Source organism: Stenella coeruleoalba (assembly GCF_951394435.1).
Source record: "Stenella coeruleoalba genome assembly, chromosome: 2".
NCBI classification, from domain to species: Eukaryota; Metazoa; Chordata; class Mammalia; order Artiodactyla; family Delphinidae; genus Stenella; species Stenella coeruleoalba.
In genome coordinates, this window is record NC_137147.1 from 55484033 (window position 1) to 55628211 (window position 144179).

Genomic DNA, 144179 nt, shown 5'->3' on the forward strand with positions numbered 1-144179 from the left:
GATGAGAAATTATCTTTATCAAGCAATACTTATTATCTTACAAACCAATTATTTGACAAAAGTTTCTCTAAATTAATTTCTTATTCATTTTTCTGCACTTTCCCCATAGTTTTCAGCATGAATATGGATTATATTGTCAAATAATTTAAGTGGAAAAAGCACTGTAAAAGGCAGTTTTGTAAAGAGTAATTTCAGGTATGCAAGGTAGATAATTGTTTAAGAGCAATCCTTTTTCCATACAAAGGATGTTATTACTTTATTTGTTAATTAATTGTAGTGCTTTTGAAATAGGGTTGAATTCTCAAGCGTCAGAACTGATATTCCTGAGTATATTCACAATGCAATGGCACAGTTTTCCAGCAATGTAAATGATGTGCACTGCCTACTGCTGAAGAGGTGTGTGTGTGGTTCTCTTCTACCTTTATTCAACGTGAAACCTCTGGGATGCTTCCAAGGGTGTTACTGGCATGGAAAAGTACTGAGCATTGGTCATCTGCTAGATTTAATAAGTTATTTGAACTCATTCTTTGAAATGGGTGCTTTCTGCAGTTTTTAAAATGGCGTCTACAATGGTCACATCAAGAATAAAGTTAACTGGGAAGTGTAACAATGAAAACCTGACATGAATTGAAGAATGATATAAGATAGTGATAAGATTCTAATGAAAATAACATGACCATTAACGTGAAGAATTTGTTCAATGTTCTTTCTTCATAACTTTTCATCAGGGATAAAGTGATCTCTTTATTAGTGAAAGGCATGACTTATTTGTCAGTACAATTTCACTTATGGATGTAAGTTTTTAAAATTAATACTTTACATTTTAATAAATATATCAAGTGCAATATGGTTTCTCAAGGGCTCTAAATGTCATCATTCTTGAAAACCAACCTTTTTAATTATTTTCTCTTCATAATCTATTATACCCATGGTATTTTGTGCTGCTAATTTGCATAGTATTCTATTACTTCCACATCATTGCTAATATATAGGGCCCAAATCAGGGTATCTGAGAGCTGGAAAGTAACCTATTATTTTAATGAGTGCATTTCCTATGAAAATAAGTGTTTCAGCTCAAATTAATTCTAATATTTAACAAATGTTTTAGCAGTTTTCATTGGTTATTTGTAGTAAAATGTTAAATTGATTAGGTTATTGTTAGATTATGTTTATAGAATATTGAGGACTGCAAATTAATGACTGAAAATTTGACTTTTCTGGGAAATCATTTATTTAACCTATTTTTTTAAAAAGTATGCTGATTGCCTTATATGTATTGGGTTTAATATTTTGTTTTATCCTTGTTTTATTGTTTATTGTTTTATTTTTAAAAATAAAAATATTCTATTTTCCCTGGCATTAATGCTATTACTTCTCATAAATAATTATTATAGTTCTGAGTAATATTATCATCTCAAACATGATATGGTATTTGATAGGGATGGGAGGTCACATAGTGAACAGTATATAAATGACTAAATATTCAATTTTTGGTTATCAAAAACTACAAATATGTATAATCCCAAACAAAAGAAGTCAATCAAGTCAACACAGTCTATCACTTATTACAGTTCTAACTATCATTGTTTGAGGAAAGAAAAATAATATAATGAAATGCGCTCAATACGTGGTCTCTATTCCTAACCATTTGAAACATACTCTTTGAATGTTAATTCCCTTATTTCTAAATTAATGATGATGATGTTTGGATGGTTTAGGTTTCATATCCAATTAAGGATATGAAAACTCCTTTATAAATATTAATATCAACTTAAAACTAGTATTTTTGCTCATAGTATTTTTTTAAGCTATCAGCAGCTTGAATTCAAATAAGGAAAAACACATTGATAGTGTTATTAATAACACTTGACATATCTCTAATTTTTTTATTTCCCACATATCTCAAGATATTATGCATATGCTATTTCATTTTTCTGTGGTAATGTTAAAGCTAAATGGAAATTTTCTTTAAAATTGTGGTTTTAAGAAAGTTTATAATTAAGTTATAGTGGCAACTTTCTACCAAATAATTAGAAAAGGAGCACATTTTATGTGCCTATAACATATTATAATAAACACTAGAGACTAAATAATGAATAAACTCTGCTCCTTGCCCGCATTCTTATCTATTGATAGTGGTTTCTGTTACAGGGGCCATATTAGAGATTTTTTTTTTTTTTTTCCCGGTACGCAGGCCTCTCACTGCTGTGGCCTCTCACTGCTGTGGCCTCTCCCGTTGCAGAGCACAGGCTCCGGACGCGCAGGCTCAGCGGCCATGGCTCACGGGCCCAGCCCCTCCGCGGCATGTGGCATCCTCCCGGACCGGGGCACGAACCCGCATCCCCTGCATCGGCAGGTGGACTCAACCACTGCGCCACCAGGGAAGCCCATACTAGAGATTTTTGACTAGCTCAATTTTCAGAGATTACCTCTCTCCAAGGAGAATCCTATATGCTTCCTTCTCATGAAGTTTCTGGCTTAAAAACTGGTATTAACATTCAGTTTCCTTTCATTCTATCTTTATATCTATCTGCCTATCATTAATTTTTAAATATTTTCATTTTCCTCTTATCAATAATTATGTACTGATTTGAGGTATGTGCTCTAGGAATTACAAATAGTAATTGTAACTGATTATTATGTCAAAGAGATTACAGTCTTGGTTGAGTGATAAAAATGTGTAAGTAATAAAGAAATATGCTAAGACCAAGGAGCAGTTTATTTCCATGATTTTGTGAGTATCATCTAATCTGACATAAAAGAAATGAAAATAAATTAATATGAGGTCCTAGAGATGTGAGAACATCTTTTGAGTAGTGCAATAAAAGGTGGCTTTGAGACGCTGAAGTTTAGAGAGACACAGGAGATAGACACATTTTTTACGCTAATACAGACGTTGAATTTTCAGTAAACATTTGTTCATTGCATAGAACTATTGTGTTCTTCAACGATATCTACAAGAAAACCCACTTCTCCTGCGTGTCTCTCCTTTACTCTCACACTACTCACACTCACAACACATCTGACACCAGATGTGTGAGAATTTTTCCCCACACCAACAAGTGGTTATCTGTGACACCAGCTGGGTGTCGTACAATTTAAATAAATTCTGACACTATCTACCTGGAGATAACATCAGATCCCACAGGTTAAGGGCTTGATCCTAAGAGACCACTGACCCCCCCCCACTTCAGATGCCAACCACAAGTAGTAGGTCCCCAGATTATGCACAACTTCTGTCCAGTTGGGCTATAAACCTGAGGTTCCCATGATTTTCTCCCCCTTGAATTTGATTATTTGCTAGAACAGCTCACAGAATTCAGGGAAAGACTTATGGTTACCAATTTATTATGTAATAAATGATATGAAAAAAGATACAGATGAACAGTCAGATGAAGAGATATATAGGGGGAGGCCTGGGAGCTCCTATACTGAGTATAGGAGATTCTGTTCCCATGGATATGGGGTGCATCTCCTGCCTGGTAGGTAAGATGTGTTCACCAAACTGGAAGCTCTCCAAATCCTATAATTTTGGGATTTTTATAGAGGCTTCATCACGAAGGCATGAATTGATCGTTAATACTACTGCCAGCTCCTCTCCCCTCTCTAGAGAATTGGGAGTGGAGCTGAAAATTCTAAGCCTCTAATCATGGCTTGCCCTTTCTGGTGACCAGACCTCATCCAGGAGCCCACCCAGAGTCACCTCATGAAAACAAAAGGCACAGCTATCACCCAGGAAATTCTAAAAGATATAGGAGCTCTGTGTCATTTACTTGGGATGAAAAATCATATATTAGAACAAAGGATGCTCCTAGTGCTTCACTTAGGAAATTACAAGAGTTTTAGGAGCTCTGTGCCAGGAACCAGGGGCAGAGATCAATGTATATATTTTCTATTCTCTTACAATATCTAATGTCAATTTTACATAAAAGTAAAGCTATTTAGAGATGAGATCATGTATAAATACTCCACTTTAATATTAGCTTAACCTCAGGCAGAAGGGGAAATGAAGAAAGAATAATTATGTGGTACAGCAGAAAAAAAGAATAAAATACAGTTCTAAAAATGTATAATGCTACTATGTGAATGTCATTCTCTCTGAAATGTGATGTTCTCATTTATCATTGCCTTTTCTATTTCACATGGTTTTGAGAGAATCAGAAGAGATAATATATTCTGGATTGAGAAACATTTTTTAATTTATTATTTTACTTTCCCCCAGTACTATACTGTACTGGCAAAGATACTGAAAGACTTTCATTCAAAGTAGAAAATTACTTTGAAAATAAGGCATCTTGCTGTCATTCCTCATATCCTATTGTCATCTATAATGACTAAGAGCTGAAGGATATGGAATTATGCTTCTACCAAAAAGAAAAAAAAATCAATAGTAAGAGTCTTCCTTTTGGAACTGAGAGGACTCTAAGGATATGTGGAGCATAAGAGCTTGTCAATTCATTTTATTTTTTTAGAATGATGTATGTTGAATGAAATGTCACTGTGTAGGAAACGACCATTGTATAAGTAGTACAATTTCCTTCACCTTTTATTTTTTAGAAAATAATTGAAGTCACTTTTCTCTGTGACCAATCCTTCTTTTAGAGTGAGGATTAAAATGTAATTCCATTGTTCACCTGCATGAAAGCAGTTGTCATGCACATTTATAGCAAGTGCCAGAAAGGAAATGGAATATTTCAATACCACAGAGTTTCATACTCTGAAGACAGCCATCAGCCATTACATTATGTGAGCAAATCTACTTTCCTTTAAAAATCTATTGGAAATGATGTTATATTACTTTATTTTATCACTATATTGGCAATGTAATTGTATTTGCCTTAACTTAGTTTGTATGATGAATTCTGAATCGACATATTTCTAAATTACAATGCAAAAGGTAATATAATACTTGAAGAAAATTCAAATTAATCAGTCAATCATTATAATACATAAAGCTAAGTACAAGTTAATGTATAAAAATATGTTTTATATTTGCCTTTTGAAAAATGTTTACTAAATCACATCACTCTATGAAATATATATAAAGATACATAGGCGTGAATCAGGATACCTAGAAATTTTTTACATCAAGCACAAGTCAAGGAGTATTATAAAAGACAGTTAAAATGAATGCTTCAGGGTTTGTTTTTTTTTTCAATTTTACCTAAAGGCAGGAAAAGATATTGTTAATTGTGGTCATAAAATGAGAAAAATATCATGCTAGAAATTTTATGTGCATTTAGTCAGAACATCCCTGTGATGCAGACATTATTAATCCATTGTGTGTGTGAAAGTGTGTGTATCTTGCTCAAAATCAATACTTAGCTACTATTCAAAGCCAAATAGTCAAATCTGATATGCCACTGACGTTCACTCAGAAAAACTATTTATGGATTTGATATTATAGAGTTTATATTTCCTTTTAATGATCATTTTCAGTATGTGTGTGATTTTTTTTTATTCTTTGATGTCTTTAGAATGTAATTTATTTATTTATTTATTTTTTAACATATTTATTGGAGTAAATTTGCTTTACAAGTTTGTGTTAGTTTCTGCTGTATAACAAAGTGAATCAGCTATACATATACATATATCCCCATATCCCCTCCCTCTTGTGTCTCCTCCCCACTCTCCCTATCCCACCCCTCTAGGTGGTCACAAAGTATCGAGCTGATCTCCCTGTGCTATGCAGCTGCTTCCCACTAGCTAGCTATTTTACGTTTGGTAGTGTATATATGTCCATGCCACCCTCTCACTTTGTCCCAGCTTACCCATCCCCCTCCCCGTGTCCTCAGGTAGATTATCTACCTCTCTGTCTTTCTTCCTGTCCTGTCCCTAGGTTCTTCTGAAATATTATTTTATTTTTGTTTTTAGATTCCATATATATGTGTTAGCATACGGTATTTGTTTTTCTCTTTCTGACTTACTTCACTCTGTATGACAGCCTCTGGGTCCATCCACCTCACTACAAATAACTCAATTTCATTTCTTTTTATGGTTGACTAGTATTCCATTGAATATATGTGCCACATCTTCTTTATCCATTCATCTGTCGATCGACACTTAGGTTGCTTCCATGCCCTGCCTATTGTAAATAGAGCTGCAATGAACATTGTAGTACATGACTCTTTTTGAATTATGGTTTTCTCAGGGTATATGCGCAGTAGTGAGATTGCTGCATCATATGTTAGCTCTATTTTTAGTTTTTTAAGGAACGTCCATACTGTTTTCCATAGTGGCTGTATCAATTTACATTCACACCAACAGTGCAAGAGGGCTCCCTTTTCTCCACACCCTATCTAGCATTTATTGTTTGTAGATATTTTGATGATGGCCATTCTGACTGGTGTGAGGTGATACCTCATTGTAGTTTTGATTTGCATTTCTCTAATGATTAGAGATGTCAAGCACCCTTTCATGTGTTTGTTGGCAATCTGTGTATCTTCTTTGGAGAAATGTCAACTTAGGTCTTCTGCCCATTTTGGGATTGGGTTGCTTGTTTTTTTGATATTGAGCTGCATGAGCTGCTTATACATTTTGGAGATTAATCCATTGTCAGTTGCTTCATTTGCAAATATTTTCTCCCATTCTGAGGGTTGTCTTTCACCTTCTTTATGGTTTCCTTTGCTGTGCAAAAGCTTTTAAGTTTCATTAAGTCCCATTTGTTTATTTTTGTTTTTATTTCCATTTCTGTAGGCGGTGGGTCAAGAAGGATCTTGCTGTGATTTATGTCATAGAGTGTTCTGCCCATATTTTCCTCTAAGAGATTTATAGTGTCTGGCCTTACATTTAGGTCTTTAATCCATTTTGAGTTTACTTTTGTGTATGGTGTTAGGGAGTGTTCTAATATCATTCTTTTACATGTAGCTGTCCAGTTTTCCTAGAACCACTTATTGAAGAGGCTGTCTTTTCTCCATTGTATATCCTTGCCTCCTTTATCAAAGAGAAGGTGACAATATGTGCCTGGGTTTATCTCTGGGCTTTCTATCCTGTTCCATTGATCTATATTTCTGTTTTTGTGCTAGTACCATATTGTATTGATTACTCTAGTTTTGTAGTATAGTCTGAAGTCTGGAAGCCTGATTCCTCCAGCTCCGTTTTTCTTTCACAAGATTGCTTTGGCTATTCGAGGTCTTTTGTGTTTCCATCCAAATTGTGAAATGTTTTTTTCTACTTCTGTGAAAAATGCCATTGGTAGTTTGATAGGGATTGAATTGTATCTGTGGATTGCTTTGGGTAGAATATGCATTTTCACAATGTTGATTCTTCCAATCCAAGAACCTGGTATATCTCTCCATCTGTTTATATCATCTTTGATTTCTTTCATCAGTGTCTTATAGTTTTCTACATACAGGTCTTTTGTCTCCTTAGGTAGGTTTATTCCTAGGTATTTTATTCTCTTTGTTGAAGTGGTAAATGGGAGTGTTTCCTTAATTTTTCTTTCAGATTTTTCATCATTAGTGTATAGGAATGCAAGAGATTTCTGTGCATTAATTTTGTATCCTGCTACTTTACCAAATTCATTGATACAAACAAAGTAGAGAACATGGTGGGGTGGTGTCTCTGAGGATTCATCAGCATCATTGGGAGCATTGATGAATGAATATTAAGAGACAGTTGCCACCAAAGGACTGAATTATCTACATGTTTGCCCAGCTTTATTATTCTCCTAATTAAGCTTTATGGTGAGGATGACTATCTAATTAATCTAATATAACTGGAGAGATGAGTTCTTACCTTTACATTTAGTAAGATCATTATTATTTTGTTTATTGTTATAAACTTTTGAGAGTAAAATATACAAGTTTAACAAAAGACAAGGAAGACAGTTCCTTTTTTATTGAATTGTAGTTGATTTATAATATATTAGTCTCAGGTGCACAACACAGTGATTCAATATTTTTATATACTCCCTTTAAAGTTATTACAAAACAATGGCTATATTTCCCTGTGCTGTACAATGTATCCTTGTTGCTTATCTATTTTATACAAAGTAGTTTGTATCTCTTAATCCCATACCCCTATCTTGTCCTTCCTCACTTCTATATATGTAAGTCTGTTTTATTATATACATTCACTTGTTTTACTTTTTAGATTGCACATATAGTGATAACATACAGTATTTGTCTTTCTCTGTTTGACTTATTTCATGAAGCTTATTATTATTATGTCCATCCCTGTTGTTGCAAAGTGAAGATTTCATTATTATTATAGCTAGGTAATATTCCATTGTGTGTGTGTCTGTCTGTATATATATATATATATGTATATATATATATATATATATATATATATGACATGTCTCTGTGTATATATATATATATATACCTGTGTGCATATATATACTACTCATATATATATATATATACTACTCATAAAAAAATGAAATTTTGCCATTTGCAACAACATGGATGGACCTAGAGATTATCATACTAAATAAGTTAGAGGAAGACAAATAGCATATGAAAACACATATGTGGAATCTAAAAACAACAAATGAACAAACAAAAATGATACAAATGAACTTATTTACAAAACAGAAAGAGACCCACAGGCATAGAAAACAAATTTATGGTTCCCAAAGTGGAAAGGTGGGGGAGGAATAAATTAGGAGCTTGGGGATTAATCGAAACACACTACTATATATAAAATAAACAACAAAGATCTATTGTATAGCACAGGGAACTATATTCAATATTTTGTAATAAGTGGTAATGGAAAAGAATCTGAAAAATAATATATATATATTTATAAAAGAATATATAGGGCTTCCCTGGTGGCGCAGTGGTTGAGAGTCCGCTTGCCGATGCAGGGGACACGGGTTGGTGCCCCGGTCCAGGGGATCCCACATGCCGTGGGGCGGCTGTGCCCGTGAGCCATGGCCACTGAGCCTGCGCGTCCAGAGCCTGTTGCTCCGCAGCGGGAGAGGCCACAACAGTGAGAGGCCCGCGTACCGCAAAAAACAAACAAACAAAACAAAACAAAACAAAAAAACAGTAAAGAATATATATAAGAAGACATATATATATACATATATGTACATAAGTACATATATATATATATGTACTTTGCTGTGCACCTGAAACTAACAGAACATTGTAAATCAACTACACTTCAATAAAAGAGAACCATAAATTCAGAAAACTGCACTTGCATAGAATGTCTCAAAAGACCAGTGCAAAATTAAGTAGTAAATGCAGCAAATTCCCAATAAGATACATTTGAAAGTTTATTCAAATTTATTTTAAAGTTTCAGCTTTGAGAATTTTTCCACAATTAACTTCTAATTTTACTTTTCTTTCAATTAGAAGCACAAAGTAAACTTTTAATTTTATAATTGTTTCAATAAGAATAATGTTGCTAGATAAAATACAGAACTCTTGTGTAAATTTGAATTTCAGATAAAAAGTGAATTTTTTTAGTATAAGTATATACCATGCAATGTTTGAGGCATGCTCAGCGTGGAAAAGTATTCATTGTTTATCTGAATTTCAAATTTATCTGAACCTCTCATATTTCTATTTGCTAAATTTAGCAACTGTAAATCAGAGGGGCTGAAACAAAGAAACAATTTAATACCTATTCAAAATTTTTAAATAATTGGAAAATACATGCAAATGAACTTTCATTTTTTTCCTAAGTCTTTAGTATCTATACTACCGACGTCTATACGCTACATAAAACTGTTCAAAAACCTTTGGGGTGCTGTATAGACTATTTGGTAAATGGTGCCAAGGCAAATTTTTATATCTATGGAAAAATACATCTACTACTCTTCATCATATGAAAAAAATTAATGTTTTAAAGGCTAAACTGTGGAAAGTCACATTTTACTTATTAGAATAACTTAGAGAAAGCTCTATTCATCTTAGGGTTGGAAAATATTTTTAACCAATTCATAACAAAAGGAAATAAAGAGTTGGTGATTTTGAGAGCATTAATATTAAAAGTATCATATTACTTTTACAACACCATAATAAGAACAATTGGGCAAGCCGTGAGTGGATATTTGCAAGAAAAATAAATTATTATATTTATATGCAAAATATATAAGCATCTCCGCCATTTCAACTGGTAAAAGGACAAACAAGGCAAGCAAATAATTGCCAAATGTCATGAAGAAGAATTTCACAGGAAAGGAATCACATGTGGCTCGTAAACCCATGAAAAAGATGCTCAATCTTGTAAATAATCTAAAAAACTCATTAAATTTCAACATTTTATACCCAATAGCCTGATAAAAAGTAAAAAGTTTGGCAATGCCAAATCTTGGCAAAAATAATGCAGACTCTTCTCATAAGAGCATAAATTGGTACCACCATTTGTAAATCATTTTAATAGTAGCTTTTAAATAAATGATACATTTTATTTGATTCAGCGATTTTATTTCTCCCTATGCATCCTGAAATAATTATTTACATATGTGTAAAAGAGATGTAGAAGAATGTTTACTGCAGCATTGTCTTACGATAACAATAAAAACTATTGACACAACTTTTTAAATTAAGCAGTATAATGGAAAAATGAATTATGGTACTACAGAAACAATATAGCCATGAAAATGAATATATTAGACAAGTCAATGTATAAATCATGAAAACATATTGATGAAAAGAAATTGTAAAATATATCATAGTATTTATATAAGGTATATTTTACAGATACTTACATGATTGGTAATGATATAAAACCATGTAAGGAATGACGGATACCATATTCAAGAGCGTGTTTACTTATCTCTGGGAGATGAGGGAGGAGTAAGGAGGTTATTTAAACTTATCTGTATTTTTTATTGATTGTATTCAAATGCTAAGTTTTAAGAAGCAACTGAAAGTAGCTGTTAATGCTCTGGAATTAGATGATTGCATTCAAATTCTAGCTTGCCATTTGCTAGCTGTATGACCTTAGATGTTATTTAATTTCCCTGTGATATTTCCTCATTTATAAAGGGGATTGGTAATAGTGTATTCCTTATAAGGTTGTTATGAATACTACACGAGTTAATATTTAAAAATTGCATAACAACCATATGTTGGTGTTTGAGAAGGTAAAATTAATGAGATGGCTGTTGTGTATTTGGTTGTTAACTAAATAGTTCTTATAAAAATAATTTAGGTGATTATTATAATGGCAGTTTTAAAGCAGTTATGTGGCCAAGAACAATTTAACGAACAAAAGAAAAAAACAAGTGTCCATTTCTTAAAAGAATCTTGGCTATAAAAAAGAAGAGTGGTAACTCTACGGCCGTGTGGCCATGAGAGGAGTTCTGCTTCTATACAAAACCAGACCAAGGTGAAAGGTTGAGTGGACAATTCTGGAGAGAAGGAGTGAGACTAAGGCCAGCTACTAAAATTTGGGAGCTGGTTTAATCTTGAGCCTAATTAAAATCTTATTTTTGGTGAGGCCTAGGGGTACTTCTTAGGAAAGAGCCAAGGGAAAAAATAAACAGAAAATTTTAAATTTTATTAATTCAGGAAAAGAAAGTGACAGAGTTCCTAACCACACGCCTCTGTTTCTTGGGCAATAGGATGTGTGATTGATTTCTGACAACCGCAAAGGAGATGCTTGAGGACAGTCGTTAAAATCTAAAGGGAGAAGTAATAGTGATGAATTAGGGTCAATAGATAGTGGCATCTCAAAATCACTGTTTTATATTTTCCATCAGAATTATAGAACATAGCATTGAGCAGTAAATAGTAAAGACCAACTGATGAAACTATGTATTTGCTTTATTGAGAAGCATATAGAGTGAAGATTGGAGTGGGGGCTCTGGTATTGAAACTCCAGAGTTCCCATTAAGACTCTATTCTTTGCCAAGGCATTTAAAGTGTCTGGATTTCTGTTACAACATCAGTAGAATGGGCACAATAATAAAGCTTACATCACAGAATTGTGTTAAAGTACCTAGAAGAAGTAACTAAAACATAGCTAACGTATGATAAATGCTATCTATCATAATTACTTCTATTATTATTACTATTGAGTACTATGATCAAATTCTGAATCTATGCCTCAGATTATTCTTTATGAATGAAGATTGTTTTAGTTTAGGTTTAATAAAGTATGCACAGATATAAAGAATAAACTACCTCAATATAGAAGTCTGTATGCATAAATCATACTGATTTCAGGATAGCAGTTTCCTTGGAGAATGGAAGAGATTAAATGGACTAGAGGAAGTTCAAATGTATCTGTATCACTTTATATTTCTAACCTTTTTTTTAAAGTCTGAAAATACATTTTTAGGTATAAAAAATTTCTAATAATAGTCACCTTTTTCAGCATTTTCCATTTGTCAGCACTATGCTAAATTCTTTGCATTATGCATTCATTGTTCTTTATATCTTACGCCTAGTTTATATATATTGTTTCTGCTCAATACTTAATAGGAACATTTAAAAATCAAGTAATGAAAGAAAATAAGAGGAAAGTGAGAATATTCTTTTTCAGAATAGTTTTTGAGCAAAAGCTGCAAGACACTGCCCTTTGGGACACTTTGAATGAACTGCCTGGCAACATTTTTGTATAGTGAAAGCACATTGTGGCAGAATGCCGGGATGTTGCTTGATCCAGAGGTTGTAATCATAGCCAAGGAATAAATTGAGAACTGGTTAAGGCTTGATAAACCTAGAGAGTTGGAGAGTATTTGTTTTACAGTTTCACAGAGAAGATGCTGATTGATCCTTTAGAAAGTACAGTTCTCCAAATCAGACTACCTTAGGGAAATACCAACCTGAACTAGGAAGAAAAAGTAGTTGTTTTTGACAAAAATTATAATAAGTTCTCTTGAATGAGAACTAGTTTTATTACTATTAATTAGTACTGATGCAACATGCAATGGTTATGGCCACTAAAGTCTCTTTTGGAAATAGAGCAAAATATATGTGTAGCAAAACAGATCTTTGTTAAATGAATTTGCATTCATGTTGCACCTAATAATGCTATATATCATTTTTACCGTCTTGTTTTGATTACCAATTTCCTTAGTATGACATTTACAAAATTTTATTAACTAGAAAAATAACAATAACTGAAATCTATTGAGTCCATGAAATGGACTAGAAGCTCTGCTAGTACTTTATACACTTTAACACTATTCAACACAAGTTTTCATGCCTCCCCCTCCACATTTCACAAATTAGAAAATGCAGGCTTAGCTAGCAAGTCACTGTTAAATAAAAGAAAAAGATGTCAGTTCCAGAACTGTCTATATCAAATTCAATGTTTTTTTCACTACTTTTCAGTGGCAGTCACTTTTCATTTCATAGAAAAGCACAAACTAACAGAGCTAAAATATATGACATTTGATTCTAAAGCATACTATTTGTGTACAATTTCCTGTTATTCTCACATATGCTGCACAACATCACTTTCTCTAAGAATCCCACATCAAAAAGTGTTTTGTAGTTTTGCCAAATAATTTTATGTATGATTTTATCATTTGTTTCTCAAACAACCCTGAGACATGGCTTGTACAATTATTGTAATTTTGTGAAGAAATTCAGAAGTGCCCGAAGTCACAGAGCTAGTATATGTTTAGAATTTGAACCCACAACTTTTGATTTCCACAGCAAGTAAATTTCCACAACTGTCAGTTGTTTTTCTAACATCAAAGAAATGTAATGTGCTTGGAATTTGACAAATACATTGATATCTTATCATTAGATTGATCATCTTATACCTGTGCTAATACTATACCTTCTCTTTCTACCTCTCAGATATCAAAAGGCTATTTTATTTATTTATTATTTTGGAAATTTTTAATTTTTAACTTTTCTAAAAAAAAGTTGTGACTCAAGATATACAGTGCACAGCCTTTGTTAAAATCTGATGAAAACTCGACAAAAGATTTAGTCTCAACACCATTTTCCCAAAGAAATACAATAAGAAGACTGTGGAGATTCATAGGAGAAGTCATATTACACGGAACATAATTTTTTAGTAGAAACTGTTAAACTACTGGGAACTACTTCTTCCTTTTTATTTCTACCTACCACCCACCACAGCCTCCTTACCCCTTCTTTAGCAAGCAGAAGAAAAAAAAAAAACATAAAAGAGCTTCACTAAAGGCATGCAGAACTTGGCCCTGGGTATGGATACTGACGTGGCCAATTGGCTGGCTCTATCCCTCTCAGCTGAACTCCAGGAGCCACTGGGTTTGGAAGATTTACCCACCAGATAGAATCTATACCAACCTGAGCCCTGGAAACAAGAAGACCCCACTGCAGACTCAGCGACAGCCTTTTAACTGGCTCCAACTCATCTAGACTGCAGTTCTAGAGGTAATCCCATCACCCTGGGGATCTGAGAGGAGAAGGCCTTTTACCTGCTAAAACCACTGTGTAAAGACTAGAAGAGATGTTTGCTACTTCAAATGCACAGACACCATAAGGCTACATGGATCACAAAGAATAAGGTAAATATGATACCGTGAAACTAATAAAGCTTGAGTAACCTACACTTAAAGAAATTATGATTGGCCTGGCAAAAATTCAAAATAATTATCTTAAAGAAACTGAACAAAATGCAAGAGAACACAGATAGACAACTAAACAGAATCAGGAAACAATGCATGAACAAAATGAGAAATTTAATAAAGAAATAGAAACCATAAAAGGCCAAACAAAAATCCTGGAGCTAAAGAATTAAATGGCAGAACTGAAAAATTCAATAAATTCAACAGACTTGATCATGCAAAAAATATAATCAACCAACTTGAAGACAGATCACTTGAAGTTAGCCATTTAGGGGTACTAAAATCAAAAAGAATAAAAAAGAGTGAAGAAAACCTACATGAATCATGGGACACTATCAAGAGAATGAATAATGCAGTTTGGTAGTTTTGTAACATTCTGCATTCCATCTTAAAATCCTCAAACTTCTAAATGATTTTTTTTAATTACATATTTCAGGGTTGTATCTTTGTGCTGTGAAGTTTTATGGGTTTTTTGACAATGCTTAATGCTTTGTATTTACCACTATAATGTCATACAGAACAGTTTTGCTGTTCTAAAAACCCCTTCTATTCAATTCCCTTTCAATACCACTCTCACTCAAACTCTTGGCAAATGTAAGTCTTTTTACCATTGCTATAGATTTACTTCTTATAGAATGCTGCATAATTGGAAGCATATAGTATGTAGCTTTTTAAGACTGGCTTCATTAACTTACTAATATACATTTTAAGATTCATCAATTTCTTCTGTTGCTTGCTTTTTTAAAAAAATCTTTTGCTAAATATCCCACTGAATAGATACACCACAGTTTGTGTACATATTCACCTATTGAACAGCTGATTCCAGCTTTGGTGATTATGAATAAAGTTGCTATATACCTTTTCATGCATGTTTTCCATGGCTGTAAGTTTTACAATTAATTGTGTAAATATCTAGGAGTGTGATTGTAGATCATATGGTAAGATGATTATATATTCTTAGTACTGCTGTAACGATTAGCACAAACTTGGAATCTTAAAACATCAAAAACTTATTTTCTCACAATACTGGAGACCAGAAGTCTAAAGTCAATATGTCAGCAGGATAGGGTTCCTTCCGAAGTCTCTGAGAATCTGTTCAGTTCCACTCTCCTAACTTTTGGTGGCTGCTGGCACATCTTGATATGCATCGGCATGTGGATACATCACTCCAATCTCTGCCTCTGTCTTCATATAGCTTTTCCCTTTAAGTATCTCTGTGTCTTTTCCTCTTGTGTCTCCCATAAGGGCACTCACAATTGGATGTAGGGTCCATCCTAAATCCAGGATGATCTCATCTTGAGATCCTTAGTTTAATACATCTGCAAAGGACTAATTTCCAAACAAGGTATATTCTCAGGTACAAAAGGTTAGGACTTAGAGATATTTCTTCTCATATTCCTGCACCATATGTTAAAGAAGTTATTATTCTCAAATATCTTTGTGTCCATCCCATGTGCAGAATACACTCACTCCAACCAAACATCCCCCAAATTCTCAAAATATTATTACAGGGCTTCCCTGGTGGCACAGTGGTTGAGAGTCCGCCTGCCAATGCAGGGGGCACGGGTTCGTGCCCTGGTCCGGGAAGATCCCACATGCCGCTGAACAGCTGGGCCCGTGAGCCATGGCCGCTGAGCCTGCGCGTCCGGAGCCTGCGCTCTGCAACGGGAGAGGCCACAATAGTGAGAGGCCCGCGCACCGCAAAAAAAAAAAAAAAAAAAAAAAAAATTACAGCATCAACTCTAAATCTAAAATCTTATATAAATCCTAAATCTCAGCTGTTAAATTATCTTAAATCATATAAATCAGGTATGAGTGAGACTTGGAGTATGATGAATCCTGGGGCAAAAATCCTCTTTGTCTGTGGAGCTGACGAGCTAATAAAATGGTTACCTGCTTCCAGATACAATGGTGAGACAGGCATGACATGGTAATTCTTCATATTCCAAAAGGGAGAAAGTGGGCATGTTATTCCTAGTGTAGGGGGGAGACATAAAACAAAGATAAAAGCAAAATACTTGTGGGAAAGGAAAAAGGAATAAGGAGTGACTTAAGAAAGTAAAATAGTAACAACAAAAACAGAACAGTCAACCAGATGAAATTGGGACAAGATTGAGCTTATTATGGTAAATAATTGTATCATACTATTAAATAAAACATAAAATGATCTAGTCATAGGCCAGAGTCAATAAAATTAAATATACCTGACTGTATTTCTTACAGTAATAAGATATTTAGAATGATTATATAGATGAAAACCTAACTTCAATGTATGTAGGAGCACAAGCGGATCTGGAGGCATGCAACTTAATTGAAGCTTGTATGTCACCTTCAATGTCTACTTACTTAAAGATGTCAGTTTTAACTAACAAATGTCATAGAATATTTTTATGCTAAATCCACCCACAAAGAAATGTTGAACAGGTGTCTGAGTGCTGCACACATTGCTATGTCTTTTTAGGTGAACATCTTTTTCTTCATGATTAGAGAATTAAACAGTCTCATTATTATGGATTAAGAGTAGGATTGACGTAGAGGCTGGCTGGTTAAAATGGAGGAAAATTTCAGAATAAATTAGGGCTGTCATTTGTTTTTTGTACATTGGAAGAGTGGGAAAAAAAGCCCAGGTGTCCATTTAATAAGAATAACATTTTACCCATCAACTAAGAATGGTTGTCTTCTGTAATTAGTAGAATACAAGCATGAACATGTGATATTCAAATTATCCTAAAACTGAGAGCTAAATTGTGTGATTATTCTTAAGAATATCATACAAAAAGAAGCACTTGTTTTCTGTATTCCTTTTTATCCTTGAATCCTTTTTGTACTTATCATTGTTTTTCCCTTTTACAAGCTGTATCAAAATCATTAGAAAACAAACAGCCTTTTCTTTAACAAAAGATGAAGAATCACTGACAATCAATACAATTGGTCAATATTTTGTTTTTTGTATAACTTTACAAATGAAATGTACTTTAATTTTTCATAATATAACATATATATGTGATACCTTGGCATTGCTAATATGTTTTTGTACATAAGTACCTGAAAATGTACATTTTAGAATGTAAAATCAGGAACAAATACATGGAAATATGGGTTTTTTTATATGTTATGTTTAAAACTTTCTCAAAGTACATTAAATTAAAGTTTGAAGTTGATATTAACATTCCTTCCTGTAAACTTCAATAAGGGTAGAGAAACAAAATATCCTGGTTTAAAAAGTCAAAACAAATCAGTAACAAAACAAGGAAATTGCTAATAATATTTCTGCATATGAATGGTTTTTACAAAGAAAACATTGACATAGCCAGATTAAAATTTCCTTGATTTAGACTGAGTAGAAAGGAAAGCAAATTATTTTGATAGATGCTCTGATGATTTCTTCTCCTTAATAAGTTCCTTTGATTCTAATGCTTCTTGTTTGATTTTACTCCTCTCCCTGCTCCTTGTAAATGGAGAAAACAGTGGCTTTCCGTAACTCTGTGATATCAGAGGAGAGAGGCATCCACATATCAATGTCTGGTCCACTGGTTCCTTCTAGTATCCACTGTGGAGGGGCTGGTTTGAGTTGCTCCCTGGATAGGAAGAGCTGAGATAAGACTGCTCCTTTCCTGGATGAGATACTAATTGCTCCTGAAGCCCTTGGCTGCTTTAACTCATGATCTGGTCATTCTTTTGTCTTGCTTAAGGCCCATTAGGCCTCTATAAAAACCTCTGAGACATTTTAGGTCTCCTTCCCCCCAAGCTCGCTAAGCCTCTTTTACATTCTCTCCACGGGCTCTGGCCCAGGATTTCTATGCCACATCCTCTGCTGTGGTATCAACTCACTGACTACTAGGATTGGTGGTGGCGATTTAAGGACATTTAGATCTTACTGACAGGCTTTCAATTAGGCTGACCTCTGTTAATCATCAAGGAAATGTAACAAATCATGCGTGCTGATGTACTTCAAGCAAGGTTAGTGAAGTTTGGGACTATTAAATAATCCCTGTCTCTGCTTATTCACTCTATACTATCGTCTTTACTTGCTGAGACCACCCCCTGTCAGTGCAAGACCTCTCCAGTTGAAAGGTTTCTTCCCAGTATCAAAAGGAAAGCAGGGCAGTAAGAGCCTTTCTTGGTATTTCTCTTCACTCATCAACATACCAAACACCTCCTCAAATTCATCAGCATAGGGAGTGTTCAATCTTAATCTTGATGCTTTCCTCTCCTACCTCAGACTCTTATTTTCTTGTTTTTCTTCCTTCCACAGGTCAGCAAAATTCTTAATATATCTTGAGTCTTTGAATTTCTTCCTACACTATGAAATAGTTTGTAATCCGGTTGGTTGTCCAGGTCTCACTCTTGGTTTGTTACTACATGTTAAAGGATAAATTTACTTTTCTCTTATAAATAATTTACCAGGCTTTCCAGACTATTATACTACTGCAAAATTAAGAATCCAAATTTTATGTCTTTCTTTATCTATTTCTGATATAAGATTTCTAATTTTTAACCATCTCTCCCCCACCCCTTGGAAGAGCACACTCCATTGCTTAGACAGAAACTCTGGCCAAATAGAATTCTATGAACAAAAAAACAGCAAAAAGACAGAAATGTATTCAGATATTTCATGTCTTATAAGAAACAAAAATGAAGTGGAAGGACAGCCCTATCACACATGCAAAGAAAATACAAAAAAAAAATTAAGGATCTAAACCCCACTCTATCACTAATATTCTTGTAAGGCTATTTATTTTTCATATGAGGAGAGTTATCATGACCTTCTTTTCTGAGCATCCTCAACCATTGTCCTTTTGATGTCTTTCCAAGTATTTATTCATCCTGTATACATTACTGTGTGTACTGAAATTCTCCAAACGCACTATAAAATTATTAACCACAATCATAAATAATGCAACCCAGCTTTGTATAAGTATGTGACACAAAACAATTGCATTTTTACATATTATTGCATAGTGAGTTCAAATGGCATAGATTCAATTATTTTTTCTAATACTACCTATTTGACTTTGAGGCACAAAAAGTAACCTCTTGGGTCCTCAGGTTCCTTATAATATTAAAACAATAATTATACTGTTATATTTTTTATGTAGTTAAGAATTCTATGAAGTGATGCATGCAAAGGACATTTTATTGAAACTGAAGATGCTTTAATAACCTGTTGAATGTTACTGAATTTGATTTTCTTTTCTTTCACTGTTAGTAACTGTCACTGGGAGGGAATACTATATAGGACAGTCCAGCTAAATTTAATTTTGTTATCTTAGACTTATCATTCCTTCTTATCTATATATTTTATGATATATTGATAGATTTGACGCAGATATGCTAGAATAATCTCTCATTTACTTTCACTGGCAAATATTATCAGCACTTATACATGTAATAAATGACATGGCTGAGTATGAACTGAGGAGAGAATTCTATGTCTAGAGACCTACTTATAATTTGACAATAATACATTGTTTCTGGTGGCACTACTGATTGGTTTTCTTGACCATATTTAACTGATATTTTTTTTTTTGCAGTACGCGGGCCTCTCACTGTTGTGGCCTCTCCCGTTGTGGAGCACAGGCTCCGGACGCGCAGGCTCAGTGGCCATGGCTCACGGGCCCAGCCCCTCCGCGGCATGTGGGATCTTCCCGGACCGGGGCACAAATCCGTGTCCCCTGCATCGGCAGGTGGACGCTCAACCACTGCACCACCAGGGAAGCCCCACACTGATTTTTTTGTTTGTTTGCTTAGATATTTTCACTTAAAACAAAAGGTATAGAAAAGTGAGCAATATGGAAGAAGAAAAAGAAAGAAAAAACTTTTGTGTTTTTTTAACCCTGTGACTATGGAGAAGCTGGAAGAGGAAATATTATTAATCTGTAATAATTTCACATAAACCATTTTAGGGGGGTGCAATTATTCAATAATTTGTGAGGATTAAGATACTAATTTCTTTTTATCTGTGGGGGGGCATAAGGGGAGGTTACTGGTTTTAACTCCAACATGTAAAGACCTAGATGTCATAATTTTCATCCTAACAATGAGAAAAAGAGGGAAACACTAAAAATCAATGACTTTTCTTAGACCCATTCAAGAACTGAGATTGTAAATCACTACCCAAACTCTAGAGACACAGATGAATGCAGAGAATCAAAGCTGCAATATGTTTAGCAAAATTAATACAAAAATTATTATACACTACAAACAAGATCTATCCCATTAATGCAATTAATTTCAATGTTTAAAGTGCAATAAATGTAACCCAGTATGTCAATAAGCTAAAGAATAAAACTCATATGAACATATTAATTGAGGTTGAAAAAACATTTGACAAAATACAATCCTTATTCCTGTTAAACACTCTCTGCAAAATAGGAATAGAAGTTAATTTCCTTAATTTGATAAAGGGCATCTACTAAAATTTTACAGCTACCATTACAGTTTGAGTTGACAGACTGGAGAAGTTTTCCTAAATTCAGAAAAAAATGCAAGGATGTTTTCTCTCATCATTACTAATCAACATCATACTGCAATTCCTTGAAACTATACAAACTGGAAAAAGAGAAATAATTGTTTCGGTTTATTTTGTTTTGCAAATGATATGAGCATCTATGTAGAAAACTCCCAAAGAATCTACCCAAAAAATACTGGAAAATAAGTCAGTATAGCAAGTCACAGCATGCAAAACCAATATACAAAAGTCATTTCCTTTCAAATATACCAGTATTAAACAACAGAATTTTTAAAAATACTATATAAAATTACCAATAAAATACTGAGATAAATATAAAAAATAGTACATATAGGATAGATCTACAAAATGCAGATTAAAGTAATAAGGAATTCTAAACAGATTGAGAAATATCCCATGTTCATGCACTGGAGGACTCAATATTATAAGATGTCAATCTTCTAGAAATTGATTAATAGATTGAATCCTATATCAACTAAAATCCTAGTGACCTATTTTGTAGAACTCTACAAAATGTTCTAAAATGTACAAAGAAGGACAAAAGACCTAGAATAGCTTAATATTGAAAAATAACATAGTTGAAGGACTCACAATGCCAGATTTCAAGATTTACTTTAAAGTTACAGTACACAGACTAAGTTGTATTAGCAAAATAACAGATACCTAGATCAATGGAACAGAATAGAAAGTCAAGAAATAAGACTAATGATAGACAAATTATATCACACATTTGTCAAAATTCATAGAACATTACAGCACCAAGAGTAAACCATAGTATATGCAAATTAAAAAAAATATTTAGGGCATTGAAGTATCACAGGACAGAATGCAGATTTAACAAATGAATTTTTTTTACAAATATATGAAATGACCTCACTGAAAGGAGAGAAAAAGATGCTAATCTAAGTAACTTTGAAAATAAATTTAGTCTGTAAAACTAAAGGAAAAATAAACTGCACATAAGCACTGTTCGGTAGTTGATAAAATTGCTTTCCATGAGGGTATGGGTTAACAATCCTGAAAACACTATTCATGTACTCTGGAATTGAAACATTAAGTAAAAGAATCAGAATTTATCACTGTTGGAGTCTGGGGTTACAGACAAACAAGGGACTAAGCCATGTATGATACATGTGTTAAGAGATTAGAGGTCAAGACATCATTATGAACCCATGTTTAGTTTAATATCAATACAGGTGGATACACAAATTATTACGTAGATAGATAGATAGATAATATGTACATTCATGGGTCAGTATATACACATATATATTTTTTATCTGTCAGTTAAGAGGGCCTAGAATCTATGGCCCCAGTAATAATGAGCACATCTATTTTCTAGATATTGATTTCTAATACCTTTCTTCAATTAAAGGAGCCAAGGCTGTTTGGAGAAATAGCTGATTCTCAGAATGGAGTAATAAATATGCATGATGAACCTGGGACAACTTAGAGTACCAGAAAATAAGAGCAAGGTTAAAAACAGAAAACACACACACACACAGAGATACACATATACACACAATGATAGGGATATATAAAAGGGACCCAGGATCCAACTACAGAATTCCCATCAACCAAAGCTGGAAAAATCTGATTTTTAAAAGTATTATTGAATCATAACCTAAAATATAAATTGATACCTATAAGTCCACACTTACATAATAAATAAATGATTGACAAATATTTTGTGCAAAGTAATTCTAAATTTATGTAGTTACTTCACCCTCATGATGGTGATGGTTAACTCCCCATTCCTTAAGTGTAGGTTATGCAGAGTGACTTCCTTCCTAAGAGTACAGTGTGGAAAGGGGGAAAAAAGTAACTTTACTCTGTTGAAACTTAACCAATATTAGTCAGGTGACCAAGGTTAGCATCAACAATGACTGCATGTTGATAATATGTACCCTTGATATATTGTGAAGATGACACTTTTTCTCTGAGATATCCCTCTCACAAACCCCAGTCTAACCATGAAAAAACAGAAAAAAAAAATGAGAGAGGCATCCTACAAAATATCTGACCAGCATTCCTCAAGACTGCCAGGATCATCAAAAACGAGGAAAATCTAAGAAAATGTCACAGCCAACAGGAGCACAAGGAGCCAAAACAACGAAATGTAACATGGTATCCTGGATGGGATTCTAGAACAGAAAAAAGAACATTGGGCTAAAAACTAAGGAAATCTACTTAAAGTATGGACTTTAGTTAACAACAGTATATTAATATTGGTTCATCTATTGTGACAAATATATGTACTATACTAAAATAAAATGTTAATGGGGAAACTGGGTATGGGTATATGAGAACTCTCTGCCTTCATAACATTTTTTATAAAACTATTCTAAAATAAAATATTCATTTAAAAATTAAATAACAAAGCCAAACCAAAAAAACATCCCACACTTTAGCTTCTCCTTTCAGACAGAGATACTGGACACATATGACTCTCCTTCCTGAAACCTTATTGAGACTAAAATGTAAAAATAGATAAGAATCAACCTATAACAGGGAATTTCTTCAAATGATAAGTTAGATGGAGCATATTTATTGGCTGAAATTCATAGAAAGTTACTGTTTAATGTAAGCTATGATGACGTGCAGGAGAAATTGCAATGCAGTGACACCTTGCACTGACACCCTAACGTGGTCTTGGCTCTGATTCATCAAGTACAAAATTGTACAAGCGTAAAAGTTAGGAATGAAAACAGAGCTCATCTCCAATCCCTTTCTTCCACTCATTCGTTATACAGAATCGAGACAATGAGAATTGACATTTAGGAAAACTAGCAATGCATTTTTCTTTAGTGCAATTGATTAAAGAATCTGGAGAAAGCTGAAGATCTAGTGTAGATTTTGTCTCCTAGAGAAAAACCTTCCTCATTCCAGCACTTAGAAAGTTGACTTCCTTACAGAAGCCTCTCAACTAAAGCATCATAATTGAAGACTCTCAACTAAATGCAACATACCGCATTCTATCATTCCTTGAGCTCCTTGTCAAATTCTGACCTATAGTAGTGATTAATCACTATTATAAATCTCTGTCTTTATCCTCTGACTTTAAAGGAGCAAATGATAGGATTGCAATTTGTGGCCTTCTTGTGGTTGAATGTGGCCCGTCACTGGTTCTAGACAATTAGCACCACTTCCAGATTGCAGCATTTAACTGTTGACAGAGGAGTCATTACTGCTATCTTTCTTTCTGCCATGATGACCAATAAAAATCCAAATAGTAACTGCTGTGGCAGCACTAGTCCCAAAGTGAGGACAATTTAAAACAAACCTTAGACAGAAACTCCAGATGGAAATTTAACACGTGCAAGGAGTAAATCTTTGTGTCAAGCCACTAAAATTAATGCTTGTCACTACAGCATAATTTAGCTTACTTCTCTTGATGCACCACCTATGGAAAAATATATCAAGAAACAATCCTACTAATCAGACAGCACAGGAAACCCAGCCAATTATCCATTTCCTCTCTTTTAAATATAAATATCGATGATAATAATTAGGCTTGTGTAAGAAAAACATATCAAAAGGAAGATAATTTCAAAAATAAAGAACATAAGTGATTTAATAAGCGTTGTAGGAAATGAAGAAAAAGAGAACAATACAAATAAAAACCCCTAACAAATATGCTAAAAATATCTGAGAGGAATTACATCCTTAAAATAAAAAAAATTATGCCATATAGAGTATAAAGGATATGAAAGAGCCTTTTGAGATTAAAACCATGATGAAAAAATATTGGAAAACAAACACCAACAAAATATATTGGAAACCCTGAAAATATGTTCAGATAATTGTACAGCCTTTATAGCAAACATGGCAAAGAAATTAAAATTACAGAAAGGTTACGAGACAAAGAGGTTCAATCTAAATTTGATCATTATAATAATATGGAGAAATCTCGGGGTCTACTTTTACAATAAAATTGAATTTCAAATCTAAGTGTTTCACTCTCTTCAACGTTAATAATTCATATGTTGCCCAACACTATTTTTGTCATGGGGAGTTTTTTCTATTTTTCTTTTCTTTCTTTTCCTTCCTCCCTCCCTCCTTCCTTCCCATGCTTCCCTCTCCTCCTCTCCCCCTTTTCCTTGTGCATTATGATAATATGGAGAAATCTCTGAAGGAGTCTTATTTTTACATTAAAATTGCATTTCATATCTGTTTCACTCTGCAACTTTAATAATTCATATGTTGCCCAGAACTATTTTTTGTCAAGGGTGTTTTTGTTATTTTTCTTTTCTTTTCTTTTTTCTTTCCTTCCTTCCTCCCTCCCTCTCTCCCTCATGTCCTTCCTTCCTTCCACCTTTCCTTCCTTCCTTTCCTCCTTTCTTTCTTTCCTCCTTCCTTCCTCCCTCTCTCCTTCCTTCCCTTTCCTTCTAACCCCCTCCTCTCCCCTCCCCTTCCCTCCCCTTTTCTTTCTTTCTTCCTACCTCCCTCCCTCTCTCTCTTTTTCTTCCTCCCTCCCTCCCTTCCTTCCTTTCTTTCTTTTTTCATAGTATCTATGCACTGAGTTTGGAAAACATGTTCCTCATGTTTACAAAGCATGGGCAAACGTGTCCTCCATGGAATCAAACACAGAAACCCCAAGATTTTTTTTCTCTTTAACTAGTTTGGAAATAATGCCAAATTAAAAAAAAAAAAGTAAAGGTAAATGTAAAGGAAGAAAACACAGATAAATATCTTATTCTCTTTTAATTATCAATTACAACTAAATAAAACTTGACTAATAAAATTTATCAAATATAATTGAGGCGGAAAATTCAAAACAAAGGCTGTTTTCTAGTCAGGAATATATGTACCTGAGCAATGAGCCCAAAACAATCACATCTTTATTACCTTTATCTACCGAAATTAATTAAACCCTTTAAGCTTAAATGAGTAGTTGTAATTTAAAAATGTATTTTCCACATGTGAATTATCTCTGAGAATATTATGTCTTATGTAAATTTCACTTCTAGAAATCAGGAAAATGGGGACATAATTGTAACAACAGTGGCCATAATATAGATGCTGTAATATATGCATTTTAATATTGAAAGACATATTTACCTGCCATTTGTAGCCATGTTATCTTTCCATCTTCCTGTCTCTTTAATACTAGTCTTGGCAGGTACTAGAAGGCTCATTGAGATTTCCTGTGGTTTATGACCCAAGTTGACAACTGTGACTTCTTTTTTGTGGCGTTCTGATGGTTATGTCATATAAGAATCACCTTATATCATTTGAGAAGGTGCTGACACAGAGCTCCGGTTTGATGGATGACCTGAGCTGCCACTATTCTTGTCAGAGGTAAGCAGCAAGTTTTAGAGTAAATTATTGGAGGAAGATACAGTGACGGGGAGAAAAATAAAGTAATGTGTGTTGCATGTAGACTGACAAAATGATTTGCTTACAATGCCAAGCTGGCATAGCTGAGAACAGCAGTGAGGGAAAAAATGTCTCGTCAACATTTAAATAGCTGATCATAGAACCAACTTGACAGGCCATTTGTAAGTGGAAATTATAGAGCAGAACTGTAAGCTATGGGGGTCATTCTGCCCTCACTTGCACTTTTCATATTTCAGGTTTACATAAAGCACAAAATAAAAGAAATGCAATTGTTTTATGTTTTGATACCAGTGATTCTCAAACTGTGTTCCCCAGTAGCAGCATTAATGTGAGAACTTGTTAGAAGTGCAACTTTTCAGACCCCACTCCAGATGTACTGATTCAGAAACTCTAGGGTGGGTTTAGCCATCTATGTTTTAACAATCCCCCCAGACGATTCTGATGCAAGCTCAAATTTAAGACCACCACCTTCTCAAATCAACATGTGCTGTCTTGATTTCCAAACATGTAATATCCTGTGCACACATCTTTGATTTTCTTGCAAGATTTGTATAATTAATTTATAAGAAGAGAAAATAACACCAGCAAGATTAAATTAATTCAACTCTATTACATGTAAATACACAAACACACATATGTGATATGCAATGCTGCTAATAACTTGTAGCAATATAGTTATTACTTTAGAAATATGGTCACAGAGTCACAGATTTGAAACCTTGAAAACACACACCAAGTTTAGAGTAGATTAACTCTCCATAATCAAGATCATAATCCCATTCCTCCATGTCAAATGTCTTACATGTTTATCCAGTTTGCAATTTAGCATTCCTGGTAACAGAAAGTTCACTACATTGTAAGGCAGTTCAGTTGTTTGCCAGTGCTCCTGTGGCAGGGGAAAAAGATAGCTACATTACAGAACATAAGCAGAGCTTTCAAAGGCTTCTGAGAACTACGGAAGGAATGGGAACCAGATTAAAAAAATCCAGAGAAACAAAAACATTCTTAGGTGAGTAGAAAATTACCAGCATACTTTTCCCCTTAGTACATTTGCTGATTCTGGGTGAAGATTCTGGGCCTCTGACAGAGAAAAGAAAGACCAATAGAGCTTTTAGTGATTCTTTTGAAAAACCAGGAAAATGCAAGTGCCTGAAATGTATGGTCAGTTTTTTCACAGAATAGTGCTAAATTCTGAGCAATATACAGAATGGGGAACAAGGCTAAAAGCTTCTACAAAGCCAGGTAAATTTTTCTGTAGGCTTTCAGTGTCCAGTAAACAATTCTAAGGATTTGTAGAGGGGAGCAAAATAGGAAGGGAACTTTCCTCAAGTAATACTGGATTTCCAGTATCACTGAGTTTTCTTCAGGAAAACAGAAAATAATCTAGGCATATTAAGCAGAAGGAGGTTCCATATCATGAATTAGAGGCTTAAAAAACAGTTGAAAGAGCTGGAGGAATAAAGTTTAGAGACACATTTGCTAGTATTCAGGAATTCAGAAGGTATGGAATTGCTGAAAGTTGCGTTCAATGATCCCAGCTGCGTATAGCACAAAAATGTGTAGTTCACAGGAAGATAAAACCCTACTTCTTCCATGTGTGGAAGCCCATTTGCCTGACTAGCACTGCTGGAGCTATAATGGTCTCTTCTTTACCCACTACATTCCACATGTTCTTCTTGATGGTAAGTCCTAAACTGTAAATATTCTGGCAAAAAATTTAGTTTCTAATCTTCCAACTGCTGTGACACTGGGGAGGGCCTAGAAAGAAATAATAATTGTGGTGAAATATCAACAGACTCTCTGGTACTATTCACCTCTTAGACTGGTTTCGTTCTTATCCATCCTCCTACACCACAGCATCTTATGTCTGCCTAATAAGATCTAAATATCCCTTTTACAAATGAAGACACACCTTTTCCCCAAAGAGGAATGACACAGTTTCACTCATCAATATAGCGCCTCACAATTCCTGTAACTTGAATCCATTTTGGGATGATGTAATTCTTCTTTAGTGCAGCCATAATCTCACTTGAATATTGTGTACTCTAATAACCAACCATTCCTAATACCTTTTACAAAAAATAGTAGAGACAGAGGACAGGGTAAAAGGGTTAATGAACACAAATATGTATATAACAAAGCATATTTGCTATATTCCTCATTTCTATAATTGTTCATAAGGTATTTATATCTCCTACTATTTATAACTTCTACTATCCATTCCATATTCCCTTTCTCCTCAACCAGAAGTATCTGGATGTGTTTCTAACTTGGCAGGACTATCCAAGTTCATTCTTGAATAGTATAAGTGAGCCCTTAATAGCTCTGCTTGTATTTGTTTTGGCTTGCTAATAATTTTTATCACTGCACAGGAAAGTAGCTCCTGAGAATTAATGTTTGGCCAGTGAATTTTTAGAAATTTCTCCATTATTCTGGTCCTTGGTAGCACCTGTGCTCCAGGAAGCTGAGAGGCTTGTGAAGTACCAAGAGGCCAGTGGTCTCCCCATCATGAAATTCAGCTGCTTCAGTTCCAAAATATCTAGCTGCTGGGGGTTGAGGACGGATCAATTGCCTAGTGGGGCTCAGAAAGCACCATCCTCCCCATCCCCATATATCATCCTGCTCTCCCATCACAGTACCTAAGTAAGGGTACTGTAAGTATTAAAAAAATCCAATTATTTGGAACCTTGCATGTTTGAAAATATTGTTCATATGTAACTGTTGAAGAACCTGAAAAGATCATAACCATTCCACATTCAGTCTCGACTGCCCAACACGCAGTCGGCATGACTCCTCATAGATCTTTAGTATGTGGTACTGGTGTTAGACCCAAAGCCAAATGGGGCTGTGGCAGTCCACAGAGATATGGAGAAGTTTCCATTTCTGTAGCCAGGACCATGGGTGGGCAAGCCAGACATTTGGCTGTAAGCCTGACTTCTCAAAATGTCCCTCCACAGTCTTGGTCTCTACACTGAGGTTTCACAAGTCTACCTGGACTCCAAAGCTCCCAGGAAGCTTTTGTGAATGTATGTCAAATTATTGTTGTTGGGGAGGAGTACATGCAACAGAGTCTTATTCAGCCATTGTGATGACATCACCAGATTCATACCTATATTTCTTAATATGTATCCTTACAAACTGATAATAAAAGAAATTCTTAGATACAAAAATATGTTGTTACAATTTTATAATAAACTTAAGTAGCATATTGCATCATAGTAACATTTTAAATAATTTGTGGTAGTAACTTTGGAGGTCTGAATTATTGAGTGACTTAATAAATCAATTTATTAATAATACCAAATAATTGTGTGAAAGACCAAATTCAAGACAATTTTGGATTACAATCTCTAAAGTCTACTACAAAGCATAGAGTAATATATTAAAAATCTTGTTAGGTGAAATAAACATTTTTAAATGTCTCATATTAAAAACATTTACAAATTAGAATGAAGGTAAACATGAAAACAAAGTGAGGGAGCTCAGAAATCAGGTCATTTAAAAGTAATTCATGAGCTAGATGCATTAAATGAAGATGAGTACACTCAACTATTAAAAGAAATGGTATACAAAGGAGATAGTAGATTTAATATTCTTCTAGAAATAATACTTAAGTCTAAATCTGGGAGTTAGGTAAAGGCAGACTTTGGTTCAAGTTAAACTATGAACCTAACCGCTGGACACTGGACTTGTATCATAATATGTTCTTGATTACCAGAGATTTTCTAGCAGTAGATAGAGGACTCTCTTCCATTTGCAGGATAGTGAGTATACCTATATTGGGTCATGAATTAATAGGTATTTTGTATTATGATGGCTTCTAAATTAAATATTCTACCATTATATGATTTTTCTTGATAAATACCTCAGTGTATTATTATAAATCAGGGGTTACATCATTTATATAATTCTTTTCCAGATGTAATTCTGATTAGGTTTGACCAAGAAAAGAGTATTCTTGAATTTTTCATGAAACAACATAACCTAAAAATAATTTACTTCAAATAAACTTGCCATTATTGAACTATGATAGAAGGATCATTTGTATCATAGAACGTGTTTCATTCTTCTAACCAAAATATAAGCAATATTGTGAATCAGTGAGGTTATAATTTTTATTGTTCTTTTTTGCTTTATTTTCTTTCTGTAAAAATGAACTAGAAACTAAAGAGTACTTCTAAGTAAAAAATGCTTATGAAAAAGAAACTGCGCCTTATCGAATGCATCAGCAGCTTGTATTTCACCTCTTTAGAACTAAAATAACCTTAAAATGTGTGTTTACTTTCTAATGAGTAGATGACAAATACTGAAACTTTAATAGCATTGTAGGTGGTAACCTTTTAATTTCTAAAAGTAAAGCAGATAACAAAATGTCTAATAATTTACCACTTTATGTCAATTGCATTGTAATAAATAGAAATTATCCTGAACTCTCAGCCCAAATTCTAGTTTTCAACTTTCTTTTTCTCAGATAAAATTTGGTTCTGAGACAAAATAAATACAAGGGTAATTAGGTTACTTTTTATATTGCTAGTGTATCATGTAATTGAACGATGGTTCAGAATATTGAAGACATTGAGTTTGGAACCTACTACAGTGTTGTCATTTATTTAATGATAGCATTCTCTCTCCTCTCTGTCTCCCCTTGTGACTGAAATTAACTTTATGGGATGAAATTGCCTTTCAATAATGACTGATTTTGTTTCCACTGTAAAAAATTTAGTACTCTCATCCTCTACCTTTTTAACTATATGAAAGCATTAAAAATATAAAAAAATAATTTTCTACATATTCTGTGAACTGACCAATTTAAATAAGAGATGTAGCATTTTATCCCATCATTTAGTATACATGTAACCAATAAAGCAATTCATTAGTCTCTGTATTTAAAAGATATTTTATTGCTCCCTCATGCATTTCTTCTCTCTTGTCAAACTATCGCCATATAAATGATACTTGTGTTCATTTCGGAGAGCTCAGATGACCCTATATTTCATTTCTATTGATGCCAGTTTCTGGATTTCTTGTTGAAGAATACAAATACATATATACAATACACAAAAAAACTTTAAGAAATGAACACATTTTCTAATTGTTGTAAGGATACAATTATATTACATTATAATTACATGAAAGCTTTACTAAAAATAAAGATATATTGATCAAGAATGCAAAGAGTTTGTAGTATTTTAAAATTTATAATGATGATTTGATTTCCATAATATTTTCATCTCTGATTAAATTTTGTTGTTTTCCAGTGAATTTTACATGTTCTTTTCAAAGGTCTTCTCTCCATGTTATGTGTCAGTAGGGCAATGACTTGATTCAAGTAGCAGTTTTTCTATTATTCTTTAGTGCATGAATATGAGATCTACATTTTTCTCTTAGCCCAATCCATTGATGCATATGTAATCCAACATATTGAGAGAAAAATTGCATATGCCTAACAATTAATTTAATTTTGCTTATATTCCTAAATTTTCTATAAAAGCTATTATAGACACTTGTATTATAATTTCTGCCTTATTTTATATGCATTTACCCACAATGCAAAGATAAATTAAATTAAAAATGGAAATATATACCAAATTCTAAATGGGATACGTATATATTAACTCATCAACTCATAAGGATATCTCATTTAAACATATTAGAGACTTCCGTGGCTGTCCAGTGGTTAAGACTCTGCGCTTCCAATGCAGGGGGCACGGGTTCGATCCCTGGTCGGGGAACTAAGATCCCCCCCACACACAAAAATCATATTAAATGTAGATAGACCAATTCTTTCTCATGACTCTAAGTGTTTATAGGCTCTAAATGTGTTAATTTCTACTTTAGCATTGATTGTTAAATTTTATAGTTTTATGCAACCAGGCACTTAACTAGGAAGCTCTTGGGAAAAAAATGCTGGCTAGAAAAGGATGGAATAGGAATAATTTCTTGCCACTAATTTTCATTTTTACACTTGAAAGATAGGATACTGTGAATTCTAAAATATTAGTTACCTCTAATTTCTCTTATAGAAAGGATATGAAATAAATGAATATAACTGAACCCACTCAAAAAAATAACTAAGCCTATTTTGATATGGAATGTGAGAAGCTGTGAAGTATTAGAAAAAGTGATGCCGACAGCACTCATAATCTGTCTTGGAGAATTACCTTTTCTTTGAAAGACAGGAAGAATGCCCATTCTCTCCATATTTAGAGGGAGATTATTTTACTTCTCTTCTTATCATCCTTCTATGTGAAAGCACATAATAAAAATTAATGTATAATTGAAAGTGGCTCTCCTCCCTCACAACTAAGAATCAGGTTGATTAAATGAATAAGACTTTGAAGTAAAACATGAAAACTCTCTGTAAAACTTGAAATGTTTTAATTTTGCATTCAGAATTTCAAAACCTCTAATAGCGGATTCCATGCTATTTAAAACTTGTCAGCACTGTAGTTATTCTGATGAAATTACAATAAATGTCAGTGAAGAAGAATTTTAATAAGTAAAATAGTTTGAGTTAAGCATATTTTCATCCCCTCCAGAATTTTACCACCTGCTCAAGCAGCACATTATTCTGTCTCAGAATAAAGAATATTCATATTTCTTCAAATGTGACAATTAATATTAGTTGAATATTAGAGTTGTTTAAAGCAGCAGTCCCCAACCTTTTTGCAGCCAGGGGCTGGTTTCATGGAAGACGATTTTTCCACTGACGGGGGTGGGCGGGGGCCGGGGGAGGCGGGGAGGGAGGGGAGAGGGATAGCTCAGGCGGTAATGCGAGCAATGGGGAGCTGCAGATGAAGCTCCCCTTGCTCTTCTCGCTGCTCACCTCCTGCTGTGCAGCCTGGTTCCTAATAAGCCTCAGACGGGTACCAGTCTGAGGCCTGGGGATTGGGGACCCCTGGTTTAAAGCATCAGGTTAGCATTTACCTAAGATCAACAAACCTTGACTTAGCCAAGATAGTCAAGATAGCATAAAGGAGTTGTTCAGGTGCTCTGGGAATATGCTGACCATATTAATATTGGATAATTGGTATCTCTGATTTTAACATTAGATAACTTTTCTTAATAACTCCTTGTTTAATCTCTCACTGAATCTATACAAGGGAAACACATGTAATTGCCTAAATTCATTAGCCCTTAGAATAAATATTTTAATGAGGAAAAAAGTCATCAATTATCAGCAAGTATTTAGAATATTTAGTATACTAGACATAGAGGGTTGGCACTTCCTTATTTCCTTTTTGCATTCATTTGTCACTAATGTTTAAGACAAAGGTTTTTTCATTTGTTACCTATTGCTGCATAAGAAATTACCCCACAATTGAGCAGCTTAAACATTTATTATCTCACCATTTCTGAGGGTCAGGTATTTGGGAGTTGACTTAGCTGGGTGGTTCTATCTCATAGGTGATTGCAATCTAGATGTCAGCTGGGACTGCAGTCAACTCAGGGCTTGACAAAGCTAAAGAACCTTTGTCCAAGGGGGTTTTCACATATGGCTATTAAGAGGAAACCTCACTTCCTTAGTGACTCTTAGCATATGGTAGGAGTTCCATGTCATATGGGCCTCTGCATAAGGCTGTTGAGTGTCCTCATGATATCTCCACAGTGAGTGATTCCTTAGAACACAAGGTAGCATAAGGGTTTTGATTATCTGGTCTCAGAATCGCACATCATTTTTGCAATACTCTATGGATTACACAGGTTGACCCTATTTGATTTGGGAGAGGATTATAGAGGAATATGAATACCAGGAGATGAGCTTCATTAAGATCCATATTGGAGACTATGTTTAATAATTAGCTTTATTAAAGTAATATAAATAAATGAATAAAAATTATTGCTATTTTATGCACATGCACTTTTCAGAAGCTCCCCCATTAGAAGTTGCTGAGATAGGCTCTGAAAGAATTTCAAAATATCCTTTCAAAATTATTTCTCATTTTTCCTAATTAAACGGGTTCATCAAGTCCAGAGAGTTATCTCACACACTTTACCCATTTTCTTCTTTACGGTCAATGTTTCACCCACTGTTTCATATATGCACCACTTTTCTGGTATATGAGTAATTTCCATCTTTCCAGGCCTCATTAATGTCTCACCTAATTGATTATGATACCACCAAAAACTCTAATGTACTCTAATAATTCTAACCATACTGTGGTATGGTTAGACACGTATTGTGTTTTTCCATTATTAGCAAATGGTTTATATTTGAAGGTGCTTTTTCTTAAGAAGAAAATAATTTTCTTGAATGGACAACATATTATACTCTTTCCTAAAATTCCTCATTACATCACTCAGGACAATCTGAGCACAAAATAATATTTATGAATTTGAATCAAAGGTAACTGTTGATAGCATCTCAGACAATGCTCTGTGCCAAAAGTATTCCAACTTATCTGCCCCTTGAGGGAAAGAGAGACACTCCAGATGAGTGATTACTGTGCTGCTATGGCTCTTCAGCCAACGTCATTCTATTTGCTGTCATTAATTCATAATGATTTTCCTGAAAAATAATAAGTTCCTGTTGATCACAATAAGTTAGAAGTTCTAGTATATATTTTATAAAGCTACTCTCTAGACAGTTTTACTTTCTTGTTAAAAGATTTCTTTTAAATTTGAACTGCTATTTTAAAAAAATCTTCATCCTGGGGATTTTGTCATAACTCAATTAGAACTGACAGCACATTTCAAATTCCACTTTTACTTGAACAAATTATTGTACCAAACTTCCTTCAGGCTGTACTTTGATTATTAATTAGCACACACATCATGTAGCTAAAGGAAGATAGGCATTTTATGGCAAGAGTTTTTTCCTAATTAAGCATAACAGCTTATTCATTTCCGGTGACTTTGAGGTTAACTTTTTTTTTTTTTTTTTTTTTTTTTTTGCGTTACGTGGTCCTCTCACTGTTGTGGCCTCTCCCGTTGCGGAGCACAGGCTCCGGATGCGCAGGCTCAGTGGCCATGGCTCACGGGCCCAGCCACTCCGCGGCATGTGGGATCTTCCTGGACCGGGGCACGAACACGTGTCCCTTGCATCAGCAGGCGGACTCTCAACCACTGCGCCACCAGGGAAGCCCTGAGGTTAACTTTAAAAAATCATTTTTAACTCCTTCTTTATTATTCTTAGTTGTAGAGGACATAAAACATCTGTGGATTTCAGCTGTGCCTAGTGGTATTATTACCAGTCTATACTCCAGTAATGGTTTTGTTCTAGAAAGGCAGCTTCCCTTTATTTGGTTATTGTTGCCAAGTATATCAAAGTTTACACTGCTCTATAATAGGTAGATTTTTTGAATTACAAAAAAAAATTAATATGAGCCTTCTTAGCCATCTTTTGGAGAAGATAGGTTTCATGAATTAAATATACACTGTAGGAACTTAGGAAGATTCTACTAACTTTATCAGTAATGAATGTATTCTACTCTTCCAGTTTGAGCTCCGAAGTATTTTACAGATGGTTTTCAGTCTCACTTATCCTATAATGTTCTCCTCTCCTGCCTGACTTTCTGCTTGCTATGACAATTCAAGGAGACACCTGAATCCTGACTCCTATTCAAAAAATCAGTCATGCTTGTTCCTGTTTTGAGCCTGGAGTATTTCACAACCACCAATTGTGCTGTGCCCCCTGACTTGGAGACAGCTAAGCAGAAGTCTCAAGAAATGCTTCACTGATGACCACTGCTACCTCTGTCACCTGTAGCACACATTGTTTCTCATCCAATGAGGCTGCAGCAGTCTCCTCTAGTCACAAACAATTACTGTAAATGATCACCACCTCTATAGTTTGTCAAAGTGTAAAAGAAAGAAAAAAATTCTCCTTACCAGTCATAGAGTGGTATGATTAGGTGAGAATGTTCATATAACACTTGGCCTGACATTTCAACCTACTTCTATTTAAGTTTAAACTCCCACAGGAAGGCTTGGACTATGTTAGATCCTAGTGTCGACCATGTCGTAGATGTAGATTCATACTCACAACTGTTAGTCTGTTTCTGCAAGATCAAGTCCATGGGTTTCATTTGTTTTTATATCGTGATTTTTCTATCAGGGGACTCATTACTGAGCAGTATGGTTCATACTCACATGCTTAAAGAAATAAACATTTCAGGAGAAAGGTAATAATGTCTTTGTTCTTGCCCTCTAGGAAAGCATCTTGGTTCTCTATAAGTAATTTTCTCCACTGCTCCTCAGTAATCATTAAGTGAATATATTTTTCATGCAGAGGAAAAATAAGTCCCTCCTCAGGAGACAAACTAATACATGTCTGAGAATATGTGTATGGATATGCACTTGCATTAGTTTGTTTGTATGTATATAAATATAGTTTGGGGTTTGGGTTTTTTTGTTTTGTTTTGTATTTGCTTCATCCTTCATCGAAAATTCTAGGTACATACTGGAAACATATATTAAAATATAACTGTAAATAGGGATAACTTGAGCAAGCAGATAAAAGCAAGAGTTTTATTTTTCCCTATTGTGTATTGATAGCACTCTTGGATACAAGCACTCTACTTATAGACAGAAATAAAAATAATAACAAAGAAAACTTACATAACTGTATGTTTTAAGAGGTGAAAGTAATGTTTTATGGACTCTCCTGGAGCTTGAAATACGATCACTTTGAATCATGTTCTTTGTAAAATGGTAGGTCAAGCACCTATAAGAACAAATTTTCCTGTAGTTTACCTCCACTGCTATAACTTTACCTTCCCATGCCTTTATTATGCATTTATTAATGACAGAAACCTGTTACTTTTGCTATTATAGATTTCAGATCATTTTACTTCAGGGGGTTGCTCACTGATGCTATTTCAATTTGCAGTCTAGTGGTGGATTTAATGGACCACTTAAAATACAGCAGATTTTCATCTCATCTATAAGTTTATCTCCCATATAGCAAAGTCTGTTGTTGGCTCCCAGGTATCATAAGCAAAACACAACTAGCTTATCTCAATATTTCAAACAATCTATGTAAAATACACTAATCACATCTCTCAGTCATCAGACTGCCACATAGTTATATGTTTATGAACCAATTACATTTAAACTAATAAATTTAATAATTACTGCATATCTCACTATCTACAACAGTTGATCAGTACTGGTAGATATTTAGAAGTTTAACGCTTAATGGGTTAATATAATTAAGATATAAAGTTGAAAACCAATGAAACAGTGATAAGATGAATTACAAGAAAGGTATTATAAATTATTTACCAATTACACCAAGTGAGTGACAGATTAAGTGAGAAAACTGATGAATCTTATAACAGACAGGCTTTAAACAGAAAGGTCACTTCATAGTTTGTCTAGATAATTCTGTCATTGTAATGGCTCAAATAAATCATCATTTATCAATCTTTTCAATATTTAATTGCCTGAACATTATGAGTATAGAAAAGCATAATGCTAATGAAACAGTATCTGAGTTGATTTATTTGTAAAAATAAAAATGGGCACATGGAATATGTCTACTCTCTTATCCTGCTTTCTTGAGGACTTCCACCTAAGAATCATGTCACCTAACAGGAATAAGGAAGTAATTACAATTCATGTTTACAATCATGCTGGTCACTTTGACAATGGCCAATGAAGTCTCCAAGGATTAATTTCACTTTAGAGCCAAAATCTAATCTAAAACTAGTACTATTTGTTTATTTTCATAGGTTTTTATGATGTCGTTTTCTTTCTAATAATTTATTTTAATGAGATATAAATATGGTAAGATGCACAGATAAGTCTATAGATCAATGAGTTTTGAAAAATGCATACAGCCATGTAACACACACCCTTTCAAGATTGTTCTTTACGCCCCTTCCAGTCAATCCTCTACACCTTCTGCTTCCAGATATTATTTCTGTCATCATAGATGTGTATTGCCTACTCTAGAGCTTCATAATAATGGAATCAGATGGTCTGTTCTTTCTTGTGTTCCATTTTATTTCTCACCAAAATGGTTTTCAGTGATATCTCTGCATTTTTATTGTTGCATGTATCAATAGTTTGTTCCTTTTTATTGCTGAGTAGTATTATATTTTATTAATATGCCACAGTTTATCCATTCTTCTGTTGATGGATACCTATTGTTGGTTATTTCCAGATTTTCCCTCTTACAAATAAAGCTACTAAGAAAATTCTTATTTAAGGTGTTTAGTGTTCTTGTTTTTATTTCTTTTGGATAAATAACTAGAAGTGAAATGCATGGGTCATAGTTTCAAGAAACTGTCAAGCTGTTTTGTAAAGTAGTTTATGGTTCCATTAGCAATTTATGAGTCTCAGTTGGTCTACAACTTTATCATCACCTAGCATTTTCAGTTTTTTTGAATTACTAGTCTAGTGTGAGTGCATGTTATATTATTGTGCTTTTAATTTTTCCTTCCTGGTAAATAATGATGTTGATTATTTTTATGTGTTTTTTTGACACTTGAGCATCTTCCTTTATGAACTGTTGAAGACTGTCTTGCATAGTTTTGCTCAATATGTTATAGCAGAAAGAGGGAGAAGGCTAAAAACAGGAAAATATTTCTGTGCCTATATAGTCATGTCCCAATCTTTGTTCTATACCTTTGAACTACAACTATGTTCTTGGCTTATCTAACCTTTGTAGTTACAAAAAAATAAAATATTCTCTGTAAGTTCCTCCTCTTTTTTTATGCGTGTGTGTTTTCCCAATGTATCATTGGATGGGAACTATTCCTTAGATTTCAATAATTTAACTATATTTTTCTATTAAATTAATATTCCAAATAGACACATTTATCATTTTCTTTCTATAATACTTGTACAGTGATAGTTTATGTCATCATGATTTAAATTATAAATTCTCTGATTCCAATACTATGAATTTCATGATTATACATCTGAATTACACTATCTTTGATTAATAAAAAACTTAAGTAATATTGATATCACTGTATTAATTACATAATATTTAATGTTGCATTCAAAGCAGCAAGATTAATGCATTACACATATACTGTTAGTCATTCTTGAAAGCTGACATTTGATGTTTTAATCATTCATCACTTCTAAAATGCTTTCTTGTAGTACCTCAAAATGTCAGGTGAAGAGAATACTCAAGAAGCACTTTCTTTATACAGCTGAGATTTCTGTTCATGCAAATAGTGCTGGCAACCATATCTGTAGCTATGTGGAAACAACTGTTGGGAGAATATGATGCCAAGAAACAGCGATGGGAAATTGAGCTATGGAGGCTTTTAATGTTCTGTGTTGTTATCTCTTGGTCCAGATGCATTCAGTCCTTGATGTGAGACAATGGCTTTCTGTTCTGCCTACATTTTCCCATACGTTTTCTGCTAAATTTATGTATCTGACAATCACATATAGAATATTTGCTATGGACTGGGCATGATAAAAGCATTTTTCAAGCATTGACCCAAGACCAACTTATGCGGTAGATACTATTATTTCTCCGGTATTATAGATAAGAAAACTAAACCTCAGAGAATTTAAGAAATCTGCCTTTTTCAGTTATCTATTGCTGCATAACAGACCACCCAAAACTTAAAAAGAAAACTGTTTATTTGCGTATGATTCCGTGGGTCTGCACTTTAGTCTGGGCTCAACTGGGTGGTTCTTTTATCAGTTTCACCTGGGGTCACTCATGCAACTTCAAATACCTGGCATCTCTACTGGGACCACACGGTCTCAGATGGTTATATATATATAACTGTCAGTTGATTCTGGCTGTGAACTGCAGCTCCTTTGTTCTCCTCTGCAGGACACTCATCCCTAGGGAGCTAGATCTAGTTTTTTTTTTTTTAAAGATGGATTGTCTCATGGAAGTGTTCCAACATGATGAGAATATGAACCACAAGTCTTCTTAAGACTTAGGCTCTGCAACTTGAGCAATACCACACACTCTATATTCTGTCGTTCAAAGCAAATCAAAATGCAAATAGAGATATAAGGGATGGGAAAATAGATTACACCTCATTACAGAAGGTATGGTAAACCTACATTGTAAGGAAGTGTGCATTTAAGGAGAGGGGCATTATTGTGGCCATTTTTGCAAACAACAAAGTCACATAGATAATGAGTTGTTGCAGCCACATAGATAATGAGTTGTTGCAGCCATGTAGTCCCTGGTTGTACTACACTATGATGCTTTTCATATAAAACAAAATCCTAACTTAATAGGCCACATATCCACCTTCATAAAAAGAATGTAAAAATTTTTCACCTTTCTTTATATCTCAGGGCATAATATAAAGATTAAGTTGTAGTGTATAATTACTAAATTATAAAATAAAAATTATACACACTCATACATATATACACACAGAGTGATTTACTATTTTATTCATTCCCTATATTGAGCTTTTAAGGCTAACGTGCATTTACATTAAATTATTGTATTATAAGAATTTTTTGTTGCATTCTTTCAAGTACTATGACGAAGAGCGTTTCTTTACGGAAATCACTGAAAAAACTAAAGGTATGACATAGATGAAAGGAAAAGCTATCTTATGGCTAGATCTTCAGGGATTCAGAGATCACACTGCATTACAATCTAAAGTTTTATTTGTTTAACAGAAGTAAGTATAAAGTCAACTTCTGGAAATGTTTTTTTATAATATATCAAGGCAGCAAATGCAGTAAGTAGTCTTTACAATGACTTTCTTAAACATTTTATTGCTTCAATTTCTTGAGCCAGACTTCATGTTTTTGAATTCCAGTTCCACTGTTTACTAAATGGGTGAATTTGAGCCATTACTTAGCTTCATGAACCCAAATAGCCCTCATCTATAATTGACACAGAACTTTCGCAACTTTTAAATAGACATTTTCCTTAAAGTTTCTTTTTAAGATAATCTAAGAAGAACACTTAGAAGACAGGTTAGCATAAATGCTCATCATTGTTGGCCATTTGTTTAGCTATTTTTGAAGATGCCAAGCAATTTCTAGGCTAGCGATAATACTCTTTAGTGAAGCTTCTTATGACTAATAAAAAGCTCTATATTTAATGTTAAGATTAAAATGTTTATAGAGATGCTGGACTTACGTTTAAAAAACCTTTCAGGCACATTGTAGTGGTCAAATTATGTTTCTAGTACATTCACATTTTTCAAGTTGTCAACATTATAAGTTGATTGTGATCAATAAAACAAATAACAGAAATACAATAGAGAAATCAATGAAAGCAAAAGTTGTTTCTTTGAAAATATCAACAAAGTTGACAAATTATCTAGAATGATCAATAAAATGAAAGAGAAAATACAGTTTTACAAAATTGAGTATAAAATGGGGAGGAGAATCACTAAAAATTATAAAAATATAAAAAAGCCTAAGGAAATATATAAAAACTTTATGCCAATAAAACAGTCAACTCAGAGGACAGGCAAAAATTTCCAGAAAGAAGTAAAATACCAAACTGAATTAAAGAGAAATAGAAAGGCACCTATCTTTCATAAACTCTTCCAGAAAATAAAAGAGGAACACTTTGTAACTGATTTTATGAGGCCAATATTACCCTGATACCAATACCAGGTAAAGTCATGTTAAGATAACTAAGGACTAATACCCATCATGATAGAAGATGCAAAATCCTTAACAAGCCAAATTTAGCAACATATAAAAATGATTATATACCACAACCAATTGGGATTCATCCCAGGAAATCGAGGCTGGTTTAATATCCCAGTATATATGCATACTATTACCAGGTATATCTAGTATGACCTATCATATTATGTTTTGTTACGTTATGTTCTAATATAATAATAAAAAAAACTAGACCTGGACTTTAATCTCTGGGAATTTATATTTTATTAGAAAGAGAAAGACAAATGAAGAAAAGATCTTTTCAGATAGTGATAAGAACTTAGAAGTTAATATAACTGTTCTAGGGTTTGAAGGGAGAGAAGGTCTTAGATATTATGATCAGAGAAATCCTCTCTGATAATAGTTTTTCATTATCTCACACAATTCCTAGTATACATTATGTAGGCCATACGTCTTTGCTAAATATTAGAATTCACAAATAACTTAAAATATTTTATACTCAAGTAATTTATAAGGAGATAAGTAGATACCCAATTAATGTAAATGAGACTATGAAATTTGAAAAGCAGTATTTCAATTAACAATAACTAATATAAACAACTTAATAGATTAAGAGTTCATCTCAAGACAGACAATGTTCTGAGTAAATTATAGGCATTATCCCTCTCATTCATTTCTCACAAACCTCTATTATCCTTTCCAGCAGATGCAGAAGCAGGACTTAGAGAAAGCACTTGACTAAGGTCCTACTCTCCAGAAGGGGTGTATGTGGGTGTGTAACCCAATTCCATCTCACTTTAACATCTGTACACTTTTCAATAAGTATTCTGTATTCTGATTAAAAACATGAATAAGGGGCTTCCCTGGTGGCACAGTGGTTGAGAGTCCGCCTGCCGATGCAGGGGACACGGGTTCGTGCCCCGGTCTGGGAAGATCCCACACGCCGCGGAGCAGCTAGGCCTGTGAGCCATGGCCACTGAGCCTGCGTGTCCAGAGCCTGTGCTCCGCAACGGGAGAGGCCACAGCAGTGAGAGCCCCGCGTACCAAAAAAAAAAAACAAACAAAAACACATGAATAATAGAGCAAAAGAGAATAACATTTCTAAGGTGAAGGACAATACATACTGGATGATGCAACAAAAGCATGCCAAAATAACACAGTAAATTTAAAAACTTAAAGCTGTAATTTAGTAACTGTTTCTGGTATAGTTTAGTAAACAAACAAACGAAAAAAACAATTAATTTCAAAATATCAGAGTACGATTTGATTTCCAACACTGTTTATAAACTGTATAGCCTTCTTATCTTTTTGTCTCTGTAAATACAGCATGATAACTAATATTATAGAAAAAGCTTTAAGGCCCAAGTGTGAAATATATAATTTTTTATACTTTTTAAATGAATTGACAGGTGAACTTGATGGCACAAATGTCACTTGTGCTTAAGAATCAGAACCTATTACCATTCTCAAAGTGGATTTTACTGTATGCTGGACTTAATATTTTTTCACTTTGTGATTTCACAGAAAATAGCCTTGTGTCTTAAATATATATCTATATCTCTATATTTCTCTATATAGCCAAATCCCTATCTATCCGTCTATCTATCTATCTACCTACCTACCTACCTATATATCTATATACAATTCTCAGAGTTGAAGAACAGTCATGAAGTATAAAATGTAAACAGATGATGCAGAGGAAAAGACAGAATTGTATGACAGAGCCTAATCGTGAAATCTAATTCTAAATTCAAAGTCTGATGACTTTATTAATTGGACTACAGTTTCCTCCAGTGCAAAATAAATACATACAAAACTAAATCTCTAAGTCATTACAGTAGAAAGTTTATTCAGTTATTTTTGAAAACTCCAATTATTTAAATAGTTTAATTTTAAAGATTCTACTGAAAATGTGGCTCTCTGCATTTTTGTGTGCTTACATGTCTGCATTTAATACGAAGTTTTTATTCTTGATATTCTAGATATTGTGGATTGTCTTTCTCAATTTCCATTTCTCCTTTCCTTCTTAGAGAAGTTGGAAAGCTACAACTTTATTTCTCATATTCTCTTGCAGCTTTGGGTCTGGATATAAGAAAAATCCACAAATTAGTAACATGTGCATAAGGTTTGGAAGATAAAAATGAAGGAGAGGCCAATATCCTGAATATGTTTGTCTTTTCTGGTGGCAAACAGGGTTGTATACATTTGAAGATTTCCATAGCCACCATTCAGGTCTCTTCATCCAGCTTCCAGTGTGTTAAGAGACAACTGTGGTATCCCTAAGTGGCAGCTTCTTGATACTGGGTTTTTCATTCCTTGAACTTCAATTTCAGGGGTGTATGCTTGATGTCATGGCTCGAGTTCTCAGTGGTAGTAAGAGAATTCTGTGGTAACTGGAAGTTATTTCTTATTGGTATCCAAGAACCTGCTCCTTCAGTGCTTATGATTTGTGACAGAACCTGTTTAAAACCACCTGTGTAGAATGGTTTCTGTTTCCTGTACTTGACTTGGCTGATACCATAAGTGGATGCAAAAACAGATGCTCAAGGATGAGAATCTGGTTTTTGTTTTGTTCTGTTTTGTTTTACCTGGCCTGCTTGTATATGAGTTGACCTGGCAGTTACAATTGGAGAATGACAGTTGTACAGTCCATGAAAAGCAGTGGCAGAAAAAGTGCTAAGGAAGACATGGCTTCAATAGAGTCACTTGAATAGAGTTACTGCTACAATAGAGTATTATGGTGAAGATGAGGAATGCAAGCGCTGGAGGTGGGCGAGCTGCCTCTGACACTAGAAAGCTTTAAGAAAGACAATCGCATGCTCTTGGTTTTCAATTCACAATTTAAGGTAGATTTTTTTCTGTATTTAGCAGTGTCAGGGTAATAAAAACACAAATCAGATGCACAGTTTTATCCAGTTATGGAATTTATAAATTTGTTGGTTTCTTATGTGAAGGCTGGAACATTGATTGGGAAAGAACGGAGTTGGAGAATTGGAATGGGGTCATTTATGTGAATTTATCTGGCTATGAATTGTGTCTATCCCTAATCCCTGAGTCTCTCCTGGCTCATGGCTGTGCATGTTTTGGTGGAGATCTTTTAGTCATTCATCTGAGCTCATTGCTTTGGAATGGAATACCAATTATTCTCACTGCACCACTCCTACTAACTCATAGCCTCTAGCCAAATAAGGTGGTTCTGAAAGTATTTTGTCCCAGGGGATAAATAAAAGTAGGATCAAGATAAATATACTAGATGTCAAATATTACATTATTTCACCATTTATACTGGCAAAAACCTGATAAATTTAGGTGGAGCTGCATTCTAAGTGTGCCAGAAAGGAAAGGAAATAATACATTAGATTAGGGTAACTTAATCAATATTGCTATACTTACATAAGATTCTAACTGTAATGTGCCGTTGTGAGCAGCCAGGAGTAGCAGTTCAAGCAGTTTGTTTAGTTGTTTGACTAAATCCAGTCTTACAGGTAGCTCACACTAAATGAATATGAGACACCAGACATTTATGGGCATAATTTACAGGTGTAACTGGTCACTGGCTCCAAAACAATGTTAACTTCTGTAGATCTGTAATACCACTGGGTTCTACCAGAGGTAAGGCCTATAGTCAGGTGATAGAGCTTTGGACTGAGTCATTTTCAGAGCGGATTCTGTTGTTAGGAGAAGCTAAGGATTTGCCCTGAAACCTGCCCCTCCATATCAAAAGAGAATAACAGAGGCAGTGCTGGGTTCCTGGGGGAACTGCAGAGATTCAGGGTGATTATTCTTAGCACAATTCCACTTAACATGTCTGTTTGGCCTTTGCAGATGAAACATGGCAGGAATGGGAGATAACCACATAAAATCTGATGATGACTCCAATTGTTCCAGGTGTAGTCTCTTTATAGGAGCAATTAACTTTGCCCCTGGCACCTATCAAACTACCAAAAGATTTTGCTTTCTACCAATAAGTAAAAACAGCAGCAATTGGCTGTCAACTTGCAATGATAGCACTAAAACTCTATTATCTCTTTTCTCTTTATAATTCTCTCTCATAATTTAGTTTGAGGAATCTAGGTTAACCCAACATATCAAAAGACATTATGTTGGTCCACCACATTAATGTCTACATATTGACAGGACAGACATAGTTGATATCCTCTAACATTTGGCAAGAAAACTGCTTGTTAGAGGGAGATAAAACCTATCAAATTTCAGTTTTCCAGCAGTTATGATTGTTGGTGTTTCCTGGCCTGAATCAAATCAGAATTCTCCTTTAAAGTAAAAGGCAAGGATGATGTCCATTGTACTCCCTAGGACTAAGAAAGTGGTACATGGCTCATTTGTCCTCTTTTGACTTGAGAGGTATATGACAAATTGAATGTGCTGTATTTTGCAAATTAAATTTTAAGGGTACAAGGTTTTGAATTTGGGGTCCAGCCCTTATGAAGGCTCTAAGAGCTGGCCTAAGTTATAGTGAATGCATCTTTGCCCCATATGTCCTGGCAGAACTAAGAACACTCAGAATTTCTATAGCATATGAGGAGGTGCATTCAGTCTACTGCAAGTTCTCAGAGAGAATTAGAGAGTGGACTCTTAGGGTTTGAATTAGACAGTGGACTCTTAGGATTTGGAGAAAATCCCCTTTGGGCTCTAGGGAAGATTAAACACCACTGGCCTACAAGTGAGCATGCACAAATGAATGGGCTTTATCTAATCCACCAAGTCATAAATGTGTGAGCAGTATTCCTGTACCATCAGGTGAAAATGTCATATAGGAGAATTGCCTCAAGTCTGTCTCAAAAGTACAAGTAAGTTGCCCAAGCTAGTGGATCATGCTCCCAGAGCACCTACTCCTGGTACACTGCCACTCACCCTCAACTCACCACCATGGTCTCATAGGGAGTTTGCTATGATATGTTAACTGTGGAAGGTGACATTTTAGTCTGCTTTACAGTTGGTTCTGCATGATAAGTTGTCACCAGCTGGAGGTGGAGCACTACAGAATTAAAATCTTGTTTATGAAAATAACTGAACTTAGAATAAGAGGAGAAACACTGGGCTGATTAGCACAGGTTTTACTCTCTATCCCAGCCACCATTAGCATCTGGCCTTTTAGAATGTTAGAGTGACCTTCTGAAGAATGCAGAGTCTAAGTACCAACTGGAGGCAGGTGTGGCATTTTTATACATCTTTTAATCCACTCATAAACCATTTTTATTCCTGTCCATAAGACACTGGACATCAAAAGTTTAAGAGTTTTCTTGGATGTTTGTTTTTTATAGCTTTATTGTGGTATAATTTTTTTTAATTGGGGTATAGTTGTTTTACAATGTTGTGTTAGTTTCTACTGTACAGCGAAGTGGAATTCCCTGTGCTATACAGCAGGTTTTCATTAGTTATCTATTTTATACATATCAGTGTATATATGTCAATTCCAATCTCCCAATTCATCTCACACCCCCTTTTCACCCCTTGTGGCCATACATTTGTTCTCTACATCTATGTCTCTATTTCTGCCTTGCAAACGACAAATTCTTAGAAAGGTATAACCTTCCAAGACTGAACCAAGAAGAAATAGAAAATATGAACAGACCAATCACAAGTAATGAAATTGAAACTGTGATTAAAAATCTTCCAATAAACAAAAGTCCAGGACCAGATGGCTTCACAAGTGAATTCTATCAAACATTTAGAGAAGAGCTAACACCCATCCTTCTCAAACTCTTCCAAAACATTGCAGAGGGAGGAACACTCCCAAACTCATTCTATGAGGCCACCATCACCCTGATACCCAAATGAGACAAACATACTACAAAAAAAGAATACTATAGACCAATATCACTGATGACTATAGATGCAAAAATCCTCAACAAAATACTAGCAAACAGAATCCAACAACACATTAAAAGGATCATACACCATGATCAAGTGGGATTTATCCCAGGGATGCAAGGATTCTTCAATATATGCAAATCAATCAATGTGATACACCATATTAACAAATTGAAGAAGAAAAACCATATGATCATCTCAATAGATGCAGAAAAAGCTTTTGACAAAATTCAACACCCATTTATCATAAAAACTCTCCAGAAAGTGAGCATAGAGGGAACCTACCTCAACATAATAAAGGCCATATACGACAAACCCACAGCCAACATCATTCTCAATGGTTAAAAACTGAAAGCATTTCCTCTAAGATCAGGAACAAGACAAGGATGTCCACTCTTGCCACTACTACTGTGGTATAACTGATGTACAAAGAATCGCACACATTTAATGTGTACAATTTGATGAATCTGGACATATGCAAATACCCATGATACCATCACCATAATCAAAGTAATGGTCATATCCAGCACTGTCCAAAGTTTCCTTATGTCTCTTTTGTGGGTGTGTGGTAAGGACTCTTAACATGAGATCTACCTTCTTAACAAATTTTGAAATGCTTAATAGCATATTGTTAACTAAAGTCACAGCCGATCTCTAGAATTTATTCATTTAGCATAATTGAAACTTTATACCTGTTGAACAACTACACCTCATTTCTCCCACCACTCAGCCCATGGCGACCACTACTGTATTCTCATCTTCTATAAGTTTGACTATTTTAGATATCTCATGTGAATAGAATCATGCTGTATTTGTCCTTCTGTGTCAGCTTATTTTATTTAGCATGGTGTCCTCCAAGTTAATCCACGTTGTGTCAAATGGCAGTATTTCCTTTTTTTAAAGGAAAACAATATTCTATTGTACGTATTTAACACATTTTCTTTGTTCATCTCTCGATAAACACGAGTTGTTTTCATATCTTGGCTACTGTGGATAATATTACAATGAATGCAGGAGTGCAGTTATCGCTTCAAAATCCTGATTTCAATTATTTTGGATATACACCCAGAAGTGGAATTGCTGTATCAGAGCATGTATATGGAAAGATACTTAACATAATTAATCATCAGGGAAATGCAAATAACACTACAATGAGATATCTCCACATACCTGTTACGATGGTTATCTAAAAACAAAAGATCACAAGTGTTGAGGATGTAGAGAAACTGGAACCCTTGAACACTGTTGGTGGTAATGTAAAATGGAATTGTGTCTCCCCAAAATTCATTATGTTGAAGCCCCAATCCCCAAGTGATGGTATTTGGAAAGGGAGCTTTGGGAGATATTTAGACTTAGAAGAGGTCAAGAGGCTGGGGCCCTCACGATGGAGTTCTTGCACTTATAATAAAAGACACCAGAGCCTACTTGCTCTCTTACTCTTTAATCTGAGTACACAGTAAGATGACAACCATCTCTAAGCCAGGAAGGAAGCTCTCATCCGACCATGCTGGCACCCCTGATCTCAAATTTCCAGCCTCTGGAACCGTGAGAAAATACATTTCTCTTTTTTAAGCTAAATATCTATGATATTTTGTTATGGCAGCCCAAGACAACACTACCCATTCTCTCTCTCTATATATATATGTGTGTATATATATATAGACAAACACACATATATGGTCTTCATATATATGTATATATATATGTATATGGTCTTTTCATCTCTTATTTTTATATGTGTTGGTGTGCTGGTGGTAGTGAATATGAACATTTATTTCCTGGATTAAAGGATATCAAGGTTGTACTAGATTTTGACAGTTATAGAAAACAAATGAGCACCACCAACATTCTGCTGAAATTCACTGGCCTCCTTCAGTGAGAGTCTGTTTTTGCAGCAGCAAAGCTTTCTTCATTCTGATTTTCTGATCCTTTTCCCATAGCTATGTGGCTGGAACACACAATTATATCAGTTGCCTCAGAAATAGTACATGTCTTAATGGGTCCATTTTCTGTTGCTTAGAGGGACATTCCTGAATTCCAACCTAAAACTTGCTTCTTCTGCCCTTCAAAATATTTTATTTGCTCAGGGAATTAAAAAAAAAAAGTTTCCTGCTTAAAAATTTTGATTTTATGCTTTGAACCATGACTGAAAAACTAAATGTGCTAATTTTGAAGAATCTGACAGAAAAAAAATATATATAAAAGCAAAGAAATTGAAATCACTCAACATTCTACTATCAAGGGGTAGCAAGAGATAAGCAATCAGTATTAATAATATTTTGTTTAAGTGTCCTGATGATGTGTTCTTATGATATTTTCAACAAATATTAGACTCTACTTTAAATGCTGATAAGTACCACAGTGCTTAAAAAAGACATTTTCTAAGTAATCTCTCTTTGCTTTTAGGCAAGGAAGCCTATGGAAAATATGTCAGTTAAAATTTTTTTTAACATCTTTATTGGAGCATAATTGCTTTACAATGTTGTGTTAGTTTCTACTGTATAATAAAGTGAATCAGCTATATATATGCATGTATCCCCATATCCCCTCCCTCTTGCATCTCCCTTCCACCCTCCCTATCCCACCCCTCTAGGTGGTCACAAAGCACCTAGCGGATCTCCCCATGGGATGCAGCTGCTTCCCACTAGCTATCTATTTTACATTTTGTAGTGTATATATGTCAACGCAACTCTCTCACTTTGTCCCAGCTTACCCTTCCCACTCTCTGTGTCCTCAAGTCCATTTTCTACATCTGTGTCTTTATCCCTGTCCTGCCCCTAGGTTCTTCAGAACCATTTTTTTCTTTTAGATTCCATATATATGTGTTGGCATACAGTATTTGTTTTTCTCTTTCTGACTTACTTCACTCTGTATGACAGACCCTAGGTCCATCTACCGCACTACAATTAACTCAGTTTCGTTTCTTTTTATGGCTGAGTAATATTCCATTGTATATATGTGCCACATCTTTTATTTTTTACATCTTTATTGGATTATATTTGTTTTACAATGGTGTGTTAGTTTCTGCTTTATAACAAAGTGAATCAGTGATACATATACATATATCCCCGTATCTCCTCCCTCATGCATCTCCCTCCTACCCTCCCTATCCTATCTCTCTAGGTGGTCACAAAGCACCGAGCTGATCTCCCTGTGCTATGCAGCTGCTTCCCACTAGCTATCTATTTTACATTTGGTAGTGTATATATGTCAATGCTACTCTCTGACTTCGTTCCAGCTTACCCGTCCCCATCCCCATGTCGTCAAGTCCATTCTGTACTTCTGTGTCTTTATTCTTGTCCTGCCCCTAGGTTCTTCAGAACCATTTTTATCCTTTCTATTCCATATATGTGTTAGCATATGGTATTTGTGTTTTTCTCTTTCTGACTTACTTCACTCTGTATGACAGACTCTAGGTCCATCTACCTCACTACAAATAACTCAATTTCATTTCTTTTTATGGTTGAGTAATATTCCATTGTATATATGTGCCACATCTTCTTTATTTATTCATCTGTCGATGGACACTTAGGTTGCTTCCATGTCTTGGCTATTATAAATAGAGCTGCAGTGAACATTGTGGTACATGGCTCTTTTTGATTTATGGTTTTCTCAGGGTGTATGACCAGTAGTGGGATTGCTGGGTCATATGGTAGTTCTATTTTTAGTTTTTTAAGGAACTTCCATACTGTTCTCCATAGTGGCTGTATCAATTTACATTCCCACCAGCAGTGCAGGAGGGTTCCCCTTTCTCCACACCCTCACCAGCATTTATAGTTTGTAGGTTTTTTTTTTTTTTTGGTGGTACATGGGCCTCTCACTGTTGTGGCCTCTCCCATTGCGGAGCACAGGCCCCGGACGCACAGGCTCAGTGGCCATGGCTCATGGGCCCAGCTGCTCCGCGGCATGTGGGATCTTCCCAGACCGGGGCACGAACCCATGTGCCCTGCATCGACAGGCGGACTCTAAACCACTGCGCCACCAGGGAAGCCCTGTTTGTAGGTTTTTTGATGATGGCCATTCTGACTGGTGTGAGGTAATACCTCATTGTAGTTTTGATTTGCATTTCTCTAATGATTAGTGATGTTGAGCATCCTTTCATGTGTTTGTTGGCAATCTGTTTATCTTCTTTGGAGAAATGTGCATTTAGATCTTCTGTCCATTTTTTAATTGAGTTGTTTGTTTTTTTGATATTGAGCTGCATGAGCTGCTTGTATACTTTGGAGATTAATCCTTTGTCAGTTGCTTTGTTTGCACATATTTTCTCCCATTCTGAGGGTTGTCTTTTTGTCTTGTTTACGGTTTCCTTTGCTGGACAAAAGCTTTTAACTTTCATTAGGTCCCATTTGTTTATTTTTGTTTTTATTTCCATTTCTCTAGGAGGTGAGTCCAAAAGGATTTTGCTGTGATTTATGTCTTAGAGTGTTCTTCTTACATTTTCCTCTAAGCGTTTAATAGTGTCTGACCTTACATTTAGGTCTTTAATCCATTTTGAGTTTATTTTTGTGTATGGTGTTCTAATTTCATTCTTTTACATGTAGTTGTCCAGTTTTCCCAGCACCACTTATTGAAGAGGCTCTCTTTTCTCCATTGTATATTCTTGCCTCCTTTATCAAAGATAAGGTGACCATATGTGGGTGGGGTTATCTCTGGGCTTTCTATTCCATTCTTTCCTGTTCCATTGATCTATATTTCTGTTTTCGTGCCAGCATCATACTAACATGTGATTAGAAAAGTTTAAAACATGAAGAATTACCTTGACTTTTTTTCTATTTTTCCTATTATTCTGTTCTTATTGATCAACACATTTACCATTTTCCCCTAGATTCCCTTTTGCTTCATTCATAAATACAGCTATCTTCCTGTTCTCTCCTGTCATTAAAAGATACTTTACATCTTTATTTCTATATTTTTTCCTTTTTCCTGAGCTGATGTAGATTGTTTCTTTTATCACATGTTTCATTCTCTATGGAGCCATAAGAAACTGAGCCAGCTAAAAATCTTCAATATTCAATATTCTTAAAATGATACATTTTGTCTCCTAAATAATTCAGCGTCAGTATTAGAATTTCTTCAGAGCCTTTATAAAATAATGATAGCAAAGCTCCTGACATTTCAATATTTTCATGGGTCAAAACTAAAGAAACTCTAGATAGTGAGTAACAAAAGCAAGGGATTCTGACCATCCCCTTTATCCACAGACCTTTTACTCAGCATAAGTGCTGAAAATATGCAACAACATTGCTAAATTTATTAGATAACCAAGTGAACTTAAATTAATTTATTTTCAAAAATTTAAAACTGTAAAATATCTACCACCTTACCCAGGCCTCAAATATTGATAAATATTGATTTAGAGTATGACAGTGATGAGATAACCAGACATTAAACATATTTTATTTAAAAAAACAAAAACTGAATTTCTACTTAAAAAGATTCATTTGGACTTGACCAAAGAAATAATTATAATCAAAATGTATTAAACATTCCTATTATAAATATATTTTAGTACTTAAGAAATTCCTGTATGTCCTAATATTAAGCATCAACATTTTCATATTAATTTAGTTATCTGCTTAGTTAATATCTTTTGTAACTCTGTAACAATTTATCATCAAAATCTTAGTTCCTCTTAAAACTTATTTTATTAGATATATAAAATTTGATCACTTTGTCAAAAAGTTTAGGAAACAGACTTATTTAGATGTTAAATATATCAATGGTATAATGTAAAAACTCAAGTAAGATTCATCAAATGATTTTATGAGATTATGCCCTTAGCATGATATATTTCTAAATAGCAATTATAACTGTATAATAAAATGAGAATGATCATGATACAATGCATAACTATTTTCTTTAATAAATCTATTTCTCATCAGGAGATTAACAATTTATGGAAAGTGTCCCCAAAATGAATTAACTAATGTGTGACATCATAACACTTCCAGGATTAAATATTTTTTGTGCTGTTTAATACTTTTTGTGTTTTGAAACTGAAAGATAGTTCAACAAATGGCTAGAACAATAGTATTACAGATTCCTGATGACTTATAGATCCTCTTGCAGTATTGTTCTGAAAATGGCAACTGTCTCCTTGGATTTGGGCTCAATGTCGTCCTGTGCCTAGTTTGGCTTTACACTAGGATCTCTCCCAGTGTCTGCTTATTTATATTGACAGATTAATCTCCCTGGGATAATAAGAGTCTCGTTATCTGTAAATACATATGATTTTCCCATCTTGTGCTCATTCACATCAATACAGAATAATTCCAAAAGCTGTTTTATTCCCAAGGGTAGAGAAAACAACAAAAGGGCAACTTGTTTATATAAAAAGAGAATCAGTTTCACCTTAATATATATATTGACAGTGTAATTCCAGCAAGGGGGACTTTTTCAGACTGAAATATATTCCTTACTAATGCAATTGTATTTTAATAACTAGTATAAATATTACCAGTTTTGAGCCCCTTAGATATTAGGGCTATTTGATGTGGTAAATATTTAAAATATTCTTCTTGTGCAGCTATACGCTTTTTATGTCCTAGAACTAAGATATAAAATATGTGGGGAAATTCTGAAGACAAGCCAGAGGCAGAGCTGATTATGAAGGAAGATGAAAAATAAATAAAATAAAAATTGGTCTCTCACTAAAACTTATACAAAGATAAAAAAGGGGGGGGGGGAGTGGAAGAGAAATGAAAAGAAAATAAAAAGGAAAAAAACAAACAAAAAAGGAAACCTGACTGTTTCAGATCGAGGGAAGAAAAATCTCATTTTTTTTCTGACAATATTTAAATCTGATTACATGCAAATAAAGCTATGCAAAATTAAAAAGCAACCAGAATGTTTATATTAAGCCAGTAACTAAAATATAAAATGTTGTTGATCCTGAAATTTAAAGAAAATTGAAATAACTGAGGATAAAATATTAGCAATTTTCTAAATCTAGAACTGAGGTTTGAGTCTTGTAATTCTTTTTTCATCTCTTTATTTCTGATGTTCATCATTGTTTTTGGTTCCCATTTACAGTTATTTTCTACCTCATTTCAAACAAACATTTTGTTCCTGCTTTATCCTTTAAAATTATAGCCTGTGATCATCCCTCATCTCCCACCACTACTGAATGTACTGACTTCCTTATTATGAGTTTCAAATGTATCTGATACACTTTACACATAAAGAAGTTAAACATTAAGTTTTATGGGTCATGATTCATTTAGATGTAAAAGTTTGAGCCATATTTTCAACTAAGATGTAAAGCTAACTCCGCAAAACTACTTTTGACTTGAGCAAGTGGCTTAAGTAGACTATAATCGTGTCATTGAAATTTGATTGATCCATTATAAAACACTTAACAACATTAACCACATCTTTAATACATGCCTTTCTCTATTTGTGTTAAAAAAATAAAGTGCCCTTTACAAACAAATCTCAATGTTTTTGAAGAGGATGGGTTAAAGTGTTTGGTCCTAATGTAAGAGAATTAAAACAGAAATGTGTAAATCTGTGCAGGGACACAAAAGTCACCTTAATTACCTTGTCATGACTGAAAGTAAAAATTAAATTATTTAAAGAGTTTGAGGCGCTATTGGAGCCCAAGTGACAGAGTTGATTATGATTTTGTTTGTACCAGGGCTGACAAACATTTTAGCCTGTGAAAAATTGCTATTATACACATAAGAAATTTATGTTCTTCCCTTTAATATTCCCCAACTTAAATATATATACATGCATACTGTATATTTTGTATATAATATATATCTAGCTATATTTTTCTTTGCATTAGAAAAATAGCATTAAAATCATCTTACTGCTGTGTTAAATGATCTTTGCTATTTTTAAAAATTTGCTTAAAATTATTTGTTCAAGTTGCTTTGACATTTAATTGAATTTTCAAAATTGAAAACTTTAGTTGTGAAAGTATTACTGTTTAATACCTGTTTGTTTAAGAGCTATTAACTTTGTTCAACTTTTAGGACATACTAAAATTACTTAACATATTTGAGGTTTAGTTTCCTTTGGTGTGTAAAAAAACAAACAAACAAACAAGAAAACCTTACATCCATGGGCTATTGTTGGAATTATGTTTAAGAAAGGTAGGATTATTTTTACAATGGCTGGCACAAGGTCATTTGCCTACATCTATGAAACAAAAGCTGTGTCCTTATAACCTAAGAAATTAGCCTATAGATACACTTTTAAAAGTAAGCCAATATATGGTAAAAAAGGAGAACAATTGCATTATTTGCAATAACTAATACTGGAAACAACTTAATTATACTTTAATACATGTTAAATTATAGTTCTATTCGTTATACATATAAATGATAGAATAACTTTCTAATTCCATGCCTTTAATTTATGGGTAAAGTACGGTTAATTTATGGTACAGTCATAAAACAGAATACCATGCATCATTAGTGAAGAAAAAAGCTCTATATATACTGATATAGGAATATCTCTATCACATAAGCAACAATAGTGAAGAGTAGAACCATGGCCACCATCATATGTAGTTTCCCAACTTGTAAACTACACAAATTCAGGGAACTCCAGGTAAGGTGAATTGCTCCCCATGGAGTTCTGATCTGTGTAAATAAAATGTTCTTTTTATTAACATACTGGATTACTTTTCTATTGCTGCTGTCAGAAATTATAAAAAATTACCAAAAAACAATGTGGCTTAAAACAACAAATTTATTTCCTTATATTTCTGGAGGTTAGAATTTCAAATGGTTTCACTGGGCTACAATAAAGGTGTCAGCAGTGCTATATTATTCTTCCTAGACGTTCTAAGAGATAATCTTGTCTTTTCCAGCTTTTAAAAGCCACTTGTATTTTTCGGTTTGTGGCCTTACTTCTCAATATTCAAAGCTAGCAATAGTAGATCAAATCTTTATTACGCTGTCACTCTGGTTCTCCCTCTTCTGCCTTGCTCTTCCACTTGTAAGGACTCTGTGATTATACTGAGACCACCCAAATAATCAAGAAAATTTCACCATCTTAGAATTCATCCATTTCTATAGGTTGCCCATTTTATTGGCATATAATTGTTCATAGTGATCTCCTATGATTCTTTATATTTCTGTGGTGTCAGTTGTGACATCTGTTATTTCTGCTTTTATCTATTTGGATCCTCTCTTCTTCTTGATAAGTATGGATAAAGATTTACCAATATTGCTTATATTTTCAAAGAACCACCTCTTTGTATTGATCGTTTTAAAATTGATTTTCTTATCAAGATTAAATCAGGAAGAAATACAAAATATAAACAAACCAATTAACAGTAATGAAATTAAATCAGTAATAAAAAAAACTCCCTACATAAAAAAGTCCAAGACCAGATGATTTCACAAATGAATTCTACCAAACATTTAAAGAAGGATTAGTGTCAATCCTTCTCAAAATAGTCCAAAAAATTAAAGAGAAGGAAATGCTTCTGAACTCATTCTACAAGGCCAGCATCACTCTGATACCAAACCAGACAAAGATACCAAAAAATAAATAAATAAAGTAAAATTAAATTAAATTAAAAGAGAGAAAATTACAGACTAATATCACTGATGAAAATAGATGCAAAAATCCTCAACAAAATATTAGCAAACTTAATTCAACAATATATTAAAAGGATCATACAGCATGATCATGTGGGATTTATCCCAGGGATGCAAGGATGGTTCAGCCCCACAAATTAGTCAATACGATACAGCACATTAAAAATTTGAAGAATAAAATTATGACTATTCCAATAGATGAAGAAAGAGCTTTTGACAAAATTCAACATCCATTATGATTAAAACTCTCCACAAAGTGGATATAGAGGGGAATATACTGCAACATAATAAAGGTCATATATGACAAACCTACAGCAAACATCACACTCAATGGTGAAATGCTAAAAGTATTTCCTCTAAGATCCGGAATGGGACAAGAATGCCCACTCTCAACAATTTTATTCATCATAGTATTGGGAGTTCTATCCACAGCAATGAGACCAAAAAAAAGAGAAAAAGTATCCAAGTTACTTTTTCTAAGGAAAAAGTAAAATTGCCACTGTTTGCAGAAGACATGAATATATATATATATATATATCTTAAAGACACCATCAAAAATTATTAAAATTGATAAATAAATTTAGTAAAGTTGCAAGATACAAAATTAATATTCAGAAATCTGTTACAGTTCTATACACTAATAATGAATTGTCAGAAAGAGAAATTAAGAAAACCCCATTTACAATTGCATCAAAATAAAAAAACCAAAATACCTAGGAATAGGTCTAACTAAGGAGGTGAAAGACCTGTACTAAGAATGCTATAAGACACTGATGAAAGAAATTGAAGATCACACAAACAAATGGGAAGATATACCATACTAATGGATTGGAAGAATTAATATTGTTAAAATGACCATACTCCCCAGGCAATCTACAGATTCAGTGCAATTCCTATCAAAATACCAATCTCATTTTTCACAAAAATTGAACAAATAATTCTAAAATTTGTATGAAAACACAAAAGACCCCATATAAACAAACTGTAGAGAAAACAAACCTGAAGATATCACATGCCCCAATCTCAAACTATACTACGAAGTCACAGTAGTCAAAATAGTATGGTACTGGCATAAAAAACAAACACGTAGACCAATGGAACAGAATAGAGAGCCCAGAAATAAATTGACACTTATATGGTCAATAAATCTACAACAAAGGAGGCCAGAATATATAATAGGGAAAAGGTAGTTTCTTTAATAACTGGTGTTGGAAAAACTGGACAGCTGCAAGCAAAAGAATCAAACTGAACTGCTTTCTCATACCATATGCAAAAATAAACCCAAAATCGATTAAATACTTAAATGTAAGTCATAAAACCGTAAACTTCCTAGAAGAAAACATAAGCAGTATGCTCTTTGACCAATATATTTTTGGATATGTCTCCTCAGGAAAGGGAAACAAAAGAAAAAATAAACAAATGGAAACTACATCAACCTAAAAACCTTTTGTACAAGGAAGGAAACTATTAACAAAATGAAAACCCCACCTACTAATGGGAGAAGATATTTGCAAACTATATACCTGATGAGGGTTAATATTTAAAACATACAAAGAACACATATAATGCAACGTCAAAATAAAAACTGATTAAAAATGTGTAGAGACAGTAACTGAATAGATATTTTTTTTCCAAAGAAGACACACAGATGGCCAACAGGCACATGAAAATACATTAAACATTACTAATCATCAGGGAAATGCAAATTAAAATCATAAAGAAATGTCACATCACATTTGTCAGAATGGTTATTATCAAAAAGAAAAAAAATAACAACTGTTGATGAGTATGTGGAGAAAAGGGAACCCTTGTACACTGTTGGTAAAATGTAAATTGGTGCAGCCACTATGGAAAACAGTATGAAGTTTTATCCAAAAATTAAAAATAAAATTGCCATAAGATCCAGCAATTTCACTTCTGGTATTTTTCCAAGGAAAACAATAACACTAATTCAAAAAGATACACATACTCCTATGTTCACTGCAGCATTATTTACAAAAGGCAAGATATGGAAGCAACCTAAGTGCCCATGGACAGAGGAATGGATAAAGAAAGTGTTACACACACACACACACACACACACACACACACACAGTAGAATATTACTCAGCCATAAAAAAGAATGAAATCTTGCCTTTTGCTACAACACTGATGGATCTCGTGGGTATTATTCTAAGTGAAATAAGTCAAACAGAGAAAGACAAATATCTTATGATTTCACTTATAGGTGGCACATCTGAAAAAACAAAGGAACAAACAAAACAAAAAAGCAAGGAGTAATAGATACAAAGAAAAAACAGGTGATTGACAGAGGGGAGCTAGGATTAGTGAAATAGGTAAAGGAAATTAAGAGGTACAAAGTAAATAAGTGAGGGGGATAAAATGAACAGTGTGGTGTATATAGTCAATAGTAATGTAATATTTTTGTTTGGTGACAGATGGTAACTAATTTCATTGTGATAATCATTTTGTAATGTATAGAAATATTGAATCACAATGTTGTGCACCAAAAACCTACTAACCGACTTAGTGTTATAAGTCAATTATACTTCACAAAACAAACATATTTATAGAAAAAGAGATTACATTTGTGGTTATCAGAGGTGGCGGTGAGGGGATGGGGAATTTGATGAAGGTGGTCAAAAGGAACACATTTCCAGTTATAAATAACTACTAGAGATGTACGGTACAACATGATGAATATAATTAACACTGCTGTATGTTATATACGAAAATTACTGAGACAAATCCTGAGTTCTCATTACAAGGAAAAAATATTCTTTCATTTTCTTTTATTTTGTATTTATATGAGACGATGAATGTTCACTAAACATATTGTGGTAATCATTTCATGATGTATGTAAGTCAAATCATTATGCTGTACACCTTAAACTTATACAGAATGGTATGTCAATTATATCTCAATAAAACTGGAAAAAAATAATTTCATCATCTCAAGGTCAGCTGATTAGCATTCTTAATTGGATCTGCAACTTAATTACTCTTTTTTCATGTTAATGTAACATATTCACAGGTTCTGGAAATTAGGGCACGGTGTTTTGGGGGTCCATTATTTTGTCTACTACAGGTCTTGTTAGCACTGAATTATTAATAAACAAGATAGTATTATTGGTGGATGCTTTAGTGGAAAGGAGAATTCTTTTTTATAACTTTATCTTTCCATGGTGTTTGAACACTTTTACATGAATTTTTTATTAAAGCAGATTTAAAATGTAATCTTTTTTTGCTTTGACTGATTTCAAATGTTCAACTAGGTATAAGAAAATCTTTTTATTTATGTATATTAGCTCCCCACCTCCAACTAGAAAATGAGTGATGAGACATAGTTGCTGATTGAGGTTTTCTTTTGGGCTTTCCCTGATTGAGTGAGCAATATATTTAGAAATCCAGCTAACATTGGCAAACCTAATGAGGTATTGGCATAGAAAATGGGACAACAATATCAACTATACGTTAGTATACGCCCATTCTAAGTGTCCATGGAAAAATATGAAATGACGTTATAAAAACACATTAAAGTAGATGCTAAGTTCAGGATAGGAATATTTTTTTAACAATATAGACTTGATGAGAAATGAATTGCAGGCAACATGAATATTTTTATAAGAAAGCAAAGTTTGAATGAATTGTGCAGAATTTTTATCAGGAAATGATATATAAAAAGCTATTTGAAGCTCAATCAATTTACTTTGATAATAATTAATACTCCCTTTAACTTAAGGGACATACATTACACTACATAAACCAATTTAAAACTCTGGTTGATTTTTTTGTAATTTTGTGTGAATTCTTGTTACCTGAGTAATAAGCTATGTGCATGCTTGTTTTATAGTAATGTTGGCGGGAAATACAAATATCTATTAGGCTAAGTGAATTGGTATGAAGATTAAGTTAGCTATGAGTATGCCACAGTGCTGGATAAGAACTAGTCTGATACTTGTTTACATATTGATAGTCCACCTGTACTAAGATGCACCCTCTTCTTTTCTTGCCAGTTCTTTGAAATAGCACAGATGCTATATATTTAATGTTGTGTTCTAAACTTTCATGTAATATTATAACCCATTCAACTTTTCATACTTATATATTATCTGTTATATATATATATAATATATAATGATTATATGTAATCTTTTCCCTGTATAAAAATATTTTATGAACTTTTAAATTGAAAAATAACATATATATGCAAAAGTGCACATAACATACTACAAATTATGAAGATATTCTCCTGACATTGTTTTCTTCTCACATTTAAATGTACATCTGGAATTCCCTTTGTATAAGATGTGAATTATGGGTCAAGATTCTTTTGTTTTTATAAACCTATAGATATTTAATTGGCCCAGGCCATTTTGTCTAAATCATTTTGTCATATATGTGTGTCTGTGTATATATATATATATATATATATATATATATATATATATATATGTAAGTCAGTTTCTTGACTCTGTATTTTGTACCACTAGTCTTATTTGTTTATCCAAGTAATATCAGACTGTCTTACCATGGATGTACAATTAGTACTAATAGTACATAGTAAAAATCCACTGACTTCTTCAGTAACATCTCAGATGTCCTTGGACCTTTGTATTTCCATATAAAGTTTAGACTCAGTTTAAATGCACATACACACACAAAATATACTGGGATTTTGGGTGAAACTGAATCTATGCATTTACTTGGAGAATTTTCATAATAGTGAACCTTTCAATCCATTAGTATGGCATAACTCTCCTATTATTTAGGAGAGTATTATGACTCTCAAAATACTCTCAAAATGTATTATGACTTTTTAAAATGTAGCTTTCTTTGTGTATCTGGAATCACTTTTCTATTGCCTGAAATAATCCCTTTATAATTTTCTTTAGTAATGATCTGCTAGAGCTAAGTTCTTTTAGCTTTTTTTTTCTAATTTTTAAAATTTCAACTTCATTTGTAAAATGTTTTGCTACATAAAGAAATATACGTTAGTTATTTTCTTTCTTTAGAAAAGTCATTCCAAATTTTCTGTCAACACTTGCTGCTTTTGAGAAATCAATTTCAAACTCATTGCTGCTCCTTCAAAGGTAAACTTGTCTTTTCTTTTGGCTATTTTAAAGATTCTACCTTGTCTTTAGTTTGCAGTCATTTTCATATTTTGTATTTATATGTGGTTTCATTTGTTTCTGTCCTATTTCTGGAACTTCATTTAAACAGATATTGCTTTTTTTTTTTTTTTACTGTATTTCTTGAATTATTCTTGAATTCCTTTCAGTACTTGTCACCATATTCTTTCTGCATGTTTCACTTTGCACATTTTTTGAGCTGTATTCTAGTAACTGATTATCTCTTCAGCAATTTCTAACAAGCCATTAATGAGATTAAGTATAAGCACAGATACAATACTAATATGTATTCTACAAGTTCCACTTGTCTGTTATTTTTCCATTGTCATTTAATTTCTTGAACATATTTAAAATTATTTTAAGTTTTCTATCTGGCAATATCTGCATCTGCATTTTTGTGGGTCCACATATATTCTGTCTTTTATTGTTTTTGGACAATTATTTTCTTTTTAATAACTAGTTATTTTTATACTTGCTTTATTTTTATAAAGTGACAGAATATCAAATTTTATTGAAAATAATGAAGGCTCTGGGTGATATTATGTTCCTCCAGAAACAATTCTGCTAGAGGCAAAACTGAGTGAAAGGAAGGCTTCTTTCCTTGTGAGGTCTGGTTCTTTCCTGTCCTCCCTTACTTCTAGGGTATAGCAGAAGAGTCCTGGCTATTTATCAGGTCCTTCCTTTTTGGAGTCCAGCATTGTTGACTTGTGTTCTGACCTAATAATCTTAAATTACGCAAACCTAATCTAAATTTATCAGTCCTGCTTCTAAAATCAATCAAAGAAAAACTAAAAGGGTTTCAATACTTTACATGTAAAAAAACTATGTCTATATTGCTATTGATTCAATAGTGGAATTCATATTAATCTCTCATCTTCTACCCACATTACTCATTCAACTCATTGACATGGGTCTTGGTTTTCCGCCTTCCTTCGATCAAATCTAAAATGAGTCCCATTGCATTTTGGACATTTTATGATGATAAAATAAATAAATGAATAATACATTGGCTGGTCATTTTACTCCCCTAAACAGTCTTAGACCATTTACTAATAAGTGTAGTCTCATAAAATATTAAAAACTCTAAGTTATTTAGAATCCCTCTCCTCCAGTTTGAACTTGGTCCAGGCTTTTTGTTGTTTTATTTTTCTGTTTTCTTGGACTAGCACTTTCACTGTTCAATAGCCTGCTCCTAGTTCCTTTAATGCTGAAGTGAGAAAAGAGAAACATATAAAATAGGAAGTGTCTTTCTCAACTAGCACAGGTATAAAGAGTATTTGGTTCTTTCATTCTTTGAAAATATCTAACAATGACTCTCTCTTTTGGTATGCTCAGTGAGTCTTTCATAATTTCCTCCTAGTGCTGAGATTCTCTAAACTGTCTGACTCTTGCTGACCACTTATAAATCTTACATTTCCCATGGTTTCCCAAAGCTTATTGCCATAGTCTTTGTGAACTTCTAGTAACTTTCCAGTAGACTCCTGGTTAACTCTGTCTCTTGAATCAACTTTTGTCCCATTATCTACTCTTTAGTACATATTTCTGACCAACCGTCTATTTGTATGCAGTCTCCTAACATTCCAGGCTGTTCTGTTATTATAGGTTAATTTAGCTAGATGTTCTCTCCCTTTTAAATTTTTTTTTCCTCAGGTGTAAGCCAGATTCCCGTTCATCGTGTTCCTCAAATTTTAGGAGGAAATTATTATACACCCCAGTGATCTCCTTCTAGGCTAGAAGTCATGGGGCATCAACTCTGCTCCTCTTCTATGTGGATTGGGTTTTTCAGGAAAATATCTTCAAAAAAAGCATGCATCCTCATATAATATTGGTTAAGTGATGGACCACAGGCCAAAACAAATTCTTGGACTTCTTCTTAGCATAGATAATGTAGACTCTCAGTTTGGAATGTGGTAACACTTAGAATTTATGTAAAAAAGGGGCAAAGTTCTCCATTTTAAAAAAGAATTATGTGGGGCTTCCCTGGTGGCACAGTGGTTGAGAGTCCGCCTGCCGATGCAGGGGACACGGGTTCGTGCCCCGGTCCGGGAAGATCCCACATGCTGCGGGGCGGCTAGGCCCGTGAGCCATGGCTGCTGAGCCTGCGCGTCCGGAGCCTGTGCTCCGCAACGGGAGAGGCCAGAGCAGTGAGAGGTCCGCGTACCGCAAAAAAAAAAAAAAAAAAAAGAGTTATGTGTATGTTGGACATTATCTTCCACCCACATGCCTTTTGTAATTTATTTATTTATACTGAAGTATAATTGATTACAATAGTATATTAGTTTCAGGTGTATAGCATAGTGATTCAGCATTTTTACCTTTTATACTCCATTAAAAGTTATTACAAGATAATGGCTATAATTACCTGTGCTATACAGTATATCACTGTTGTTTACCTATTCTATACATAGCAGTGTTATCCCTTAATCCCATATACCTAATTTGACCCTCTCTCCTTCCCTCTCCCCACTGGTAAACACCAGTTTGCTCTTTTATATCTGTGAGTCTGTTTCTGTTTTGCTATACACATTCATTTGTTATTAATTTTTAGATTCCATATATAAGTGATGTCACACAATATTGTCTTTCTTGTCTGACTTATTTCACTATGTATTATATTCTCTAGTTCCAGCCATGTTGCTGAAAATGGCAGAATTTCATTCTTTTTTATGGCTGAGAAATATTATTTTATATATTTTATAATGTATATATATACATATATACACATATACATACATACACCCACACAACACATCTCTTTATCCATTCATCTATCGATGGACACTTGAGTTGCTTCTATACCTTGCCTATTGTAAATAGTGCTGCTATAAACATTGGGGTGGGTGTATCTTTTCTAAATAGTGTTTTCATTTTTTCCAGATATATACCTGGAAGTGAAAATTCTGGGTCATATGATAGTTCTATTTCTAGTTTTTTGAGGACCCTCCATACTGTTTTCCACAATGGCTGGACCAATTTACATTCCTACCAACAGTGTACGAGGGTTCTCTTTTATTCACATCCTCACCAACATTTGTTATTTTTGTTGTTTTTGATGATAGACAGCCATTCTGACAGATGTGAGGTGAAATCTCATTGTGGTTTTGATTTGCATTTCCCTGATGATGAGTGATTTTGAGCATCTTTTCCTGTGTCAGTTGGCCTTCCGTTTGTCCACTTTGGAAAAATGTCTACTCAGATCTTCTGGCCATTTCTAAATCAGGTTTTTTTGTTTTGGATGTTGAGTTGTCGAGTTTTATGAATTGTTTATATAATTTAGATATTATCTCCTTGTTGGTCATATCATTTGTAAATATTTTCTCCCATTCTATAGATTGCCTTTTCATTTTGTTGATGATTTCCTACATTGTGCAAAAACTTCTAACTTTAATTAGGTCCCATTTTCTTCTTTTTTCTATTTTGCCTTGGAGGACAGATCCCAAAATATATTGCTAGGATTTATGTCAAAGGCTGTTTTGTCTATATTCTCTTCTAGGTGTTCTATATTTCATGGCTTAAATTTAGTTCTCTAACCAATTTTGAGTTTATTTTTGTATATGGTGTGAGGAAATGTTCTAATCTCATTGTTTTACATATGGTTGTCCAGTTTTCCCAGCACCACTTATGGAAGACTGCCTTTTCTCCATTGTAAATGTATATTTTTAAAATTCTTCCATAGTTAACATGTTTTATTAATCACATCTGAGAAAAGGCATTGATTTTCATTTTGTACAGCATTATTCTGTAAGGACAAGATACAGTGACAACATCCAAGCTTTTTGCATATCAGAGATGAAACTGAAAGTATCTCTACAATTGAATTTTCACTTCTTTTTTTTTTCTTTTACATCTATATTGGAGTATAATTGCTTTACAGTGGTGTACTAGTTTATGTTCATAACAAAGTGAATCAGTTATACATATACATATGTTCCCATATCTCCTCCCTCTTGCGTCTCCCTCCCTCCCACCCTCCCTATCCCACCCCTCCAGGCGGTCACAAAGCACCGAGCTGATCTCCCTGTGCTATGCGGCTGCTTCCCACTAGCTATCTATTTTACGTTTGGTAGTGTATATATGTCCATGCCACTCTCTCACTTTGTCACAGCTTACCCTTCCCCCTCCCCATATCCTCAAGTCCATTCTCTAGTAGGTCTGTGTCTTTATTCCTGTTTTACCCCTAAGTTCTTCATGACATTTTATTTTTTCTTAAATTCCATATATATGCGTTAGCACATGGTATTTGTCTTTCTCTTTCTGACTTACTTCACTCTGTATGACAGACTCTAGGTCCATCCACCTCATGACAAATAGCTCAATTTTGTTTCTTTTTATGGCTGAGTAATATTCCATTGTATATATATGCAACATCTTCTTTATCCATTCATCCGATGATGGACACTTAGGTTGTTTCTATCTCCTGGCTATTGTAAATAGAGCTGCAATGAACATTTTGATACATGACTCTTTTTGAATTATGGTTTTCTCAGGGTATATGCCCAGTAGTGGGATTGCTGGGTCTTATGATAGTTCTATTTGTAGTTTTTTAAGGAACCTCCATACTGTTGTCCATACTGGCTGTAACAATTCACATTCCCTCCAGCAGTGCAAGAGTGTTCCCTTTTCTCCACACCCTGTCCAGCATTTATCGTTTCTAGCTTTTTTTTTTTTTTTTTTGGTACGTGGGCCTCTCACTGTTGTGGCCTCTCCTGTTGCGGAGCACAGGCTCCGGATGCACAGACTCAGCGGCCATGGCTCACAGACCCAGCCTATCCGTGGCATGTGGGATCTTCCTGGACCAGGGCACGAACCCGTGTCCCCTGCATCAGCAGGCGGACTCTCAACCACTGCGCCACCAGGGAAGCCCTGTTTCTAGCTTTTTTGATGATGGACATTCTGACTGGTGTGAGATGATATCTCATTGTAGTTTTGATTTGCATTTCTCTAATGATTAATGATGTTGAACATTCTTTCATGTGTTTGTTGGCAGTCTGTATATCTTCTTTGGAGAAATGTCTATTTAGATCTTCTGCCCATTTTTGGAATGGGTTGTTTGTTTTTCTGTTATTGAGCTACATGAGCTGCTTGCAAATTTTGGAAACCAATCCTTTGTCAGTTGCTTCATTTGCAAATATTTTCTCCCATTCTCAGGGTTGTCTTCTGGTCTTGTTTATGGTTTCCTTTGATGTGCAAAAGCTTTCAAGTTTCATTAGGTAACATTTGTTTATTTTTGTTTTTATTTCCATTTCTCTGGGAGGTGGGTCAAAAAGGATCTTGCTGTGATTTATGTCATAGGGTGTTCTGCCTATGTTCTCCTCTAAGAGTTTGACAGTTTCTGGCCTTACATTTAGGTCTTTAATCCATTTTGAGTTTATTTTTGTGTATGGTGTTAGGGAGTGATCTAATCTCATACTTTTACATGTACCTGTCCAGTTTTCCCAGCACCACTTATTGAAGAGGCTGTCCTTTCTGCACTGTACATTCCTGCCTCCTTTATCAAAGATAAGGTGACCATATGTGCGTGGGTTTATCTCTGGGCTTTCTATCCTGTTCCATTGATCTATATTTCTGTTTTTGTGCCAGTACCATAATGTCTTGACTACTGTAGCTTTGTAGTATAGTCTGAAGTCAGTGGGCCTGATTCCTCCAGCTCCGTTTTTTGTTCTCAAGATTGCTTTGGCTATTCGGGGTCTTTTGTGTTTCCATACATATTGTGAAATTTTTTGTTCTAGTTCTGTGAAAAATGCCATTGGTGGCATTGGTGGCATTCTTTTCATATTTTAGTTTTTAATTCAGGTGGGATTTTATTTTGTGTATTATGTGAGGTGAGTACCTAATTCTTTTATTTTCAATATGTAAGTCTAGTGATTCTTACTTTTTTAAGCTTTTGCTTTTTGTATTGCTTTGGATAGCAGAGCTTTACATTCTGATTTACAATGTCATTTTAGAATAGAATACAATAAATATCCTTATCACCATGCATCTATTTCTGGGTTCTCTGTTTTGATAATAAATCTACTCTTACCACCGAGCAAATACGAAATGTTTTGTTTACTATGCTTTTCCGTAAGTGTTGCTATGGCAATTTCTCCTCCTCCTTCCCCTCTTCCTTCTTCCTCTGCTTTTTCTCCTCCTTTTACTCCTTCTCCTTTTTCTAAACTAGAACTCTGTCCCTTGAATGTCCATCACTTATTTCACTCATTCCCTCCACCCCTCTCCCCTCTGGCAACTGCATATTTGTTTTCTGTATCTACGACTCCTTGCTGTTTAATGTTTGCTCATTTGCTTGGTTTTTAGATACTACCTCTAAGTGAAATCATACATTATTTGTCTTTCTCTGTCTCAGCCTAATACCCTCTGAGTTGATCCATGTTGTAACAAATGAAAAGATTTCATTCTTTTTTATGACTGAGTAATATTTCATTGTATATATGTGTATATACATATATATATATAAATATATATATGTATGTATGCCACATCTTTTTTATCCATTCATCTACTGATGAGCAGTTAGGTTGCTTCCATATCTTGGCTATTGTAAAAAATGCTGCAGTGAACACAGGACATATATATCTTTTCAAATTAGTATTTTTGTTTGCTTAGGAAAAATACCCAGAAGTAGAATTGCTGGATCATATGGTAATTCTACATTTAATTTTTTGAGGAACCTCCATACTGTTTTCCACAGTGGCTACACCAGTATACATTTACACTAACATTGAACAAGGAAGATTCCTTTTTCTCCACACTCTTGTCATCACTTATTTGTTGTCTTTTTGACAACCATTCTGACAGGTGTGAGATGATATCTCATTGTGGTTTTGAGTTGCATTTTCCCGATGATCAGTTACGTTGAGCATCTTTTCATGTGTCTGTTGGCTATCTGTATGTCTTCTTTGGAAAGATGTCTGTTGAGCTGCCCTGTCCATCTTTTTTTTTTTTTTTTATCTTGTTGTTTGCTTTATTGATGTTGAGTTGTAGGAGTTCTTTGTATATTTTAGATATTAAATCCTTATCAGACATATAATTTGTAAATATCTTCTACCTTCCAGTAGGCTGCATTTTTGTTTTGTTGATAGTTCTTTTGCTGTGTAAACCCTTTTTAGTTTGGTGTTGTCCCATTTGTTTATTTTTGCATTTCTCTTGCCTGAGGAGACATATCCAAAAAAGCATTGTTAAGATCAATGCTGAAGAGCATACTGTCTATGTTTTCTTCTAGGAGGTATGGTTTCAGATCTGAAATTTAAGTGTTTAATCTATTTTAATTTATTTTTGTATATGGCATAGAAATTAGTCCATTTTGCTTCTGTTGCATGTACCTGTCCAATTTTCACAACACCATTTATTGAAGAGGCTGTCTTTTCCCTATTGTATACTCTTGCCTCCCATGTTGTAGATAAGTTGACCATAAAAGTGTGGGTTCATTTCTAGGCTTTCTGTTCTGCTTCATTGATCTATGTGCCTTCTTTTGTGATAGCACCATGCTGTTTTGATTATTGTAGCATTGTAGCTTTGTAGTATAGTTTGAAATCATGGAGTGTGATATCTCCAGGTTTTTTCTTCTCTTTATTCTTCTTTGTAAAATACTGCCTTAGCTGATCTTGAATTTTTACTTTTTTTTTTTTTTTTTTGTGGTACGCGGGCCTCTCACTGTTGTGGCCTCTCCCATTGTGGAGCACAGGCTCCGGACGCGCAGGCTCAGTGGCCATGGCTCACGGGCACAGCCGCCCCACGGCATGTGGGATCCCCTGGACCGGGGCACAAACCCGTGTCCCCTGCATCGGCAGGCGGACTCTCAACCACTGCGCCACCAGGGAAGCCCGAATTTTTACATTTTTATATGACACTTGAAATTTTCCAAATTACATTAAAAAATGTATGTTCTGATTATTATTATTGAAAAGTGCATATATGGAAAATTCACTCCTTTATGATATTAAGTTTTAATGTCAACTAACATGGTATGTTAGTTCCAATTATATAAATCTTCTTTTATGTAATGTATTTTTCCAAAATGATATTATGAAAGGTTTCTAAAATTTATCCCTAAGTGCTTTAGAATGTTTATCATTGAGTATTTTATTTTCTAATGGTGGGAAGTAACAGTAAGCAGTGTCCACCATATATTTTCTCCTTTTACCAGTGGGGAAAATATAAGTTACACAAAGTAAATGTAGTAATATATGGCTTAGAAGGGAGAAATGAGGTCAAGGCTAATGTCCTACCTTTTAGTTGTCATTATGATGGCTAGAAAAGTTATGGAGATATGAACCTTTTCTGCAGCAACTTTTAATTGCATATTTTCCATATTTATTGGTATCAAGAGGCAATTGGGGTCAGATGGGTCATATTCCATGTTCCATTCTCCACTTTTGTGAGTGTTTCTAGACCTCTTATGAAAATGTCAGGAAGACTCAATCAATCTGTTCATGGGTATCAAAAAGCAGTCACAGTAGCAGCAATAGCTGTAGCAGTAGTATGCTTTTTTCTCATTAGTTCCAGTACAGACTTCAGATGTGAGAGGATCAGTGAAAATTTAGAGGGAAATTCTTAGAGACCTGGCCTAGAAACCACTCCTCCAACCCATTAAACATTTCTGTAAGCATTGATTTTCCAAGTTGAATAAACTTAATTTTGTTAAAACACCCAGAGTATTTTCTGTCTTTTACACTAAATAATAATGAATTCAGAATTTGGTATTAGAAGTATTTTCATAATATTCCACTGTTGGAATGAGTTAAATTGCCTAAATTGTTGAATTGGAAGGCAATGATTATCAGGTGGCCTAAGGAAAATGCAACCCTAGTAATCTCTGTCACACTATGATAATATCGTCACTTAATGAGTACCTAAATTCACCTGGAATGCAGTACCCATTCAAGGGAAGACTCCAGTAATGTTGATGGTTGCTCTGATTGACTATTATGAAGGGAAGGAGGAAATCAAGGTATGTTAGGGTAGACTAGTTAGTTCTATGTATTTATTATTATATAAAGGCATTAAAGAAATCTACCAATTGTTGAAAAGGACAAAATAGGTTTCAAAAGGCAGAGTAAAATGTTATTTTGTTTAGGTTGTGAACTCAATCAAGATGACTTTTTTCATATATTTTTCACTTGAGTTGAGACAGGAAAGGTGAAAAGAAATTAACAGTTTTTTTGAAATGAAGAGTACTTTAGACATCAGGATTAAATTAAATATAATTAAAGTACATTATATAAAATCCTGGTAGGTGTTCAATAAATACTCATTAAATTTCCCCCTTCCTTTTTCTACACTAACTTACTTTATACACATTTATCCAGCATGAATTTACTTCTGAGATCTGAAAAAGAGTAGATATATGTATACGTATAAGTAAATCACTTAGCTGTACACCTGCAACTAATACAACATTGTAAATCAACTATATTCCAATATGAAATAAAAATGAAAAAAAATTAAAAGTACTTTTGAGAAATACAGGAAATATTCCCTACATTTTTTTCTATTTTTCTGAAAATTTGTGGTATTTTGGATATATTTAAAGATAAAGGGAGGAACAAAATTATTCCATGGTTTACAAAAATGAGGAAGGAGGATGATATGGTAACTTTGTCTTCAACTGTATAGATATAATCTATAAGATTCTGTTCAATGAAATTTGTCTGGAATATATGATGGTCTTATTGTCATCATTTTCTCAGAGGTTGGAGAAGCAAAATATAATTGAGTAATTGCCTAGATGCACTTTTTATCAAGAAGAATTTGCCTACTGAAATGATGATGAAAGCAAAAGCCTTATGAAAAGTTACATTATGTCAGAGTTTGCAATAACTACAGAAAACTTTTATATAAAAAGAAAATTAATTTTTCTATATTTCAGAAGAAATATAGGCATTATCTCATGGCTCTAAAGTTGATGAGTTCAGAGACATTCAGTGTCTTCAAATCAAAACTCAGCCTGTCAATTTGTCTAAGGCAATGAGTATGTTTCCCTTGTGTCAATCCCAGTTCTCAATATTTGTTTGAAATGAAACAAATAATTTCATTAATTAGTATGCTAATTAGAGTGTGAAAAAACATATAAAGAGGTCAATGTAACTTCTGAAGTCTTTAAAAAACATTCACAGAATATAAAAGTAAAGACATGTCACTGATCATTGTTTCAAACATAACAAGCTATATGAATGCATTTAAAAAGTTTATAACCATGAACATGATACCCATTAAGACTTAAAACAATGAGATTAATCTTACAATGATAGCAAAAAGGGATTATGAGAGTAAAGAACAAAGTTAGACAAAACTCAGTGCCAGTGATAATGTTCTTAACATTATAAATTACATGGAAAAATTATTGAATAAATCAAGGCAATAATAAAACATCACCAACTGAATTAACACAACATTTTCAAATAAAATTCACATTTTACTGAGATCAATATGGATTAGATTCCAAAACGGCCAAGGTAAACTGCTCATATTGCAGCTAAGATGTAATGAGAGTGAAAGGATGAGTTTTCATGGGCTTTTTTGAGATATCCAAGAACAAAAGAAAACACAACATGTTTTTACAAAATGAAAAATAGGACAATTTTGAATTTTTCTATGGAAATTTTAAGTCAATTATAGCCACAGAAAAACTAACCATGCAGATGCTGGTGGAAGGCAACAGAAAATTTCCATTTTTATTAGTTATATAATTTCAACTCCACCTGAGGTGTCAAATAATGAATTATGTCTCAGAATACAGAGAATATTTTCAGAAAAGCAAACCTTCAAAAAAGAGGAACTTGAAAGATGTGACCAACTCTGAAAAGGTCACCAAGAGAGAAACAACATGAATCTTACCAACAAAGAATATTCTAAGAAAAGAAGATTTTGTTTCCTTTTAAAGCAAATATTCTAAGAAGGATTTATACTTGGGCTATCAGAACTCAGATAGTGAAGTCAGCAATTATTTATCTACCTATGAGCAGAGGTCATTGCAAAAAAATAGAAGCAAAAATATCTTCAGACTTCTGAGGGATATATTTAACATATTTGGTTTACATCTATAAGGAACTATGTTGGAAATCTAACTGTGCAGGTAAAGAAGAAGTACCGTATAGCATTAAAAAAAAAAAAAGCCAATGGAGAATAAAGAAACTACTTAAATAATCTCAAGGCAAGTGCAAGGAATATTTGATTTCATATCAAGGATACATGTTGTGCTAAAAAAATAAGAATAATAATTCCTAAGCTATTTCAACATAAGTGCATGTGAACCCAGCAGATTCTGTTTTCTTCCTTTTTATCATAAGCATTTAATCCCATAAAAATATATTCTAGATGGCTAGAATATCAAGGTCATATGGAAGTGTCAGGAAATGCAGAGGGCACAATACTGTATTTCAAAGCTCATTCTTCAAGTTTAACATTTTCTTTTAAGTTATATAAACTGCACCTAGTTTATAGTCTCAAATCAAAGTTGGAAATAACATTATTATTGAAATTAACTGAATTAAAAAAATTTATTCTATTGACATTAACTTAATTTTTAGTTTTCCACATCTTTATCAATTTGTTAAATGCTTAAATAATATTTTCTTTATATGCATGTGTTCAGAGAGCTGACTTCATAAAAACACATGGAAAATAAATAAGATTTTGAACTTAGTATTATGTTAATTTATAGTCAGGTAAATAGGTAACTTACATGTTGTAAATAAAATAGAATTTGATCATATTTTTAATGTTCAATGGTACTACTAATAATACAATATATAATACAGATTATATTCAAGGATCTGTATAGTCATATGAAATTTGTCCAATATATCAGACACATTATTTTATTTTATTTTACTTTTAACTTTTTATTGTATATTGGAGTATAGTCAATTATCAATGTTGTGATAGTTTCAGGTGCACAGCAAAGGGACTCAGCCATACGTACACATGTATCCACTGACACTATTTTAAAACAGAAAATTTATAAACAGTGATGTGTACATTTTGGGGGTATTCTACCTTGGAAAGATAGTGAAACTTATTTGCTATGTATTTTGGCATTTTTAGTTAGTATTGATTGAATGTTTCCATAAGTATTTCAAAACTATATTTGAATGTGTAAATAGTATATTGAGTTACCCTAATTTTAGAAAATAATATAGCAAAAAAAGGAAAAGGAAGGTAACTCTTAAAATGACTTACTTTATTCAAGATTATAAATGTCTTATTCTGACACCACTTAAGTAATATATAACATGGATATTGCTATAAACTACAAAGTGAATAATATTTTGTTGTTCTGTAGTTAAAATGGAAGCCATCGTGTTCCTTCTAATGACAGTATTACATAAAATGTTAAGATGTAGCTCTGAAAAATATGTCAAAATGCATGCAAGTTACCTTTTAAAGGAAAACTTGAAAATTTTACTTCTAATTTCAAATCTTAGTACAAAAACTTTGATGTCAATAAACTCCTTATAGGCAACATTTATTGAATGTCCATATTAAAAACAAAACATGTGTCATTACAATTCTTTAAGTAGCCTAAGTAGTGTCATTGCATATATTTGAATAAATTGCTTTTACCAGTTGATTTACATAAAGAGATCCATATTGTTACTTTCCATTTTTTACAATGTTATATTCTTGATAATTCACAATAGCTCTGTCTGACTTTCTCCAACCTAATTTTGACTAAAATACTAAGAAGATATCAAATAGGGAAACTTGCCACACCTCCAGAGTCTAGGGGTAATGCTATATTAGTTAGAATATGCATGTAATTTATATTCAGCTGTAACAGGTACATAGAATAAGAGAAATAAAATTTTAAAAAGATATTTCACACTCACATAGAAGTCCAGGGCAGATACGGCAGCTAGGCTGTGTCTTTCTTTGATCCACATTACTTCTAGCTTCCTCCTCCCAAACTGAAGGTATTGCCTTTATCCTCCTGATACAAGATGCATCTCAGCCCATCACATCTAAACGTGTAAATAATCACATTAATTTTAAATGTCCTAAACCTAATTAAAAGGGAGAGACTATCAGGAAAGATAAAAAAGCAAAATCCAACTCTTTGATGTCTATCTGAAACCTCATTTTAATATAAAAGCACAAAGACGTTAACATTTAAAATATATGATCATCTCTATTGATGCAGGAAAAGCATTGTACAAATTCCAACAGCCATTCCCTACAAGCTTCACTAAACTAAGGATAGCAGACAAATTCCTCAATACGATGAAGGGCAACTTCAGAAAAGCTCACTAGATCCTGACTGGTATGGCTTCTATTAAAAGTCATGCTGAACATTTACTCTCAAAAGTCATAATATTTAACTATTGCAGCATAAATTTTTAGAATTAGGTGAATCATAGTATAAAATCAAATGATATCTGATGCTTCTTTAAATCACTTCAAATTCCTTGCCTTCTGAGAAAAAAAATCTCATATTTCTGGGTAAACATATTTGATTTTTTAAAATTCCTTTACATCTCAAATATTTTCACAAAAGGTATATGTTAGAGCATAAATGATTTTTAAGTGTTACTTAAAACTAGGAGGTATGTTTTTCCCTTTGCTTAAATACAAAAAAAGAGAAGATGCATCTAAGTTTTCGCAACTACAGGTATGATCTTACATTGCAAAATGTACGATTTCTCTCAACTATAGTCAGCAGGAAACTATAAACCTGACATCTATTTGACTGCCTCTGTGTCATTTGCCTGAATTCTCCATAAGAATAGTTTAGTAATAAGAATCAAAGGAAGTATAAGAAAATAAGCCAGGGGCTCTAGAATTTGGTAGTAACATTTTCATGGTCCTGTTAAACTCAAAGTAATATGTTATATTTATTTAAGGATTATAGTCTTCCACACTGGGAAGATATTCCTAACTAAAGTTAACTGGACTAGTATATGAATAGATTGTATTTATTCTGTTACTTGGGTATATTTTTGGCTCTTTATACTCAATAAAATATAAGTATACAAATACAAAGTTGGAAATAAACAAAATGGCTGAATGCTGTATGGGAAATATTTAGGCTGGCCCACAGAATTAGCTTAAAGGTGCTTCAAATTAATGACGTTTTTAAGGAACTTTGAAAGTATAAAATGCTTTGCTTTAGGGTTTATTTGTGATTATCTAAATTTCATTTGGGGAAAGAAAACGTGTTGAAGCTTCTTATACCAGTCTGCATATGGCAGTTTTCCTGTACAGATGGTTTCCTTGGTAAGAGAAGAGCCGAGGTCATTTTAATGTTTAGCATTCTTATGGCAAGTGTATTTTGGCTCATTATGTGTCATGAATCAAAAATAATGTTTTGCTGGTCAAGATGATCCTGACAGAATTTTTTTTAAATAAACTGATCTCTCCAAGTGATATAAAATAGTTGTGCTAAACATACTTAGATTGTTGCTCTTCCTCTGATTCCTGAAAGCAAAAAAGTCAAGGAGAGAAACTATTCCTTTGACCCACATTTTCAGGAAAGAAGTTTAAACATTATGAAAAATGAGTAAACTTAGAAATACAGAGATAATGAAGTGTGAGCAAAATGGACAATTTTTGCAAATGTCTGTATCCAAATCTGCTCTATTAACTTGATATTCTGAGTCCTAACATTGTTACTACAGTTCTACTAGGATTGGAGAGATAAAGCCACGTGCACTCATAGTTCAGGAGAAAAGTTAAACCTAAGTAGCTTAAGCCTTCCATTCCAAGGGTGTACATGCTGAGAGTCTTCTTTCCACAGGGCAGAATGAGGAGAATTGTTGTCCTGGGTCTTCCCAGGATCAGAAAGCCCTTACTTCTTTCCCACATGTCTTCTGTTAAATGATGCTTAATCTATTTATCCACAGGAGGATTGAAAAAATCTGCCTGAAAAGTTAATGAAGTTAACACAAACAAATCATTCTGAATGCCTAAGGATTTCTATGCCTCAATTTAATCTGATAACTGAGAATACATTCATGAGATTAAAGTTCATTTTAGGCTGTGCTTGAGAGTACATCTCTTAGATTTAACTGTATTCTTTAAATATTCTCTGAGCTGTGCTGCAGTCTCCTCCGGAAAAAAGTAACACCTTAAATGCCCCCAGAGGATTTAAGAAAAACTATACTACAGCTCTTTAATGACAATTCTATGATAACTCAATCCTTAAAAAATATTTGTTGAGTTTCCACCGTAAGAAATATGCATCTTTGTTTCTGAGAATTCAGAGATAATCATGATATTTTGTTCTCATTTTATATATGCAGTTTCAATTTGCTCAATGTTACATATCTACCAATTGTGGAACTGAGAATTAAGTATAGGTGTATCTGATTTCAGAATGCCATGTGCCTTTATACTTTAACTTCCCAATATAATCCCCAAGTAGAAAAGCTTAAAGTCATGTGGGGTTTGGGAGAAACAGTGTAAGGGAGAAGACATTTATGCAAAACAGAACAAAATGAAACTAAAAGGTGAAAACACAATTAGACAAATTATACAAAAATTTATAAGTTCTCTGGTTTACTGGGAAGATTTAAAGTAAAAAAGGTGTTACTTTTTTCCAGAGGAGACTATATCACAGCTCAGAGAATATTTAAAGAATACAGTTAAATCTGAGAGATGCACTCTCAAGCACAGCCTAAAATTGCACTTTAATCTCATGAATTTATTGTTATCAGATTAAATTGAGGCACAGAAATCCTTAGGTATTTAGAATGATTTATTTGTGTTAACTATAACAGAAATTCCTTGAAATCTCTTTATATATTTTTAAAATGTGATATGGCTGTGTCAAAGAATGCTTTCCTTCTTATAGTAGATAATGTTCCTGTTTTATAAGTAATGAACTCAGACAAGGATCAGGGGAAAACCTGCTGGTTGTGGTCATATTTTTTATAATTGTGGTCATATTTTTTAAAATTGTGAAGAATGGATAGGGATGCAGGTCAAATTACACCAGAGTGCTATTGTGAAAAATAAAATACAAATAAAATGATGTCTGTTAAAGTTATATAGAATTTGGACAGAATTATGCCAATTTCAGGATTTTAATACTTTTTAAACACATTTATACTTCTATACAAAGTCTGCTAATACAACAGGATTTATATGATCATATCTTGAAGAATTAGAAAGCTATAGCCTGGAAAAGCGGTTGATTTTGAAATAATGATAGAGAGAAAAATAGAATAAAAACTTCAGAAAAAGAGTCACAAATGAAAGGATACTTATTTTTGACAAATTTGGCACTGCATAACACTGGAGAATTTTATCCTTTTCAATAAAATGTGCTGGGTCTAGTAGGTGCCCAAATGGACAAAGTATACCATTATCCTACCTCACCCCTTACATAACATTAAACTCTAGGTGGACTTCCAATCTAAATGTGTAAATAAAACAGAATTTTTCTTGACTTTGAGTTAAAGAATCATTTTTAAAATCAGTACCCCGCCAAAAAAGAGAACCCAGAAAGTGCCCTAATCATTAAGAAAACGTCTGTGAATTTAGGCTACATTAAAGCTAGAGAATTTTGTTAATTAAAGTAAAAAACGTCTTTAGCAGTGAAAAGGCAAAACATCTTTAGCAGTGTGAAAAGGCAACTCAGGACACTAGTATAAGTAACAATATAGTAGCAAGTTCTTATATCCAGAATATATTGATAATGAAAACTCTGCTAAGCTTCAGCAATATGTAACTCCCTAAGGAATCTTAGGCCTGCTGGCTCTTAAGCAACTCATACCAGACTTGTTTGAAACCAGATTTCCCAGCATCTGTGATGTGAAAATTGAACATGTCCAATCAGTCACAAAGAATTTACCGTTCACCTTGTGAGCTGAGGCTTGCATTTAGAATCTTGTCTCATTTCGAATGCATGTTCTTTTTGCTATAGCCCTTTCACACTTCTACTCGGAAAAGGTCCCTGAACTTGCATATGGTGGCACTGTGCAAGTTCTACCTTACCAGATAAAAATAAATTCCACTTAATTTTAGAATCTTACTGGGGCAACTTTTTTGCTTACCTATTAACAATATAAATTAATCCAAAATAAATACAAAAGAAGTTAACTCAAAATGAACAAAAGAAAGCACATGCAATTGGCTGGTAAAAACTGAAAATGTGGTTCACCTTCCATAATGATACAGGAAACACATATTAAAACAGTATAGGGATGCAAATTTTTACCTCTACCATCTTAGGTTTTTTTTCCTGAGCCTGATAATTAAATTGACAAAAGACAGGTCAACAGGAGAAAAAGCACAGAAATTTATTTAATGCAAGTTTTATGTGACACAGGAGCCTCTGTAAGGAATGAAGACCTAAAGAAGCGGCAAAACCAAATGCTTTTATACCAGGTTGAATAAAAAGAGGCAGTTGGGGCTTCCCTGGTGGCGCAGTGGTTGAGAGTCCGCCTGCCGATGCAGGGGACACAGGTTCGTGCCCCGGTCCGGGAAGATCCCACATGCCGCAGAGCGGCTGGGCCCGTGAGCCATGGCCAGCCGCTGAGCCTGCGTGTCCGGAGCCTGTGCTCCGCAACGGGAGAGGCCACAGCAGTGAGAGGCCCGCGTACCGAAAAAAAAAAGAAGAGGCAGTTATAGAAAAGTAATCTATTTGAGGAGGCTGAAGGCAAGTAAAAATTATTTTATCAAGGTTTATTTATAAAGAATTCTCTACATCTTAACTTGCCAGTGGTGTTAAGAATGTTACTTTCCTTCTGGTATAGGGTGGATTGCCCTTCAGATAGAAATTTCATCTCCTAGTTTAAAAAAAAAAGGAAAGTCAGAGTGTTCTTCTTGCATCTGATGTTTTTCAAGTGCCTTTAACTCAAAATAGTCAATATGCCAGAGTGGCATATTTTGGGATAACATGTTCTGAACTCCTTCAACAACAATGTGAGGTAACTACACATCCACTGGCATAAATCTAATGAGAGAGAATAAACTTACTGATGTTTGAAAGGATGCACGAAAATAGTAATCCTTGTGTATTGCTGTGGGATGGGGAAGGTAAAACTGGTACTTTGCAAAACTGATGACATCTACTAGAGTTAAATACATGCATGCCCTAGCAACAAACAACTCTCTTCTAGATATATAACCAGCAGAAACAAGTATATACTTGGACAAAGGAGAAGGAAAAGTGTATTCACCACAATATAATCTGCAGTACTTTACATTGAAAGTAATTCGACAAGAAAATGGACAAATATACTGTGGCACATTAATAAAAATGTAATACTGTACAGAAGTAAAAATGAATGATGAATGGATACACAAAACAATGTCGTGATAAAGAATATCACCAACAAAATGTTAAAAAAAATGACAAATCAGGACACAAAAATACGTACTGATTCCATTCATTTAAAGTTAAAGATAAAATAAAAACCATAAAATCTTTGGAGATAAAGGTGAGAATAGTGGTAATCTTTGGGGATGTGTAACAACTAGGAAGGTTGGGGGAGACTTCCGTGGTGATGGTAACGTTCTATTTCTTTTTTTCAGTAGTAACTGTGTAGTTGTCTTGACCCTGTAAGAATTCATCAGCATGTAAGCTTATGATGTGCACATGATTCTGTATGTAAACAATATTCAATTTAAAAATTCTTAAAAAAGCAAAAAAGAAGGAAAACTCTAGGAAACAGGCAGATAGATTTTTACATGCCCTTCCTTGAACTACTCCTTGTCTAGAATAATATACTGATAAAGAATATGCTAGTTCTGCTTGGAGGGTGACTTTAAAATGTAAATTCTGAAATCTTGTGGATGAAATGAACTTCTAAGCAGCTGTGTTGAAGACAAACGATTATCCAACTTTCAGAGGAAGCCTGACTGATAGGAATCTATGGATTCTCTTAATAGCAGTATTAATAGCTAACATGTTGAGTACCAGACATAGTTCTAATAGATTTACATATATTTTCTCATTTAAAATGAGAAATGATGCACCCATTGCTTACTGCCAGTGAGCTTTGGTAGAGCTTCCACATTTTTCAGATATTACAAAATGTCAAGGTGTTTGCAGTGGCAGGGTGAATTTCTCCTAGTCATTACAAACTGGAGAAAATTGCTTCTTGTAGCTGGAGGGATCTGGGAGTAGAGAAATTCCACCTCCTCTCCACTCTCAGCAATTCAGCAGAATTGTAATTGTTTGCCAAGGTTTTGGCCCCTGACTGTGGGCCATTCTTTTTTACTTCTGTATGATATTATTTTATTAATATGCCACAGAAATGCAGGACTCTCAGAGGGTTTCCATCTTCCTTTTTACCCAAAGAAACCAATGTTCTGCTATATGCAAGTACTGAGGGAATTGACCACCTTGAATATGAAAGAAAAGTTACAATTATTTTAAGGTAGATTCAGCAACTTAAAAACACCCTCTCTTATTTATATTAAAAATTTAGATGAGTCAAAAGGAAATCTGACAAGAGTGACAACTTTTCTGCCGATATCATGAGTGGAATAGAAAAACTTTCTGAACTATACAGTATCATAAAAACAATCTTCATAAATGAAAATGACAGCAGATCAACAAGAAAGAGTATGATCAACACTTAAGTCTAGAAGACCAAGTGGAATATTTTACAAGAAAATTGATGGTAAATATGAGTGACAGTGTAAGAGACTTGGAAGACAAAGGTGCCCTATGTTAAATAAATAAAATATTCTTCTACTTGTTAAAAGGGTAAGGGAGACTTTAATCAGGACTATCGAGGCAGGTGTCAAGACTATCACATTAGAGGAGAGAGATCAAATGCAACTCTAAACACAGCAAGGAAAAGTGGGTATTTACTGTTAAAATAGAATGAGGGAGTCAGGGGATGGGAACTTACTAAGAAGAGACATCAAGGGTAGGGAGATTCTTGCCAAACCAACTTAACAGGTTTCTTGCTGAAGGCAGGCCAGGCTGATCAGATATCAAGGATGGGGAGATTCTCACTAACATGACTTAGAAGGATTCTTGCTACAACTTGGAATGTAAGCCTAGCAAGGAAGTGGGCTAAAGTGTAGACCTAGCTCAGAAGAAGGCTCAAGGGAGCTTCACTCAAATTGGGTCAAAGAGTCTTTGTCACCTATAATATGAAAAAATGTACCACTGCAGAATGAAGGGGGAAAAAAAAAACAGAAAAAGAAACCAAAATTAGTAAATGAAAATAAATAATAGAATTAAATATCACAAAATTGAAGATAAACCTGTTTTTTCAAAGTGAATATTTTAATTAATCACCAGTAAGATTTTTTAAAATCTTATTTTAAAAATTTTAGCCCTTTTAGCCCATTAAAATGGTATTTTACTTTATAAGAATTATTTCAAGGTTTTATGTTGAGTATGTTTTGTTGTTACTATTATTTTAAAAGTTAATGTATGTATATAGATACCACTTTTTACACTAGATTTCCATGATAATACCCAGAAGCAAACTTGTTGATTATTCTTGGTTATCTTTCCAAAAAATATTTTTTTCCAGATTTATTGAGATATAATGACATATAACACTGGGTAAGTTTAAGGTGTACCACATGTTGATTTGATACATTTATATACTGCAAAATGACTACCACCATAGCCTTGGCTAACACCTCTGTCTTGTCACATAATTACCATTTCTTTTTTGTGGTGAAAACATTATTTAATCAATCTTAGCAACTTTCAAGTATATAATACAGTATTATTAACTATAATCACAACGCTGTACATTAGATCCCCAGAGCTTATGCATATTCTTAACTGGAAGTTTATACTCTTTGACCAACGTCTCACCATTCCCCAGCCTCTGGTAACTACTATTCTACTCTCTGTTTCTACAGGTTCAGCTTTTTAAAATTTCACATTTAAGTGGTATCATACAGTATTTGTCTTTGTCTGCCTTATTTCGCTTAGCATAATGCCCTCAATATCCACCCATGCTGCCACAAATGGCAGGATTTCCATCTTTCTCATGACTGAATATCTCTGTGTGTGTGCGGGTGTGTGTGTGTTAACATTTTATATGTTCATTCATTCATTGACAGACACTTAGGTTGTTTCCACATCTTGGCTATTGTGAATAATGGTGCAATATACATGGTAGTGCAGACATTCTTAATTTTTTGAGGAACCTCCATACTGGCTGTACCAATTTACATTACCTCCAACAATGCACAAGGGTTCCCTTTTCTCCACATCCTTGCCAACACTAGTTATCTCTTGTATTTTTTATAATAACCATTCTAAGAGGTGTGAGGTGCTATCTCACTATGGTTTTGATCTGCACTTCCCTGATAATTAATGATGTTGAGTATCTTTTCATGTACTTATTGATCATTTGCAAGTATTCTTTGGAAAAACATCTATTCGTTTCCTCTGCACATTTTTAATTGGATTTTTTTGTTTTTGTGTTAATGTTGTAAGAGTCATTTATATATTTTGGATATTAACTGGTAAGATTTTTTATATGAAACACTTGGAATTGGAGAAAATATTTGCAAACCATCTATCTGATAAGTAGTTAATACCCCAAATATATAAGAATCTCCTACAAGTCAGTATCAAGGAAAACAAGTAACCCAATTTAAAAATGGGCAACGTACTTGAATAGACATTTCTCCAAAGAATACATGGTTTTATGCTACTGAATTTTAATGGGCAATGTTCTTTCCTATTGGCAAACCACTATGATAAATTATACTCTTGTTCTTTGACCTACAGAATTTTGTGGATCACATATGGAAAAGAAGTTGACACTGTTGTAAGAAACCATGGGTATACATACCAGATTATCTAAGATTCAACAATATTTCAGTGGTGTTTATTTCAAGGAAAACTGCTTATAAGCAATGATATTAAACATATTTTTAAAAAGTCTTTAAGGCTGGTATTGTCTAACTACTGAAAATGCAAGAGTCAGACTGCTAGAGGTTAAACTTTGATTAAGTCCTTTACTAGCTATGTGATTTAGGTTTTTGTTTGTTTATGTGTGGCTTAGTTTTTTCATCTAAAAAAAGAGATGATATAAAAGAGATGATATTTGTATGTTTCTCTTTGTGTGAGTTAGGTAAAATGTTTATTGCCTCTAAAATATTCAATGTTTGCCACATAGCACTGCTGCAACAGTTCCCTACATTTGCCCCAGAGTTCCACACCAACTATGCACTCTGGTCTCCCACCTGCCACTTTCTTCAAAGCTGTGAAAATCTCCTCTGCTCAACACTGGTACACTCCAAAAGTGTGGGAGATTTGATAACTCCAGAAGGAACCATTAACATATAGAGCATATAGGGTGGTAGATAAATTCTCCAGGTTTCTTGCTCTCTCGTGTAACAATTCTAAGATGCATTCCACAGTTAACCAAATGGTCCACAGAAAGAATAAGCCTACCCTTTCCGTAGTTATTACCACATTAACAAACTTTTTTAAAAAATTTTATCCTTTCTCTGTTTCACTTTCACTCCCTCAAATCTGTTCCCAGGGGTTACCTTCAAAGAAAGCTAGCTGCTCCCACAACCTGGATTTAGATAAGTTTTACATTTCCTCCCATTCTGTGAAAATATGTTCACAATTGATTACACTGAGATCTGATGTTTTTTAAAGCTGTAAGTTAGGAAACAGCTGACAAACAAAACAAGTTAATACACATAGAATAATTAATTCTAAATACATGATGCAACTCAGAATCTAGCCTTTCATTTTATTTCAATATTTAACATTGATGAGGCCCAGAGAGGCCATGGGACTGGTCTAAATTATACACCTAGTTCAACTTTAAGGGGTCTGTTTCATTACAATTAGCAACCCAATTTGACAGTGAACTTCAGAAAAAGGAAGAGAGGGGAGAATCCATAGACATTAATTCAAAGCAACAAACACCCAGATGCAATTCCATAAAGAGAACTAAGACTTGATATGTCATCATGGCTATCTATTTCTTTTTATATTCTGAGAAAACAATAACTCCTTAGCCACAAAATTCCATACTTCATAAAATTTTAAATTTCACTTTAAAAATTTTAGATTTGGAAACCATGAAAAATACTTCCTTTTCTAAATGCTACAGAATAGCTGTAGATACATAATGATCCTAATTATAATAACTAGAGTAAGTCAGAAGAGACTCACATATTTGCATTCTGTTGGCTAGTATTTCCAGTAGACAAGACAAATTATCTGCTGATTCAGAATAGACGCAAAGTAATGCTTTTCAGAGGTTGCTTAATGGCAGAAACTATACACTTATAGTCTTATGATCTCTGAGATATATATTATTTGCCTTACGTATGAGGAAGCAGATGCTAGGGAAGGAGACATGCCATAGGTCCCAAGGTCAAAATTTACCTCCCAAGTCTTTCTGATCTTAGGGAACGTGTTATTCTAAACATGAATTCTGCTATCTCCCAGAAAAAGTCATTTTTATGACATATAACTGATTAAGTTTGGGCTAGTGTTATTTTAACTATCTGCTTTATAATGAGCTATACTGGATACGAATCAAGACGTTTATCTATCTATCTACATACTTTATTTTTTAACAGTATTTTTTAGGTTCACAACAAAATTGAGTAGAAGGTAAGAGATTTCTGATATACTTCATGACCCGCGCATGTACAGAATTTCTCACTATCAGTGTCCCCCACTAGAGTGGTAGATTTGTTATAATTGATAAACCTACACTGATACATCATTATAATGTAAAGTCCACAGATAACATTGTGGTTCCACTTTGTTATTGTGCATTCTATGGGTTTGAAAAAAATTATAATGACATTTATCATACAGTATAGCTTCACTGCCCTTAAAATTTTCTCTGCTCTGACTATTCATCCCTCACTCTCTCTAACCCCTGGAAACCACTAATCTTATTTACTGTCTCCATAGTTTTGCCTTTTCCAGAATGTCATACATTGGAATAATACAGTATGCAGCATTTTCAGGTTGGCTTTTTTTTCTCTTAGTAATATGCATTTAAGTTTTCTCCATATACTTTCTGGGCTTGATAACACATTTCTTTTTAGCACTGAATAATATCCCATTGCAAGGATGTACCACAGTTTACTTATCTATTTACCTACTGAAGGACATCTTAGTTGCCTCCAAGCTTATGTAATCATGAGTAAAGTTGTTATTAACATCATGAGCAGCTTATTTTGTGGACCTAAGCTTTCAACTCCTTTGGAAAGTACCAAGGAATACATTGCCGGATCATATGATAAGAGTATATATAGTTTTCTAAGAAGCTGCCAAACTGTCTTCTAAAGTGTCTGTACCATTTTACATTCCCTTAGTAATGAATCAGAGTTCCTGTTGCTACCCACCTCACAAGTATTGGGTGTTGTCAGTGTATCAGATTTTGGCCATTTTAATACACTCGTAGTGGCATTTCATTGTTGTTTTAATTTACATTACCCTAATCACACACGATGTGAAGCATCTTTTCACATACTTATTAGCCAAATATAAATCTTCTTTGGGAAGGTATATGTTAAAGTCTTTTGCCTATTTTTTAAAAATCAGGTTTTGTTGTTGCTGTTGAGTTTTAAGAATTCTTTGTACATTTTGGGTAACTGTCTTTTCTCAGATATGTCTTTTGCAAATATTTACTCCCAGCCTGTCGCTTGTCTTTTCCTTCTCTTTACAGTGAGTTTCTCTGAGCAGAAGTTTTTAATTTTAATAAAGCCCAGCTTTTCGATTCATTTTTCATAGATCATGCCTTTGATATTGTATCTAAAAGTTGTTACCAACCCCAAAATTACTTAGATTTTCTTCTATGTTATCCTCTAGAATTTTTACATTTTTGCAGTTTACATTTAGGTCCTTGATCCATTTTAGTTAATTCATTTTTCCAAGCTCTAGCTCTTTAATTTTTTCAAATTTTCTTTCACCAATACTTTTTTTAACTTTATTGGAGTAATTGCTTTACAATGCTGTGTTAATTTCTGCTATATAACAAAGTGAATCAGCTATACGTATACATATGTCCCTATATCTCCTCCCTCCCACCCTCCCTATCCCACTCCTCTAGGTGGACACAAAGCACCGAGCTGATCTTCCTGTGCTATGTGGCTGCTTCCCACTAACTATCTATTTTGTATTTGGTAGTGTATATATGTCCATGCCACTCTCTCACTTCGTCACAGTTTACCCTTCCCCCTCCCCATGTCCTCAAGTCCATTCTCTACATCTGTGTCTTTATTCCTGTCCTATCCCTAGGTTCTTCAGAATCATTTTTTTTTTTTTAGATTCCATATATATGTGTTAGCATACAGTATTTGTTTTTCTCTTTCTGACTTACTTCACTCTGTATGATAGTCTCTAGGTTAGTTAATTTTTTGAAGGACGTAAAGTCTGTGTCTAGATTTATTTTCCTACATAGATGTCCAGTTGTTCCAGAATGATTTGTTTAAAAGGTTATGTTTTCTTCAGTGTATTCCCTTTGTACCTTTGTCAAATATCAGTTGATTATATCTATGTGAGTGTAATGCAGAGCTTTCTATTATGTTCCATTGTTCCATGCATCCATCTATCCTTTTGACAAAACACACTGTCTTGATTACTGTAGCTTTATTATAAGTCATGAAGTTGGATAATGTCCATCCTCTGACTTTGTTGTTTTCCTAATCTGTGTTGGCTATTTTGGGTCTTTTCCTTCTGAACATTAATTTTAAAATTTGAATCTGATCTGTAGATTTTTTTGATTGGTATGGCATTGAATCTATAGATCAAAGTGCAGAGAATTGACACATTACAATATTGAATCTTACCCCTGGAACATGAAATATCCCTCCATTTATTTAGTTGCTTGATTTGTTTTATCAGAGTTTTGTAGCTTTCTTCATATAGATCTTGTATATATTTTATTAGATTTTCACCCAATTATTTCATTTTTAGTTTGCTCATGTAAATGGTTTTGTGTTTTTAATTTCAAATTAGTATACTAATAATAGCTGTTTCAAATTCCTAGTCTGACAATACCAACGTTTCTGTCAGACTGACTGCGGTTTTAATACTTGCTCTGTCTCTTAAAACTGTGATTTTTTTTTTTGTGCGTACCATTTTTGCCTTATAATTTTTTCTTGATAAATGGACATGAAATACCAGGAAAAAGGAACTACTATAAATATGCCTTGAATAACGTAGTGGTAAGTTGTTGGGAGAGATGAAGTGTTCTAAGTTTCTCCATTTATTTAAAAACTTTTTCTTCCTAGTTTTATGGAGATATAGTTGACATACAGCACTATTGTATAAGCTTAAGGTGTACAATATAATTATGTGACATATATAGATCACGAAACGATTATTACAATAAGTTTAGTGAACACCCATCATTTCAAAAGATACAAAATTAAAGAAATTAAAAAAATATTTTTCCCTGTGATGAGAACTCTTAGAATTTACTCTCTTAACAAATTTCATATATAACGTACAGTGGTATTAATTATATTAAGCATGTTGCACATTACATCCCTAGTACTTATTTATCTTATAACTGGACGTTTGTACCTTTTGACCACCTTCATCTAATTCCCCCTGCCCCTGTCTCTGGTACCACAAATCTGATCTCTTTTTCTATGAGTTTCTTTGCGGCGTATTACTGGCCTACAACACTATGTTAGTTCCTGTTACACAACACACTGATTTGATATTTCTATACACTTCACAATGTTCACTGCGATAAGTCAAGTTACGATATGCACATTTATTTTTTACAGAATATAATGTTGGAAAACTTGACTGAAAGTAGCAAGTTTCTGTTTATTTGGTTTGTTTTACTTTATGCAGAGATATATAAAAATAGGACTTTGACTAGGTCAAATACATATTTCTGAATTTCTAAAAATGGAGATTTTTATCAGCAAAGTTTTCCTATTTAACTCATAATAATGTTACCTTGAACTTTGTATTCTTAACTCATAATCTACACTTTTTGTATCTATATTTAATTCATGATCATTTTATATGCACCTTGTTTCTAGGGATAGTTTTGTATTTCTGGCTGAGATTTTAAAATAAAGTGATTTTACACACTGCATACAATTCAGACAAAAACCAGGGAAATCTCAGATGTCACCATAGTTCTAATTTATTTTCATGTTTCGTTTCTTTTTTGAGAATGCATTTCTCTGAGAATATCTTGATAATTTTTCACATCATGTTCGATTTCCTTTTTGAGCTTAAAGATAAACAATGATTTACTAGGAGTATGTGTTTCAGGCCTAAGAAGATGAATGTACTGAGACATGTTGACACAAAAGATGAATTCTCCTCTGCTAGCATTTCTGTCTACTCTCTAATCTTGCTTTATAATTAATTAGCTGTCAGATCTGCTAAACTTCCATGAAGAGATTACACAGATGTCATGGCAAATTGTTCCTGAAATTAAGAGCTGAACTGGGAATGTTCTTCTTCCTGATCTTACAATTCTCTTTATTGATTTTACTGTCATTTTCACCTGTTCAGCACAGAAAGAAATGGAAATGGTGTTTTATTTGTTTCTAAGAAGGAACTGTCATGTAATAATTGAAGAAATAGTTTAGTGTTTATCTCAAAAATTATATATATATGTGTATGTATATATCTTTGAGTAACTACTCAGCACTGAAGTGCTGAAGTTACAACATGAATGTAAGTCAATAAATTTTGCAGTTTAGATGATATTTAATATTTAAAATGGATTTGTAAAATAAAATCATTGCAAAGTCAATTGGAATAAAGTATTGAAACAATATTTGTCAGCTCCCTGTCACTCCATATTATTTAAATATATATTTACCTCATTTATTATTTGTTAACAATTTATTGATTTTATTTGTATAGAAAACAATTAAAACATTAACATTCCTTATGCAAGTTCCAAAGCACATTTTGGAGTTATCTGAGAAATAAAATGTTCTCATTGCACTGGCATATTTTAAAATAATAAGAAATTATTAAGTTTTTGATAAACCAACATTAAATGAAAAATATGTAATATATTTGAACATATATTGGTGTCTATAAATATCTGCCATATTTTTAATATCTCACTGTAATTACACATTCTTAATTTTCCCAATGAACACTAAATGTTTAGAATGTTCTGGTGGCATTAAAAGTTTCAAGTAAGTATCATTTTTTATAGCATATAATTCCATTGTGATAATTACAGTACACAGGTGTGATAATGACACAATATTTAAGTATTCAATATCTATAGGGGCATTCCAATGTAAAGGGAGGTGTTAACGCCTTCTTACTTAAATAATTGTGCATTTAAAAATTATTCCTTTAAAATATTTCCTGAAACTGAGTTGCTGGCATAAACCTTGGGTAATATAAAACCCTTCATTCAGGGAAATGCATAAAGTTACCTAAAGAAGCGTATAAGTGCAGCTACGTGTCCTCCAGCTCCCAATTGACGGGCGCCTCACCGATTCTGACCCGTGCCTGCCTCTCTTCCGGGGACGGAGCGTCCAGTTTCCGGTTCTCGCGAGCTTACGTCGCGGCTCGCGGTAGCGGATATGGGTAGCGTAGCGCTGATGCTGGGCCGGAAGCACCGAGTAGGGGCGAGTGTAGGCCGGCAAGTGAACGCGCGCGAGCGAGGCTTTGCTACCTTCCGCCCGCCAGAAGGATGTGTGCAGAAGGGGGCCCACAGGGGCGCCCTGTCACCACACCGCCACAGAAGGCCAAGCAGGCTGTGCACGGCTGCCATTCCTCCTGAGAGCCCTGTGGCAAGTGGAGTCCCAGGGACAGTTACTGGCCAGGCGGACCTGTTGGAACGTCTGCAGTACGGCCACCCAGCACTGTACCCGGCTTGAGTTCACCCTCTTTATTGACAGTGTCTACTGCCATCTTTCACTGCTCTCCTTCCATACCAGCGTTTCCTTCAACCTACAGAATAAGCTACTCAAAACCAGGTAGGAGGATACGTTTCTTAGCTTACTCGCCAGCACTAAGATATATTTTAAAATATTTATTTACTTAAACAAATGGCATAGTTTAAATCAGTTAGTTGAATGTAAATGTGAAGTCTGGGGCTTCCCTGGTGGCGCAGTGGTTGAGAGTCGGCTTGCCGATGCAGGGAACACGGATTCGTGCCCCGGTCCGGGAGGATCCCACATGCCGCGGAGCGGCTGGGCCCGTGAGCCATGGCTGCTGGGCCTGCGCGTCCGGAGCCTGTGCTCCGCGGCGGAAGAGGCCGCAACGGTAAGAGGCCCGCGTATCGCAAAAAAAAAAAAAAAAAAAAAGAAGTCTGAAGTGTTATTCTGTTGGTGTATTCATGTCAGTGGTAGAGAGAACCTTTTAACTCTTGGCAGTTTGGGGCTTGTTGTTTAAATAATTTCTAGGATAAGCGATAACTAAGAAAAATGGAGGGTGTTTAAAAATAAAATCTGTGGGAAGATATCAGAAAACCGTCAAAGCAGAGAGGATATGATGGGTCGAGATCCTGGAGTAAAGAGGAGTTCTTTGGACTAAGCACAACTTATGATGTGACTTTTCTCCTTGTGCCATTTGCCAACTTGAAAACAGGGCCTTATAAGTCTGAATAGGATTTTCAGTCATCATCTGGGGCTTGGAGAATAAAAGTTGGAGTTCAGGATCTGCTGGAAAAGGGCACAGCATAGAATTAATAGTAAACCATACAGTAGCATAACTCTCACAAATATTGAATTTAAGCTTTAAATCAATTCAATCATTGATGGAATAAGTTTATCTGACCCTGCATACCTGATGGTCAAAAGAAAATATCACTTCTATTGGAAAGCATATAACGTCATTCAGTCTTTAACAGGACACATGTTTAAACAAAATGTTCAGCAACAGATAAAAATAACCAGGTACACAAAAGACTAAAGTATAAAAAGATACAAGAGAAACAGACCCATATAAGACCAGATATTTGAGTTTATTTAGGTAGACTTTAAAACACATGTGTTTTATCTGTTCAAAAGAGCAATTAGAGAATTTCAGCTGAGAACTGGAAACTATAAAATAAATAGACATAAAAAAGAAAAAAATATGATAGTAGAAGAACTCAGTAGAGAGATTTAATAATATATTAGACAAAGGTGAAAAGAGCCTTAATGAGCTGAATGAAAGATCACAAAAATATCCAAACTAGAACAGTGAGAAAACTTATAGAAAATTGCAAAAAGGGACTTGGAGGATAGTTTTAATACTGAGACCCTAGAAGAACAGGAGAAAATAAGTGGTCAGAAACAAGGTTTTAAGTGATTATGGCTGGAGAAATTTTTTAAAAAGATAGGATACTTAGCCACATATTCAAAAACATTGCTAACTCAAAGCAGAATAAATACAGAGAAAACCACGTGTAGACACATAATAGTAAAATAGCTATAATTTAAATTTTAAAATCTTAAAAGTAACTAGGGCAAAAAGAAAACCTTTTATGTATTGATATTTGTAGAAATATTAAATATTCATATTATTTGTATTAAAATTTTAGTACTCATATTGTGCCAAAATCATTTATACATATTCAGACACACATTGCTTCTGTGTGTCATACTGATTGCTATGAGATAACTGTCGAAGACGTTGCTAATGCCCCACCTCTATTCCCAGCAACCTGACAACTAGAAGCAACTGCATTTCTTTCACTGAGCTCTTTTTTTTTTTTTTAACATCTTTATTGGGGTATAATTGCTTTACAATGGTGTGTTAGTTTCTGCTTTATAACAAAGTGAATCAGTTATACATATACATATGTTCCCATATCTCTTCCCTCTTGCGTCTCCCTCCCTCCCACCCTCCCTATCCCACCCCTCCAGGCTGTCACAAAGCACCGAGCCAATATCCCTGTGCCATGCGGCTGCTTCCCACTAGCTATCTATCTTACTACGTTTGTTAGTGTGTATATGTCCATGACTCTCTCTCGCCCCGTCATGCTCACCCTTCCCCCTCCCCATAAACTCAAGTCCGTTCTCTAGGAGGTCTGCGTCTTTATTCCTGCCTTACCCCTAGGCTCTTCATGACATTTTTTTTTCTTAAATTCCATATATATGTGTTAGCATACGGTATTTGTCTTTTTCTTTCTGACTTACTTCACTGTGTATGACAGACTCTAGGTCTATCCACCTCATTACAAATAGCTCAATTTCGTTTCTTTTTATGGCTGAGTAATATTCCATTGTATATATGTGCCACATCTTCTTTATCCATTCATCCGATGATGGGCACTTAGGTTGTTTCCATCTCCGGGCTATTGTAAATAGAGCTGCAATGAACATTTTGGTACATGACTCTTTTTGAATTTCGGTTTTCTCAGGGTATATGCCCAGTAGTGGATTGCTGGGTCATATGGTAGTTCTATTTGTAGTTTTTTAAGGAACCTCCATACTGTTCTCCATAGTGGCTGAACCAATTCACATTCCCACCAGCAGTGCAAGAGGGTTCCCTTTTCTCCACACCCTCTCCAGCATTTATTGTTTCTAGATTTTTTGATGATGGCCATTCTGACTGGTGTGAGATGATATCTCATTGTAGTTTTGATTTGCATTTCTCTAATGATTAATGATGTTGAGCATTCTTTCATGTGTTTGTTGGCAGTCTTTATATCTTCTTTGGAGAAATGTCTATTTAGGTCTTCTGCCCATTTTTGGATTGGGTTGTTTGTTTTTTTGTTATTGAGCTGCATGAGCTGCTTGTAAATTTTGGAGATTAATCCTTTGTCGGTTGCTTCATTTGCAAATATTTTCTCCCATTCTGAGGGTTGTCTTTTGGTCTTGTTTGTGGTTTCCTTTGCTGTGCAAAAGCTTTGAAGTTTCATTAGGTCCCATTTGTTTATTTTTGTTTTTATTTCCATTACTCTAGGAGGTGGGTCAGAAAGAATCTTGCTGTGATTTATGTCATAGAGTGTTCTGCCTATGTTTTCCTCTAAGAGTTTGATAGTTTCTGGCCTTATATTTAGGTCTTTAATCCATTTTGAGCTTATTTTTGTGTATGGTGTTAGGGAGTGATCTAATCTCATACTTTTACATGTACCTGTCCAGTTTTCCCAGCACCACTTATTGAAGAGGCTGTCCTTTCTCCACTGTACATTCCTGCCACCTTTATCAAAGATAAGGTGTCCATATGTGCATGGGTTTATCTCTGGGCTTTCTATCCTGTTCCATTGATCTATCTTTCTGTTTTTGTGCCAGTACCATACCGTCTTGATAACTGTAGCTTTGTAGTATAGTCTGAAGTCAGGGAGCCTGATTCATCCAGCTCCGTTTTTTTGTTCTCAAGATTGCTTTGGCTATTCGGGGTCTTTTGTGTTTCCATACAAATTGCGAAATTTTTTGTTCTAGTTCTGTGAAAAATGCCAGTGGTAGTTTGATAGGGATTGCATTGAATCTATAGATTGCTTTGGGTAGTAGAGTCATTTTCACAATGTTGATTCTTCCAATCCAAGAACATGGTATATGTCTCCATCTATTTGTATCATCTTTAATTTCTTTCATGAGTGTCTTATAATTTTCTGCATACAGGTCTTTTGTCTCCTTAGGTAGGTTTATTCCTAGATATTTTATTCTTTTTGTTGCAATGGTAAATGGGAGTGTTTTCTTGATTTCACTTTCAGATTTTTCATCATTAGTATATAGGAATGCCAGAGATTTCTGTGCATTAATTTTGTATCCTGCCACTTTACCAAATTCATTGATTAGCTCTAGTAGTTTTCTGGTAGCATCTTTAGGATTCTCTATGTATAGGATCATGTCATCTGCAAACAGTGACAGCTTTACTTCTTCTTTTCCGATTTGGATTCCTTTTATTTCCTTCTCTTCTCTGATTGCTGTGGCTAAAACTTCCAAAACTATGTTGAATAAGAGTGGTGAGAGTGGGCACCCTTGTCTTGTTCCTGATCTTAGTGGGAATGCTTTCAGTTTTTCACCATTGAGGATGATGTTTGCTGTGGGCTTGTCATATATGGCCTTTATTATGTTGAGGAAAGTTCCCTCTATGCCTACTTTCTGCAGGTTTTTTATCATAAATGGGTGTTGAATTTTGTCAAAAGCTTTCTCTGCATCTATTGAGATGATCATATGGTTTTTCTCCTTCAATTTGTTAATTTGGTTTATCACATTGATAGATTTGCGTATATTGAAGAATCCTTGCATTCCTGGAATAAACCCCACTTGATCATGGTGTATGATCCTTTTAATGTGCTGTTGGATTCTGTTTGCTAGTATTTTGTTGAGGATTTTTGCATCTATGTTCATCAGTGATATTGGTCTGTAGTTTTCTTTCTTTGTGACATCCTTGCCTGGTTTTGGTATCAAGGTGATGGTGGCCTCGTAGAAGGAGTTTGGGAGTGTTCCTCCCTCGGCTATATTTTGGAAGAGTTTGAGAAGGATAGGTGTTAGCTCTTCTCTAAATGTTTGATAGAATTCGCCTGTGAAGCCATCTGGTCCTGGGCTTTTCTTTGTTGGAAGATTTTTAATCACAGTTTCAATTTCAGTGCTTGTGATTGGTCTGTTCATATTTTCTATTTCTTCCTGATTCAGTCTTGGCAGGTTGTGCATTTCTAAGAATTTGTCCATTTCTTCCAGATTGTCCATTTTATTGGCATAGAGTTGCTTGTAGTAATCTCTCATGATCTCTTTTATTTCTGCAGTGTCAGTTGTTATCTCTCCTTTTTCATTTCTAATTCTATTGATTTGAGTCTTCTCCCTTTTTTTCTGGATGAGTCTGGCTAGTGGTTTATCTATTTTGTTTATCTTCTCAAAGAACCAGCTTTTAGTTTTATTGATCTTTGCTATTGTTTCCTTCATTTCTTTTTCATTTATTTCTGATCTGATTTTTATGATTTCTTTCCTTCTGCTAGCTTTGGGGTTTTTTTGTTCTTCTTTCTCTAATTTCTTGAGGTGCAAGGTTAGGTTGTTTATTCTAGATGTTTCCTGCTTCTTAAGGTGGGCTTGTATTGCTATAAACTTCCCCATTAGAACTGCTTTTGCTGCATCCCACAGGTTTTGGGTCGTTGTGTCTCCATTGTCATTTGTTTCTAGGTATTTTTTGATTTCCTCTTTGATTTCTTCAGTGATCACTTCATTATTAAGTAGTGTATTGTTTAGCCTCCATGTGTTTGTATTTTTTACAGATCTTTTCCTGTAATTGATATCTAGTCTCATGGCATTGTGGTCAGAAAAGATACTTGATACAATTTCAATTTTCTTAAATTTACCAAGGCTTGATTTGTGACCCAAGATATGATCTATCCTGGAGAATGTTCCATGAGCACTTGAGAAAAATGTGTATTCTGTTGTTTTTGGATGGAATGTCCTATAAATATCAATTAAGTCCATCTTGTTTAATGTATCATTTAAAGCTTGTGTGTCCTTATTTATTTTCATTTTGGATGATCTGTCCATGGGTGAAAGTGGGGTGTTTAAGTCCCCTACTATGAATGTGTTACTGTCGATTTCCCCTTTTATGGCTGTTAGTATTTTCCTTATGTATTGAGGTGCTCCTATGTTGGGTGCATAAATATTTACAATTGTTATATCTTCTTCTTGGATCGATCCCTTGATCATTATGTAGTGTCCTTCTTTGTCTCTTTTAATAGTCCTTATTTTAAAGTCTATTTTGTCTGATATGAGAATTGCTACTCCAGCTTTCTTTTGGTTTCCATTTGCATGGAATATCTTTTTCCATCCCCTTACTTTCAGTCTGTATGTGTCTCTAGGTCTGAAGTGGGTCTCTTGTAGACAGCATATATAAGGGTCTTGTTTTTGTATCCATTCAGCTAATCTGTGTCTTTTGGTGGGAGCATTTAGTCCATTTACATTTAAGGTAATTATCGATATGTATGTTCCTATTCCCATTTTCTAAATTGTTTTGGGTTCGTTATTATAGGTCTTTTCCTTCTCTTGTGTTTCTTGCCTAGAGAAGATCCTTTAGCATTTGTTGTAAAGCTGGTTTGGTGGTACTGAACTCTCTCAGCTTTTGCTTGTCTGTAAAGGTTTTAATTTCTCCATCAAAGCTGAATGAGATCCTTGCTGGGTAGAGTAGTCTTGGCTGCAGGTTTTTCTCCTTCATCACTTTCAGTATGTCCTGCCACTCCCTTCTGGCTTGTAGGGTTTCTGCTGAGAGATCAGCTGTTAACCTTATGGGGATTCCCTTATGTGTTATTTGTTGTTTTTCCCTTGCTGCTTTTAATATGCTTTCTTTGTATTTAATTTTTGACAGTTTGATTAATATGTGTCTTGGCATATTTCTCCTTGGATTTATCCTGTATGGGACTCTCTGTGCTTCCTGGACTTGATTAACTATTTCCTTTCCCATATTAGGGAAGTTTTCAACTATAATCTCTTCAAATATCTTTTCAGTCCCTTTCTTTTTCTCTTCTTCTTCTGGAAGCCCTATAATTCGAATGTTGGTGCGTTTAATGTTGTCCCAGAGGTCTCTGAGACTGTCCTCAGTTCTTTTCATTCTTTTTTCTTTATTCTGGTCTGCAGTAGTTATTTCCACTATTTTATCTTCCAGGTCACTTATCCGTTCTTCTGCCTCAGTTATTCTGCTATTGATCCCATCTAGAGTATTTTTAATTTCATTTATTGTGTTGTTCATCGTTGCTTGTTTCATCTTTAGTTCTTCTAGGTCCTTGTTAACTGATTCTTGCATTTTGTCCATTCTATTGTCCATTCTATCACCAAGATTTCAGATCAACCTTACTATCATTATTCTGAATTCTTTTTCAGGTAGACTGCCTATTTCCTCTTCATTTGTTAGGTCTGGTGCATTTTTATCTTGTTCCTTTATCTGCTGTGTGTTTTTCTGTTTTCTCATTTTGCTTATCTTACTGTGTTTGGGGTCTCCTTTTTGCAGGCTGCAGGTTCGTAGTTCCTCCTGTTTTTGATGTCTGTCTCCAGTGGCTAAGGTTGGTTCAGTGGGTTGTGTAGGCTTCCTGGTGGAGGGCACTACTGCCTGTGTTGTGGTGGATGAGGCTGGATCTTGTCTCTCTAGTGGGAAGGTTCATGTCTGGTGGTGTGTTTTGGGGTGTCTGTGGCCTTATTATGATTTTAGGCAGCCTCTCTGCTAATGGGTGGGGTTGTGTTCCTGTTTTGCTAGTTGTTTGGCACAGGTTGTCCAGCACTGTGGCTTGCTGGTCGTTGAGTGAAGCTGGGTGCTTGTGTTAAGATGGAGGTCTCTGGGAGATTTTCGCCATTTGATATTATGTGGAGCTGGGAGGTCTCTTGTGGACCAGTGTCCTGAAGTTGGCTCTCCTACCTCAGAGGCAGAGCCCTGACTCCTGGCTGGAGCACCAAGAGCCTTTCATCCACACGGCTCAGAATGAAAGGGAGAAAAAGTAGAGGGAATTAGTAGAAGTATGAGGAAAGAAAGAAGGAAAGGAGGGAAGGAAGGAGGGAAGGAAGGAAGGAAGAAAGAAAGAAGGAAAGAAGGCAAGAAGGAACGAAAGGAGGGAGGAAGGGAGGGAGGAAGGAAGGAAGGAGGGAAAGAAGGAAAAACAGAAAGAAAGATACAGTAAAAATAAAATAAAGTATAATAAAGTTATTGAATTAAAAAAATCTTATTTAGAAAAAAAAAAAGGGACGGATAGAACCTTAGGACAAATGTTGGAAGCAAAGCTGTACAGACAAAATCTTACACAGAAGCGTACACATACACCCTCACTAAAAGAGGTAAAGGGGGAAAAATCATAAATCTTGCTGTCAGAGACCACCTCCTCAATTTGGGATGATTCGTTGTCTAAAGGAGGGAAGGAAGGAAGGAAAGAAAGAAAGAAAGAGAGAAAGGACGAAGGTAAAGTATAATAACGTTCTTAAAATTAAAACTGATTATTAAGAAAAAAATTTTAAGAAAAAACCATGGACGGATAGAACCCTAGGACAAATGGTGGAAGCAAGACTATACAGATCTCACACAGAAGCATACACATACACCTTCACACAAAGAGGAATAGGGAAAAAAATCATAGATCTTGCTCCCAAAGTCCACCTCCTTAATTTGGGATGATTGGCTGTCTATTCATGTATTCCACAGATGCAGGGTACATCAAGTTGATTGTGGAGCTTTAATCCGCTGCTTCTGAGGCTGCTGGAGAGATTTCCCTTTCTCTTCTTTGTTCTCACAGCTCACAGGGGCTCAGCTTTGGATTTGGCCCTGCCTCTGCGTGTAGGTCGCTGGAGGGCGTCTGTTTTTTGCTCAGACAGGACGGGGTTAAAGGAGCCGCTGATTCGGGGGTTCTGGCGTACTGAGGCCGGCGGGGAGGGAGGGGCACGGAATGCGGGGCGGGCCTGCGGCGGCAAAGTCCTTCGTGACCCTGCACCAGCCCGCGGCCCGCCGTGCGCTCTCCCGGGGAAGTCGTCCCCGGATCCCGGGAACCCGGCAGTGGCAGGCTGCTCAGGCTCCGCGGAAGAGGGGCGTGGAGAGCGACCTGCGCTCGCACACAGGCCCCTTGGTGGCGGCAGCAGCAGCCCCAACGTCTCCTGCCTGCCTCTGGGGTCCGCGCCTCCAGCCGCGGCTCGCGCCCGTCTCTGGGGTCCGCGCCCTCAGCCGCGGCTCGCGCCCGTCTCTGGATTCCGCGCTTTCAGCCGCGGCTCGCGCCCGTCTCTGGGGTTTGCGCTTTTAGCCGCGGCTCGCGCCCGTCTCTGGAGTTCCTTTAAGCAGCGTTCTTAAACCCCTCTCCTCACGCACCAGGAAACAAAGAGGGAAGAAAAAGTCTCTTGCCTCTTCGGCAGGTGCAGACTTTTCCCCGGACTCCCTCCCGGCTAGCTGTGGTGCACTAACCCCTTCAGGCTATGTTCAAGCCGCCAACCCCAGTCCTCTCCCTGCGCTCCATCCGAAACCGAAACCCGAGCCTCAGAGCCTCAGCTCGCAGCCCCGCCCACCCCGGCGGGGGAGCAGACAAGCCTCTCGGGCTGGTGAGTGCCGGTCGGCACCGATCCTCTGTGCGGGAATCTCCCCGCTTTGCCCTCCGCACCCGTTGCTGTGCACTCCTCCGCGGCTTCGAAGCTCCCCCCTCCGCCTCCCGCAGTCTCCGCCCGCGAAGGGGCTTCCTAGTGTGTGGAAACTTTTCCTCCTTCACAGCTCCCTCCCACTGGTGCAGGTGCCGTCCCTATCCTTTTGTCTCTGTTTATTCTTTTTTTCTTTTGCCCTACCCAGGTACGTGGGGAGTTTCTTGCCTTTTGGGAGGTCTGAGGTCTTCTGCCAGCGTTCAGTAGGTGTTCTGTAGGAGTTGTTCCACGTGTAGATGTATTTCTGGTGTATCTGTGGGGAGGAAGGTGATCTCCGCGTCTTACTCTTCCGCCATCTTCCTGCTCTCCCCCACTGAGCTCTTTAGATTGTATGTGCCTGGGATTTAATTTGTTTTAGGGACAGTCCACAATCGAGGACTGATCCAAAACACCAACTCCCTTGCCCCTTGGAGAAAGTTTTTAAAAAGATAGGTGAGTGCTCTAGTCTATAGTGACTCCTAGAGTTTTTCCTGCAGTTATAAGTTCAGACACCCAGAGTGGTACCTGACTTGATTCCACACCCTTTGTTGCCTGTGTCTCCTGACTTTCAGTATTCGCCTTTCCTTTATGTAAGTAATAAACTACTCACTCAAAACCAGGTGAGTGTGTACTTCTAGTATACTAAGTAAAGTAAGACAAGGATGATTTTTCTTTAATAATAAGGCAATCTGAAGGACATACATGTAGCATTTTTGCTATTCTGATGTCAAATTACTAGTCTAGTGATAAATAAATGATGCCTTATTAAAAGTTTAACAGTGGTTGGACTTTCAGTTTGAACTGATTCTAATTTCAGTTCTAATTTATCACAGTGATAATGATACCTATAAATGTGATATCTTTACTTTTGGCTTATAGAGTAAAAACAGCTATGTAGAAGTTATTCTCATTAATAATTTAATAAACAATACATTATCACTATATATGTATATACTGAGATATATAGAGATATATACATACATACACATAGATACGTGTATATATATATTTTAAAATGAACTAGTGCCATGCAACCAGTGTTTCTCTATTAGCGTTGTAATTATTCCTCAATAATTTAAATTTATGCTTTACATTATTTTTTTAAACATTTCATTGGAGTATAATTGGTTTACAATGGTGTGTTAGTTTCTGCTTTATAACAAAGTGAATCAGCTATATGTATACATATATCCCCATATCCCTCCCTCTTGAACCGCCCTCCCACCCTCCCTATCCCACACCTCTAGGTGGTCACAAAGCACCCAGCTGATCTCCCTGTGCTATGCGGCTGCTTCCCACTAGCTCTGCTTTACATTTTTAAACACGATTTTTTCAGTATGCTTTTAATGACTACACACTCCTCAAAGTAAAGCAATTGCTTTTTTCTACTACTTTTACCCAAATATTTTGTCAGCTATTTATGTACACATAAAGAAATATTGTCTCAGTAGTTGTTTAATACCTTATTACATTGGACAAAAAGTCTAGAGAGATATGAAATTGATATGATTATAGACACCCTTTTCTCATTCCAAATGAGATATTAAATATTATACAGTATTTTATCATTTAATGGATTTTTATTAATGTGTATTTTTATAGAGTTTTAAAAATAAGTGATGAAATTAAGTCACTGAAATGCCTCTTTGGCATAATTGCTTTTACAAATGGTATGAAACTACTATGAAATATTCATATTTCATAAAATGGTTATGTAAAGGAAATATGTTGTACAGGAGTGGTGTACAGAGTCTAGTAGTATAATACAGAATAAAAAGCAAATTTAGAGCTTTGTTCTGATAATCTAAACAATCAATTCTCCAGAAAATTTAGTGAGAAAATTGTATTTATAATGAAACAATATAAAGTGCGCTGACAATCTAATATAGGTTATAGTGCATCAACATATTTTCATTTTTATTAAACAGAAGAAATGAAACTCAGTTTGGGAATTTTGAGTTCTGTACCTAGGTTATATTTACTAAACAGAACTTTGTTTTTTCCCCTCAAGAAAATTTGATCCACAGTAAAGTCTTTTATAAGCAAAGGTTTGATTAAGGTACATAGATAGATTAATTCTTTCTGGGATAGAGAGAAAAAGACTGATCAACCTGTCTTTGCTTCAGTTTCAGTAACGTGCACCATTGAAATACCACTTCAGTTAATTTATAATAAAATCAAATAACAGGGGAAAAATGAAACCATAAAAGTGTCATCATTTGATTGTTTGTTTCAAGTCATCAAACATTTAGCTCTGTGTGGAGTATTTTATTTTTTCTATACATTGTGAGCATGAAGTTTTTATTTTTTCTCCCCTTTTTTTCACAATCTTAAAATCCCTTAAAATCAATTGTTTATTTCATTCGTTTCTTTTAAGTAAATTAATTTTTAAAATTTGTATTGCTCCTACAACTTAAACTTAATTTAAAATTAAATTTATTGGGCTTCCCTGGTGACGCAGTGGTTGAGAGTCCGCCTGCCGATGCAGGGGACACGGGTTCGTGCCCCGGTCTGGGAAGATCCCACATGCCAGAGAGCGGCTGGGCCCGTGAGCCATGGCCGCTGAGCCTGCGCGTCCGGAGCCTGTGCTCGGCAACGGGAGAGGCCACAGCAGTGAGAGGCCCGCGTACCACAAAAAAAAAAAAAAAAAAATTCTTTCCTTAAAAATAAAACTATTATCTAGCACAAATAATCTATGAATCCACTGTTAGGTGACAATGATGTACTTAAAAGTTCTCAAAGGTAAACCAGTTAAAATTGCAGTTTCAAGATATGACTTCCAAAGTTACCAGCTAAATTTTATATCAGGAAAAGAAGGATATTTGTAGTGTGATAATTTTTAAAATAATTTTGAATCCTCTGCTAAAGATAACATTTAATTTTGTATAGTCTCTCTAATTATGTATTTAAGGATCATAAATGAAGAATGATAAAATAATATATGATGAGTCATCAAGCATTCAAAATATGCTTTATCCAAAAAGTAATAAAAAATGACAAATATATTTCAGAGGTATATCTTTGTTAGTCTTTAGGAGTATGTTGGGTATCATATAAAAAATATTAAATGTCTTTTATATGTATTAATGGCAGATGGAGGCTATAAATTCTAATAGAAAACTATTATCTTTTTAAATTATGGGAATATGACTTCTTTAAAGTGAAAATAACCAGAAAAATTGTCAACTGACCAATAAAATAAAAAACAAAGCAAAGTTTTGAATAATATTGTCAAAATATGCCTAAGATTCCAGCTAAAGTTTATTGAAATTCTAGATTTTTTAACAGCTTTATTGAGGTATAATTGACATATAAATATTGTATATATTTAAGGTGTACAGTTTAATATTTTGATACGTGTACATTGTGAAATGATCATATAATCAAGAAAATAATATATCTGTCACATTCACGCAGTTCTTTTCTTTTTCTTCTTTATTTTGTGGTGAGAAGACTTAATTTAAGATCTACCCTTTAAGCAGATTTGAAGTATACAATATAGTGTTGTTAGCTATAGGTACCACAATATACATTAAATATTAAGAATTTATACATCTTGCATATCCGAAACTTTGTACACTTTGACTAACATCAGCCCATATCCACCTCTCCCCAGGCCCTGGAAACCACCATTCTGTTCTGTGATTCTATGAATTTGACTATTTTAGATTCCACATATAAGCAAGATCTTGCAATATTTGTCTTTCTGCATCAGACTTGTTACACTAAGTATAATGTTCTCCAAGTTCATTCACGTTGTTGCAAATGGCATCATTTCCTTCCTTTTTAGGCTAAATAATATCTCATATTATTACAATAAGTTTATATAATATGTAATAAAATATTATACAATATATAACAAATAATATAAACATAATATACATATATAAACATAATACATACATACATATATAAACATAATAAACATAATATAGCACATTTATATAATATGATAAATTTATTATATAAGTAATATTCCATATAGACCACATTTTCTTTATCCATTCATTCATTGATGGATATTTGGATTGTTTCCTTATCTTAGCTATTGTGAATAATGCTGCAGTGACCATAGGAGTGCAGATATCTCTTGAAGACTCTGATTTCAATTCCTTTGGATAAATACCCAGAAGTGAGATTGCTGGATCATATGGTACTTCTTTTTCAATTTTTTAGGAAACTCCATACTGTTTTTATAGTGATTAAACAGGTTACATCCTCACTGACAGTGCACGAGGTTTCCAATTTCTCCACATCCTTGTTAACACATATTTTAAAATTTTATCTTTTTAAATAATAGTCATCCTAACAGATATAAGGTGATATCTCATTGTGGTTTTGATTTTTGTTTCTCTGATGATTATTGATGTAGAGCATCTTTTCATGTACCTGTTGGCCATCTTATATCTTCTTTGGAAAAATGTCTATTCATATCTTCTGCCCATTTTTAAATTTACTTTTTGCTATTGAGTTGTATATATATATTTTCGATATTGGCCCATTTTCAGATATTTGATTTGCATACATATTCTCCTGTCTTATAGGTTGCCTTTACAATTTGTTGATTGTTTCCTTTGCTGTGCAGAAGCTTTCTAGTTTGATGTAGTCCCACTTGACTATTTTTGTTTTTGTTGCCTGTGTGCTTGGTGTCATGACCATGAAATCATTGCCAAGGACAATCTCATGAAGTTTTTCCCCTAGGTTCTCTTCTAAGAGTTTTCAGGTTTTTTGGTGTTAAAGAATATTATTAAATACTGGACAGTCTGGGAAACTACTGAATGTTGAAATAATAAAACCAATGAATAACATTCTGTGTTTCTTATTACTTGATTTTTATTTCATTTAGTAGTAATTTCTCAGGAAACTTCATTATATTGTGTTTAGTTCAATAATCACTAAGGCTTCATGTCATTATAACAATCCCTCATCAATTAGAACATTAAAGTTGAAATAGCCTGAATTCTCCTCTGTACTTACAAGGATGGTAAAGACAGCAATAACACATCTTTCTGTTGTTAGAGTGGCAAAGCAACTCTTTTGGAGTGTTAAGAATGTTAGAACTTTTTCAAGGATCCTATGGACATCTCATCGCTCAGTTATTTTTCTTCTTGACTACCTTCTTGTTTGCCCAGATTGGTATTAGTTTCTGAGGCAGCTGATTATTTTTGATAAATGCTCTGAGGATAGGTTTTTGGTAAATGGTCTGAGGATAGGTCTTTTGCATCAGAGGTAACTCTCCTGAGGCAGATCAAATAATGATAAGCCCAGTGAATGGGGTCTTCCAGGGAACTTCAATACAAGTCAGGGAGTGAGTGACAGTACTCTGGAGATGGAGTTTTTGGGAAGCTGCAAACCATCATCCACCCTCCAGTGTGTGCTGAGCTTTTGGCGTATAGGCTACTATATACCTGAAAACAGGGAGGATAAGAGATAACTAAGCTCATTGTTTAACTGAAAATCAGCAGATTTTTGTAGTTATATCATCCTTGGATTGTTGCAATCCTTTGGTAAATTTCCAGAGTTTTGAATAGGTCAACTTGACAAATTTTCCCGGTGTTTTTGCTTTTGTGAAGGAGCAGATTTTCAGTTTTTACTCTCCCATTCCAAAAATGCTTCTCTGTGATTATATTAGGATATAGTTAAGCTGTTAAGGAGAGGTGAAACTAATGAATTCGTTTTAATGTCTCACATCTTAAATTTGCAGTTGTTGTTTGGGCAGAAAGAAAAGTATTAAGGGTTAATTTACCCATTTATTTTTTCTTTTACATAAAACAAAGTATAGACATACATTTCTGAGATTCTGGTTAAATAGGTGTTGATGAATTTGAATAGCAAATGAGAAATCTCATCATGTTAGTATCATAATTGATTTAAGTTTATTTTGTGGGTGAAGAGAAGTTTTAAAAGTTACAGTGTTCTTTACTTATGGAATGAAAAAGAACCCAAGCATCTACTTATTTATTCATTTCAGCTGGAAATTCTGTGACAGTTTTATTAGATTCTAAAACTCCTGAAGGAAAACATAGATATATAATGAATACATAAATATTCAAACAATCCCTTGTAAACACATGAAATATTAGTGTAATTTAAATATCCAAAGCACACACATTCTATATATAGTACAATAATAACAAAGAGATCATTACAATTAGATGCCATTTTTTCCTAAAAAAATACTACTAACATTTATCCATGTATGATGTATTTTAATTTTCTTGGTTATAACCTGGATTCAGTATGAACGTAAGTAGGGAGAATCTGGAAAATCAAATCATCAATAAATTAATAAGTACTTGAAAGAACATTAATAGTACTGACAGTCTAGATTATTATGAAATAAAAGTCTGTGAGAGCAGTTTATAATTTGGAAGCTATTTTTTTCCCTAGCACCAGAATCCTTCAATAATCAACTAGCCTACAGAAAGTTGATTTGGTTTGCCATGCCACATCAGATATGGATATGGCTTTATGTTCCCCTTACTCCCAAATGCCTTTTCCCTACCTGCATACACTTTTTAAGAAACTTCAGAGCTTTCCAAGTTACTGAATCTCATGGATAATTTTCTCCAAGACAGTATAATCCAATCTTGAAAATACATCACAAATGCTATAAACATATACAAAGTACAATATGTGATATATGTTTAATTGTTTATTATCAGCCCTTTTTCACGATTCTGTTTAGCAATAGCTACATGCTTAAAAATCCACTAGTGTTCCTTTTCCAGTCGAGCATTCATTTTGAAACTAAAATTCATCAGCAGTCTAGGATTCTTTCTTTTCCTGAATGGAAAGGTCTTCAGCAAGTCAAGAGAAATATGTAACATAGTGTGAATTAACATTACTCTATGTTAAAATCTATATTATGTTTTAAAATATTTATTTTAAATGTTTAAAAATATTTTACATATTATTAGATTGATCATTAGTATAGCTTCAAATTTATATTTCTATTTAGTTTAACATATTTAAATCATATACACAGAAACATACAGACCTATACAGTTGAACTACTATTTTATATCCATATATATAAAAATTTTCCTTGCTATTCTTACATCATAGCAAGTATTTAGCATTTCCTTTTTACGTATTCTTTAAAAATTAGTATAAAGTAATATATTAAAAAAATCTTTGTGGCTTTCGAAACAATATATTTGGTTAGTGGGTTCCCCCATGTTTATACTAGCATTTAGGGCATGAACTGAATGGCTACTTGATCAAGACACAGAAGATTTAAAAGGTCACTGATGTATAATGGTGAGAATCACCTCATATAGCTTTTTATCTCAGAGATATTTTCTTCATGAAATAACTTGTAAATTGACAAAGCAAAAAAAAATTCAAAGCAAATATTTTCCTGCATTAAATATTGAAAAAAACAAAGCAATATAAGACAAACATTATAATGAAGAAGTGAAAATATATGATGTCTTTGTTTTAGGTCACATACTCTAGAAAATAAGTAGACTTACTTTCTACTTGGAGTATGTTTTCTGATTTACACATAAAACTTCAATCATATCACTCGATCATGAAATCATTTTACATACAGTATTTACATACATAATTTAAAGTAAAATATTGTTATGTGCTTGCAATACATAAATTTGTGTTCCACAATGCCTTGTCAAAACTTCAGAAATACAAAAAGCTCTGAAAATTATGTATTTTTTTCCATAGTTCATTTGGTAACTAAATCTAATCTCACTTGAGATTAGACCACTTATAATCTTTACTTACCCACTTAGGGTGCACATTCATAAACTTTGCTGCAGAAAAATTAGTTGGTTTATTTAGTGGTAGCTCTCTGAGTTCCTGATATATCCATGATTTATATATATCTGAATCACTGTGCTGTACACCTGAAACTAACACAACATTGTAAATGAACTGTACTTCAATAAATATATATATATACCAAAAAGCGGTATGCAGGAGTTCAGATTTCTTCATATCCTTGGCAGCAGTTGTTTTCTTTCGTCTTTTTAATAGACACTCTAACAAGTGTGACGTGATAGAGATAGCTCATTGAATCTTATAGTGCATCATAAGTATTATACGGACTCTTTATGCTATTGTGAGACACTGATGCTCCTGCTTGTATCAGCAGTTAATTTTTATTATTGATATAGCTTGTAGACATGATGATTTCTCAACTGCCTCCTCCACTGCCATTAAATCAGAGCACTTTAAAACCTATGGAAATTAGAAAGTACTTCTATAGGTATGTCAGAATAGCAGCAGGTGTCTGTTGTGCTGAATGTCATTCAACATTTCTACAAGTGCCTAGAAGTTCTGAAATAACCTTTTCTTACTTTTTTTACGTCTTTAAGATTTGGCTTTTACTAACCTGGAAAATTCAAGATGTTGTTTATTTCATTATAAATAAGAATTTGAGCAAGATAATTTGAAATTATACAAATGAAACCCCATCACATTTTTAAGTTACAGTAAAAGAATTTATAAGCTTATCCACTTGCCAAAATTCACTGTGGTATTGCTTAACTCTTTGAAGTATTCTTGGGTTTTCTCTATTGTTTTCCTCCTCAGAACTATGTAATTCTAATTAGGATTCTTTAAAAGGGGGGGGGGGAGTTATCTCCATTGCCTCATTTGCATTTTAGAGTGAGTAAAGGGGACATCCCATTAGAATTACAAGTATTTAAAACTTCATGAACAAATCCGAATACATTATCATCACTAGTAAATCATAAGGACAGCTTTAGGTTACCGAATGTTTTCAGATTGTTATACTTTAAGTTGTACTTTCAGTAATATCACTGGAGCCCAGCCTAATACTAACTCACCTTTACTTCAGGATTTTACTTTTTAAAAAAAATACTTTATTTTTTTAAGAGGAGTTCTAGGTTTGAAACAAAATTGAGAGGGAGGTACAAACTTTATCCATATATCCCCCCTACTGTTTCCACTTTTTGGGGAATTATGACTAATGCTTCTATAAACATTCTAGAACAAATCTTCAGTTGTGAACATATATTTTCATTTCTTTTGGGTAAATATCTAAGATTAGAATTACTGGGTCAATGGTGGCTTCATGTTTAACTCCATAAGAAACTGCAAGACTGCATTTCAAACTTTTTATATTTTTTTATATTTATGCAAGCAATGAATGAAAACTGCACCATGTTCTACACCATTGCTTTATATTATTAGCTTTAAAATTTTAGCCATTTAGCAGTAGTATTTCAATGTGGTTTAATTTTTATTACTCTGATGATTAACAAGGTTGAGCAATTTTCGTTTGTACATATTCTTTTGTGAAGTATCTAATTAACACCTTTGCCCATGTTTTATAAGGTTGTTTGTCTTGTTATTGTAACATATTTAAAAATACATTCTGAATGAAATTCTTTATCAGATATTAGTTTAGCAAGTATTGTTTTTTTCTTGTATTTTTATTTTCTGATGAGTATGTTTTAAACAGCTAACTTTTAAAATTTTGATGAAGTCTAGCTTAATGTATATATATATATACATATAACTTTCTGTTTATGTTATATAATTGGTATATACTATTTAAGAAACCTTTGACAAACTCAAGGTCACAAAGACTTCTCTCAGGTTTTCTTCTAAAAGTTTTATAAGTTTAATGTTCACATTTAGGTCTATGATTTATTTTGATTAAATTTTGATTATTTTTTTGAATTTTGTTGTTAGGCAAGGGTAGAACTTAAGTTTTCTTATAGATGTATATTCAATTTTTCAGCACCACTAGTTGACAATATTTTCTTTTTCTCTTTGCATTCCCATTATATCTTTCTTGGAAACCAAATGTTTGAGGACCTATTTCTTCACTCTCTCTTTTTTTTCTCCATTAATTTATGTCTGCTTTTATACCAATATTTCATTATTTGCTGGTTGCTTTTTAATGAGCTTTGAAATCAGGTAGTGTGAGTCATCCAACTTTGTTCTTTATTTTCATAGCTTTTTGATATTCTTGGTCTTTTGTGTTTTCACATAAATTTTTCAATTAGCTCGCCAATTTATAAAAAAACAATTTTTTTGGTCTAGATTTTTACTACGTTATATAATGCTGTTTTTTTCTCCTTTATAACTGCAGTTACATAGGGTCTGTATTCATCCTTCCATTAACATACTCTCTTGTCTCTATCTAAATACTCTCTCTATGATATTTTATTCTACAAAGCCTTTATTCATATATCTGCAGTTTATATCTCCTGCCTGTATCTATTTCTAAAAACTAGATTCATATATCCAGTTGTCTAAGTCACATGTTATATGCCATATGTCAAAATTTCAACTTAGTTGTCTCATAGGAATCCTATCTTCAACATGTTCAAATTGAATACTATTTCTCTGTGCTTCAGTCTATTACATTTCTTGTCCATCTCATCAGAATTAATGGCACTTCTATCTGTCCATCCAGATGTTCCTGCCAAATAAATATCTTTCTTTTTTTTTTTTTTTTTTTTTTGCGGTATGCGGGCCTCTCAGTGTTGTGGCCTCTCCCGTTGCGGAGCACAGGCTCCGGACGCGCAGGCTGAGCGGCCATGGCTCACAGGCATGTGGGATCTTCCCGGACCTGGGCACGAACCCGTGTCCCCTGCATCGGCAGGCGGACTCTCAACCACGGCGGCACCAGGGAAGCCCTAAGTATCTTTCTTGATTCTCTCCTTTGACTGATGCTGCTTATTGTCTTGTTCAGCACTTATTCTGAATTCATTCCTGGTCAGCAGAGGCTAAAAAGCTGTTACAGCTATGTCTCTAGATATGTTTTGTCAGGCTTTGAAACCACTTGTTTAGACAATGTGCCTATATAACTCTTCTGTGAAGACATTGCAGTACACTCATGTGAATGGGAATTAAAGATCTGATAAATTGGATCAGCTTATCCATGGTTTCTTGGTACTGATCACGCATTGTGCTCTAGAATTTCTCTAATTTCCTGATGTTGGCCATATTTCTTACATATCCCTCTCTCCTCAGTCATATTCTCTCATATCTAGCTGAATATTTTAAAATGCTGTGAAGGAAAAGAGCAAGATAAGTTAAGTGTTTCTGTAGAATTTTGTTCACTGTTTATATAAGTATTTTTTCAGGAAATAATAAAGCCAGTAAACATGTTATACTAGATTGACAGTTTAGAGATAGGGCATCAGAATATTTAGACAACTTTTTTCATTATGAAAATGAGAAAAAAGAAAGTATTTAAACTGAAAGGAGGCATGGGTAAAGAGAATTTTTTAGGGTGCTTATTTAATTGACTACATATTACATATCAATAAATATTGATCATATTTAAGTACAGATAAAATAGAGTTAAGAAATAAGAGAAAGTTATAAAAGGGAACTTTCCAAGTTTCTAGAAACTAAACCAGAATTGTTCTCTTTTATACTCATAATTATCCAAGAATGCTAATTATGAAAGAGAACCAACCCTGACATAATGGATATCTAACTGGGACAATCAAGCCAGGAAAAGCCTGGAAGAAAATCTTCAGATAACTCTGTGATATCATAACAAAAACTTACATGCACACAAATATCTTGTGTCTATAATCATCATTCCTTGCCTTGAGAAACTACAGGATTTACCTATGCATCAATACTTCTGTTTTTAATAAAGGTAAATATGTGTTATTAAGAACTTGGGTTTGAAGGCCTTTCTCTACCATGCATTAATTTAGACAATTCTTAGTTTGTTCATCCATAAAATAGTAATTATACAATTACCTCCCTCATATGTTTAGTCTAATGATTAAATAAATACTTAGAATAGTTGCTGTTACATAGTCATTACTTAATAAGTGCACATTTTTAGGTAATATTATTGATATTTTTCTACCTTCTGCTAAAAAGTCTGTGAGATAAATGTTCTTTTTCTTAGTATACAAATGAAGTATTTGAAAGTCAAAACTGTCAAGTGACAGAGTTAGAATTTTAAAACCATATGTGTTTGTTTTTGAAAACTATTCTTTGGGCACTAATTATAATCTAGTAGGTCAGAATAAGATTGTTATCAACAAACTAAAGCAAAGCAAGGATAGTATATATTTTAAGATAGGGAATTACATATGTGTGATGTATATGTGTGTCTGAAAGTGTGGTTAAACCAAGGTAGGTGATTCTACTAATCCATGAATAAAGAACTATACACAGACGTTTTATACTTAAATATAACTCCAATTTGGGATATTCGTTTTGCATTTGTTTTTGTTTAATGTCATTTGTTTCCTTGTAATAATCTGTCTTTTCTGCTAATTCTCCTAATGGGAAAACAACAAAATGAATGAATGTTTCAAAATTCTATTTACTAAAATTTGATATTGAGAATCTTTACTACAAGAAGTAATGTTTTAGTACTGTATATCGTGAAGACCTAAAAAATTAGTCATGGTAAAATATCATCATGTCTTTACAGTACTACTTTTAATTCATTTCAAAAGAGATCTTCACTTTCTCTTCACATCAGAATACAAGTAAATTACTGTATGACAAGAAATTGCTATTTCCTTTTATAATCTTGGGTGCAGTGAATATGCCAAGGTGAATGGAAGTGCCATTTGGAAAGTGTTTATGAATGCATTATTAACTCATTCATATGTGAAATTTCAAAGCTCTTTATCATAAATACAAAATGTGAAATATTTTCCTAAAATGAATGATAAAATGCTTTTTATCTAGACAGTGCTACTTGAAGATTATAATTTGAGATAATGCCTCTGCAGTTTTTATTTCACAGTTTATTGGATGCTTGCCTTGAGTCATTACAGTTTAGAAAGATACATTTTCAGCAGTTAAATTGTACCATACTGTTTTATGACAATTTAGCATGGATTTGGAAATATTCTTATCCATTATCTTTATAATCATAATTGTATTCTTGTAAAAATTAAACTTTATGTGACATTTCATCCAATACAACCAAAATCAATATAGACCTTATAAACACATAAAACCTGCTAATTTAATGTATAAAGACTAATAAATATTTATTTTTCTATTTTCTATTACTCCAATATGCAATTACAAGAGCAAGAAAAGTCTGGCAGAAAATCTCCAATGTGCAATTATAAGAGCATTTTGTAGAATATGTTGGGATGAGCACTGCATTCGTGGGATATTTTTACATTTTGATTTAAAAATTTAGATCTATAGTCTAATAATTTTCTACATACAAATTCTTTACCACCAAATTTGTTCATTAAGATATTTTTACAACTTACTTAATTTCATCTTATGTAACTTCTTCCATTCTATGATATGGCCATTCAGTCCGACCTCTTTTTTGTATCTGGGAGTTTGTTCATGCTATTTTCTCTATCCATAACCCTATTCTAAAAAATTTTCAAGTGATTATCTCTCCTTCATCTTCTGCTAATCAGTTTACGTGTCATTTTCTCAGGAAGGACTTCTCTATCACTGAAGTATACTGTGAAGCCCCTCCGCACATAGTAGTATTATTTTTACATCTGTACTTATATTTCACTGTCCTTAGCATATTTTTAGTTTATATTAATTTAAAATGGAGAGAAAATGAATCTTTTTTAAAAATTGGTGGATTGAACAGAAAATACTTCAGGAAAACAGTATGATTTTCAGAAAATATAAACTGCAAAACACAACTGTAGGCTTCTATCAAGAGCATTATGTTCAAGTTAAGGACATGGAAAATTTTTAAAGTAAAGAAAAATAAATATATAAACACTAAACAAAACAAAGATACTGTAACTATACTAATAGTAGTCAAAGTACATTTCAAGCACAAATGTGTCACTAAAGGACAGAGGAATATTTTGTAATTTAGAAAAAGAAACCGAACAGGAACATATCACATTTCAAAAGTTATATGCAAAATAATATAGATTTTAAATATTTAAAGCACAGGTAGAAAGAAATATATTAGATATATACATACATAAAAATATATATTTTATTATATACCATACACATATGTATTCAAAATTCATGGGAGATATTCACATACCACACATTTAACATTTATTGTATGATAGCTAATATAACAAAGAAAAAAAATGCTATAGTAGGTATGTAAGCACAAGCAGCAAATTGACAGTATTTTTTTTTAAGATCTTTACTGGAGTATAATCACTTTACAATGTTGTGTTAGTTTCAGCTGTATAACAAAGTGAATCAGCCATATGTGTACATATATCCCCATATCCCTCCCTCTTGAACCTCCCTCCTACCCTCCCTATCCCACCTCTCTAGGTGGTCACAAAGCACCAAGCTGAGCAGCTTAGGCTTTGCAGCTGCTTCCCACTAGCTATCTATTTTATATTTGGTAGTGTATATGTGTCAGCGCTACTCTCTCACTTCATACCAGCTTCCCTTCCCCTGCCCCGTGTCCTCAAGTCCATTCTCTACATCTGCATGTTTATTCCTATCCTGACCCTAGGTTCATCGAAACATTTTTTTTTTTAGATTCCATATATATGTTAGCATATGGTATTTGTTTTCCTCTTTCTGACTGACTTCACTCTGTATGACAGACTCTATGTCCATCCACCTCACTACAAACACCTCAATTTCATTTCTTTTTATGGCTGAGTAATATTCCATTGTATATATGTGCCACATCTTCTTTATCCATTCATCTGTCGATGGACACTTAGGTTGCTTCCATGTCCTGGCTATTGTAAATAATGCTGCAGTGAACATTGTAGTACATGACTCTTTGAATTATGGTTTTCTCAGGGTATATGCCCAGTAGTGGAATTCCTGGGTCATGTGGTAGTTCTATATTTAGCTTTTTTAAGGAACCTCCATATTGTTCTCCATAGTGGCTGTATCACTTGACATTCCCACCAACAATGCAGGAGGGTTCCCTTTTCTCCACACGTCACAGCATTTATTGTTTGTAGATTTTTTGATGATGGCCATTCTGACTAGTGTGAGGTGATACCTCATTGTAGTTTTGATTTGCATTTCTCTAATGATTAGTGATGTTAAGCATCCTTTCATGTGTTTATTGGCAATCTGTATATCTTCTTTGGAGAAATGTCTGTTTAGGTCTTCTGCCCATTTTTGGATTGGGTTGTTTGTTTTTATGATATTGAGCTGCATGAGCTGCTTGTATATTTTGGAGATTAATATTTTGTAAGATGCTTCATTTGCAAATATTTTCTTTCATTCTGAGGGTGGTCTTTTTGTCTTGTTTGTGGTTTTATTGCTGTGCAAAAGCTTTTACGTTTCATTAGGTCTCATTTGTTTATTTTTATTTAAATTTACATCACTCTAGGAGGTGGGTCAAACAGGATTTTGCTGTAATTTATGTCATAGAATGTGCTGCCTCTGTTTTCCTCTAAGAGTTTTATAGTGTCTGACCTTACATTTAGGTCTTTAATCCATTATGAGTTTATTTTTTTTATTTTTTATTTTTTATTTTTTTCAGTACTCGGGCCTCTCACTGTTGTGGCCTCTCCTGTTGCGGAGCACAGGCTCCGGACGCGCAGGCTCAGCGGCCATGGCTCATTGGCCTAGCTGCTCCGCGGCACGTGGGATCTTCCCGGACCAAGGCATGAACCCGCGTCCCCTGCATCAGCAGGCGGACTCTCAACCACTGCGCCTTAGGGAAGCCCTATGAGTTTATTTTTGTGTACGGTGTTAAAGAGTGTTCTATTTCATTCTTTACCATATGGCTGTCCAGTTTTCCCAGCACCAGTTATTGAAGAGACTGTCTTTTCTCCATTGTATATTCTTGCTTTCTTTGACAAAGATAAGGTGACCATATGTGCATGTGTTTATCTCTGGGCTTTCTATCCTGTTCTGTTGATCTGTATTTCTGATTTTGTGCCAGTACCACACTTTCTTGATTACTGTAGCTTTGTAGTATAGTCTGAAGTCAGGGAGCCTGATTCCTCCAGCTCCGTTTTTCCTTCTCAAGATTGCTTTGGCTATTCGGGGTCTTTTGTGTTTCCATACAAACTGTAAAATTTTTTGTTCTAGTTCTGAGAAAAATGCCCTTGTTAGTTTGATAAGGATTGCATTGAATCTGTAGATTGCTTTTGGTAGTATAGTCATCTTCACAATGTTGATTCTTCCAATCCAAGAACATGGTATATCTCTCCATCTTTTTGTATCATCTTTAATTTTTCTTCAGTGTCTTATAGATTTCTGCATACAGGTCTTTTGTCTCCTTAGGCAGGTTTATTCCTAGGTATTTTATTCTTTTTGTTGCAGTGGTAAATGAGAATGTTTCCTTAATTTCTCTTTCAGATTTTTCATTGTTAATGTATAGGAATGCAAGAGATTTCTGTGCATTAATTTTGTATCCTGCTACTTTACTAAATTCATTGGTTAGCTCTAGCAGTTTTCTGGTAGCATCTTTAGGATTCTCTTTGTGTAGTATCATGTAATCTGCAGACAGTGACAAGTTTACTTCTTTTATTCCAATTTGGATTGCTTTTCTCTTTCTTTCTCTGATTGCTGTGGATAAAACTTCCAAAACTATGTTGCATAAGAGTACTGAGAGTAGGCACCCTTGTCTTGCTCCGAATCTTACAGAAAGTGGTTTCAGTTTTTCACCATTGAGTATGTCGTTGGCTGTGGGTTTCTTATATATGGCCTTTATAAGGTTGAGGTAGGTTCCCTCTGTGCCCACTTTCTGGAGAGTATTTATCATAAATAGGTTTTGAATTTTCTCAGAAGCGTTTTCTGTATCTATTGAGATGATCATATGGTTTTTGTCCTTCAATTTGTTAATAGGGTGTATCACATTGATTGTTTTGCATATAATGAAGAATCCCTGCATTTCTGGGATAAACTCCACTTGATCATGGTGTATGATCCTTTTAGTGCTGTTGAATTCTGTTTGGTAGTATTTTGTTGAAGATCTTTGCATCTATGTTTAGGAGTAATATCGGCCTGGAGTTTTCTTTTTTTGTGACATCTTTGTCTGGTTTTGGTATCAGGGTGTTGATGGCCTCGTAGAATGAGTTTTGGAGTATTTCTCCCTCTGCTGTATTTTGGAAGATTTTGAGAAGAATAGATGTTAGCTCTTCTCTACATGTTTGATAGAATTTGCCTGTGAAGCCATCTGGTTCTGGGCTTTTGTTTGTTGCAAGATTTTTAGTTAGTTTCAATTTCAATGCTTGTGATTGTCTGTTCATATTTTCTATTTCTTCATGGTTCAGTCTTAGAAGGTTGTAGTTTACTCAGAAATTTTCCATTTCTTCCAGGTTATTCATTTTATTGGCATATAGTTGCTTGTAATAGTCCCTCATGATCCCTTATATTTCTGCAGCGTCAGTTGTTTCTTCTCCTTTTTCATTCCTAATTCTGTTGATTTGAATCTTCTCATTTTTGTTCTTAATGAGTCTTGATAATGGTTTATCAATTTTGTTTATCTTCTCAAAAAAACAGCTTTTAGTTTTATTGATCTTTACTATTGTTTCTTTTCTTTTTCATTTATTTCTGACCTGATCGTTATGATTTCTTTCCTTCTGCTAACTTTGGGGTTTTTTCTCTAATTGCTTTACGTGTAAGTTTAGGTTGTTTATTTGAGATTTTTCTTGTTTCTTGGGGTAAGATTGTATTGCTATAAATTTCCCTCTCAGAACTGCTTTTGCTGCATCCCATAGGTTTTGGGTCGTCTTGTTTTCATTGTCATTTGTTTCTAGGTATTTTTTGATTTCCTCTTTGATTTCTTCAGTGATCTCTTGGTTAGTTAGTACTGTATTATTTAGCCTCCATGGGTTTGTATTTTTTACACTTTTTTTCTTGTAATTGATATCCAGTCTCATAGTGTTATGGTTGGGAAGGATACTTATGATTTCAGTTTTCTTAAATTTATCAAGGCTTGATTTGTGACCTAAGATATGATGTGTCCTGGAGAATGTTCCATGAACACTTGAGAAGAAAGTGTATCCTGTTGTTTTTGGATGGAATGTCCTATAAATATCAATTAAGTCCATGTGGTCTAATGTGTCATTTAAAGCTTGTGTTTCCTCATTTACTTTCATTTTGGATGATCTGTCCATTGGTGAAAGTGGGGTGTTAAAGTCCTCTGCTATGATTGTGTTACTGTCAATTTCCCCTTTTATGGCTGTTTGCATTTGCCTTATGTATTGAGGTGCTCCTTTGTTGGGTATAAATATTTACAATTGTTATATCTTCTTCTTGGATTGATCCCTTGATCATTAATGTAGTGTCCTTCTTTGTCTCTTGTAATAGTGTTTATTTTAAAGTGTGTTTTGTCCGATATGAGTATTGCTACTCCAGCTTTCTTTTGATTTCCGTTGGCATGGAATATCTTTTTCCTTCCCCCCACCTTCAGTCTGTGTGATCTGAAGTGGGTCTGAAGGTCTGAAGTGGGTCTCTTGTTGACAGTATATATATGGGTCTTGTATTTGTATCCATTCAGTCAGTCTGTTTCCTTTGACTGGAGCATTTAATCCATTTACATTTAAGGCAATTATCGATATGTGTGTTCCTATTACCATTTACTAAATTGTTTTGGTTTTGTTATTGTAGGTCTTTTCCTTCTCTTGTGTTTCCTGCTTAGAGAAGTTCCTTTAGCATTTGTTGTAAATCTGGTTTGGTGGTACTGAATTCTCTTAGCTTTTTCTTGTCTGTAAAGGGTTTAATTACTGCATGGAATGTGAATGAGATCCCTGCTGGGTAGAGTAATCTTGGTTGTATGTTTTTCCCTGTCAGCACTTTAAATATGTCCTGCCACTCCATTATGGCTTACAGAGTTACTGCTGAAAGATCAGCTGTTAACCTTATGGGGAATCCGTTGTATGTTATTTATTGCTTTTCCCTTTCTGCTTTTAATAATTTTTCTTATTTAATAATTTAAATAATATTTAATTTAATAATTTTTCTTATTATTTTCTTATTTTATTTATTCAAAAATAAATTTAATTTTTGATAGTTAGATTAATATGTGTCTTGGCGTATTTCTCCTTGGGTTTATCCTGTATAGGACTGTCTGCACTTCCTGTACTTGATTAACTATTTCCTTTCCCATATTAGGGATGTTTTCAATTATAATCTCTTCAAATATTTTCTCAGTCCCTTTCTTTTTCTCTTATTTTTCTGGGACCCCTATAATTTGAATGCTGGTGCATATAATGTTGTACCAGAGCTCTCTGAGACTGTCCTCAATTCTCTTCATTCTTTTTTCTTTATTCTGCTCTGCAGCAGTTATTTCCACTGTTCTATCTTCCAGATTACTTATCTGTCCTTCTGCCTCAGTTATTCTGCTATTGATTCCTTCTGGAGTATTTTTAATTTCATTTATTGTGTTGTTCATCATTGTTTGTTTGCTCTTTAGTTCTTCTAGGTCCATGTTAAACATTTCTTGTATTGTCTCCATTGTATTTCCAAGATTCTCAATCATCTTTACTATCATTACTCTGAATTCTTTTTCTGGTAGACTGCCTATTTCCTCTTCATTTGTTTGGTCTGGTGATATTTTACCTTGCTCCTTCATCTCCTGCATATTTCCGTCTTCTGATTTTGTTTAACTTACTGTGTTTGGGGTCTCCTTTTCTCAGGCTGCAGGTTTGTAGTTCCTTTTATTTCTGGTGTCTGCCCTCAGTGGGTGAGGTTGCTTTAGTGGCTTGTGAAGGCTTCCTGGTGGGGGGGACTGGTGCCTGTGTTCTGGTGGTTGGGGCTCGCTCTTGTCCCTTTAGTGGGCAGGGCCGTGTCTGGTGGGTTTTTTTTTTGGGTGTCTGTGAGCTTAGTATGACTTTAGGCAGCCTCTCTGCTTATGGGTGGGGTTGTGTTCCTGTTTTGTTAGTTGTTTGGCATGGGGCATCCAGCACTGGAGCTTGCTGGCTGTTGGGTTGAGGTGGATCTTAGCATTGATATGGAAATCTCTGGGAGAGCTCTCTCTGATTAATATTACATGGGGCTGTGAAGTCTCTGGTGGTCCAACATCCTGGATTTGGCTCTCCCAACTCAGAGGCTCAGGCCCAGTACCCAGCTGGAGCACCAAGACCCTGTCAACTGCACAGCTCAGAAGAAAAGGAAGAAAAAAAAAACAGAACCCCAAAACAGATGGTAAAAACAAAACTAAACAGACAAAACCACACAAACATACACACACACACTCACACACACAAAAAAACAAAAAAATGAACAGACAGAACCCCTAGACAAATGGTAAAAGCAAAACTAAACGGAAAAAATCACACAAAGAAACATACCCACACACACTCACAAAAAGAGGGAAAAAAATGGGAGAGAGCAACCACTAAACAAACCCACAAATAAAAACAATCACTAAAAAATAAACTAAGATATAAACATAAAGCCAAAAGCAAATCAAACTGAGAAATCAAACCCCAAGTCCACAGTTACCCCCAAAGTCCACCACCTCAATTTTGGGAACACTTGTTTTCTATTCAGGTATTCCAGACATGCAGGTTTTACTAAGCCGACTCTGGGGATTTAGTCCACTGCTCCTGAGGCTGCACAGAGAAATTTCCCTTTCTCTTCTTTGTTCGCACAGCTCCTGCAGTTCATCTTTGGTTTTGACCCTGCCTCTGTGTGTAGGCCGCCCTCAGGTGTCTCTTCTCAGCCCAGACAGGAGGGGGTTAAAGCAGCAGCTGATTAGGGGTCTCTTGCTCACTGAGCCTGGGGACAGGTAGGGGTACGGTAGTCACAATTGGAATGCGCATCGTGCCTGTGGCGGCAGAGGCTGGTGTGATGTTGCAACAGCCTGAGGCATGCCATGTGTTCTCCCGGGGAAGTCTTCCCTGGATCATGGGACCCTGGCAGTGGTGTGCTGCACAGGCTCCCTGGAGGGTGTGGGTAGTGACCTGCACGTGCACACAGGATCCTTGGTGGCAGCGGAGGCAGCATTAGTGTTCTGTGCCTGCCTGTGGGGTCCACGATGGTAGCAGTGTCTCACGCCCTTCTCTGGAACTCACTTAGGTGGTGCACAGTCCTCTGTGGGCACACGGAGGAGGAAGCCCCTCTCCTCGTGCACTCCAAAACAGTGGTCTCTTTCCTCTCCAGCAGGTCCAGACTTTTTACCGTACCCCCTCCCGGCTAGCTGTGGTGCACTAGCCCCCTTCAGACTGTCTTCATACAACCAACCCCAGTCCTCTTCCTGGGGTCTGACCTCTGAAGCCCGAGCCTCAGCTCCCAGCCCCTACCCACCCCAGCAGGTGAGCAGACAAGTGTCTCAGGCTGGTGAGTGCAGGTTGGCACCGATCCTCTGTGTGGAGATTTCTCCGCTTTGCACTCTGCACCCCTGTTGCTGCACTCTCCACTGTGGCTCCAAAGCTCCCCCCACCCCGTCCCTGCCAGTGAAGGGGCTTTCTAGTGTGTGGAAACTTTTCCTCCTTCACAGCTCCCTCCCAGGGGTGGAGGTCCTGTCCCTATTCTTTTCTTCTTTTTTCTTTTGCTCTACCCACATGTGTGGGGATTTTCTTGCCTTTTTGGAAGTCTGTGGTCTTCTGTCAGCATTCAGTAGGTCTTCTGTAGGAGTTGCTCCACATGTAGATGTATTTTTGTTGTATTTGTGGGGAGGAGGGCGATCTCCACGTCTTACTCCTCCACCATCTTGAAGGTCTCTGACCTAGTTTTAATGAAGTAAACCTGCACCCAACCAAGGCAACACACATTATTTTCAAGTGCAAGTGGAAGAGTTATCAAAATTGAACAAAGTATTATAAATCAAATATTAATAAATTTTAAAGACTACATATCAATTTTTTTCTGTTCATAATGTTAAGGTAGTAGTCTATATCATAAAGTAAACTAGAAAATTCTCAACTATTTATAAAACAATTACTCCTAATTAATCGACGTCTCAAAAAGAAATCATAATGAAAACTATAAAATATGTTTACAAATATATGGACACGTTATATAAAATATTAAATTTTTAAGGTACAGGCAAAATAATGTTTAGAAGACATTTCATAGTTTTTAATGCACATATTAGAGAATAAGTGAAATGTATTAATGAATGATAGATTGATAGCATCATTATAATTGAGTAACATCACCCAAGGGAAAGAGAAGGAAGGAAACAATAAAGAGCAGAAATGAATTTAATAGAAAACAGGTGATTGATATTGAAAATAAACAGTTAAAAGTGGGTTCTCTGAAGATATGAATAAACTATGACTCCTTGCAAGACTGAACAGGAGTGGGAGAAAATTGAATGAGATAAAGCCACTACAGATCCAACAGAGAATTTTTTAAAGAGGAAATAAGGAATTCCACTTGAGTACATAAACGAGTGGGTGGAAATTACTTAACCTACCCCATTAAATGACTGGGAAACTTGCAAAATGTAAAAATAACTGTTTTCTGACACTGAAAAAAAGTACGGGATCATCAACATTGAAAAAAGAAAAGCAAATGAGATGCACTGTACAATTGCCTCCAGAATTCTCCTTGGAGTTACTTTATGAAATATGATACAGGAAAGGGAATCCTGTGGTGTTGCTGAGTTAAGATGAAGTTAGAAAAGCCTTGCAAATTAAACCCAGCATAAATAGAAGTATCAAAATCAGTGTCCCCACATTGATCTATAGGTCCAATACAATTTCAGCTAAAATCCAACAGGCTATTTTTTTTTAGAAATAGGTAAGATGATCCTAAACTGTATGTGAAAAGAGAAAATATATATATATTTATTTATCCAAAAACATTTTTGAAGAAAAGATACTAAGCTATAGCAGTTATGCTAACTTATTTCAAAGCATACTATGAATCTATGCTTGATATAAGTAAATGGAACAGGATAGTCCAAAAATAGACCTACCCATATATGGTTCATATTTTTACTTAAGTTGCCCATGTTATACAATATGGAAAAGATAGCTTTGAAAAAAAATCTATATGTTTGGTTTAATATGAGGTTAATTCTGGTCTCTTAAGATGAGTTAGGCAGTGTTTCCTTTTATTTTCTGGAAGAGGTTGTGTATAATTGTTATTTCTTCCTCATATCAAATTATATACCTAAAGTTAAAGACTGAATGTATGCACCATTTTAGAAATAGGAAAAAATGTTTGCAGTTATTATCCTGCAAAGATTTCTAAGTAGGGTACATAAAGCGTGAATCATGAAAGAAATTGGGGAAACAATGATAAATTCGACTCCATCAAAATGAAAAAGTCTACTCTTCCCCATTCTCTGTTAAGAAAATAAAGACGTAAATGACAAATAGAAATTACTTGCAGTATATATATATACACACACACACACACACACAACACAGGATATGTACCCAAAGTATATAAATAACTCCTATAACTCTAAGAAAAAAAATAACCCAATCTATATTGCCAAAATATTTGAACAGATACTTCAGGGGGGAAAGAAGATAAAATTAATAATCAATAATTACAAGAACAGATGCCAAACATCATTAGTCATCAAATAAACCCACAATAAGTTATTACTACATACACCCTAGACTTGCTAAAATAAAAATAATATCAAATGTTAGGAGGTTGTGCAACTGAACTCTCATAACTTGCTAGTGGAAATGTAAAATTGTGTAATTACTTGGGGAAGTCATTTTGCAGTTTTAATAAAATGAAGCCTAAAATTACTATATGACTGGAACTGAATTCCTATGTATTTTCACAAGATAAATGAAGTAAACATCTACATAAATTCCTTTGCATGAATGTTTGTAACAGTTTTATATACAGCCCCAATCTGGAAACAATCCACATGACCATCACCTTGTGAATGGAGAAACACATTGTGATGTCCATTCAAAGGGATATCATAAACTACTGTTATAAATGCGTGTGACATTGAAGTGTTGCAAAATTGTTTATAACAGGGACACAATAAAGCTTAGCTATGATAATTAGACCAGATTCTCTAAACACTGAAGCCTTGGTGATAGTACTAAGCTAGCTCAAAGGCTGCTTTTTCTCTTTCTTACTACAGGCAATGAAATCATGCCAGAAAGACACGCCCACAAAAAGAGATCAAACATTTTAAAATCAGTTAAAAGTCATTAAGAAAATGATACAAGATAGAAAAAGAGCAAAAACATGTGAGATTTAGACAAAACTTAGAAGTGAGGTTACAGAATTTAGGAAAGAATGATAAATAAAATGAAAATCATATCAGCAATCAAAGACTAGAGTGGACTTACTGGAAAAGGAAGGTGAAACAGGATTATTTTAAAAATAAAGATGAAATGAAGAAAGAAATAATAGAACCTCAAGCAAGTGATAAATACTGAAAGTAGCTAAGGCAGATAAAATTTATGATTAAAATTTATGATCTCCTGAAGCTGAAAACCAAAAGAAAACTGAACAAACACTAAAAACTGTAATTTCAGAAAATACTTCTAAATTAAAAAATAAAATTTGAAATATGTATAAAAAGATGACAATTCAGTTTTGAGGTACTATGCAATAAACATTATAGAACAGTTTCTGAAATTTAGAGAGCAAATAAAGAACTCTTTGCATATCTAGGACGAAAGATCAAGTGACTTATAAAAGATAGAAATTGGATCACAATCAGCATTTTTAAGAATATTACTCTATGCTAGATGAAAATGGGGGTCAAGAATGTACTTGAAAGTCAAGTTAATTTTTAAGAAAAAATGTCAGAAAAAAGTTACCAACATGCAAATACTTAGGGAGTTATGTTTACATGAGATTACCCTGAAAAATCTGCCAAAATGAGCTTTAAATGGGAAAAACTATTAAAGGCACAGCAACATAAGAACTAGTAGTGATCAATAAATATCTAGATTTTGTAAAACAAGGAACAAATGAAGTCAAAATAAAGAGTATATAATGCAATGTCTATTGGGTATGGAATTTTACATAGAGTAGAATTTTAAACAACATGAGCTATACTGATCCAGCAGTCCCACTCCTGAGATATGTCCAGAAAAGACAAAAATTCTAATTCCAGTAGATACATGCACCCCAATGTTCATAGCAGCACTGTTTACAATTGCCAAGACATGGAAGCAACCTAAATGTCCATTGACAAACAAATGGATAAAAAAGACGGAATATTACTCAGCCATAAAAAAGAATGAAATAATGCCATTTGCAGCAACATGGTTGGACCTAGAGATTATCATACTAAGTAATGTAAGTCAGAAGGAAAGACAAATATATCACTTATATGTGAAATCTTAAAATATACAAATTAACTTATTTACAAAACAGAAATAGACTCACAGACATAGAAAACAAACTTATGATTACCAAAGAAGAAAGGGGGGGGGATAAATTGGGAATTTGGGATTAACATGTACACACTAATTTATATGTAATAGATAACCAACAAGGACCTACTCTATAGTACAGGAGACTATCTTCAAAATCTTGTAATAACCTGTAATGGAAAAAAATCTGAATCACTTTTCTGTACACCTGAAACATTGTAAATCAACTATACTTAAAAACATGGGATATGCAAAAATATCTCTTTTAATAATATAATTAGCAGTTGTACTATTAGCACTGGTATATCAGGACATCTGTAAGTGTAATGTGGTCAAAGCAAAATGAGTAATTTTAAGGTATTCTATCATCCTCTCATTTTTTGAAAATCTGAGTTTGAAATGAAAGAGAAACCTATTTAATAAAATGTAAGTAAAAGCTCTACAGTTCTGAATTTTAATTAGAAGTATCAGTATGGAATATTAAATACTTTGATATGTCAGATAGCAAGAAAAATATCAAAGACTTCTAGGGTCATGATAAAACGTTAAGAAATAACCTTGAAGGCCTTCCCTCTGGCCAAAGATGGGATAATAGGCAATAGGCATAGTGCTTACAGTGGCTTGAAACCCACCAAATATGTTTAAATTCATAAGTTAATAATTGTATTTTCTCTCTCTCTCTCTCTTACACACACACACGCACATGCACACACACACACTAATATCAAATCCTTATAAGCATGATAGGGAAAAAATAATTACCTTAAAATCTGATAAATAAAGGGAAAGAATCAGGCATTGATCCTACCTTTTCCATTTGAATTGGGAATCTGAAAAGGTAAGATAAAACATATCCTATGTTTTTATATTCTATTTTTGCAATACATACTTTTGCATTCCAGTTAATAAATGAAAAAGAAATGAAGAACAAACTAGAAAATCTCCATTTTGCAGCCATCAGTGAACTGATGTATCTAGACATTGAGAATCAAAAACTGCTCACATGACAATGAAGAGAAAACCAGAAATATTTGCTTCATTTTGAAAGAATGAGATAGCTCCTATGTGATTGGTCAGCAAAATAATGCCTCTGTAGATCACAGGAACCCCTGAAGATGTTACTTTACATGACAGAGGGGATTAACAGATATGATTACTATTAGAAACTTTGGAATGAACAGATTATCCTGGATAATCCAAGTGGAGTCTATCGAATATGAATTCTTAAAAGCAGAGAACCTGGGCTTCCCTGGTGGCGCAGTGGTTGAGAGTCCGCCTGCCGATGCAGGCGACATGGATTCGTGCCCCGGTCCGGGAAGATCCCACATGCCGCAGAGCAGCTAGGCCCATGAGCCATGGCCGCTGAGCCTGTGCGTCCGGAGCCTGTGCTCCACAATGGGAGAGGTCACAACAGTAAGAGGCCCACATACCACAAAAAAAAAAAAAAAAAAAAAAAGCAGAGAACCTTCCCTGAGGGAGATGAAACTAAGGGAAAACTGTCAGAGAGGGTCAACACTGCTGAGTTTGAAGGTGGAAGAATGGGGCTATGAGGTGAGGAATGAGTGCAGACTCTAGAAGGTGGGAAAGGCTTGGAAATGGATTTGCTACCCCCAGAATAGAAATTAGCACTGCTGGAAATTTGCTTTTAGCCCCATGAGACCCAAATATAACATCTGCCCCCCAGAACTAAAATTTGTAATGTTTAAGCCACTAAGATTGTGGTGATGTGTTCCAAAATGAATAGAAACTAATGCAACCTGTAGTTCTGCCAATTAGATTGAAACTACATTTAACCAAGCCTTTGTATCTAGCTGCCCATATTCAAGATGGAGGAACACGTATATCTGGTACATGAAGAGGCAATCTGCAAAACTCAGGCTATAAAAAGTTCTGTAGGCCCAATGAATCACGTTTTAACAATAGATAAACTGTAAGAAGGAAAAGGATTTTCTGTAAGAAAGAAAAGCAAAATCTGTAGATTAAAAATATTTAAAAGAATGATCAAAAATGGGCATGATTAAACTGTGGAGGTTAATAGTGTAAACTTGAGTGCTAATATTAAGAAATGCAAAGAAGGGATTACTATAAAAGGCAAGAGAGTGGTTAATTACAGGTGAAAAGAGGAGGTGAGGTTAGAACATGACACGTGGAGGGACATCAGAAATGGCTGGCGAAGTTCTCTTTCTTTTTCTGGATGGTGGTTACAAGCATGTGTGCCTAATAATCATTCACTAAATTTATATTCATTTTTATGTGGTTTTATTTTACAGCTTAAAACAAAATGATTGACTTAATTTTCAGTAGTTCATTTTTATAGTACATATTTTCTGTGCTTTACAACAATCTAATATGTTTTGCAGTAAATAGGTCTTCAATAGAAACTTGTTGGATAATATGTTATCCTTAAACTTTAATATTTCTATGGTATTTTTAATAATTCATTTGCTTTCATCATCTTTCAAATTTTTTATGATCAAACACATTAATACTTATACAGTGACACAGATGAACATTCACATTAGCTGGGATGTGGAAAAACCGTACATAGCTTTAGGGCCCCCAGTTCAAAGTCACCACAAAAGAAGTTCAAGTCAGTTTGGTTTGCTTCCAAATGAGTTCCACAACAAGCTTGCAGTTTTCAGAGTTGTCTGGATTTCAGACTGTATAGTAGGGATTGTGTGGCTATGAACTATTAAAGAGCTCTAGGTTAGGATTTCTCTAACTTATTTCACTTAGCATAGTGCCCTTATGGTCCCTCATGTTGAAAGTGGCGATATTTTCTTTTTGGCTGAATAACATTCCAGGGTGTGCCTGTGTGTGTGTGTATCACATTTTATTTATTCATCTGTCGATGAACAGATAAGTTGTTTGCATGTCTTGGCTACTACACATAATGAAGCAATGAACTTGGGGCTACAGATATCTTTTGGAGAGTGTGACTTTGTTTCCTTCTGATATATACCCAGAAGTGGAATTGCTGCATATATGGTGGTTCTATTTTAGTTTTCTGAAGAAAAAAAAATTTCCATAGTAGCTGTTTTCCATAGTGGCTGCACCAATTTACATTCCCACCAGCACTGCACAAGGGTTCCCTTTTCTCCATATTCTTGCCAACACTTGTTTTATTTTTAGGATAATAACCATTCTAACAGGTGTCAGGTGATAGTTCATTGTAGTTTTGATTTGCATTTTCCTGATGATTAGTGATGTTGAGCACCTCTTCATGTAAGCCAATTTTGTATCTTCTTTGGAAAAGTTTCTACTCAATTTCTCAGTCCATTTTTTGATCAGAATATTTGCTTTCTGTTTTGCTATTGATTTCTATGAGTGCTTTATATATTTTGGATATTGACCTCTTATCAGATATATGATTTGAAAGTATTTTATCCCATTCTGTTTGTTGATGTTTAATTTTGTTTGTCGTTTCCTTTGGCTATGCAAAAGCTTTTTAGTTTGACGTGGTCTCACTTGTTTATTTTTTCTTTTGCTGTTTTTGCTTTTGGTGTCAAATCCAAAAAATCATCACCAACACCAAGATCAAGGCGCTTACTGCCTATATTTTCTACTAGCAGTTTTATGGTTTCAGGTCTTACATTCCATTGATCTATGTTTGTTTTTATGCCAGTACCATACTGTTTTTTATTACTATAGCTTTGTAATATATTTGAAATACATTTATTTGGATATTCAGTGTCTTTTGTGGTTCCATACACATTTTAGGATTTTTTCCTTCTATTTCTGTGAAAAAAAATTGGGATTTTGATAGGAATTGCACCAAATTTATCGATCAATTTGGATAGTATAGATGTTTTAACAATATTAATTCTTCCATTCTATGACCATGGAGTGTCTTTCCATTCATTTGTGTCCTCTTCAATTTGTTTCATCAACATCTTATCATTTTACAATGTACAGATTTTTTACGTCCTTGGTTATATTTATTCCTAGGTATTTTATTTTTTGATGCAATTATAAATGGGATTGTTTTCTTAATTTATCTTTCTGATGGTTTGTTATTGCTGTATAGCATCATCTTTTTAGCTTGTAATTACAGATTTCATTTTCTTGTGCTGAATGTCTTATTGGCAATTTCCCTCTTTCCTCACTTAAATTTCTGCATGTTTCAAACACAGAAAATTTATCAGCTTATGGTTTTCTCCTACCCTAGCTTTGATTCTGAGTGTGCCAATTTAGCTAGCACAGTAATTCATTTTGAAGTATTCATATGTTTTGTTTTCATTTACTGGTGACAGGTTTTTTTTTTTTTTTGGTCAAAATTACTTGCTTTCCATTCTTTAGACATTTATTGTGGCTAGGAAATAATATTTGACTCTATGTATAAAGAAAACAGACACATTTTAACAAAATTTCCCCCAATTAACAAAATTTCATTAATAGAAAAAAGTGGACTCTGATTTTTCCTTAAAATATTTTATTAAAAATTTAATAGTTCAATTACAAAAATAATACAATATTTTAAGTAATATATTTCTGCATTAGGCTATTCTTGTCCTATATGTTTAAGGGTTGGAACTGATTGGCAGATGCAGGGAATCCTAAACCTGAGAATAATGGTTAAAAAAATTCTTGGGCTAATAACATATTTTGTGTTATAATGGCACCTTACAGTTGATAATGATTAATTATTTTTATCTCTGGTGCTTCCTAATGGTTAAATAGCATGCAAAGAAACCTACATTACCAGAGGTGATATGTGAATAACATGCCTTCTAACTGCAAAGCCTCCCTTGCACTATGCATTGTGAGAGACAGAAAAAAAAAAAAAAAAGAGAAAAAGAAACTTGTTTATCTGTTTGAAATATTTTTCTTTTCCATTATCTTATTGCAGTATCATTAGTTTTGGGGAAGATAAATATTTGAAAGAAAATTAATGTCAATAAATAGAGAAAATTAGAAAAATTTTAAGTAGCAGATACCTCTATTATAACAACAGTTGTATTAATGACCAATGTACATGTTCTCTAGAAATTTCTAAAAGTTTATATAGAAGTAATTTTTCATAAGAATTATGTTAATAATTATGTTTACAGAAAATGGTAAAGGATATTAAAAAAAAAGCAACACTTGAGAAGTACACAAGCATACATCCTACTAGTTGTGACGTATTACTTCTGACTATGCTGCTGCTTCTATTTTCTCCTTCAGCATCCTTGCAAGGATTCATTTGAAGTCTTGAAATTCATAGAATGAAATTTTCCAGACCACTGATCCAAAATATGATAAAAAGATAGCAGTATGCATGAAAATGTGGTTAGACCATTAAAAACTCATCTATGATATTGTACATTAATGTCCTGAAATCTGAGGTTTGTTTAATGTTCGGCATTTAAAATATTTCCAAAGATCATTAGTCTCCCCAGTTTAGGAGGTAATGGGTTTGGGTATTGCCTTACATTTGTAAAACATGGAAGTAAAATGAAAAATACTCATTTGTGGTCCTATAATCATTTAGTCTCTGCAAGCAGTCTAAAAACTTCCTTCAGGTAAATATGATTAATGTTTCCTAGATGATGTGCAACAACATGTGTGCATGGACAGTTTGTTTCCAGAGTTTCTAATTGTAATTATAACTAATTTGAAGTTTTCAGTTAGTTGATAAAAATAGAATATATTAAATTTTAAACACTAGTTTTTAGAACAAAGTTTTTAGCTTTTATTTCACATTTCAAATTTGATTTAAGTACAGCATATTTGTATTGCAATTTTAATAAACTGAAATAGGGTAGTAAATAAATGAAAAGGATAAATTGTATACTTGTGAATTATGGCTATATTCTTGGATTTGTGTTAACATTGTAAGCCATACCTTCAAATATAGTCACTAAATACCAATCAGTTCTGTGTACTTTCCTTCATTTTGCCCCCTGCACACAGTCTCCTTTTCTTTTCCTCTATGCCACAGAATCTACCTGAGCTTCATGGCTTTTGCAGTAACTCTTTCCAATAACTGAAGAGTTATTTCCCCCAAATATTGACTTTGTGAGAACAGGCTTATCATTCAGTGCAATGCCATAGCCTCAGAAAAATTACTCCCTGTAATTATAGTCTGTTTTACCTCCTTCATTTAACTTATCACTACCTGAAATATTATTTATTATTTTGCTTGCATGTTTACTATATTCTTCTAGTATAAAGCATGTGAGCCAAATACCTTACCAACTGGAAACCATGTAGCTCTTGTAATTACCATTATATTATAGATATTATAGATATTGAGAGAAAGAAATGGAATAACTATAAACTTTATTTGGCATGCAGTCTCTACTATTAAAATTATTCACTATCTCTTCATTCTTCCACAACAAAATAAGACCTCTGAACTACTTATCTCTAATTATATCCTCATATCAAGTATGCTACAATTTAAAATTTTGGTTGTATTTTTATCATGTTTAAATTTAGATATAATTATTATTCTCTTATTAAAATTTTTTCAGTACCTAGTATATGTGCCAGGATTATTAAAAACACTTGCAAAGCATTGAGTATCCTTGTTTGAGAAGTATGGGAGTCATGGCATTGTGAACAAACACATAAAGAAATATAATCATGACAAACTTTGTCATGATTGTGAACAATATTTATATATTGATAACAATTGGTAACATTTATTGATATTCATATTTAGGAATCAAAAGTAGGCATGAGGCAAATAAAGTTGTGATTTTAAAGACAAATGTGACTTTATCAAGCTTTACAATATAAAAGGGAAAATAATGCTAAAATACTTATTTCTAATATAATTTTTAAAGTTTACAATTAGAATTTAGATTAAAATATGTAATAAACTTTTAAATATTAAAATTAATAAAAGAAAATTTCATCTCTTTTTTTCAGACATATACTGTATTATAGAATGAAAAATAAATCTTAAAACTTATCTCTAATGTGTAACTACTAGTGCTTCTTGGTTATAAGCTTGTTAATTTTTTACATATATATGAATAAACATAAAAATATTATTCTCTATACTTACTTTTTCCTAATTTCCTATATTCCTACTAATACTTTGTGGAAAATATGGGCTATTGGTACACATTCTGAATATTTAGAGTTCTAGAAATAGGGGGAAAGAAAACCTTTTTATATCTCAGATTATAATTTAATTGTTTTCTCTGGAACAATCTAAGATCTTTAAAATTTTTCTGTGTTCATTGTGTATGCACATATTGTATGTAAATTTTCCTCTTAAAATTCAGGTATCTTAGATTGAATATCTGTTTTATATTGCTCAACTTTTTTCTCATCAATTTTACTTTCATTTTTCTATCAACATTATAATGATACCATTTATTTGATGTCTATACCACTTCTGTAGTTTCCTATAAATTATTTGCACGTGGTGGTGTTGATTTAGTGCTGGTCCAGCATTTTTTGAGATTGTTGGAATGGTGACTAAATATCAATCATTTATGAGATATCAATCATCTGCTATCAATAATTCAGAAATTGGAAAACTGCTCAGATTTTGGCAAACAGTATTTGTTTCATTTTTTTTCCTGGATTTTTTTGGACCTATTTTTAGTATTTCTGAGTTGTTTTGGGTAATCAAGTAATGAATTTCACTGAGACATTTTACTATCATCAAACCTGCTGATGTGCTTAAGAAGAAATTTATTATAAAATTAATTATATCTGTATGTCATTGTTCTAGCCACTTAAAATCATATTGCTTACAATTTCCCTAGTCATCCTTTTTATCATAGAGCTTAGCACATAATAAGAATTTGGTAATTTTTTTAGTGAGTGCATACATAAAAGATTTACATATATAGCATTTCATCATTTTCAGTTTTATTACTATGATATGCAGTATTTAGTACTGTTAGAAAATATAACCAAATTTGCTAGATGGGGATGGTTAATTGTACAAAGTAATAAGATTAAAGATATTTGTCATTCAGTTTATGTAATATAAGCAAACAAGTCTAAATAAACATATTACCTATTTCAGTTAATACTCTATTAAGATTAAATGTAGAAAATAAATAATTTTATTTTCATAATAATGTCATTATGATATTAATATTGATACGATAGAAATTAGTATAGAGAGACATAATGGCTTTCATGTTTTGAAGGTTCTGGTTGTATAAGGTTACAGATTTGTATGCCAGAGCTGTAGAATGCATTTTAAAAATCCAGAACCTTAATCTTTAAAAGTACTTTATACACGTAGTGCACAATATTTTCCTGAGTTAAGACCTGAAAATTTCATCTAAAAATCCAGTAACCTAGCTAAAATTTATTTTTCTATTTAAATATAAATGATACATAATAATAAATTTCAGAAATACATTGGTAGAAAAGTGTCTATTCAGGTCTTTTGCCCATTTTAAAATCAGATCATTCATTTTTTTTTTGGTACGCGGGCCTCTCACTGCCGTGGCCTCTCCCGCCGTGGAGCGCAGGCTCCGGACGCGCAGGCCCAGCGGCCATGGCTCATGGGCCCAGCCGCTCTGCGCCATGTGGGATCCGCCCGGACCGGGGCACGAACCCATGTCCCCTGCATCGGCAGGTGGACTCTCAACCACTGCACCACCAGGGAAGCCCAAGTATATATTTTTTATTAAAAAAAGAAACACATTGGTGGAGTTAGATATTTCTGTTTTCTCTAAGTATTTTTGATAGACTTTTTGAATGAGAATAAATCATGGTAGATGTCATAAAAGCACACACACATTTGAATAAACAAATTGTACTCTATTCCTTTTGAAGGATACTCTAAATTATGGGTACACACATATTCTCATCTCATAGCAGCTCTTGCCTCAACAGGATGCAAATGTGTTATTTGACAGGTAATGTTAAAACAAAATTGCTTCTCCAGAATGCCATATTGATTGATTATTCAGTATTTTTAACTTTTAAGGAATGAGTGATGAAGAAATTGACTCTAATTTTGACTCCAGACAGTGGCAGATCTCAGGTGACTTATGTGAATATTTACATCTGTTGATAAACTTAATGTCAATCACATTAATACAGGAAATAAGTAGATCTTTGTTTCTTATGAGTTGGTCAATTCTGTTGACATATATTACAGAGGGCAGTACAACAGTTTTAATTAATTGGATTTTTTGAAATATCAGTTATAAGTGTTGCATCAAAACAACATTGACTTGCACTGTGCAAATAGTTATTCATTGTGTTAGTCAAACAAGAAAGACTAGAGTATGATCTGAGTTTCCATTCTTAAGCTTGGGAATGGTTTTGATCTTATCTCTGCTTCTGATGTGTAAGAAAAGCAAATTCAGCTCTTTTCTCTTGTGATCTCTCAATTCCTGAGGTAATTTCCTCTTGTTGCATGGAGTTGCTTCTCTCTGGAACTTATCAATATTTAAAATTATGAGGTCCAGGCCCACAGTAATGCAACCCAGTTTCAGATGAAACAAAACAACAAAAAGTTTAACAATGTGAACATCTGTATTACTTGCCTATGATCCTTACATGAGATAAAATTTACTAGTTTACTCATAATTTATGTTCTTTCTTATGGTTTCTTTTCCCCATATCTCAATACTCACTTAAAATCCCATCTCCCAAACCTACTACTGGACTACTGTGCTGCTTTTATTCCAGTCTGACATGTAGTAATAGGTGTCTTGGGTCACATAGCCAATATTTTCAGCCTATTCACACAAATAGGATAAAGAAGGTTATATTTTCTCTAGAGAAGTAGAAATTGCTATTTCTACTATTGAGTTGATCTCTTTAACCTCTCCATCTTTTCATCCACTAATGTTCTTAGAAAGGAATATATCATTTCCAGATCTGCTACGTTTACCACAGGGGGGAAAAAAGTGGAACATTATTTGAGCTGTAAGAGGGGGTTTGGACATGCAAATTGTACTAGGACCCAAATCTCATTATAATTCTATACTTTCATCCAAGCTATTATAGATTTTTAAAGAATATTCTTGAGACGACTCCTCTGTCCTACCCGTTTCTATGCAAATTTGGTATAACACAAAAGCACAGCGTAGTTGGAGAGCAAGTGAGGGGAGAGATTTGGCAAGATATTAAATGGTTGAGAGTTGTGGTAAAAGAAAGGGGAAATAGAGAAAAACTAGAAGATAAAATCTGTGTGTGATAGTCATGATTATCAGTTGTATAAACTGCAAAAGTTGATTTCTCACTCATTTAGAGGCCAGTGAGTTAAGTAATATGGGATGCTTTCATCTTGTTTCACCAAAATCTCAACTTGAAGTCTGCTTGGATACCATAACTGGAAAACAAGTAAAGAGTTGCATAATTAAAATTTAGTTTTATCTAGAAGTAACATGTGTTGTCTTTCTTAAAAGCCTATTAGTGAAACTAGTCAAATGGCTTTTCCGAAATGAAATGAGTCTGGGAAACAGAGTCTGCCAAGTGCCACAGAAGTAGGGTTGCGGGAAAAAAATACAGGATGCTCAGTTAAATTTGAATTGTACACACAAAAACTAACTTTTTAGAATAAAAATGGTACATACTTATACAAAAATATATCTTCTGTTTGTTTGAAGTTCAAATTTAACAGGTTGCTAAATTTGGCTGCCCTATCTGAAGTCAAAAAGCACTGAATATTGACAGATACCATTAATGTCTATCATAGTCCATTTTTTCATAACAAACTGTTTGGTTCACTCTCTGTCTCACACATTGAACACACTCACTTAGTCCCCACGGCAGACAACCCAAATCCTATCCAGTCACAGTTCAAGGTCCTGGGTAGTGGAAGAGGTGCCGCTGTCTCTCCATCAGGTACATTTCCTTCAGACATACACCCTAAAAAGACAAGCTATCTGTCCTACACGCACCCAGTATGCAATGGTGGAACATGGATACACCAACTGCAAGGAACATTCTCAGGTAGAAAAGAGAAAAATGGGTGACATGGTAATTACCAGTTCTGACATCACTAGACAGACAATATAAGACTGCCTATCTTGGGATGGGGATATTCATTAATTATTAGCTGACACTGCTCTCTGAAAAGAGTTGCAGTGTGCACTATGCACTCTTTGTTGTTGTTGTTCATTTTCATTCTCAGTCCTTCAGTATTTCCTCTTTCACCATATTTGAAATAAATGGTGAGTCTACCCTTTTGAGGGCTTCATAATGTTAATAGCAATATTCATAAATATTCAAGTATTGAGGTGAGGGTTATTTTAAAGCTCAACATTTTATTTGTATTTGTATGCTATATATATACAACCTATGTACAAACTATGTACAATGTGTGTGTATTGTTTTATTTGTACAATAGTATCAACTTTTTTTTTTTTTTGCTGTACGCGGGCCTCTCACTGTTGTGGCCTCTCCCGTTGCGGAGCACAGTCTGCAGACGCGCAGGCTCAGCGGCCATGGCTCACGGGCCCAGCCGCCCCGCGGCACGTGGGATCTTCCCGGACCGGGGCACGAACCCGTGTCCCCTGCATCGGCAGGCAGACTCTCAACCACTGCGCCACCAGGGAAGCCCAATAGTATCAACTTTTAACAAGCAGTTTTTTCAGGCATTTGCTGCCACTACATACAGTTCTCATACGTTTTTTTTTTTTTTTCTTACATGATTCAGGACTGTCTCTAATAACTTAATGATGGCCACATTTAGTATGAGTGGCAAAGTGACTCCCAAAGACTCAAATTAATACAAAGTAATGATCAAAGTAATACTTTGCTAAAGAGAGCCAAGAGTAAACAAAACACACTAACATTCTGACTTTTCCCAATCAGTTCCCCCACAGCTAAACACTTAGTAGGTACCTGGTATGCCTTCTAATTTCTTGCAGATGAAAGTTCTGGCTTTTTTGATTTTTGTTTTTGTCTTCAGTTTTTTTTCCTTCAATTTTATAATATATTGTAGAGGAAATTGCTTTGGAAATAGAATTACTATATGCCATTTTGTAAGATAAGTGGTTTCGTATTCAGATATTACCTAGGAATATATATAAGATCTAATATATAGAAGTACAAAAATGACAGAAGACCAAAACTTCCTGATTGGTGATATATTTTGATATTTTTCTTGATGAATTGAGAAATTAACTAGTATTTTAATAATTGTTCAGAAGTTGAAAACACCAAAATTTGCTTCATATAGTGACAAATCCTACATATAGTGACATTTTCAGGAGAAAACATATCTAAAAAAACAAAGGAATCATGGGACACTCCTGTTTTTAAGTAGGTAGCATTAACAGAATATTTTTATTTTATAATTGACTAATTGCCCACCTGAGGAGAATGAAAGTCTTTTAGATTTGACTCATTAAGATTATCATGTTTGTCTGATGGAACTTATATTGCAGCGCTTAAATGCAGTTCTTGTGGGAAGAGCAAGTTTCACTGAATAATTTACTGATAACTATTATGCTCCTATTAAATGTATTCCCTCTGCGATTTAATTGTTCTTATTTGAATGTATTTTCTCAGTTGTATACAGAATGACATTATTGTGGATGGCAGTGGAAGAGACATGTTAAATATGAGCAAGTCAATAAAAATGAAATGAGAAACATTTGGAGAAATTCAGATGAATATTTACTAGAGTACATATATATTGTGTGTGTGTTTTTAACATCTTAAAAGTACTGCAAGAAACCACAGAACAAGAGTTTTACAAGTGATGAAAGTACTTATAAAGGGTTATCTTTATAGCTGCTTTCAAATTATGCAAATTATATAATTCATAATGTAGAAAAGCCTGAAAGATGCTTGTCTCATTAGTTTTTTTGAAATGGAACCTTCTCCTTCCAAAATGTGTCTCTATTCAATTAAAACTTCAATTAGGGGCTTCCCTGGTGGCGCAATGGTTGAGAATCTGCCTGCTAATGCAGGGGACAGGCGTTCGAGCCCTGGTCTGGGAGGATCCCACATGCCGCGGAGCAACTAGGCCCGTGAGCCACAACTACTGAGCCTGCGCATCTGGAGCCTATGCTCCGCAACAAGAGAGGCTGCGATAGAGGCCCGCGCACCGCGATGAAGAGTGGCCCCCACTTGCCACAACTAGAGATAGCCCTCGCACAGAAACAAAGACCCAACACAGCAAAAATTAATTAATTAATTAATAAACTCCTACCCCCAACATCTTCTTTAAAAAACAAAACAAAGAAAAAAAACCTTCAGTTAGTATTGTCAGGACTTGGAAATTTTATCTGGCTATCATTGAACCCTAATCTGGAAAATGGCAATTACCAAAATGTCCCATGTTTCCATACAAGTTTCTGGTTTAAAGTATTCTTAGAGAAATATTTTCTAGTTAATATTTATTTTTCAGGATTAGAACTGCTGAAATCATTTAAAATTACTTGGAAAACAGATTGCTATAAATTGCTAAAATCAGGCTATCCCTTTATTGCTCATATTGAGTTGGGGCTTTAACAAGATTGATTCTGAGATAAGATTATGAAAAGAAGATCTTTATATTCTTGACAATTTTGTCAAGTTTTGTGCGATTGTAAAGACTTATTGTGTATTACTTCCCATATCTGAGTCTATTCTTGAATTTTCCATTCAGTACCATTGGTTTCTCTCCACTATTATGTCAACAGCTCCACATTGTGTAAATTATGGTGGATTTCTGACATCTGAAAAAGCTAGCATCCCCTCATTCTTTTTTGAGAACTACTTGTTAAATGTTACATGTATATTTTCTGCCTTGCTTGCTTGTTTACAAAAATAGCTTTGTATTTTTTATTGGAATCAGGATCACATATAGATTAATATAGTAAAGATATCTGAGAATTGAATTTTTATCTGAATGTTTGTATCTTCATTTCTTCAAGGCTTTGCTAAGAGTATGTTAATCTTTACATACGTGTTAATGTTTTAAAAATCATTTATATCCATTTATTATTTTTGTTTTTTTAAGTGTGATCTTTAGTTTTATATTTTTTTCTGAAGAGAAAAACAATTGATTTTTACAAATTCTCTCTAGCTTCATTAGTATTTTTTTAATTTTTGTAATATTTCTAGTGTTCTTGTAGATTTTTCAACTGTAAAACTCTATCATCAGTAAGTACTATCTCTAGATAACAAAACATTTAAACCACCTCTTAAACTTTTATGCACTGTGCCAGTTTCCTATTGCTGCTTTAATAAATTTTCACAATTTTTGTGGCTTAAATAAGTAAAACAAATTTATTATCTTACAGTTTTGGAGGTCAGACATCTGAAATGTTCACCTTGGACTAAAATAAGATGTTGATAGATGTGAATTCCTTTCTGGAGGCTGTAGGAAAGAATCCATCTTCTTGTCTTTTCCAGCTCCTAGAGGCTGCCCAAATTCCTTGGCCTATTGTCTCCTTCCATTCTGAAAGCCAGCAGTGGCCAGTGAAGTGCTTCTCATGCTGTACCATTCTAATACTCTTTTCTCTCCAACTTTCACATTTAAAGGACCCGCATGATTGCAGTGGGCTCACCCAGATATTCCAGAATAATCTCCTTATTCTAAGGTCAATGGAATAGCAACCTTCTTTCCATTTTCAAATTTAATACTCCTTCCCAGGTAATATAACATAGTCACAATTTCCAAAGATTAGGACATGGACATCTTTGCGGGGGAGGGCATTATTTGTCTACCACAAACAAGTATTATTTTATCTGGTCTATTTATGCTTATAGGTAGATCCAATCAATGTTAAAAAATATGGTGTGAGGGCTTCCCTAGTGGCGCAGTGGTTGAGAGTCCGCCTGCCGATGCAGGGCACACGGGTTCGGGCCCCGGTCCGGGAAGATCCCACATGCCGCGGAGCGGCTGGGCCCATGAGCCATGCCCGCTGATCCTGCGAGTCCGGAGCCTGTGCTCCGCAACGGGAGAGGCCATAACAGTGAGAGGCCCGCGTACCGCAAAAAAAAAAAAAAAAAAAAAAAAAAAAAAAAATGGTGTGAAAGGACACTCTCTATTATATTTTTTTCATATATGTGCATATTAAAATGTAAGAACATAGCCTATAATTCTAATTTTATTATGAGTCCTATTACAAGTCTGTGTTGAATTTTAACAAATATAACTTCAGTATCTATGCATCTAATCCTTTGATTTTTTTCTTTGAATCTCTTAATCTGAAAGTTATATTGCTAGGTTTCCTAATGTAGAGCTATATTTTGTTCATGCAAGAAACCCGTTTGATTTTGTAATACTATTTCAAAGATCCGATTTATATTTTGTTAATTTTATTTGAGATTTTTTGCATCAGTATTTACAGGTGAGACTGACCAATTGTTTCTCTTTTAAAACCATCTTTGTCAGTTTTGATAACAAAACTTTTTACTTACTTTTTAAATAGAACATACAGGCAAACCTTGCATATCTATTTTTTATATTAGTATAGGTATTCCTACTAGTGTGATGTTTTAGACTTGGATTAATTTAGAATTCTCTGCAGAAATGATTCTGTGATTGCGGTCTAATACATTGGTGACTACTATTTTTAAACCAAAACTCTAAAATCTGAATTTTATGAATATGTAATTCATTTATTCATTAATTCATTTATTGGTGTATTTATTTATGCAAGTATCACTTTAAGGATCATTTCTTTAGCATCCATCCTTTCCCTTTAGAATTATTTTTAAATTAATTTTTATTAATTTCTTACAGTTTTATTGAATGACAGTTTCATACCTGTGTCTAATCAAACAAAGTTTTCTTGGATTTCATATAATTAAGGTTTATCTAACTCAAAATGTATCCCAGTGATTCCATGTCCTGGTCTTTTAAATAGAAGGAAATTCAGTCTCAAAAGTGGCAAAGACTATCATTTACTGTTTTTAGAAATTACCATTTAAAAAAACTATAAATTCCATCAGCTCCAGGATATTTTTATCTCCATCTCTTTCTACAATTTTTAGAATGTTTCATAATGCAATACTCATTTGCTTGCCATCTCCCTCCTCTGGCCACTCATTATACCACTGACTTAGAGGTATCTAATTAGCAGTATGATTTAATAACCATAATACACTGTAATATAGAAAGATATATTAATTCAATATTAATAACAGAAGTTACTACTTTAGAAATTATTCATTGAAAACATTTTCTCCAAATATAGAAAGGATTATTAGAAATCCTCTAATAGTTTCTTGATTGGCCCTGTATTCTTTTGCCTCAGTCCATTGTGTTTTCGGTTAATTTAGTGTTGCCCCGTGGTCTCAATCCCTCAATTTTTTGTTGTTAAATTTTACACCTAACTCTGTTATTTCAATACAAATTTGACAGGTGGGGAATTTTTTGACACTTAACTTTCTATTTTAAGTAGGAATCCCTTATCTCCTTATAGTACTCTTAACACTTAGAATTCAGTAATATGCTGATTTTCCTCCTACCTCTCTGATTATTTCAGTTTCTATTATCTCTAGCATTCTGTTCTTCCTTAGAATCTTTCTTAAAATTTTCATATTATCCAAACTTAGATCTTTTACATCATTCTTATACTACACATCCCCTCTTTAGATATTTTTCTCTACCAGTGACTTTAATACTACATATTTGCTCTTGACTTTTACATCTTTATACGCATATACATACTAAACTCTCTTACAAACTTCAGATACTTATATGCAACTACCTGATAGACATTTACCAATATTTCAAAAACCACTGTGTGTGTGTGTGTGTGTGTGTGTATATATATAAAATCATTTATACCATTTATATATATATTTCATATAATTAAACCATTTAAATATAGTAGCTCTTTGGACCATATGGAAAAGAGTGTATGTGTATGACCATTTTGTATGTAAAACAGGATTTATGTTTAGAAGTTCTATTACATATTTGAAGCATTTCTACATGTATAATAAATGCATAAAATCACTGAAGTCTTTTTTAAAAAATTAATGATTTGCTTTTACAGTGTCATTTACTAGCATAATGCATTATATTTTATCTAATATATATCTTATCATTTACAATGATTAAATATGTCAAATCTCCATTTTTAAAATGGATATTTTCATATTTATTCTCCTATTTTTTAGAAAGTTTTAGAAGAATTGGTGTGTTCCCAAATAACCTTGGTCAAGCTTAGACAAATTTCTTTCTACAAATAGGTTTTTTGTGAATTGTTGGTATGTACTTTTTTAATGCAACTTAAAATTCATTGAATTTAGAATTCACTTAATAATGGTTTTGTTCACTGTGACTTCATAACCATAATGCCCATTAATATGGAAAGATACATAAATTCAATATTAAGGACACAAATTGTCACTTTAGAAGTTAACTGTTCAAAACAAATCTCTCCCAATGATGCCAAAAAGTATATCTAATCTACTTCAATTAAAAGGTAATATCTCAGTAAATATGACTAGGCTTATGGTACAAACAATGTGGGTTGCAGCTTCTGAAACAGGCAAATGAAAAAGAAGACAATTCAGAGTACTTGCCTGGAAAATGAATGGTTCTGTCAGAAAAAAAAATACTGAAGTACAAAAATGAAAGTGGGCATCAAGAGAAAATCCAAATGGATAAACAAAGAACTCTCTTTAAGGCAACAGATATATTCAGAATTTTAGTTATGATGAATTTTAGTAGCAAATATATTTAGATATGTTTATCATCATTATTTAATAAAATATGAGCATCTGTCATATGCAGTAGAGACTGTAGAATGCCATATACTATCATAAGCATGTTTAATTTAAAGTAAGCTACAAGATGGATGGGTTTCTATTTTTTTTTTTATAACAAGTTTCAAGCAAAGGATAGCTTCGTAATTACTCATCTGAATATCAGTCTTGAGGAAGTGACTCACCTATAAAATTTTAACGTAATTTTCTCCTGTCTTAATATGATTATTTCTTATTCCATCATACTTAGGATATATTATGCTGACTATACATTTTTTCAGTACAGCTAAATACAGCAAAAAAGAAAAAAAAACTAAACAGAATAACAAAAATCTAATCTCTTCTCAGTTTTCATATAGATAAGAACTTCCACGTTGTTAATATATGTTCATTTTATGCTGATGTTTTTTAAAACTATCAACTGAATTCTGTAAAGTTGGCTTTTTGGAACATTGTGCAAAAAACCCCCTGCATACTTACTATATGAAGGAAAAAGTATACCATAGAATTTGTGAGATGAAGAAAAAGGAAATATATATGACTGTATTCGAGCAGGCAAGTCTTATAGAAGATTTAGAAATATACCATAATTGAGAACGATGATATTGGATTAACACAGTTTTAGAATAATAAATTTTAAGTAAATATTTGCTAGACAATATTGGGTGATTAGCATTGTGTATTTCTGACTGAGGGAATATATTCATATTCGGAAAACAGATTAATATATTAAAGGGTTTCTTTATAAAATTTGAAAAGTCTAAGATTTTCTCTTACAAGGAAATTACTTTACTTTCCATTTGTAACTTTTCTTAACACCAGCATCATTACTTATTATCATTAATTTTATCACAGTGGAAGGAATGGCTAATATTTTTAATGAAACCAAATTTAATATTTCAGTTAGTTTTGACAGGTCTAAAATTCTTATCAAGGTGAAGATACTTCAATTCTATATCAGAGTTGAGTTACAATGTATATTTAATAATCAGGAATTTTTTTCAGGATAATTAGGATTTTGGGCCTGCAATGAAAAGAGAGTGGGGTATTAAGAATAAGGGTCAAAGAAAAACTTCATTGGTAAAAAAGTGTAGCTATAACCAGATATCATTAGGAAAATTAAGAAGTGCTTTATTATGAGAAGGATAAAGGCCTGAGACCATCCTCAAATTAGATCTCTCAAGAATAATCTAAGGACATACCTCTTATATAAAATATTGAGAAAAGCTAGAGAATGGAAATCCC

At 34.1% G+C, this 144179-nt stretch overlaps 1 long non-coding RNA gene across 1 annotated transcript; it reads right to left on the minus strand.

Moving 5' to 3' along the window:
* Window positions 1-16365: 16365 nt before the first annotated feature.
* On the minus strand, window positions 16366-90724 carry LOC307182556. Its single transcript, XR_013827195.1, has 3 exons — window positions 90634-90724; window positions 75171-75302; window positions 16366-16450 (listed from the first exon to the last, which is right to left on the minus strand). It is a non-coding gene; the product is annotated as an uncharacterized lncRNA (long non-coding RNA).
* Between the last annotated feature and the right edge of the window lie 53455 nt (window positions 90725-144179).